At 45.2% G+C, this 144179-nt stretch overlaps 1 protein-coding gene across 1 annotated transcript; it reads right to left on the bottom strand.

Annotated features, from left to right (window-relative positions):
- Window positions 1-36934: 36934 nt before the first annotated feature.
- PIM3 (Pim-3 proto-oncogene, serine/threonine kinase) lies at window positions 36935-40951 on the bottom strand. The gene is made up of 6 exons (XM_075345102.1): window positions 40336-40951; window positions 40145-40254; window positions 39742-39792; window positions 39299-39662; window positions 38569-38745; window positions 36935-38487 (listed from the first exon to the last, which is right to left on the bottom strand). Exons 1-6 carry the CDS (start codon window positions 40418-40420, stop codon window positions 38303-38305), a joined length of 972 nt encoding a protein of 323 aa, XP_075201217.1. The 5' UTR covers window positions 40421-40951; the 3' UTR covers window positions 36935-38302.
- Window positions 40952-144179: the final 103228 nt, after the last annotated feature.

Here is a 144179-nt window from a genome sequence, read left to right as displayed (position 1 = left end):
TACATAGTTTTGTGAGATACACAAGCAAACTCTGAGGTTCAGCTAAAAAGATTAATTAATGGCATTCCGAAAAGTTGTGTCATGTCAACAAAACTTGTGAAATAACAAAATGGAACCTTAAAGGCTGAATGTTTTTGCTTTCCGATTTCACATAGAATAATAAATAAAATATTAAAAATGTGACATATGACATAGCCTGTGGCTTTATGAGTTTTTAATCATGTTCAAATAAAGAAGAAAAACTTTTTAACCTTTTTTTGGGAAAGTGCTGATAATCTTCTGTTATGCTAAAATGTACACACTTTCTTAATTTCTTCAGCAATTTCTTAAAGGGAACCTGACAGCAATGTTTGATTTTGGTATCTAATTAATTCATTTATGAACATGTAACAATTGAAATTGGTAAGGTCAGTATGATGGAAAAAATTCACTTCTTAAAGGTTGTGTGCTTCTCCTTCCAGTCCTATGGGGTGTGCGGCTATGCAGACTAATCATAGCTCCTGCTCCTAGAGTCGCCACCTAGTTTTGATTCATCAATTGCACAACATAGTTTCATATTGTGGGTTGTCAATCAAAACAGAGCTGCTGCACCATTCAGATGACTGGAAGAAGTGGCGTCTGACTATTGTATGGTTTTTTTCCACTCTTTCATTTAGACTATGTCCTCAGTTCCACTTGCGATTAGCACAGATGAGTGCAATCCGATAAAATATCAGATTACATTTGCACCAGTGCAAAACTATGGGGCAGTGTCCATTTGTGATTGATTTCTCATGCCATATCAGCATGAGAAATGAATCGCAGCATGCTGCGTTTGGCAGCCAGTCTCGGCTCACACGCACTCATACAAGTCTATGGGTGCATGTGAAACATCGCACTGCACTCGCATGTCATCCAACTACAGGGTAGACAGGCAGGGAGAAAGTGTTCCTTCCCTCTTCTCTGCAGCTGTGATCCGATCGCAAGATTGTATCACAGGCACATGACCCTCGGCTGACACTCGCACCAGAGGGTGATTAGCATATTGCTTCCAATGCTCTTGCATCGGAAGCTATGCTCAAGTGGAATAGAAAACTAAAGCTAAAGATAGTTTACAGAGACACATATTTAGAACTGTATTAACACCTACTATAGCAGCATGGCAAGGTTCAGCTATATGTTATGACAGATTCCTTTTAAGAAACTGCTGGCTATATCCAGGTTGTATGTTTTTCAGTTTTTCATTAACATATATACTACTAAGGGGTACTTCACACACAGCGAGATTGCTACTGAGATCGCTGCTGAGTCACGGTTTTTGTGACGCAGCAGTGACCTCATTAGCGATCTCGCTGTGTGTGACACTGAGCAGCGATCTGGCCCCTGCTGTGAGATCGCTGCTTGTTACACACAGCCCTGGTTCGTTTTTTTATTGTTGCTCTCCCGCTGATAAGCACACATCGCTGTGTGTGACAGTGAGAGAGCAACAATCCTGAATGTGCAGGGAGCAGGAGCCAGCGTCTGACAGCCTGCAGTAAGCTGTAACCAAGGTAAACATCGGGTAACCAAGGTGGTTACCCGATATTTACCTTCGTTACCAGCCTCCGCAGCTCTCACGCTGACAGTGCCGGCTCCTGCTCCCTGTACACGCTAAGCTAAGCGGTGTGCGCTGGTAACTAAGGTAAACATCGGGTAACCATACCCGATGTTTACCTTAGTTACCAGTGTCCGCAGCTTCCAGACGCCGGCTCCGTGCAAGCACAGCATCGCTTGCACGTCGCTGCTGGCTGGGGGCTGGTCACTGGTCGCTGGTGAGATCTGCCTGTTTGACAGCTCACCAGCAACCATGTAACGACGCAGCAGCGATCCTGACCAGGTCAGATCGCTAGTGGGATCGCTGCTGCGTCGCTAAAGTGTGACGGTACCCTAAGGCTAGTTCTTGTCTTCATTAAATAGTAATCTGAGACTCTACAAATAACACAAGGTTAACAAACAGGTTGGGGTAAAATATCTTAACTCCTTAAGATTTTTCATTTTTGCACTTTTGTTTTTTCCTCCAATTAATTGAAGAGCCATAACTTTTTTATTTTTCCATAAATATAGCTGTGTGGACTATTTTTTGCGGAAAGAGTTGTACTTTTGAATGACACCATCCATTTTATCATATGATGTAAATTTCATGGTTTCTTCTTTTCTTCCTCCTCCCCCATATCAACAGGGTCATTGTGCTGCACTCAATCCTAATTTTTACTGGGTGTGTATGATGCTCTCCTTCATATTGTTTTCTGGATGTGAATGATGCCTATATTTACAACTCTCTTACATATACCGTATTTTTCGGAACATAAGACGCACTTTTTTCCCCCCAAATGTTGGGGGAAAGTGGGGTGTGCGTCTTATGGTCTGAATATAGGGACGGGAATGAGGGTGCTGTGGTGGCGCGGGTCATTGGGGGTATGGGCAGGCTGCAGCAGCGCCTGCCATGACCACGTGGACCCGCTCATTTAATATGCACACCCATCCTCCCGCCCTTCTCTCAGCACTGAAGCAGGCGCTGACAGGTGGGCGGGGTGATGGGCGAGGGATAAACAGCCGGCCCACATAATCACCCCTGGCAACTACAGCCTGGAGTGGTCATGTGCGGCTGTATTCATTGTCCCCCGCACATCATCATCAGCGCGGGGTGCAGTGAAACAGTATATTCACCTGTCACCGTTCCCCTGCAGCACCGCGATCTCCTACTGGCTGAAGGCAGCCGCTGAGTGGAGCCGTCCCCGTTCTCCTGCAGCTTTGCGATGTCCTCCTGTGCCAGCGATGGCCGCTGAGTGGAGACTAGCGGCGCGCACAGAGATGACGTCATCGCTGTGCGCGCGTGTCCACACTCAGCCGCCACTGGCACAGGAGGACATCGCAATGCTGCAGGGGAACGGGGACGGCTCCACTCAGCGGCGCTGCCGCTGACACAGACGGGAGGAGGAGCGATGCTGCAGGGAGTGAGGTAAGGTGAGTATGAACGTATTTATTATTTATTTATTATTATTAACGTTTTTTATGTGCCACAGGATGCGGGCTGTATACCAGGAGGATGGGGGTGTATAGCACGATGGGGGCGTATAGCAGGATGGGGGTATATTATGAGCAGGATGGGAATATATTATGAGCAGGATGGGGGATATATTATGAGCAGGATGGGGGTATATGAGCAGGATGGGGGTATATGAGCAAGATGGGGGTATATGAGCAGGATGAGGGTATATGAGCAGAATGGGGGTATATGAGCAGGGTGGGGTAGATAAGCAGGATGGGGGTATATGAGCAGGATGGGGGTATATAGCAGGTTGGGGGTATCTAGCAGGATGGGGGTATATAGCAGGATGGGGCCATATGCCAGGATGGGTTACCATATATAGCAGGATGGGGCCATATGCCAGGATGGGTTACCGTATATAGCAGGATGGGGCCATATGCCAGAATGGGGTATATAGCAGGATGAGGGACATATACTGTATACACAAGGCAGGAGGATTATTACCAGGCTGGGGTACCTTAGTAGAGAATTTGGAGACATTACACCCATAACAGTGTCAGCAGCAGATCCTCGCTCCATAACAGTGTGTCATGACTCCCATTGTTTGCTTAAAATTTTATTTTCCTACTCTAAAACCAGGGTGCGTCTTATGGTCCGGTGCGTCTTATAGTCCGAAAAATACGGTAATGTATGTACGCCCCCAGATGTATGACTTCAGAGGTAAATGTTTTTTAGATGCAAAAAAAAATGCACCAAAAACATGATGGGGTTTGACACATTTTTTATGTGTTTTCTGTCAGAAGATGCAGATTTGGTGCAGAAATGTCTGCAACCAAATACTCAATGTGTACACATTGCTTAATACGGTAATCCGGCATTGAGTGCAATGCCTTCACCTGAAGTGAGGTTATGGAATTCAATGAATTCACCAGAGGTCAGTTCACCTGAGGTCACTGCTGGGAAAGCGTGAGAACTACCAGCTGTGGCGTCAGGTGAACTCATTGAAGTCAATGCCGGATAAGTCAATGTGTGCACATTGAGTATTTGGGTGCAGACATTTCTGCATCAAATCTACATCTCCTGGCAAAAAATATGCGTTGATGCATTTTTGCTGGATTTTTTCTGCCAGAATATGCAGATTTGGTGCAGAAATGTCTGCAACCAAATACTCATTGTGCACACATTGCCTAATTCGGTAATTTGGCATTGAGTTCATTGACCAATTGAGGAGAGGTCACTTAGATCACCTCAGGTCAGTTCACCTGAGGTCACAGGTGGGGTACAGTGGGAACCCCAGCGATAATGTCAGGAAATCTTACTGACATCACCGCTCCCAGCTGCGTTTCCTTCAGTATGCTCCTGACACAGTAGTGAGCTGTCGCTTTTTTGTTGTGACTATGCACTGCTACCAGGATGTAGCAGAATCGGGGATTGTCGTGGAACCTCATGGGGATTACGTTGGACCTACAGGGGTGTTTTGAGGGTTGATACATTGGAAAAAGAGGGTGTTATTTTTTTCAAATAAAGGAATTTCTCTGTTTTTTGTTTATTTCTTTTGACTTACAGGGTTACCGTGTTTTTCCAAAAATAACATTTCCACCCATGAATAAGCCAAGCAGGGATTTTCAGCAATTTTGGAGCAAGGCTTAAATATAAGCCCTACCCCGAAAATAAGCCATAATTGCGGTTCAGTAATGAAGTGTCCATTAGAGATGAGCAAACCGGTCGCGGTTTGGCTCGAGCTTGGTTCGCCGAACGGAGGTCTCGTTCGAGTTCGATTCGGCGAGCTGGTTCGGCAAACCACTCGAACCCATAGGAAACAATGGGAGGCAATCACAAACCCATAAAAACACCTAGAAAACACCCTCAAAGGTGTCCAAAAGGTGACAAACAACTCACAACACAACACAAACACATGGGAAAGTGACAAGAACAAATTCTCATGCGAAAAGAAAACAGCGTTACGAGGAAAAAGAGGACGAGACACAGATATAGGCAAGGCATGCCCTTCTAAAATCATGTAAAACACCGCAAGGTGACTCCAAGCGGAGTCTCCCTTTTTTCCAAAAATTGGGCCACACAGACACCTCCTTCAGTGGCAGCACTTGTGCCCCAGTTGTACACTTTGCAGTTAGATTTGCATCAAGCACATTCAAAAATACGCCATCCTTAACCGTCCCCAGGATGACACCGGGGTAGGTGACTAAGGTGCTGAAAGGTGCATAGGTCCTTGATCTGAGACCACTCCATCAGGGTGATCTGCCCCACCTCTGCATCTCATTGGCCCAGGCTATACGTCATGACGTATTGCACCAGGGCTCGGCGGTGCTGCCACAGTCGCTGTAACATGTGGAGAGTCGAATTCCAGTGTGTCAGCAAATCGCATTTCAGGCGATGAACCGGCAGGCCGAAAGACTTCTGGAGCGATGCAAGTCGCTCAGCTGCGGCGGTTGAACGGCGGAAGTGAGCAGACAGTTTTCGTGCCCTGTTCAGAAGGCCATCTAGGGCGGGATAGTGTGCTAAAAGTTGCTGGACAACAAGGTTCAACACGTGAGCCATACAAGGCACGTGTGTCACCTTGCCCATGCGAAGGGCCGCACCTAGGTTTGCAGCATTGTCGCACACGGCCTTCCCTGGCTGCAGGTTGAGTGGAGAAAACCATTTACCAAACTCAGTCTCCAGAGCTGCCCACAACTCAGCCGCTGTGTGACTCTTATTTCCAAGACATTTCAAGATAAAGACCGCCTGATGCCGTTGCGCTCTGCTGCCAGCATAGTAATGAGGGGTGCGTGATTCCTTGTGCGCAGTTACAACGCTGGTGGCCTGACCAGGCAGGCTTGGGGCGGAGGTGGAGGACCCAGACGAGGTTGAGGAGGCAAAAGCAGTGGAGGAACTTGGACAGACAGAGGATTGACGCCCAAGTCGTGGGGACGGCAAGACTTGTGCAGCAGACCCTTCACCATCTATCACCATAGTTACCCAGTGCCCAGTCAGCGACATGTAACGTCCCTGTCCATGCTTACTAGTCCAAGTATCGGTGGTGAAATGCACCCGTTCAAGCACAGAGTTTCTCAAGGAAGCGGTGATGTTGCGTGCGACATGCTGGTGTAGCGCAGGCACACCTCTCTTAGAGAAGTAGTGGTGACTAGGCATCTGGTACTGGGGCACAGCGACAGACATAAGGTCTCTAAAATCCTGTGTGTCCACCAGGTGGAAAGGCCGCATTTTGGTAGCCAAGAGCTTACAGAGGGATAGAGTCAACCTCTTAGCTTTGTCATGGGTCGCAGGAAATGGCCTTTTATTTGTCCACATCTGAGGGACAGAGATCTGGCTGCTGTGTGTAGACGGTGGTGAGTAGGGTGTCCCTGGAAAAATGCAGGTTTGTGAGGAAAGTGCAGGCGTAGACATGATGTTACCTTCATCCAACGTTTGTGCTATCAATGTCTGAGAAAGCTGTACACACGCACTTGTTTCCCCTTCCAAACCAACTGACAACCTACTAAGTAAACTGCCTGTTGTGGTTACAGTGGTGGAAGGTGTACATGGAAAACCAGGTGTGACAGCTGTCCCCACAGTCCTAGAAGATGAAGAGCGCGCGGATGCACTGGAAGGGGCAGGCGGTGGATGGTCCACTCCGCTAGGCCACATTGCAGCATGGTGAGCTTCCCACTGGGACATATGATATTTATTCATGCGACGATTCATGGAAGAAGTTGTCAAACTGCTGAGGTTTTTGCCTCTACTAACAGATTCCCGACAAATTTTACAGATCACATGATTTGGGCGATCCTTTGCAAGGTCAAAAAAGGACCAGGCTAGGCAAGGCTTAGAGGACATGCGACCTGCTGAGCCACCCCGACTAGTGCTCAGAGGCAGAGTGGTGGCTGAGGATGCAGTTGTAGACGTGCTACCAGTACTCCTCCTCTGTCCAGGAAGGCGCAAGGTAACTTCGTCGTCAGTTGCATCCTTCTCCACCACCTCTGTTGACCTCCTTGAGTGTCTGACTTTGGGTTGACAGTAGGTGTGATCTAGAACTTCCTCATCAAGCGTTGTGTTTGCACTCCCCTCACCCTCAGACCGAGCCTCTTCCTGCCCTGACCGAATATTTAAGTTGTCATCCCAATCTGGTATCTGCGTCTCATCGTCATCTGTATGTTCCTCATTGTCTATAACAACAGGTGTTACAGTTTGTGAATAAGGGTCAACATTATGCTTAGAAACGTGGTCATCACGGCCTGAATCTGAGTCACAAAGGTTCTGGGCATCACTGCAGAGCATTTCCTGGTCTGTACTCACTGTAGCTTGGGAGCAAACCTCTGATTCCCAGGCAATAGTGTGACTGAACAGCTCTGCAGACTCAGCCATCTCTGTTCCACCATACTGTGCAGGGCGGATGGAGACTTGAGAGCTGGGAGAAAGCAAGTGTGAGTGGGATGACAACTCAGAGGACTGATTTTTTTTGGATGCGGTAGTTGAGGTCGAGGAGAGGGCACTTGTTGGAGCACTTGAGATCCATTCAAGCATGTTCTTTTTTTGTGCATCATCTACCTTTCTTACAGTTGTTGGGGTCCGTAAAAAAGGGAGCACATCGGATTGTCCACGGAAAGTAGTAGACATCTTACTTTTGCTGGAAGATGGCCTATCTTCAGCAGATGTTAATGTAGCGTAGCCACCTTCCCCACGGACAAAAACTTTTTTTTCCTTTACCAACACGCCAATGAGCTTGAGGGTGCAAAGCAGAGGTGCTGTAAATTGCTTGGCACCAGTGGGACACTAATGGAGTCCAACAGCCACTTTTTGGATGCCACTAAGTTTCCTCAGTGTTTGCTATTATAATAGCTTAGTAAAAATGAGCAGGAGGGTGCAATGCAGAGGTGCTGGAAATTGCTTGGCACCAGTGGGACACTAATGGAGTCCAACAGCAGCTACTCTTTGGATGGCACTAACTGGCAGCACTCTGCAATTAAAATGGCTTTGCTAAAAAGGGCAGGAGGGTACAGTGGACAGGTTGTGGGTCAGTGTAGAGGAAAGGAAGCCTCACTTTCAATCCCTCCTAATGGTGAAATGCAGCAAGGAAGTCCCTGAGCTTAGCTACATAGACGCTGTTATCTGTAGCTGTAAAAAGCGTTTCCACGGACCTGACTGTCACCTATGGCTCTGAGCCAGCTGTATATAGCCCTTAAAAAGGCTGAAATAAAATTCTGCCCCTAATCTGTAGAACGCTGTGTGTATAGCGTACACAGCAGGAACGGCGACAGGAGCTGCGTGAGCGGTGACTGACATTCAGACACAGAAGGCAGATAATGGCGTGCTGGAAGAAAATGTCCGTTTTTATAATGCAAGGACATGTGACATGGACAGCCTATGACACATGCCCTTGCTTCTCTGGCAAAAAGTCCACTTAGCCGTGTGTGTGTCTGGGATTGGCTGACATGCTGTCCCACCCCACTACACGCGCGCTTAGGGAAGGAAGAAAAAAAAAATGGCGATCGCCATTATCCCAGCAGCAGTGATCTGAACACGCAGCCCCCGCACACTATACACTGAAATTTCATAATAGTGTGAGTCACAGAGTGACTCACACTATTACAGTAAAAAGCCAACTAGTAATTAGCTAGGCTTTTTGCTGATAGAACCGTTCTCAAACGTAACTCGAGCTAACGAACTTTTAGCAAAAAGCTCGAGTTCTAGTTCGATCTAGAACACCCCCCAAAATCACTCGAACCACGAACTGGAGAACCACGAACCACGAACCGCACTCAACTCTAGTGTCCATGCAGCTAAAAAAGTTAAATAATTCTGCAGGACACTTCATTATAGACAGAGGACGCCCCGCAATCACACTCACCAGACGCCGAGCGGGAGGCCCTGCAGTTGATTGCACACCCACATGCATCAGATCTCACACACAATCACCCATCAGATTGCGCGCACACACACACACACACGCACACACCACATCCAGGGATACTAATTTCTTCTGGGCAACAGAATCCTAAGACGCAGTGTGGTGGAACACAAGTACCTGCAGCTGCAGATGGAATGCTTACAGGACCTGCGATGCGTAACTTCCTCCTGTCTCTCCCTGCAGCTGGGGGCATTCTGTACTACCGGATGTGGTGAGTGACTAGTGAGTGTGTGTGTGTGTGTGTGCAATCTGATGGGTGATTGTGTGTGTGTTATCTGATCGGTGATTGCGTGTGTATGAGTGTGTGTGCATGATCGGATGTATGTGCATGTGTCGGCCAGAAGCAGGGGAGGACGGTGTGCAAGAGGGCCTGCCGGAGATCACAGGGAGAACCTGGGAGCCACGCAGACGTATGGGGTCTGGTAAATATGAGTCTCCTGGGTAAGGTCTGCTTTTTTGGGGGGTAACCTTACGCCCAACTATGTTTCTCCAAGAAAAAGACCTACTCCAAAAATAAGCCCTAGCGCTTTTTGGGGGGCAAAAAAAGTATAAGACAGTGTCTTATTTTTGGAAAAACACGGTAGTAATGGGGGGGTCTCACAGACCCCTCCCCGTTACTAACCTCAGACTTGATGACAGCTGTGATTTTTTGACAATTTACAACTGCCATTAACTCCTCATATTACCCCAATTGCCACAGCACCAGGGCAAATCGGGGAATTGGCACATCTAATAGATGTGACAATTCTGGGGCAGCTACAGGTGGTTAATTTTAGGCTGGGGATGGCCCAACAACCATGGACCTTCTAAGCCTAAGAATACCAGCCCCCAGCTGTCTGCTTTATCTTGGCTGCGTATGAAAATTCGGGGGGAATTCACAATATTTTTTTAAATCATTTATTTAAATAATTTTTAAAAATACATGGTATTCCTTGTATTTTGATACACAGCCTCCAGCTGTATGCTTTTCTGTGCTGGTTAACAAAATAAGGGAGACCCTGCACCATGTTTTCCAATTATTTATTTATTTTTACACTCCACTTTGCGACCCAGACAGCTTGTTTGACTGCAATCACAGACGCCAGCTCAGACGTTGGGCGGGGGAAGCAGGACTGCAACCAATCACAGACACTGTCACAGAGCGTGACAGAGAAAGCAGTGCATATTCATGAACTTTAATGATTGGCCCAGGAAGCAGTGTGACAGCCGTGGGAAACTCAGTAAGTGTAATTCTCCTGCTTTAAACCCCGTAATAGTCTGACCATATTATTCCTGAGAACCAACTGTGAGTCAGAAATACATCTGAGCATCTTCCCCAAACTGTTCCCATTCAGTTTCAGCACTTTTCTATCCATTACAGCATTTTTACAGCCCTCCCAGACCTTCTTTCAAGGACCTCTAAAAAGTTATTCTAAATTCTCATTGACTAGCATTAGGTTCGTTATACAGTACGACTACACGAATAATAGAAATTATTGGGCAAGAAGAATCCAAACCTGAATATTTGACTATTTGCCTCTCTCTAATCATAAACAAACCAAATTCTTATCAAGGCATTTTTAGCCTTGACTGTAGATCTTGGGTGCAGTTGGGAATTGCAGGGATTCACCGCCCTCACACTTTCATTTTTGAACTTTTAGGTGTTCAGTGAACTTATGCTTTCAATGATTTGGTGGTTTCACCTACAGTCAGAGCTATGGAGCACACAAAGAAAATTATTATTGTGATGGCATATACAATGTAAAAGCTGTATGTAAAGCAAAGACTTTCTAATAGGCTAGCTCTAGACTGTAGTATTCTCTCCTTGCTTTGTTTTGGATGCGGTAATTATAAACATTTTGCATCTTTAATGGTCATGCGCTAGTTACATAGTCATTGCTCTAACCACTATAAATAGAAGAATCAGATGTCTTACAGCCACAGTGACTAGAGCTGTGTAAATATTTCATGATGACTCCAAAAGATCAGCTGCCAGTAAAAGTGTCAGTCACTAAGTATGTTTGGTAGATGTGCTAAATTCAGCCGACTGACTCTTCATTTTGCCAGCACATTGAGTGGGTTTCTGGCTTAATATTCAGACTATACTTAAATCATTTTACTAAGCAGTGTATAAGAAGCGTAGGAGGATCTAAGTTTTTAACTGTTCATTGAAGAGCAAGCAGCCATATATTCACCATGTTACATTCAGTTCTTAACTACAAAATATATACAGCTGCACACTAAAATGCTAACAATGAAAAAGGGAAACTCGATAATTGCTTTACAGCTATGGAATATTTGAAAAAAGAGACACTTAGCTTATGTATTGGCCAATGCATGAGAGCCTGGTCACCACGGCAAGGTGCGTCTCTGTAAACCGGGAACCTAACCTAATGCCACTATCTGGAAAAAAACCCATCCATATCTGGGTAGAAATGCCACTATCTGAGTTAAAATCTCCATGTCTGGACAGCTAGACTAGCCATGGGAAGCATTATAGATTAAACACCCTAGCTCAGTGAAAAGGGGGCACTCTGAAAAAAGAAAGAACAGCAATATTCACAAAATTTGGTGCAGAACATCCACTGCATATTTCTCAGCAGATACATTAGAAGTTGCTGGGGAAAGTATCCTCAACAAATCTGCAACATGTGGACATACTATACCCTTTCACATCTGTAAAAGTTTGATCTATTAATATATAAAATGAATTAACCCAATCAGTGAACACTAAATATAGAAAAAGTCTAAACACTATATTTGCCTTTTGTTGTTTGCCATATTGCATTAAATACTATAAGAACAGATTGAAACATTGTATTTACCCCAAAATAGTATCAATAAAAATGTCAGCTTGTTACATGAAAAACAAACCCTGACACAGCTCCAGTTGCAAAAAAAAAAATAAAAGCAAAAAACATTACAAGTCTCATAAAATGGTTACATAAGTGAAATTTAGAAAAAAATGTGAATTTATTTTTAGCACTTGAATAAATATAAAGCTACACATTTTTCTCATGGCCAAAATTGTAGTGACCTGGAGAATCATGTTGACAGGTAGTTTAAACTGCAGTGAATGCCATAAAGACAAAAAATCCCAATAAAGTATTACAGAATGGTATTATTTTCACAATTTTAATTCACTTGGAATTGCCTGTCAATGAAAAAATTAAAAAAGTTACCGTATTTTTTGGACTATAAGACGCAGCGGACCATAAGATGCACCCTGGTTTTAGAGGAGGAAAATAGGAAAATAAAATTTTAAGCAAAAAATGTGGTTATAACACACTGTTATGGGGCGAGGATCTGCTGCTGACACTGTTATGGGGGTAATGTCCCCAAATTCTCTACTAAGGTACCCCATCCTGGTAATGATCCTCCTGCCTTGTATATACAGTATATGTCCCTCATCCTGGTATAGCCCACATACTGCTATATACCGTCATCCTGGCATATGGCCGTATCGTGCTATGTACTGGCATATGGCCGCATCTTGCTATATACCCCATCCTGGCATATGGCCCCATCCTGCTATATAACCCATCCTGGCATATGGCCCCATCCTGCTATATACCCCCATCCTGCTATATACCGCCATCCTGGTATACGGCCCGCATCCTGTAGCACATAAAAAAAATAAATGTTTATACTCACCTTACCTCACTTCCTGCAGTATCTCTCCTCCTCCCGTCTGTCCCGGCAGCAGCGCCGCTGAGTGGAGCCGGCCACGATCCCTGCAGCATTGCGATGTCCTCCTGTCTGTGCCGGCTGCGTGTGGACACGTGCGCACAGCGATGACGTCATCGCTGTGCGCACCGCTAGTCTCCACACAGCCGACACAGACAGGAGGACATCGCAGTGCTGCAGGGATCGTGGCCAGTAAGTGTACTGATTCCCTCCACCCTGCGCTGATGATGATGTGCCGGGGGCAGTGAATACAGCCCGCAGCACCCTCATTCCCCGCAGCCCTACATTCAGACTATAAGATGCACCCCCCACTTTCCCTCAACATTTTGGGGGAAAAAAAGTGCGTCTTATAGTCCTAAAAATAAGGTATAGCTTATGTAAGATACAGTACCATAAAAAAGTTTTCATACCCTGTGAACTTTTCCACATTCACATTAAACCCACAAATCTAAATGCATTTTATTGGGATTTTATGTGATCTATCAACACAAAGTAGCAAGTATGAAATAATACATGATTTTCTAATTGTTTTAAAAATATGAATCTGAAAATTGTGAAGTGCATATGTATTCAGCCCCCTTGAGTTGATACTTTGTAGAACCCTCTTTCACTCCAATTACTGATGCAAAACTTTTCAGGTTTGTCTTTACCAACTTTACACATCTAGAGTCTGAAACTTTCTCAATGGGGTTTAGGTCTGGAATTTGACTGGGCCATTAAAACATATGGTTTTATCAAATCCTTTCCATTCTAGCTTTGGCAGTAGGTTTAGGTTTGTTGTCCTGTTGGAAGGTGAACCTACGGCCCAATCTCAAGAGTATCCTCCAGGATTGCCCTATATTTAGCTCCATCTATCTTCCATCATCTTTGACCAGCTTTCCTTTCCTTACTGAAGAAAAGAATCCATAGATGATGCTGCCACCCCCATGTTTGACGGTGGGGATGATATTTTCACAGTGATGTTCAGTGTTAGATTTCGTCCACACATATAGTTTTGTATATAGCCCAAAAAAATCTACTTTCGTCTCATCTGACCAGAGCACCTTCTTCCACCTGCTAGCTTTCTTGTCTACATTGCTTTTTGCAAACTACAGACAGGACTTCTTATCACTTGCTTTTAAAAATGGCTTTCCTCTTAACACTCTCCTCAAAAAGGCCACATTTTTAGAGCATATGAGTGAGGGCTCAATCACACAACTATATAAATCGGAAGAAGTGCAAACCAATAAAAAAGGTATTGTACTCAGACAAATGTTTTTCAAAGATGCAGGGATGATGAATTTTTTTCTAATAGCAATTTGACATTAGAGTAAAATTGCAGCATGCTACAATTTGCTGCAATTTGACTTTGAAATCAGGTAAGACGCACCCATTCAAGTCCATGGGTGTGAGAAGAAAATTAGATGCCATACGGAACCACAGTATTAACATCCAATTTTTACTGATACATTGTAATTCTATAACATAGGGTACCTTCACACTTTAGCGATGCAGCAGCGATCCGACCAGCGATCTGACCTGGTCAGGATCGCTGCTGCATCGCTACATGGTCGCTGGTGAGCTGTCAAACAGGCAGATCTCACCAGCGGCCAGTGACCAGTGACCAGCCCCCAGCCAGCAGTGACGTGCAAGCGACGCTTCGCTTGCACGGAGCCGGCGTCTGGAAGCTCCGGACACTGGTAACTAAGGTAAACATCGGGTATGGTTACCCGATGTTTACCTTAGTTACCAGCTCACACCGCTTAGCTTAGCGTGTGCAGGGAGCAGGAGCCGGCACTGGCAGCGTGAGAGCTGCGGAGGCTGGTAACGAAGGTAAATATTGGGTAACCACCTTGGTTACCCGATGTTTACCTTGGTTACAGCTTACCACAGGCTGTCAGACTCCGGCTCCTGCTCCCTTCACCTTCAGGATTGTTGCTCTCTCGCTGTCACACACAGCAATGTGTGCTTATCAGCGGGAGAGCAACAATAAAAAAACGAACCAGGGCTGTGTGTAACGAGCAGCGATCTCACAGCAGGGGCCAGATCGCTGCTCAGTGTCACACACAGCGAGATCACTAATGAGGTCACAAAAAACGTGACTCTGCAGCGATCTCAGTAGCGATCTCGCTGTGTGTGAAATACCCCATAGGAAACTATAAATGATCTGCTGAGTAAAGAAACAGATTGCACACAGAAGACAAGTGAGAAGAAAAATCATCCCACTTTTCTAGATGAGAATGAGACCAATTTTTTTTTTTATACTGTAGTGTGACCCCAGTCTACTAGTTGACCTGTGGTCAGGTTCTCCCATTGGAGCTGTGGATCTCAGCAAATCCTCCAGAGTGACAATGGCCTTCTTGGCTGCTTCTTTTAGTACTGCTCTCCTTGCTTAGGATGTCAATGAATGATGGATTGAACAATACTCTGTGAGATGTTCAAAGCTTGGGCTAGTTTGTTTAGAAGCTAACTTTATCCCTGACTTGTCTGGTGTGTTTCTTGGTTTTTATTATGCTGTTTGATCCCTAATGTTCTGAATCAAACCTCTGAGACCTTCACACAGCATCTTTCGTTACACTGAGAATACATTACACACAGGTGGACTCATTTACTAATTAGGGGACTTCTGGAGGCATATTTCAGATTTACAGTACAGGCCAAAGGTTTGGACACACCTTCTCATTCAAAGAGTTTTCTTTATTTTCATGACTCTGAAAATTGTAGATTCACATTGAAGGCATCAAAACTATGAATTAACACATATGGAATGAAATACTTAACAAAAAAATGTGAAACAACTGAAAATATGTCTTATATTCTAGGTTCTTCAAAGTAGCCACCTTTTGCTTTGATTACTGCTTTGCACACTCTTGGCATTCTCTTGATGAGCTTCAAGAGGTAGTCACTGGAAATGGTCTTCCAACAGTCTTGAAGGAGATGCCAGAGATGCTTAGCACTTGTTGGCCCTTTTGCCTTCACTCTGCGATCCAGCTCACCCCAAACCATCTTGATTGGGTTTAGGTCTGGTGACTGTGGAGGCCAGGTCATCTGGCATAGCACCCTATCACTCTCCTTCTCAGTCAAATAGCTTTTACAGAGCCTGAAGGTGTGCTTGGGGTCATTGTCCTGTTGAAAAATAAATGATGGTCCAACTAAATGCAAGCCGGATGGAATAGCAAGCCGCTGAAAGATGCTGTGGTAGTCATGCTGGTTTAGTATGCCTTCAATTTTGAATAAATCCCCAACAGTATCACCAGAAAAGCACCCCCACACCATTACACCTCCTCCTCCATGCTTCACGGTGGGAACCAGGCATGTAGAGTCCATCCGTTCACCTTGTCTGCGTCGCACAAAGACACGGTGGTTGGATCCAAAGATCTTAAATTTGGACTCATCAGACCAAAGCACAGATTTCCACTGGTCTAATGTCCATTCCTTGTTTTCTTTAGCCCAAACAAGTCTCTTCTGCTTGTTGCCTGTCCTTAGCAGTGGTTGCCTAGCAGCTATTTTACCATGAAGGCCTGCTGCACAAAGTCTCCTCTTAACAGTTGTTCTAGAGATGTGTCTGCTGCTAGAACTCTGTGTGGCATTGACCTGGTCTCTAATCTGAGCTGCTGTTAACCTGCAATTTCTGAGGCTGGTGACTCGGATAAACTTATCCTTCGCAGCAGAGGTGACTCTTGGTCTTCCATTCCTGCGGCGGTCCTCATGTGAGCCAGTTTCTTTGTAGTGTTTGATGGTTTTTGCCACTGCACTTGGGGACTTTCAAAGTTTTTCCAATTTTTCGGACTGACTGACCTTCATTTCTTAAAGTAATGATGGTCACTCGTTTTTCTTTACCTAGCTGCTTTTCTCTTGCCATAATACAAATTCTAACAGTCTATTCAGTAGGACTATCAGCTGTGTATCCACCTGACTTCTGCACAATGCAACTGATGGTCCCAACCCCATTTATAAGGTAAGAAATCCCACATATTAAACCTGACAGGGCACACCTGTGAAGTGAGAACCATTTCCGGTGACTACCTCTTGAAGCTCATCAAGAGAATGCCAAGAGTGTGCAAAGCAGTAATCAAAGCAAAAGGTGGCTACTTTGAAGAACCTAGAATATAAGACATATGTTCAGTTATTTCACACTTTTTTGTTAAGTATTTCATTCCACATATGTTAATTCATAGTTTTGATGCCTTCAATGTGAATCTACAATTTTCAGAGTCATGAAAATAAAGAAAACTCTTTGAATGAGAAGGTGTGTCCAAACTTTTAGTCTGTACTGTATGTTTTTAAAATATTTAGAAAACCATGTGTCGTTCCTTTACACTTCACAAATTCTTGCTACTTTTGATTGTGTATCACATAAAATCCCAATAAAATAAAATACATGTGGAAACGTTTTTCAAGGCACTGTACAAGAAAAAGACAAATAAATCTGGTTATTTGGGGTATGGAAGAGCATCCATGTGGCTAAAACCTGTGCCCACAACTTTAATTTGAAGTCAATATAAATATTTACTAATGAAATGTTTCCAAATCTTATAGGAAAATGGTAAATATACTTGTTTTTGGATGGATTAAATCTATATTATTATCAGAGCAAGAGTATTATGCTTTTTCCTTTTCTAGCTCAGCATCAGTGTAAAGCCAGCTTTACACCTTACAATTAGGTATGCGATCTCGTATGCGATGTGACACGCCCAGGTCGCATATGCGATTGAATGAGATTGCACGTAGGTCGTTCATTTGCTGTCACACGTGCGTTAGTAGCCTATGTTAAATTGGTCAATTTTGTGTGCGATCCTTTAGATCATGTGTTCTGTGACGTATGCATTGGGCACCCTATTTTTTTTTTTTTTATTTATTGACTTGCCAAGCGTGTGTAATGTGTAGGGATGCGTTTTTACTATGTCATCTGCCATTCAGCTCTGCTACATGGCCGCTAACAGCAGACACGGACAGCCATGTAGCAGCGGTGAATGGCAGATGACAGCAGACACAGACAGAGCCGCACTGTCAGAATGAACTTGGGTGAACTTCACCCGACTTCATTGTCATGCTGCGGCTCTGTCTGTGTCGCGTCCTGATTAGCGGTCACCAGTGAAAACTCACCGGTGACCGCTAAACTCCTGAGTGACTGAAGTTAGCAGCCCTCTCTCATATACTCACCGATCCCCGATCCCCGGCGCTGCACGGCGTTCACACTGCTCCGGCGGCTTTTACTGTTTTGAAAAAGCCGGCCGCCCATTAAACAATCTCCTATTCCCTGCTTTCCCCGCCCACCGGCGCCTATGATTGGTTACAGTGAGACACGCTCCCACGCTGAGTGACAGGTGTCACACTGCACCCAATCACAGCAGCCGGTGGGCGTGTCTATACTGTGTAGTGAAATAAATAATTAAATAATTAAAAAAAACGGCGTGCGGTCCCCCCTAATTTTAAAACCAGCCAGATAAAGCCATACGGCTGAAGGCTGGTATTCTCAGGATGGGGAGCTCCACGTTATGGGGAGCCCCCCAGCCTAACAATATCAGCCAACAGCCGCCCAGAATTGCCGCATACATTATATGCGACAGTTCTGGGACTGTACCCGGCTCTTCCCGATTTGCCCTGGTGCGTTGGCAAATCGGGGTAATAAGGAGTTATTGGCAGCCCATAGCTGCCAATAAGTCCTAGATTAATCATGTCAGGCGTCTATGAGACACCCTCCATGATTAATCTGTAAATTACTTTAAATAAACACACACGCCCGAAAAAATCCTTTATTAGAAATAAAACACACAAACACATTCCCTGGTTCACCACTTTAATCAGCCCCAAAAAGCCCTCCTTGTCCGGCGTACTCCACAGTCCTCCAGCGTCGCATCCAGCGCTGCTGCATGGAGGTGACCGGAGCTGCAGCAGACACAGCCGCTCCGGTCACCTCCACGCAGCTAATGAAGACAGCCGCGCTATTGGCTGAGCTGTCACTGAGGTTACCCGCTGTCACTGGATGCAGCGGTGGCCGCGGGTAACCTCAGTGACAGCTCAGCTGATCGCGCTACTCACCGCCGCTCCGGTCAGCTCCAGTCAGCAACTGAGGTGAGTAGCGCGATCAGCTGAGCTGTCACTAAGGTTACCCGCGGCCACCGCTGCATCCACTGCTGGATCCAGTGACAGCGGGTAACCTCACTGACAGCTCAGCCGATAGCGCGGCTGTCTTCATTAGCTGCGTGGAGGTGACTGGAGCGGCTGTGTCTGCTGCAGCTCCGGTCACCTCCATGCAGCAGCGCTGGATGCGACACTGGAGCATCCTGGAGTACGCCGGACAAGGAGGGCTTTTTGGGGCTGATTAAAGTGGTGAACCAGGGAATGTGTTTGTGTGTTTTATTTCTAATAAAGGATTTTTTCGGGTGTGTGTGTTTATTTACTGTAATTTACAGATTAATCATGGAGGGTGTCTCATAGACGCCTGACATGATTAATCTAGGACTTATTGGCAGCTATGGGCTGCCAATAACTCCTTATTACCCCGATTTGCCAACGCACCAGGGCAAATCGGGAAGAGCCGGGTACAGTCCCAGAACTGTCGCATATAATGTATGCGGCAATTCTGGGCGGCTGTTGGCTGATATTGTTAGGCTGGGGGGCTCCCCATAACGTGGAGCTCCCCATCCTGAGAATACCAGCCTTCAGCCGTATGGCTTTATCTGGCTGGTTTTAAAATTAGGGGGGACCGCACGCCGTTTTTTTTAATTATTTATTTCACTACACAGTATAGACACGCCCACCGGCTGCTGTGATTGGGTGCAGTGTGACACCTGTCACTCAGCGTGGGGGCGTGTCTCACTGTAACCAATCATAGGCGCCGGTGGGCGGGGAAAGCAGGGAATAGGAAATTGTTTAATGGGCGGCCGGCTTTTTCAAAACAGTAAAAGCCGCCGCAGCAGTGTGAATGCCGTGCAGCGCCGGGGATCGGGGAACGGTGAGTATATGAGAGAGGGGGATAGACTGACATGGACAGAGAGTGAGGGTCAGAGATAGTGACGGACTGACAGAGATTAGTGCATGACAGACATTGTGAGGCGCTTCAGAACGCAGCTTTTCAGCTGCGCTCTGAAGCAGACCTTTGTTAAGCTGCGGTGCAGAGCGCACACCTGCGCACATAGCCTCAGACATCACAATCGTATGAGGGATGTCACACGTTACAATTCACTAGTTTCGTACTACCAAACGTCCAATGTATGAGGAATAAACGACGTGTATGCGATCACCGTATTTTCGTTCAATATCGATCGCATGTAGGTTTCACACGCAAATACATCACGAACGATGCCGGATGTGCGTCACTTACAACTTGACCCCGACGACGGATTGAAAGATCTATTGAAGTGTGTAAAGCAGGCTTTAGTTATGTGATTTATATTATAAATATACATTAGCATTTACATTTGAATAAATCCCCAACAGTGTCACCAGCAAAGCATTCCAACACCGTCACACCTCCTCCTCCATGCTTCACGGTGGGAACCAGGCATGTAGAGTCCATCCGTTCACCTTTTCTACAAAGACACGGTTGTTGGATCCAAAGATCTCAAATCTGGACTCATCAGACCAAAGCAAAGATTTCCACTAGTCTAATGTCCATTCTTTGTCTTCTTTAGCCCAAACAAGTCTCTTCTGCTTTTTGCCTGTCCTTAGCAGTGCTTTTCTAGCAGCTATTTTACCATGAAGGCCTGCTGCACAAAGTCTCCTCTTAAAAGTTGTTCTAGAGATGAGAAGGTGTGTCCAAACTTTTGGTCTGTACTGTGTGTGTGTGTGTATATATATATATATATATATATATATATACAGGGTCGGTCTGGTCCGTTGGGGTATCGGGGAATCCCCCAATAGGCCCCGGGCCCTCAGTGGGTCCCTGTGCCTTATATAGTGCGGGTGTAATGCCTGCCTGGATCAACAGACTCAGGGGGGATGTAATGGACAGACTAGAGGGAAGCCACTCACCAAGCAGGACCCCCAGAAGCCTGAAACCCTTTAACCATTATACAGGGATTTGGAATTACACAGGGCCCTGGAGATCACTACCTGTGGAAGGCTGCAGTCCGATGAGAGTAGTCGTCACGCAGGGTCAAACCAGGAATAGCAGAACAGGGACAGAATCGGCAGACAAGGACGTAATCAGAAAACGGAGCAGAGGTCAAATCCGGATCGGGCAGCGAGGTACAAAAACAGCAGGCAGAAGGGTAGTCAGAAAACACTCAGAAGTCAGCACACTGGAATCACAAAACAGAATAGTGCAGACCAGGAGCCAGGAAATCAGAACTATCTCTGGCAGTGGTCATGTGACAGGAGGGGGAATAAGAAGGGTGTGGTGTCTTCCCTTTGGCTGTAGCTGAACGCTGGCAACTTCAGCTGGAAGACACATGCCACCCACAGTCAGCCAGCGGTACTGCAGATCCCAAGATAACCCAGCCCAGTGGATGATCGGAGCCTGCGCACACCGGTGCCGCTGGCATCGACTCCTCTCCCATCACCAGCACCATCCACGGCAGGAACATGGCGTCGCCTGGCGATCGGAGCAGAAGTTGCAGGAGCAGACTCCGGCGGTGACGTAACAGAGGGGCTGTGTACAGCACCGCGGAGCCACTTGTTTCTCAGGGCCGGCGTTATGTGCGAGTAGACTGGGCAGGGTTCCCAGGCTCTGAGGGCTCCCACGTTCTGAGGGCCCCCAGCCTTTCAATCATAAACTTAGATCAAGCAATCAGCATAAGTTGGATAACCATTACATCAATTTAGGCAAGAGAAACAAATGGTATAACTCCAATATAATTAAAATATTTAATTTTATTGCAAATTCATAAAATCAAAACATAATTAAGACAAAACAACATTCACAGCAGTAAATCCTCAATAGAAGGTGGACCGGTACCGTACATGAAGCAAATATAGTATATGCAAAAATTACAATATATGTCAACATACATATAGTAATAATATTTCATCCCTACTCCATAGAGAAAAAAATATACTCAAATCACTACTGGGGTTTCAACAGTCAATCACCCTCAGAGATGGTATAATCCCTATAGATGCTGACATCATGCAAGGATACACGAAATATTTCAAAACGTATGTCAGCAAATAGTTGGTAATGGTATTTTATCCCTGCTCATTGTGGGCTAGGGTACACTCACATACTTGCTGGGGTTTTAACCGTAAATCACCCTCACGGATGATATAATCCCTGTGAGTAAAAAACCAACCATATACTGACCAGTGAGATAGATACCGCAACACCTGCCTGTCCCAACGCGCGTTTCACCCTCTTCCTCAGGGGACGTATATGTCCCCTGAGGAAGAGGGTGAAACGCGCGTTTTTTACTCACAGGGATTATATCATCCGTGAGGGTGATTTACGGTTAAAACCCCAGCAAGTATGTGAGTATACCCTAGCCCACAATGAGCAGGGATTAAATACCATTACCAACTATTTGCTGACATACATTTTGAAATATTTCGTGTATCCTTGCATGATGTCAGCATCTATAGGGATTATACCATCTCTGAAGGTGATTGACTGTTGAAACCCCAGTAGTGATTTGAGTATATTTTTCTCTATGGAGTAGGGATGAAATATTATTACTATATGTATGTTGACATATATTGTAATTTTTGCATATACTATATTTGCTTCATGTACGGTACCGGTCCACCTTCTATTGAGGATTTACTGCTGTGAATGTTGTTTTGTCTTAATTATGTTTTGATTTTATGAATTTGCAATAAAATTAAATATTTTAATTATATTGGAGTTATACCATTTGTTTCTCTGGCCTAAATTTCAATCATAAACTGCAGTGATAGCATAAGTTCTGTACTATCGCTGCAGTTTCCGCAGTTGCAGAAGGACCTGTGGTGACATCACAGTCATGTGACTCACCAAAGGTCCTGCACTGCGGAAGTCCCAGGCTTGTACATACCCGGTGTACAGGTCCTGGAGACTGCGTCGCTATTCAAATGTATGCGCATCTTTCAGACGCGCGTACATTTAAACAGTGTAGCCGGTGACAGGACTGAGGCGGAGGAGCTCCTCAGCCCCTCACCAACACAGTGGCTGTCATCACACTGATGCTGAGGCCACAGAGAAGAGAACGTGCAGGGCTGCAGAGAAGAGGTAAGCGCTCAGGAAGAGCAGAAGAAATAAAAAAAATTTTCACCTCTCCTCCATTCCCGTGGTGCCTCCAGCTGCTTCCGCAGGACACATAGATCCCTCGGTGATCCTGTCCGCTGCACGGAGTCCTCGCTGCAGGCTGACTTCATGGCTTTACTGCAGCTAATTGCTTTACGGTGCCGCAAAGCATTTAACTGCAGTAAAGCCATCATGGTATCTTGCGGTGGTAGTTCCATGCACCGTACGAGATCATGGAGGTGTCTATGAACCTGTGGACTGGTGAGGAAAGGACACCGCAGGAACGGAGGACAGGTGAGAATAACTTTTCTGTGTGTGTGTGTGTGTGTATAAACAACGGTATAATAGGGGACAGGAAGGGGACTGGAATGAGGACATTACTAAAGGATGGGGGGCCCATTGCTACCCTGCACAAGTATGGAGGGGCCCATTGCTACACTGCACAAGTATGGAGGGGCCCGTTGCTACACTGCACAAGTATGGAGGGGCTCGTTGCTATACTGCACAAGGATGGGGGAGGCCGTTGCTACACTGTACAAGGATGGAGAGCCCGTTACTACACGGCATAAGGATGGGGGGGCCAGTTGCTACATGCCACAAGGATGAGAGAGCCCGTTGCTATACGGCACATGGATGAGGGGGCCGTTGCTACACGTCACAAGGATCGGGGGTCCATTTCTACACGGCACAAGGAATCGGGGGCCCGTTGCTACACGGCACAAGGATGGGGGGCCCCTTGCTACACAGCACAAGGAAGGGGGCATTATATTTTATTGGGGTCTATTTTTATTTTTGAAATTTACCTATAGCTGCTGCATTTCCCACCCTAGGCTTATACTCGAGCCAATATGTTTTCAGTTTTATCTGGTTAAATTAGGGGCCTCGGTTTATACTCGGGTCGGCTTATACTGAGGTCGGCTTATACTCGTGTATATACGGTAACTTGAGATGAGGGGGCCTTGGTGGGGCAGGAGCAGTATTACTTTACAAATGACATTATGGGGTAGTGGGGGACTTTATGGGGAAATGAGAATCATTATGAGGCAATTAGGAAGTGGATTTTGAAAGGCAGCATAGTATAATGAAATGTAGAAAAGGTTGTCCAAAGACTCCAGAGGACAAATTCCAGGACTCAGTAGATATTATTAATTTCTTTTTTCTTTTTGCAAAGCAATTTTATTTGAATAGTTCCATTAAAAATACATCCACACGTGGGGCAAGACAAATATCGGATAGGGGTAGTGGTCTCTCGGACTATGCGTTTCGGCGTATGTAGAAGGCGCACATACGCCGAAACGCGTAGTCCGAGAGACCACTACCCCTATCCGATATTTGTCTTGCCCCACGTGTGGATGTATTTTTAATGGAACTATTCAAATAAAATTGCTTTGCAAAAAGAATTTTTTTTTTAAGAATATCTACTGAGTCCTGGAATTTGTCCACTGGAGTCTTTGGACAACCATTTCTACATTTGATTTTTGAGGCTGGCTCCTGCCCTATTTCCTTGCGGACTCTATATCCGGACCGTATATGAGATTCCACACCCGGGGAGTACGTATAAGCCGGCTTTAGAATTTTTTCTATTTTTTGCATAGTATAATGAGGAGCGGGGGGGGGGGGGGGGGCGGGGGGAATTATGCAGAAAGATATTATAGAAAAAGGGCAAGTTTTGGGATACATTATGGAAAGGGGCACTTTGTGGCCCTATTTTGGAGAGGAGCAGTGTGTGGGGGATATTTTGTGCAGGAAGCAATTAACAACTCCTTCTGATTCCACTTGTTCCCCCTAATATTATTAAATAAAAGGGGCCAGGATGAGGGACAAATATTATTGGTTTATGGTGGCAAGTGGAGCTAATTACTCTACAGTAAGAGCAAATTAGGGGACATTATTACTGATAAAATATAGGTTAATTTTGCAGACACTGTCTTCCATGGGGGAACAAAAGTCTAATGTAGTGTAGACATTGGGGAAAATGTGAGGAATGTGCTCTGAGAGTGATCGGCTATAGGTGACTGTGTGTTATTTTCTGCAGAGTAACGTCATGGCAGGAAGAAGTGATGGCAGTCAGTGCCGGATGAAGAGGAAAAGCGAAGATGAATAACCTCAGCTTGAGACATCACTGGTAAGTCAATGTGTTGCATGTACACACACTATACACTGTATACAGAGCTCCTGTGTATAATGTCACTGGTGATCACTGTATTACCTATATACAGATCTCCTGTTTATAAAGTCACTGGTGATCACTGTATTACCTGTACACTGACAATACATACAGAGCTCCTGTGTATAATGGCACTGATGGTAATATTAATGCTATTAGTATTGTGGTTTCTATTCATGATCATTTATTGTAGTATTCGTCACTGTGTAGTAGTAATATGTGGTCTTGTCATGGTTTGGTGGTATTTGTCTCTTGTATGTAGCATTATTTGGTCATTATGTAATCTGGTCATAGTGTTGTGGTATTTGTCCCTTGTATGTGGTAATATTTGGTTACTATGTGGTCTAATTATGGTGTGGCGGTATTACTCTCTTGTATGTGGTTGTGTTTGATCTCTATGTATTGGTAATATGTTATCTGGTCACGGTGTGGCAGTATTTCTCTCTTGTATGTGGTTGAATTCTGTTACTATGTGGTAGTAATATGTTGTCTAGTCACTATGTGGTGGTATTTCTCTCTTGTATGTAGTATTATTGGTCTTGGTATAGTGGATTGTGTTGTGTATGGAGGTCACTTTTTCTCTCTGATATCAATATGGGGAAAATTCTTTATTTCCAATAGTTTAAATATTTGAATGTTTAACCTCTCGCTGTCCTGTGACTATTGCACTGCAGCAAATATGCACTTACAGAGGTTCTCCACTGAAAACAAGTAATCACCTTTACTAAGGCCACATGCACACAGCATTTGGTGAGTTTTTTACCTCAGTATTTGAAGCCAAAAGTAGGAGTTGTAAAATCAGAGGAAAAGTATAATAGAAACACGGGCACCACTACTGCATTTTTCACCCACTCCTGATTTTGGCTACAAATACTGATGTAACAAACTGACCAAATACTGAACATGTGAACGTGGCCTAAGCATGTGATAACTTATTCATCAGTGGAGATCTGATTACTGGGACCTGCACTGATCGGCAAAATGTGCAACATTAATCCCCATTACACTGGAGCTCGTGTCCGACTTGACCCCTGATCCATTCATTCCCTCAGTGGCTGTGAGTGTTGCACTTGTTTTTATCTGACCACCCCAAAGAGGACAAATGGAGCTGCGGTCACACATCCAACCTGTCGCTGCATTGTATAATGGGGATATAAGTTCCCTGTCAGGGATAAAAGTTCCTCATTCGTCCGATCGGTACGGTTTCCATTGGTCTGGTACCACACCGATCAATAAGATATCACCTACCTAACCTGTGGATCAGTAATAACTTGTCACCAAAGACCCTCTACTGCAAACTACAGTAATTGAACATCAGTTATGGTGCACTGGAGATGTGCAGGAGCTGCCTGTGCTTCTGTTTCATCAGGCCTCACTCTCTCGCTGATTCTAATGAGATGGTTCTTTCAGACATTGCGGCCAGCAGTGTAAAGGCAGTTTTAGCTTATGAGAGGACCTTATATATGCCTATATTACAGATGGAAGTCCCCTTCTAACCATAAGTCCAATAATCCACACTGACAGCTTTATAAAAATCTATGAAGCTGTTGATTCGGGTCTTTAGACCAACGGTCAGGTTTGAACATTAATCTGTAATGAAAACAGAAATGTGTCTCTAAAATTCTTGCCTGCATTTGGCCTATGGCACTGTGCTTACACAGTCAGGTTTTTTAAAGTAAAAACAGAGATCGTTCATAAATAGAAGGCACTTCCAATAAAAGACAGTCTCCCTTCTTTAAAGGAAATGTCAGCAGGGTTTTGCTACCTCATCTGACAGCAACATAATGTAGTGAAGGAGATTCTGAATCCAATGGTGTATCACATAGATTACTGGCTGAAGCCGTACTGAATCATTCTCAAAGAATTTAAATTCAGGAACACAGCAGGGCTGAGCAAGCTTCCCCGCCCACACTGGGCTCTCAATAAAGATTGTGCATTGACTGTGAGGTGTCAAACACAGCAAGGGGAGTGTCAGACAGGTGTGCGCGTGGGTTTCTAGTCCTGTAATGCTAATCAGAGGATAAAAAACCCTTTAATAAAAAATAGCTCACACACTCATATGAGAAGAACAGTTGCTTTTTGTTCTTTACCCTTACAGCATACTGTCCTCAGCTTACATGGCAAAAATCTGCTGAGAGATTCCCGTTAAATCAACTTCAGGTTTACATTCAAAAACTGCATTAAAACACCTGACCATGGAAGCACAGACTAAGGGCGTATTCAGGTGAATGTATTAAATGGCAGTGTGCTGCTGTTTGTATGCAAAACAGATAGCATATGGATAGCGCAAGAACCAATGCAAGTCAATGTAGTTCACATGACTGTTGAGACACATACTGATGATGGCCTGTGTGTAAGGCCTCTTTCACATGTATGTGCCTCCGTTACGTGTTTGGTCAGTTTCCGCACGTACCGGAGACACGTACACACGTAGACCTAGGTATTCCAATGGATTTGGATACACATATGTATTTACGCACGGAACGTGTGTCCGTTCCGTACATATGTGTGTCCGTGTGTTTCTCACGGCAACATGTCCATTTTCTCTCCGGCATCACGGGTGTCACACGGAACGCAAACGGGTCACATGTAACACAAACGGACCACATGGATGTGTTCCATGTGACACGCACCAGAGGAAAGACATATGTCTGCGAGAAAAAACCCTCAAAACTTTACTCACCTTCTTCAGCCCTCCTGTCTCTGCCGCTGCTGTCACTTGCTTCCAACTGCCGCTCATTATGCTAATTGAATATTCACTTCACTGCGGCCGGAAGCAGCAGCAGCGGGAAGTCGGCAGGAACGGAGACCGAAGTTCAGCACCACGGACAGCAAAGCCAGGGACAGGTGAGTAGAAAGTTTCCGTTCTCCGTGTGTTATCACGGATAACACACGGAGAACACACGTAGGCAATAAACGCGGCTCACGGAGGGCAAAACGCACTTCTGACACGTCCGTGAAAAACATGTGTGGTTTTTCACGAACGTGTGAAAGAGGCCTAAAAAAGCACAGCATGTGCTACTTTAATCCATTTTGTGGATCAGACTCACTAATTGTGAACCAACAGGTGAGCAAAAATAGGGAATTACTGTCCATATCCATGCGTTTTTCATGGAATTGTTCAAATTTTGTACATGCTCGTCTGAACCATGCCTTAAGCCAGCTTTAACGGGTAACTCGGGCTAGTTTACTGCTAATGGATTTGCACATAAAAAATCACCAGTTCAAAATCATATCAGACAAGTGGGGAAGTTTTTAACAAATGTCATTCACATGCTGTTTGTTTTTCAATATTGGAATTCACCTCTAAGTCCCCTGCTGCTACTTTTATACTCACCCTCTGGCGTTATCAGCGCCGCTCCCATCGGTCTTCTGCAGTATTTCATCCAGTACACCGGAGATCACAACTCAATACAGGTCTATGAGAGTATCATTCTGGCCTCATTCTGGCTCTCACAGACTTGTATTGAGCCCTTGAACTGTAACTTTTTCCGGTCAATCAGAACTTGCGGTCACAAAACATCACCAAAGCGACACCAGAAATAGGTGAAAATGTCGGAGGGTGAGTATAGTGGAACTACTCCAGCTCTGAAGAACAAAAAATGCTGGAGTGATGCTTTAAAATTCACTACAGTTTCTATTGCTGAAAAAGCAAAGATGTGATTCTAATTTTATCAATTGACTTCAATTAGAAAGTAATGATCTTCAATCACATCCTAGTATTGTGGATACCTTGAAGAAAATTAAAATCCACAAAAAAAAAAATCAGTATACTTACCAATTATATGTCACCCCCATAATAAGACTTCTTTGCTCCCCAGCCATACTGTTTACTGAGTTCCTGCAATAATGTGCTGCATTGTCGTGTGAGTGCTGCAGCCAATCAAAAACTGTAGCAGTTATGCGTTTTATACGTCACGTGGCAAAGCAAGCTAAGAGTATGTCACACTGTGTCTTTTTACACTGTTGTTTTGTGTGAGAAAAACTCCACAAAAAGAACTAAACACAGCTTAAAAGAATGAACGCATTTCTATGAAAAATGTATTGCTGGTCATATGTCCAGGTTTTTAAGCTTCTTCTAAAATCTTCAGGCTTTCAAAAGATGCTAAGTGTTTAAAAGACGTAAAATGTACATTCTTCAAACATTTCCCACTGGATAATTAATACTTTCCAGTAAAAGTTAATAGAATGGCTAAAAAAACAAATTTAGAAGACACTTTGGCTTTTTTGTGTTTTTTCAGCCTTTCCAACAGAAAAAAGGAGTGTTTTTTTTTATTTCTTTACAATTGTCAAAAAGTTCTCGGAATAGGTAGCAAAATACACCAGAAAAAAAAAAATCCCCACACTGGCATAAAAAAACGCTGTAAAAAATGATCAGGAAATTACTCAAAAATGCTGGCAAAAGACACTGTGCAGTACAAGCACAGTGGACGGGATTTATAGAAATCCCGTACCCGCTAATTTTGCCTACAGCATAAACTGACATGAGGTGTAGCTTCCTGAGCCGCAGCATGTCAATTTATTTCTGTGGAGCCGCGAGTGTTCTCTGCAGGGAGAACAGAGAAAAAGGCCGGAATCCTGATCGTGGGCACGGACCGCTGTGATCTCCTGTGTAGAACACTCTCGGCCCAACAAGAGAGGATATGCTGTGTCCAGGACGCAGCATGCCCAGATCATCGGCACATAGACTATGACTGCTGAAAAGCCTACGGGCTCATATGCATGTAACTGCTGAATATTCTGCAGTGATTTGACAGCACATGTATGCGTCAAATCGCTGCAGAAACACTGCATAATGGATGCAGTTTTTCTGTACAAAAAAAGCCAATTTCATACGCTATGGCTGCTGGCCCCACCACAGACAGAGTGGGAGCTGCATCCAAAGAGCACAAATTAATGGACATGCTCATTTTATGAACGCACGGATTTGGGTCAAAATTTTAGCACCCAAATCGCTGCGTTCATAAAAGCATTGTGCGCCCATATCATGCACAATCTTCATAGATTGTGCAGGGGACGCAGGACGCATGCATTTACGCCGCAGTGCAATACACAGTGTAAATGCATGCAATTACGCAACGTGCGCACAAGCCCTAAAAGTGTCTATACAGATTAGGTAAATGTTGGCTCTTAATGTACTGTTGGTGTGGTTCCTACCTGTCCTTATTTCAATTTAATAATCGATAATATATACATCCTTTAACTAAAAAGTCAGCTGGGCTAAATCCATTATAGACAATAAAATAAATAAAGCAGAACATAAACACACAGCTATACAAAACTTATACGGATGCACCAATAGAGGGCACTAGCTGACCATACAAGATTCATTTACATAACAGGTGGCGACTATTCACCTGACTAAAGGAAAGCTTGAGCAGCTAGAGCTTATCTTTTATTATGACATAAGTGGCCCCGCACAAATGAAAAGTGAAGATAAATCATATTCTAATTGCCTTTTTAATATGGATAGTTATACAGAAAATAAATACGGTATAAACTGCTAGTTAAACATTTAGAGCATCTTAACATTAGACAAACTGTGCCCCTAAAGCACATCTGGCAAGGTACTGTTCTGTCCTATTGAAATCAGCTTGGTATGGGTTCAAGTCTACTCTTCTACTAAAGGAAAATCCAAACCATAAAATATACACACTGTAAGGATTCTGCACCAATTGCTGGTTCCAGAAATCATCATGTGGCCTTAAGGATAGTTTAGGTTGAAAAAAGACAGCACATGTCTATCGAGTTCAACCTACAAACTAACGTGTTCCAGGGTAATGCAAAGACCCCATGAGGCAAATGCTAATTGCCCCATATTAGGGAAAAATTCCTTCCTGACTCTATATATCGTAATCAAACTAGTGTCCTAAATAAAGGTCCAGTTACAGAATCTAGTACTTATAACCTGTAATAGAAAAATGCCATCCCAGGTAAGTATATAAAAATAAAACATAGCTTTTATTACAGCTATATAAAGGACCTACGCATTTCGGCTAGTGTCTCATGAGTAAGGCACTCTAACCGAAATGCATAGGTCCTCATGTACATATTCTTACCTATCATTTTTTTTTGACAGTTCTATGTTCTGGAACTTTTTTTATACAGCTGTAATAATAGCTATGTTTTATATACTTACTTAGGATGGCATGCTCATGCCCTCAGAACTTCTTTACTTGAGATTGGTGAACGGACTATTAAACCTCTTTACTTATACAGTGAAACCTCGCTTAACGAGTAACCCAGTTAACGAGAATTTCGCTTAACAAGCAAAGCTTTCTGTAAATTTGTAACCCGATTTACGAGAAAGCCTTGCTGTATGACCAAATCCTCACCGCACACACTTCCGGGTCCGTACATCCACCGCGCTCTGACCCGCTCTTGCAGTCCACACAATCACACAAGCACGCACAAACACACACAAACACACATATAGTATTATGCTCACCTTACCTTCCGTTCCACCGCCGGCCTCATGGTTTTTGTAGTCCGCCGTCTCATTGCGACGTCCTCGCGGCGAACTACAAGACCCAGGAGGGCGGTGATGGATCGGAAGGTAAGGTGAGCATAATATGTTTACCTTCAGTTGCATCGCCGGCCTCCTGGGTCCCGTAGTTCGCCGCTCCACTCCAGGATGTGCATCGGCAACCATAGCAACGAAGCAGGAACTTCCTCTGTCACCGCTACTCAAAGGCAGCGCGCTGGCTAATCAGAGGCAAGCGGCTCCTGCCTTTGACGTCAGCGCTCTGGCAGCGGAGGTTCCTTCCTCGTCGTTATGGTAACCCGATACACAGCCCGTCCCAGAGAACAGCAAGTCCCAGGAGACCGGCGATGGAACGGAAGGTAAGGTGAGCATAATATGTGCGTGTGCGTGCTTGTGTTTGTGTGAGTTTGTGCGTATTTGTACGTGTTTGTGCATGTGTGGAATGACACAATAGGGGACCTGAATGGGATTTACCAAGTTGTGGAACGAATTGTCTGCATTGCAATGATTTCCTATATGTAACGCGAGAGCAATGCGATGTTTCTCTGTCCCCATAGACTTGAATGGGTGCGAGTTGAACAGGATTGCATTCCACTTGCAGCAATCTGCGACTGTTTTCTCGGTTTGATTAGGGCTGATAAAATAATCACTTAGCCCTAAGCCTTTGTTTTTCCAAACTGAATAACCCCAAGTTTGAAAACCTGTCTTGGCATGGCATTTCACCTATTCCTTTAATAACTTTGGTTGCTGTTCTCTGCACCCGTCTAAATTCTGCTATGTCCTTCTTATACACTGGAGACCAAAATCATACACAATACATATACATATACATATATATATATATATATATATATAGTGTATATATACTGTATATGAGATTTTCATACTTGTGGTCATCCAAAAATGATTGTACTATTAAGTTAACCATATTCGTATATTCATGAAGGGAGCACTCCCTCCAAACCCTCTCAACAATAGTTGATGCACTGCATGTATACTTGCGCAAACATAAAATCCAGTCGTCGAGAACTGGTAGGTAGGACACCTCTCATGACTGCGTGGACTTATAAATATGAGTGTGTATTGTTAGCTGCTATTAGTGGAGAGGTACAATGTTTTTGGACTTTGCACTAATAGGAGAGTGGACCTGTTCCCATACTATGCTGTCTGAGCCACTATAATGGTCTTTATTGGGATAAGATCATCAATATCAGGGAAGTAAGGGTACGATACCCCACTTCAGAATTTTTCTGCATGACTTAAGTTACCACGTAGAACAGTTAGCTGCATGTCATTGGCATACTCAGCCTTGATGATGGTGCTCTGCCTCGGTGTATAGCACCCAGAAACAACATGCTTTATGTGGTGACTAATAGCAAGGGATGACTGAAACCATGAAGTCCATACACATTAATAGCTGCATCAGTGATGAGCAAGCACATTATCTTACCTCACTCCCATAGCCACAGTGTGAACGCTGTTATGAACGGAATGGTCTACGTAATATATCTTCTTTCTCAGGTGACATACCTAACATCAATTATCAGCCCTATTTGTAAACAGTGATACTCTTCATTGCTGGGGCTGAGTGCATATATGCTAATTTCTTATTTTGGAAGGTGTATGACGTATACTCGCCATTTATTGCATGAAATAGGGTGTAATATTTAACCCTATAAACTAAAAGACTTTTAGATGCTGTCAATCTCTTGACACTAAAAAAAAAATAGACCAAATCCTAACAGTTATTTGCAAAAATCTTACCTTTTCAGGATTTTCTCAGTGTTGCACAGGAGATACAAGTATTGTTAAGTCTTCTGTCTATGGGATGTCCTATAATTAGGACATATTAGAAGGTTAGTTTCCTATGTTCCATTAATGGAGGTTACCATTAGAGGTGAGAAATTCGACTTTTGCTGCCATGGTCCAGCATCCAGTCTGTTCTATGTGGCAGCTGGTATTCACATCATGACATTACACGGCCTGGTAAGCACCAGTGAAGCTAGGTGCAGAAGTGAAGAGTAGCTGCCAGAGAGGAACAGACTTAACACAACACTAGGGTAGTGCTAATTAAAGGGGTTATCTAGGACATTTTTTATTTTTACTATGGGCCCAAAAACTAAATAGGCAGGTAGTTGCTAACTACCTACCTGTTCTAGTTGGCACCAGCAGAGTGGTCACAGACCACCCCATGAGTAATTCTGCTGCTTCATGACTACAGAACAGCTCTGGCTACTCTGTCGACAGGCTGTGACTGCCGTCATGTAGATTGTCAGCCAGCTCCCCACAGATAGGCTGGTTTCAGACGTCCGTGTTTAATCAGGTACAAGTTACACGCATGGTTATGGTCATACGTGTGTCACATGTTACATCTGTGTTTCATACGAGTGACAGGTACAAGAGAAAACACCGGTCTGTGAAATAAAAAGATTTTCCATATTTACCTGCTTTCTTCAGCTCTGCTGCCTCCCGCTCCCGACCGCCACTGATTATATTCACTGATTATTCACTGCACTCAGGACCTGGAAGCCGGAGCATCATGGGAACAGGAGAGTATTCTGCAAGCATAGTGACATCCAGGAGGTCATTGGAGTTCCCAATGAACTCTGATGACATCCTGATGAGAGGGCAGCGATACCCACGCTACAGCTTCATGGGTTCATCAGAATTCATTGGGAACTGTGATGAGTCCCCGCGATGTTCTCACTATACACTGAGCACATATACACCTATGTATACACACAGACACACATGGATACACCGAGCAAATGCACACAGCACACATGCATGTATACACTGAACACACACTGCTGTATACTCACTCAGCGATGCAGTCCCGTCACTAAAGTCCCCAGCGTTGTTCCGGCTTCCAGCTCCACAGGTCACTGGACAGTCAGTGAGTGTAATGAGCAGGTGTCAGGAGTGGGAGGTGGCAGAGGCGGAGACAGCACCGCTGGATACAGGTAAATATTAAAAAGACCCGTGTTTACGCCGGTACGTGTCACACGGATCACATCAGTGTGTGATCCGTGTGACACTCGTGCTACCGGAGGAAAAAAAAAAACAAACAAAACAGACATGTCTGCGTGTGCAGGGCCATGCCGGGGGGGGGTTCACACGATCTGTGTGAAAACATGGATGTCTTAGTACCAGCATATAACATGGATACGTGTGGCATCCGTGTTAAAAACAGATGTCACACATTCCTGAAACTAGCCTTAGGCAGCAGGGAAGCGGCTGTCAATCAGCGTGAGATTGGCAGTCGATCACCATCAACTGAGAAGAGCATTGAGGAAGAGAAGCCACTGCTCTGTTCAAATGACATCAGCAGACGCTGCAGTACTAGAGATGAACGGGCCTGAACTTTAAAGTTCGGTGTTTGTACCACAGACACATTACAGCTGGCTGTATAAGGGCATAGAGCCGAACTGCCCAATTAGTAACTTCCATTGGGGTTCAGGTCAAGTCCGGGGTCCAGAACGGAACTTTATCTAAACTCCAGCTGAACATGAACTTCCACGCTCATCTCTACTCAAGACCAGTCTGTGACCGATCTATTGCAACAGAAATTTGAGGTGCGTGAAACAGATAGGCAGGTAGTTGCTATGGTAACAGGTATTTTTTTTTCAGCCTAGTTTAAAAATTAAAAAAAAAAAAAAAAAAAAAAAAAGTGTTCAGGATAGCCTTTTTAAATTGCTGATCTTTAGTTCCCATATTAGCAGGTAACACAGGCTGCATTAGATACACCAGTTATGCCTCTCTCCTTATTACTGTAAACAGTAAATTCCAGAAGTGATAGCCGGTAAAGAATGTTAAACGTTCATTTTTCCGGGAACCATTCCAGTTTAAGGCTCTCCCCTAGTGAGAACACATTCTGTAACCAAGAAGTGTCAGCCCCCTTTTCTAAAAGGAACACATATGGTTTGTGATAACCCCTTTTTTATACTTTTACTATCTGGGATTTTAAAATGTATTGAATATTGAGAGATTGGGTCTGACCCTCTGCATCCCTAACAATCATGTGAGGGCACTTAGTTTTAGCTTACGGAAGCTCCATCCCATTCGAGTAAATTGAGCTGTGCTGCTAGTCCAGGAAAAGCTGCTACTTAATGGGGTTATCCAGTCTTGTGAAATGCGCACTACAGTGTCCAGATTCTCCAGTGTTGTGACCAATTTGCATGCTTTGGGACACATTCTGACAAAACATGCTCAGCTTTGCTCAATTCACTTTTGTTAAATGAGGCCAAGCACACCCTGTAGGCACATGACTACGCATATGCAAGACTGCAAACTAGCGGTCACGAGATCACCCGCAACACCAGAATCCTGGAAGCTAGCAGCGCATGAGTGACTGTAGATTAACCCAAGACAGAGACTTCCACAAGCTGGCATCACTTCCCGCTCCTGGAAAACGTGCGCATGCGTGTGGCTCATTTTGGCAGCATCAAAACACCTCAGTAGCAGGGTGTATACTTCCTGGCTTCATTAGGAGCATTGAGCATGACTGGTAGCAAAGACGACTAGTATGTGAGCCACGTTCTGAACCTTCAGTCATGCGCAGTGCACCTGATTAAGCTGGGCAGCATCCACTGCTTCTGAAGGTGCATCGACGTGGCCGAAATGAGCCGCACGGATGGCCTAGATTTCCATTAGCCGGTGATGCCGGCTTGTGGAAATCATGTTATCACACCCAAAAGGGGAATCATAACATAGAAAGAGCCGACTAGTCTGGGGAAACAATGCCTCTTCAACGAGTTAAGGCCCTAATTAGCATAGGGACAGCTAAGCTGGGTTCACACATAGCGACAGCGACGTCGCTGTTACGTCACCATTTTCTGTGACGCAACAGCAACCTTGTAAGTCGCTGTTATGATCGCTGCTTAGCTGTCAAACACAGCAGAAGCAGCAGCGATCATAACAATACGCATCACTGTGCAACATGTGCAGAGAGCAGGGAGCCGCGCACACTGCTTAGCGCTGGCTCCCTGCACTCCTAGCTACAGTACACATCGGGTTAATTACCCGATGTATACTGCAGCTACATGTGCAGGGAGCCGGCACTGGCAGCGAGAGCAGCGGACGCTGGTAACGAAGATAAATATCGGGTAACCAGGGAAAGGTCTTCCCTTGGTTACCCGATGTTTACCCTGGTACAGCTTACCGCAGCTGCCAGCTCCTACTCCCTTCATTTCATCGCTCTCTCGCTGTCACACACAGCGATGTGTGCGTCACAGCAGGAGAGCGACGACCAAAAAATGAAGCTGGACATTAGGCAACGACCGGCGACCTCACAGCAGGGGCCAGGTCGTTGCTGGATGTCACACACAGCGACGTTGCTGCAACGTCACAGAAAATGGTGACGTAGCAGCGATGTCGCTGTGTGTGACACCACCCCTAGGTTAAGATTTTTTTAAACAAACATTAATATTAGTGAATAGCGTTATACAGGGCTGGTTAGGTAGGAATGCTGCTAGGTTGGAGGGCATAGGAGACCTGACTGGTTCCCTTTAAGCAATCATAGAAAATGGTGCAAATGTGTAAAGACCAAATATCAGTGACACATTATGTACAAAAAGTTTAATTGAAATACTTGTATAAAAAAATATGATCTCCATACATTTCACACTGTTAAAGGAAAAAAAAAAAAAAAAAAAAAAAAAAATCATAAAACAAGCTGCATAAAATGCAGCCAGATCACAACACAGCTAATAAAATAAATTAAGGTCATGACTCTGCCGCTTGTCCTCCCAGAGCCACTGCATGGAGACTGTATAATGCCAATAATTTAAAATCCTGTCAAAAAGCATAACTTTACATTTCTGGTAACCCATACCAGACAAAGAAGGCATAAGAACCAACTCTTACAAGTCAGTAATTCTATTTTTCTTAAATTAGACTTTTTACAACAATTATCCATCTAAAAACAGACTTGCTAAGGTTATGGAAAGAAGGGGGAATGGCAAAGACTAGGAAGATGACATGACTGGAATGCAAAGGAGTCACTAGTTAGCTTCCGTAATAGGATCCCATGAGGAAGGGTAGAATGGAAGGGTGGGGGTCTCTGACAATGTAAAGCACAGTGCTGGATAAATTCTAGACTAATAAATTAATCAAATAAATAGTGAGAAATTGTCTAAATACCGCAATAAATAACTATAATACAAGAAATTAATTAAATACAGATATGGAAAAGTAAAAGTCCTTGAATATTGCATTGATTGTGCATATAACATGCCCATACACACTTAAGACTTGTGGGGGTGACAAGGGTTGGGAATATTGAGGATAAAATGGTCCTGTGTTGCCCAGTGGTAGAGATGAAAAAGGGAACTTAAATAAGAGGGAAATTAAAAAACTGCATTCCTGCTCAGAATGACCTTACATGTAGAACAAACAATGTAATAGAAATGGTCTCAATCTGCACTCATCACAATAAGAGTCACTTCATAAAGTCCACTGAGCATGTGTCCGATTACAGCAAGTGCGGTTCCAAACGGCACATGGGTGCCAGGCTAGGCCCAAGATGACAAGGCCGACCTTCAATGGAGGTGCACAGCTCCGGGTAAACCCAAAAAAAAAAAAAAAAAAAAGTCCCACTTGAAGCAGCTTTCAAAAAGGCACTCAAAGCAAATAAAAATCTAGTCCAAGCTCTATGAGAGCAAAACAGTATACTATGTAGTCAATAGGTCACTGCTTCTCTTACGTCTGGAAAGTCAGTTTTTAGTGTAAGCATTGGCCCACAACTCTCAGATTCTCAAGTCAAAATGAAGTTTCATTCCAGGGAGATAACTGCAATATGTAAAATAAAAAAAACGAACCAAAATCCTGTATAAAGGGTTAACTATAGGATAGTGAATGTTGCACCCCTCCAGGGCACTTGGCAGCAGCACGCCCTTCAGTTTGGTGCTCCCCTATTGCCAGCTTCTCTACAGACTTTCATTGCTTGAGCTTGTGCTGGATGTGTCGGTGTCAATTGTCCTTAGTCTTAAATCACAGTCCTCAGACTTGGCTAGGTCACATTTACACATCCATGGGTGGTCGAAGATTTGTTCAAGAGTGGGTCGGTCAGAAGGCCTCAGGGAAAGGCACCATTTGATAAGTTGTTGGCACTCTGCAAGCAAGAAGAAAAGCATTACAACCCGGAACCATGCACGAGCGCTCACGTCACACACAGCTTCACACACACACATACCGGGGGAAATCCTTCTCCTGAAGTATAACCGGACACGTAAGATTTCCTCATCCTGCTCGAAGGGAATGTCCCCGCACACCATGTCGTACAGCAGGACACCCAGAGACCACACTGTCGCCGATCTGCCATGATATCGGTGGTATCTCACCCATTCAGGGGGGCTGTAAACCCTTGTACCTGAAAACAAAAGAGGAGGGGTTTAGTGACAGCAACAAAATGCTTGAAAAGGTACTGAACTCCAAGTGGCCCCTCAACCACCCCCTCCCCCATTGTATTGCTGAGCAGCCCTGGCATCAGCTGTTTACTATGCTCGCTTTCAACACCACGTGCCGTCTGCAGCAGCACTCCAAAAATAGACACAAAGGGAGGAGGTGGGGGCAGCGGCAGGTCTCAGAGCCCCCTCCCCCACAGCAGCTCCCTCTCCTCTCTACCGTTCCTTGGATACCAAACAAAACCTGGAATCTGCGCGGGCCGCTCACGTGACTGCCAGGCTCGGGTTTCACAACAAACAGATGTGAGGAGAAGGCTTTCCCGCCCATCACTCACCGTGTGCCAAGCCTGGACCGGCACATGCGAGAGCTGCAATGCAGATACAGGCACACGGGGCAGGGCGAGCGGGCACACCGGACGGGCCAAGAGCCCCCCGGGCACCCGCATGTTAGTGCGTCACACAGGGATCGCCAGAGCAGGGAGGGGCAGCTCCTCAGTGCGGCACGCCGGCTACACGTACCATCGAAATCCGTGTACACAGTGTCCTTCAGCAGCGCTCCGGAGCCGAAATCAATGAGCTTCAGCTCTCCGCTCCGCAAGTCCACCAGCAGGTTCTCGTCCTTGATGTCCCGGTGCACCACCCCGCAGCTGTAACAGTGGCGCACTGCCTCCAGCACCTGGCGGAAGAAGCCCCGGGCCGCGTCCTCATCCAGAGCCCCCTTCTCCGTGATGAAATCAAACAAGTCCTTCACCGGCTCCGGCCTCTCCATAACGATGAGGAAGCCGTCCGCCCGCTCGTACCAGTCCAGCAGCTTGATGACCCCTCGGAAGCCGGAGCCCACCTTCTTCAGCAGCACGATCTCCAGGGGCACCATCACTCCGTTCTATAGGGAGGGGAGAACATGGCTGTAATCACTGCACACCCCGGGAGCACGGCAGCCTCCCACGTCACCCCACACTTACCAGGGTGCCCCAGTCTGTCACCCGCTCCTTAGAGACGTGCTTCACAGCGACCTGACGGGAGACAAGGAGGTCAGGATCTACAACACACAGGACACTAGTGTGCACCACACAGATCAGGGATCCACCACCACATAGATCAGGGATCCACACGGAGCAAAATCTACTACACACACAGATCAGGGATCCACCGCACATTGATCAGGATCTACTACACACAAGACACTAGTGTGCACCACACACAGATCAGGAATCCACCACACACACACACAGATCAGGAATCCACCACACACGAACCATCAGAATCCACCATAGATCAGGAATCCACCACACACGAACCATCAGAATCCACCATAGATCAGGGATCCACCACCTCACACAGATCAGGGATCCGCCGGCCACTCACCGGTAAGCCATCCGCAATCCTGCTGCCCGAGTACACGGTGCCGAAGCCGCCGCTGCCCAGCACGGAGCCCACCTGGTACACCTTCTCGAACGGCTCCTTCTCCGCTTTCACTGGGGAGACACAAAGCTGTGGTTAGCGGACAGGCTTCCGAGCCCCCGGCAGTAATGGCTGCCCCAGCACATCAGCCCTACCTGGCTGCAGGATCTTCACCGGCAGATGATCCATGCTGCTCGGGGTGCAGATATGGGCCAGGGAGCCGAATTTGGACAGGAGCATCTTCAGGTGTGTCCTGCAGAGCGGAGCAGCCCCGATGCCGGCAGCCGGTGTCCTCTGGTCACGTCCGCGTCAGTTCTCGCCACCACACATAAACAAACCGGCTAGTGCCTCACGCCGAAAACCCCATGGAGTCCAAGCCAGACAGTATCAAGTGTATTAAAAAATAAATAAAAAAAATGGCGGTAAATCCAGTCCGTATGCTCGTATGCAGCCGGCACTCTAAATCCCATACAGCAGTCGTGTGATTCTCCTGAGCAGCCGCACGCCGCCGCCCTCCCCAGTTCTGAGCTCAATTACTGACAGCCCTGCCTCTTAACTCCTAGTATTTTGGTACTGTGCAATACTCGGGAGATATCCCTCCGCGCTCCGCTTGTGGGAACACCTACGCGTCCAACGGCGCCTTATTTCCTCCTAAATAGGTGGCCACAAAAAGTATCGCATCTAAATGTCTCCCCCTGACCACAAAGCTGGCAATGAAGGGCGTCCAGCTCCCCGCTACACTGCTTTCCAGCGCGCACTATTTACTAGTAGTAGCTAGACGCACGGAAGGTTACATGTCTGAAAACGTAGCCACACTCTCTCTTCCATTAGCAAGTAGAAACGTTTATTTACATATTTATGTAGTGGCGGCTTCGCCAATGGCTTCCCTGCATTCGGATTTCAATGTGCCGCCGCCACCAATAGGCGCAGGGCTGTTCTGCATATGCATGAGGTGAATCAGGGGCGTTGGGCGGGAATTCCTCGGCGCGCTTTTCTCCGTTCCTGGCAGCGCTGGGAAAGGTCAGAGAAGCGGAGACACTGCGTCTGAGGGGAAGGTGGGAGGAGATGTGCTCTATGCCAATTACACAGTGCACCAAAATCACCATGCTGTCTGCGCCCTGACAAGTGTACAAACTGCAGCACCAGCAGCCATGTTTAATCATTGTAATATGCATCAGAGCTAGGCGGGAGCCGCACATTCTGACGCTGCCACATCACCTGGAGTCTCCGTGCGGCTGCATAGAGCAGCCATGATGCTACGACACAGTATACACAGGCTGCGAAGAGAAATGGACTGCAGCCTAGGAGAAAAGAAAATGGTGCATTAGAGAACACATCAGCCATAGTATCACAGCCCTCAGTGCTACAGGGGCTGCCACCTTGTAGAGCCCCCAACTAAAGCCTTTATTATGTCAGCCATTATTATAGTGTATCAGCCTGGCTCAAAAGTGCCTAGATTATAGTAGCCTTTATTATAAGCACATATACGATGTATCAGCCTGTACAAGTGACCGTATTATAGTGTACCAGCCTGTAATGTAATCACCTGTATTATATTGTACCAGCCTGTATCATATTACATCAACCTGTATAATAACTACCCGTAGTATATTGTACCAGCCTGTACAAGTGACCGTATTATATTGTACCATCCTGTAATGTAATCACCTGTATTATATTGTACCAGCCTGTATCATATTACATCAACCTGTATAATAACTACCCGTAGTATATTGTACCAGCCTGTACAAGTGACCGTATTATATTGTACCATCCTGTAATGTAATCACCTGTATTATATTGTACCAGCCTATATCATATTACATCAACCTGTATAATAACTACCTGTAGTATATTGTACCAGCCTGTACAAGTGACCGTATTATAGTGTACCAGCCTGTAATGTAATCACCTGTATTATATTGTACCAGCCTGTATCATATTGCACCAACCTGTATAAGTACCCATATTATATTGTATCAGCCTGTACAAGTGACCGTTTTATAGTGTACCAGCCTGTAATGTAATCACCTGCATTATATTGTACCATCCTGTAATATAATCCCCTGTATTATATTGTACCAGCCTGTATCATATTGCACCAACCTGTATAAGTACCCATATTATATTGTATCAGCCTGTACAAGTGACCGTTTTATAGTGTACCAGCCTGTAATGTAATCACCTGTATTATATTGTACCAGCCTGTAATATAATCCCCTGTATTATATTGTTACAGCATGTATCATATTGCACCAACCTGTATAAGTGCCCGTATTATTGTACCAGCCTGTACAATTGACCATAATATATTTTACCAGCCTGTAATATCACCTGTAGTATATTGTACTACATATCCCCTGTATCATATTGTACCAGCCTGTAATATATTGTACCAGTTATTAATATAATCACCTATATTATATTGTACCAGCCTGTAATAGATGTACCAGCCTGTATAATATTGTACCATCATGTAATATAATCCCCTGTATCATATTGTACCAGCCTGTAATATATTGTATTATCCGGTAATATAATCACCTGCTTTATATTGTACCAGCCTGTAATATATTTTACCAGCATGTAATATAATCATCTCTATTATATTGTACCAGCCTGTAATACATTATACCAGCATGTGTAACATTGTGCCAGCCTGTATTATATTGCACCAACCTGTATAAGTGCCCGCATTATATTGTACCAGCCTGTAATATAATCACCTGTATTTATATTGTACTAGCCTGTATTATAAATACCTGTAATATATTGTATCATGCTGTATTATAAGCACCTGTATTATTTTGTACCAGCCTGATTTATATTAAGTGCCTGTAATATTTTAGTTTTTATTCTAAGCACATTTATTATATTGTACCAGTCTGCAATATGAACTACTGTATTATAAGCATCTTTGAGCATAGTTCCACAGACTAGCCACTAGAGGAGCTGCCTAGCCAAGGAGTGCCCAGCTTTATGCACTCCTATGAAGCAGACCATTATGGCTCGGGGAGAGCCGTTTTTAATGCAGCTGAAATGTCTGGCATATTTTACAGGGGGAATGCTGCTCGTGAGGTCGTACGAGGACAGTGAAGCTGGAGACATTATTATTAGAGGGAAGGAATGCGTTTTATAACATGCAGCCTCAATGTCTACATTTTATGTATTGATTTGAGTGTAACAAAGAAGCATCTTGTGAGTTTAAACACATGCTTCGTTAGTGATTCATTAAAACGTACACTCCTGAGGTACTTCCCTCAATAACTCCCCAAAACAGATTTTGTGGCTACAAAAAAAGGAAAAAAAAAATAAATATATGTATACATATGGTTCCAGACGAGAGAAGAGAAAGGCAGCAATCACCGTATCTTCATACGTGGGTTTTATTTTACATGTGGATTAGGCACAAGAGGGGGGGGGGAGGTGAGGAGAGGCAATGGGGTAGGACGACGGCTGGCCGTTTCGCACAGTTTGTGCTTTGGCAGGTCCTCTAATGTCAGACGTGGGAAGTCACACCTGTTATAGGATGCGTGAATCCCTGACGTCATTACGTGAATTAAAAATGTGTGGTATACACTTAACTAGGAGCATTTTACACAAATATAGACTAGTCAAATTATTCTATAATACAGAGCAACTACCATATGGCTTTATACATCACAAAAATCAAAACACTCCCCAGTCAGTGGTATTTACGATGTAATCGGTCCCTTGGATTTTTTGGGGAAAAACATTGATGTTGAGGATATTAAAAGGGACACATTACTGCCTTTCAGTCTTTCGGACTCACAAGTTATGAGTGAAGAATCCCCTATAACAATAAATCACCCCCCCCCCTTTAAAAAGGGTATAAAATAACAGTTTTGCCCCCTAATTACACCCGGGAATAACATAGACCTATTACAAGAACTTGTTTTAAAAGACATAGAGGCTCTGAAATACCCGACATTTGCTTCAAATTTAACTAAAGGAGAAAAACGGGCCCTAGATACACTAAAATCATGGGATGATATTATTATTTGCAGGGCAGATAAGGGGGGGCGCCACCGTTCTACTGTCAAAGGAGGCTTACCTAACAAGCATTGAAACAACTGAACAACAAAGAGGAATATACTTTATTACAAAATGATCCAATGGACATATTCTAACAAATTGCGGAGATTACTTAATAAAAATGTGAGCAAAGGTGTTCTCTCTAAAAAAACAGCAGAAAAATTATTTCCGTTCCCTATAAAATCGCATTGATATTACCTCCCAAACATTCATAAGGACGGTGCCACCCCTCCCGGCCGCCCTATTGTTTCAGGAATTGGCTCATTAACAGCCTCTATCGCAGTATATGGAATGGCTTTTAAAACCTTTTCTGAAGTATATGCCGTCATATTTGAAAGACACTGGGGAGTTTGTTAAAATAATCGATAACCTAGACTGGCAAGAGACTTTCCAGCTAGCTTCCCTAGATATTGAGAGCTTATAAGCAAGAATCCCACAAGATTTTGGGGTACAGATAACTAGAGCTCTAAAAAATTCAATCAAGATGAAGCCCTGATAACCTTTGTAGCCGATGCTCTCAATTTTATTTTACACCACAATGCATTTAAATTTGGAGAAAATTGGTTTCTACATTGCAGGGGTACCTATAGAAGAAGTGTGAACTTGGGTGACCTCTTGGTTAAGAACCGCTTTAAAAAAACTAAAGCAAAAACCTGGGTGGATAAAAATAAATTATACGGCAATTTCAAATGTGGAAATTGCCCTTTTTGCTCTCATCACCCTCTAGGAGATTCTGTACAAGTCGGGAAAAAAATCTTCAGGATTAAGGATTTTTTCTCATGTAAAACTAAATTTGTAATATATGCGATTTTCTGTCCCTGCCATAGATTTTATATTGGTAAGACGATAAGGCTATTGTATGTGAGATTCCGAAAACATTATAAATCCATTACTTTGGGGTCTGGCTCTCCTCGGTTAATACAACACATAAGGGTTTGCCATAATAGCAACCCTGATTGTCTCAAATGTATAGGCATTGAAAAGGTTAATTTCCGACCAACAGGAGGCGACACCCACAGACTCCTGTTACAAAAGGAATCTCAGATAATAATGGATCTGAAAGCCCTTGGCCCCCTAGGGCTCAATGAAAAAAATGACCTAGCAGTCTTTTTATAATATACCATGTCCCTTTTCAGTAATGTATATAGCCATATGGTAGTTACTCTGTATTATAGAATAATGTGACTAGTCTATATTTGTGTAAAATGTTCCTAGTTAAGTGTATACCACACATGTTTTTAATTCACATAATGATGTCAGGGATTCACGCTTCCTATAACAGGTGTGACTTCCCACGTCTGACGTTACAAGACCTGCCGAAGCACAAACTGTGCGAAACGGCTAGCCGACGTCCTACACCATTGCCTCTCCTCACCCCCCCATGTACCTAATCCACATGTAAAATAAAACCCATGGATGAAGATACGGTGATTGCTGCCTTTCTCCACGTATGAAGATACGGTGATTTCTGCCTTTCTTGCACACCTTCTCATTCAAAGAGTTTTCTTTATTTTCATGACTGAAAATTGTAGAGAAGGCATCAAAACTATGAATTAACACATGTGGAATTAAATACTTAACAAAAAAGTGTGAAACAACTGAAAATATATCTTATATTCTAGGTTCTTCAAAGTAGCCACCTTTTGCTTTGATTACTGCTCTGCACACTCTTGGCATTCTCTTTATGAGCTTCAAGAGGTAGTCACCGGAAATGGTCTTCCAACAGTCTTGAAGAAGTTCCCAGGGATGCTTAACACTTGTTGGCCCTTTTGCCTTCACTCTGCAGTCCGGCTCACCCCAAACCATCTTGATTGGGTTCAGGTCTGGTGACTGTGGAGGCCAGGTCATCTGGCGTAGCACCCCATCTTTCTCCTTCTTAGTCAAATAGCCATTACACAGCCTGGAGGTGTGTTTGGGGTCATTGTCCTGTTGAAAAATAAATGATGGTCCCAACTAAACGCAAACCGGATGGAATAGTATGCCACTGCAAGATGCTGTGGTAGCCATTCTGGTTCAGTATGCCTTCAATTTTGAATAAATCCCCAACAGTGTCACCAGCAAAGCACCCCAACACCATCACACCTCCTACTCCATGCTTCACGGTGGGAACCAGGCATGTAGAGTCCATCCGTTCACCTTTTCTGCGTCGCGCAAAGACACGGTGGTTGGATCCAAAGATCTCAAATTTGGACTCATCAGATCAAAGCACAGATTTCCACTGGTCTAATGTCCATTCCTTGTGTTCTTTAGCCCAAACAAGTCTCTTCTGCTTGTTGCCTGCCTTTTAGCAGTGGTTTCTAGCAGCTATTTTACCATGAAGGCCTGCTGCACAAAGTCTCCTCTTAACAGTTCTAGAGATGTGTCTGCTGCTAGAACTCTTTGTGGCATTGACCTGGTCTCTAATCTGAGCTGCTGTTAACCTGCGATTTCTAAGGCTGGTAACTGAGATAAACTTATCATCCACAGCAGAGGTGACTCTTGGTCTTCCTTTCCTGGGGCGGTCCTCATGTGAGCCAGTTTCTTTGTAGCGTTTGATGGTTTTTGCCACTGCACTTGGGGACACTTTTAAAGTTTTCCCGATTTTTCGGACTGACTGACCTTTATTTCTTAAAGTAATGATGGCCACTCGTTTTTCTTTACTTAGCTGCTTTTTTCTTGCCATAATACAAATTCTAACAGTCTATTCAGTAGGACTATCAGCTGTGCATCCACCAGACTTCTGCACAACACAACTGACGGTCCCAACCCCATTTATAAGGCAAGAAATCCCACTTATTAAACCTGACAGGGCACACCTGTGAAGTGAAAACCATTTCCGGTGACTACCTCTTGAAGCTCATCAAGAGAATGCCGAGAGTGTGCAAAGCAGTAATCAAAGCAAAAAGTGGCTACTTTGAAGAACCTAGAATATAAGACATATTATCAGTTGTTTCACACTTTTTTGTTAAGTTTTTCATTCCACATGTGTTAATTCATAGTTTTGATGCCTTCAATGTGAATTTACAATTTTCAGAGTCATGAAAATAAAGAAAACTCTTTGAATGAGAAGTTGTGTCCAAACGTCAGTACTGTATATATATATATATATATCTATCTATCTATCTATCTATATATATATACATATATAAATATATATATATATATATATATATATATATATTCGCTATGGACATGGAAATATTTTCTTCCATGTTTAGTTGGTCATGTATTGAGGTGAAAGCTTTCAAGTGTCAAACTTCTACCTCACTGTCAGAATAAAATACAGAATGGAAGGACTCTATCATCTTTAACATCTAAATATTCGGTTGTATTCTGGGATAGATGGAAATGCAATGCTATGGGTTTATGTAAAATGTTTTATTCAGAGGCCAAATTAATGGAATAAAGCTCCACTTAGGGTATATTAACACTTGCTAGATTTGCTGTGCCAGTTCTTTACACAGTATGTGAATAGAATTTTTAGAAATCCATGTATATGCTGCAGAAACGTCTCCATTAAGATTTACGATTGTAGATAAGTTTGCATCAAATCTGCTGTATGCAAATCTACTTTTTAAAATGTTCATGTAGTCTCACAAGAAAGTGATTATGCTACAGGACTATGCAAATTAATAATTCCTCTAAACCATTCTATTAGTGTTCTAACGATTCTATTATAATTTTTGCCCATAACTCGCATTACAGACTGTCACGATGACTTTGGGATAGCGGGGAACCAGGGTTCCTAAGCTATCCCTAATCTCGGATACTCCTGATGGTGGAGAGGCCTGACTCTCTTTGGCTGTGCTCCTGACCCATTCTGATCTGTTTATCCTCCCCCCCAAGGAGGGACAGGTGTGTATTGAAAAGCACAGATAAAGACAAGCAAGGGAAAAAAGCAAAACAAAACTATCAGACAGCACAGAAACACAAAGGTAAAGACAATATGACATTCAGGAGGAAAAACGAGCAAGAAGGAAGTACAAAACAATGGGGTAAACACAAACGCTCCAAGCAATAGACACAACTTTCACTAGAGAGTCTAGGCCCAGAAATTTCTAGCTCCCCCCTGAAGTCCCGAAAGAGGGTCAAATGACCCTTAGTCCTTTATATTATCAAATACAATAAACTGAATAGAACTTACTAGAAACTAAATGGCTAAACTCAATGGAAAACAACAACCTCCTGTGGTGCGACAGTAATGGCCTTAATTACAGAAGAAAAGATGGTAATTATAGGATGTTAGCTAAAATCCTTCAGGTCATTCGACCCGTCTCTGGGTTCCAAAGGTAGAAATGTTAAATGACCCCTCTCTGGGACTTCTAGTGTTAAAGATGATCCAAAAAGATGCATTTCCATGACACAGTCCCAAACAAGATTAGCGGTGGTACAGAGAATCCTGATGGTATGATCCACAGCAGTCAAAAGGAGTGTCTGCTTAAAAACCTATCCATCACCACCAAAATGACAGTATTACCAGCAGAGGAAGGTAAATCATAAAGTACATGGAAATGTCTCTCCAAAGTTGACTAGGGACACTTAAAGGCTGCATACATCCCGAATGATGAGAGTGAGATGCCTTTGAGTGCGCACAGGTAGCACACGCAGACACATAGGACACCACGTCCCTTCGAATTCTGAGCCACAAAAAATGATCTAAAATGAGATCCAGAGTACCTTTAATCCAAGAGTGACCAGCTAAGACAGAATCATGATACTCCCCCAGAACCTTAAGATGAAGATTCAGGAGAACACACATCTTGGTCACCGGAACCCCAAACGGCACATCACCTTGAGTCTCAGCAATCTCAGACTACACATCACTACTGAGCGCCAACACCACCATTCCCTTCTGAAGAATGGGAACAAATTCCTCACAGGGTTCTCCCCCCTTCCCTGAAAAACTCCTGAACAAAACATTGGCTTTATAATGTTTTTAGAACCAGGGTGATAAGTAACGAAAAAATTAACCCTAGTAAAAGATAATGACCACTGAGCTTGTCTTGGTGTAAGACTTTTCACAGATTCAAGGTAAAAAAGGTTTTTATGGTCTATAAGTACTGCAACAGGATTAGTAAGTCCTTCCAGAAAGTGTCACCATTGCTCAAACACTAAAGGCCCTGTCACACACAGATAAATCTGCGGCAGATCTGTGGTTGCAGTGAAATTGTGGACAATCAGTGCCAGGTTTGTGGCTGTGTACAAATGGAACAATATGTCCATGATTTCACTGCAACCACAGATCTGCCAAAGATTTATCTCTGTGTGTGATGGGGCCTTTACTTGATCGTCAGTCCTTCCCTGTTACCAAAATTGTAATTACTGAAGATCATTTGTCAGAAAAAAACGCGCATGGACGCAGTTTACCAAGAGATGGACCTTGAGACAATACAGTTGCCATCCCCACTTCTGACACATCAACCTTCACCATAAAAGTGTCACAGTGTCTGGCTCAAAACTCACCGAGTGTCTTGATTGCATCTGACTTTGTTCACACAGCAAATTCAGACGCTCCACACGATGCTGCTTTAAGGCCCCGTCACACTAAGCAACATCGCTAGCAACATCGCTGGTAACGAACAACTTTTGTGACGTTGCTAGCGATGTTGCTGTGTGTGACATCCAGCAACAACCTGGCCCCTGCTGTGAGGTCGTTGGTTGTTGCTGAATGTCCTGGGCCATTTTTTAGTTGTTGCTGTCCTGCTGTGAAGCACAGATCGCTGTGTGTGACAGCGAGACAGCAACAACTAATGTGCAGTGAGCAGGGAGCCAGCTTCTGCTGAGGCTGGTAACCAATGTAAACATCGGGTAACCAAGAAGCCCTGTCCTTGGTTACCCGATATTTACCTTTGATACCAGCCTCCTCCGCTCTCACTGTCAGTGCCGGCTCCTGCTCTGTGCACATGTAGCTGCAGCACACATTGGGAAATTAACCCCATGTGTGCTGTAACTAGGAGAGCAAGGAGCCAGCGCTAAGCATTGTGCGCTGCTCCCTGCTCTGTGCACATTTAGCTGCAGCACACATCAGGTAATTAACCCGATGTGTGCTGTAACTAGGAGAGCAAGGAGCCAGCGCTAAGCATTGTGCGCTGCTCCCTGCTCTGTGCACATTTAGCTGCAGCACACATCGGGTTAATTAACCTGATGTGTGCTGTAACTAGGAGACTGGGGGCTAGTCACTGGTTGCTGGTGAGCTCACCAGCAACTCGTGTAGCCACGCTCCAGCGATCCCTGCCAGGTCAGGTTGCTGGTGGGATCGCTGGAGCGTCGCAGTGTGACAGCTCACCAGCAACCTCCTAGCAACTTACCAGCGATCCCTATCGTTGTTGGGATCGCTGGTAAGTTGCTTAGTGTGACTGGACCTTTAGAGTTGCACAGACAGGCTCGAGCATTGACCAGCTGTGCTCTTATTAGTAACCGGCTTCCAGGAGTTAATGCTAGCCTGTGGATTGCTGCTTGTCACATGTTGCAGAAGACCTATCTTAGTCGCCTCCACCCTTTTTAAGATGGTGGAGCCTGTTCTCCCATACCGATGATAGCTTTATGCAATCCCAGTCATTGTGCTTTGTTATCCAGTTGTTTGTGAACGTCCGTGTGCTTTTTGGTGTGTTATGGAAATACTCTTGTCTGATTATTTCCTCCCTTACTTTAGTTTCCTCCTGATCACGTATTGTCTATACCTCTGTGAGTGTTAGTTCCACCCCCGTATCTATTTGCGTGGGATTAACCACTCCTCTCCTGGGCTCTCCTGAGTGGAGGGAGGGGGCCACGAGACCAGGGTTGTTCACGAGCTAAGGCAAGGAAGGTGGTCTAAACATCATCACCTTCAGACATACTATTGGGATCAGGGTCAGCTAGAGTTCCTCTAGCCTGAATGTCTGTTTATGCTTCCCTGTTCCTAGTGATCCCATCACACCCCATGGCAAAGAGGTTGAGATACATCAGGCTTTATCATTACTGGTGCTGACAAGAAGTACTTCTTAAGACAGTTAAAAGCATATAAAGCACTCTCAATCCCTCTACAGAAGTTCATACCCTTCTTAGTCATGTCTGTAAGCGGTCTTGCTTTAGAAGACAAATTCTTATTAAACTTACAGTAATAATTAACAAAACCTAAACAACTAAGCCGGGGTTTGAGGTTCTCAGGATGGTCCCATTTCAAAAATAACCTGTAATTTAGTGGGACAGCAGCATCTAAATGGTTAAACAGCACCGATCAGAGCTAGCCCCTGTCACTACTGTTAAATGCAGATGCCAGATCTATAACACATACAACATCTACCTCAGCTCTTGAGCCCCATTAACACGTGCAGACCCCAGTGCAGACATATTGATATGTACACATGTGTTAAGAGGTTAAGGAGTCGATTTTTACATGTAAGACTGCTAATGCCACTAAGTGGCATTAGAGACCCTGTTCGTTCTCCATTCAACTTCCTGATTTTTCTGGTGCTCTCCAAGCCTTCTGTTCTGGCAGATATATCAAGTGATTGCTGCAGCCAGTCATCACTGCAGCATTGATTGCATCAAGCATTTACATGTCGGTAGGACCAGAAACAAATTTCTCTGCATCAGTGAGAAGAGGTTTGCTCCAGAAGAGAAGAATTAGAGACCATTGGGGGAAGTAGTGGATTGGCTGATGACTTTTTTTTAATTTTTTTGTCTATGCTAGGGTGTTTGGTACAAACTTAAAAAAGAACCCTTCAATAGTCAATTTTTTTATGCACTTTATCAAAATCAGTATTCAGTAATGGATTCTAAATGGAAAACACTTGTAAAGAAAAGACAGGCTCTGGTTCATTAAAGCCATTTTGCCAGTTTCCCTCACCTATGCAAAAGTGGGTGGAGCTTGGGTGTGATGGGGGAGCAGCAGGGGCGCAATGCCATGGCTTATCACCTTTCTGAAAAAAATCATAGATCCTAATTAATCAATACCAGTGATTTTCTCGCCAGTCTTTTTGAGGGGTTGTGATGGAGTCAAACGCATCGGATTCATGAAGAGGTGCTCAACCTATTTATGAATATGGAATGTCTGATGAGTTGCGTGTGCCTCTGTGTCATGCCAGGTATCTTACACCAGTCCATAACTGGGGTAAAATTTCTGGCGTAAGGAATGCCATAGCTCATCGTGAAGTGAATTAGAGGAGCCGTGGGTTCATATCCTTGTCACACCCTAGCTGCATTTATTTTGTTGTATCTGGCAAGAAAATGCAAGCATTTTGCACAACTTCAACTTTTTAAAGCAATTTACGACAGAATTCTGGCTAAACTGCCTTGATAAATTGGGGCCTTTGTCCATGCTCAGGCCCATGCCACTCATCAGATGCTCCTGATTCATGAAGAAGTGTGTGCCTCTATATCAGTCAGGAGCATCTGACTCCACCACCCTCCATCATCAAGACCATCAAGAAAATTGCCAGTCCTTATTTAAATCCATTTTTGACTCTGGCTTCAGCTTTAAATACTGCCTATAAATCCTGATTAATCTTCACAACAGATAGTTTTCTGTTGATTTTTTTCACACTTGCATGCAGTTTCTTGTATCCCTGCCATCTAACTTTCAATAAACTTTAGCTGTGACATTTGTTCCAATGCTTTTTCCCATACCACATGAAAAATACATATTTATGTATAAAAAAGTTTTTTAAAAAAATGAATGATTTAATTTGTCCTTTCACACCTTCACACCCGAGTGATTTTCCGTTTTTCATTTTCATCCCCCCCCTTCTTCTGAGAGATATGTTTTTTATTTTTCTGGCAGTATTGCCATGTGAGGGCTTATTTTTTGAGGGAAGAGTTGTATTTTGATTGACACCATTAGTTTTACCATATCGTGTACTGGAAAATAGGAAAAAATTCCTAATGTGGAGAAATAGTTAAAAAAGTGAAATTCCAAAATGGTTTTCTTTTTTTTTTTATTTACTATGTTCATTATATGGTAATACTGCTATGGCAGTATGATGCCTCAGGTCGATATCAGTTCGTAGATTCCAAACATGTGTACTTTTACTTTTATCTAAGTGGTGAAAAAAAAATTCAGAAGTTTGTCCAAAAAATAATAGCGCTTTTGTCGCTGTTTTCCAAGACCCGTAGCGCTCTCATTTTTCAGGGTCTGGGGCTCAGTGATGGTTTATTTTTTGTGCCTTGAGCTGAGATTTTTAATTTTACAATTTTTGTGTAAATGCAATGTGTTGTTCGCCTGTTATTGTATTTTAATGCAATGTTGCGGCGACCAAAAACCTGTGATTTTGTCATTTGGAAATTTCTTCTTGCTATATTGTGTACCGATCAGATTAATTGATTTTGTATTTGACAGATCAGGCATTTCTGAACACAGTGATACCAACACCACCAACAAAGCGACCTCTAAAACAATATTTTATTAATAAGTATTAAAAAAGACACTTATAGTATCCTCTCGTTCAACATAAAACATAGATACATCAAGAAAAACACATATAGTGCAGGTGTCAGTAAGTGCTATACCCGTACCAGATGGCAACATGGGAGAGAAGGAGTTCAGAGATGAATAACTGTTTTTTCAATATACAGTTAGGTCCAGAAATATTTGGACAGTGACACAATTTTCGCGAGTTGGGCTCTGCATGCCACCACATTGGATTTGAAATGAAACCTCTACAACAGAATTCAAGTGCAGATTGTAACGTTTAATTTGAAGGTTTGAACAAAAATATCTGATAGAAATTGTAGGAATTGTACACATTTCTTCACAAACACTCCACATTTTAGGAGGTCAAAAGTAATTGGACAAATAAACCAAACCCAAACAAAATATTTTTATTTTCAATATTTTGTTGCGAATCCTTTGGAGGCAATCACTGCCTTAAGTCTGGAACCCATGGACATCACCAAACGCTGGGTTTCCTCCTTCTTAATGCTTTGCCAGGCCTTTACAGCCGCAGCCTTCAGGTCTTGCTTGTTTGCGGGTCTTTCCGTCTTAAGTCTGGATTTGAGCAAGTGAAATGCATGCTCAATTGGGTTAAGATCTGGTGATTGACTTGGCCATTGCAGAATGTTCCACTTTTTTGCACTCATGAACTCCTGGGTAGCTTTGGCTGTATGCTTGGGGTCATTGTCCATCTGTACTATGAAGCGCCGTCCGATCAACTTTGCGGCATTTGGCTGAATCTGGGCTGAAAGTATATCCCGGTACACTTCAGAATTCATCCGGCTACTCTTGTCTGCTGTTATGTCATCAATAAACACAAGTGACCCAGTGCCATTGAAAGCCATGCATGCCCATGCCATCACGTTGCCTCCACCATGTTTTACAGAGGATGTGGTGTGCCTTGGATTATGTGCCGTTCCCTTTCTTCTCCAAACTTTTTTCTTCCCATCATTCTGGTACAGGTTGATCTTTGTCTCATCTGTCCATAGAATACTTTTCCAGAACTGAGCTGGCTTCATGAGGTGTTTTTCAGCAAATTTAACTCTGGCCTGTCTATTTTTGGAATTGATGAATGGTTTGCATCTAGATGTGAACCCTTTGTATTTACTTTCATGGAGTCTTCTCTTTACTGTTGACTTAGAGACAGATACACCTACTTCACTGAGAGTGTTCTGGACTTCAATTGATGTTGTGAACGGGTTCTTCTTCACCAAAGAAAGTATGCGGCGATCATCCACCACTGTTGTCATCCGTGGACGCCCAGGCCTTTTTGAGTTCCCAAACTCACCAGTCAATTCCTTTTTTCTCAGAATGTACCCGACTGTTGATTTTGCTACTCCAAGCATGTCTGCTATCTCTCTGATGGATTTTTTCTTTTTTTTCAGCCTCAGGATGTTCTGCTTCACCTCAATTGAGAGTTCCTTAGACCGCATGTTGTCTGGTCACAGCAACAGCTTCCAAATGCAAAACCACACACCTGTAATCAACCCCAGACCTTTTAACTACTTCATTGATTACAGGTTAACGAGGGAGACGCCTTCAGAGTTAATTGCAGCCCTTAGAGTCCCTTGTCCAATTACTTTTGGTCCCTTGAAAAAGAGGAAGCTATGCATTACAGAGCTATGATTCCTAAACCCTTTCTCCGATTTGGATGTGAAAACTCTCATATTGCAGCTGGGAGTGTGCACTTTCAGCCCATATTATACATATAATTGTATTTCTGAACATGTTTTTGTAAACAGCTAAAATAACAAAACTTGTGTCACTGTCCAAATATTTCTGGACCTAACTGTATGTAGGGTGAGACCTATCTACATGAATCCTAGATTCCCCTTCCTAGCAGCGGAGGGTGCCTTAATATTTTGGACATCCCCCCGCTCCAGATGACTCACCCTCTCTGTCCCTATTTATGTCTAGTAGGGGCAACCACCACCAGAACGAGGTTTTACAGACTGTGATACAGACAGAACCACAAACATACAAATCAACAATTTCTGCGTTAAATATGCAATATAGTTCCCTAGTCGTATAGGTTTCTCTAATTGAGGAACAGAATAAATTGGTTGTTAGGTTGGAGTCGAGAGGTCTACTTATCTTACAGACACCCTCAACTCTCCCGACGTGTTTCTCCCCTCCTAATGCAATAAAAGGGGATCAGTTAGAATAAGTCCTCACTATGACATATATGAGCTAGTGTTGTCAATCAGGAATAATATTTCAAAGGATGGTTATCAAATACTTCATATAATCCATCCAGGAGGTTAAAAGATACCACCGCTTTCTATTGATTGATTCCTGATTCTAGATTTATCAAGGCACTGTGCAAATGTCAAATAAATGGCTCATTACAGGTGGCAAGACCCATATAATCTCTGCAGATAGTCTTGATTGTCAGTTTAGGGACAATCCACATCTAATTCTAATGCCTGCTTTACACGAGTCGACCGATCGTGCGATTTCACGATCGAACGTACCCGCCCCCGTCGTTTGTGCATCACGGGAAAATCGCTGCCCATGTCGCACAAAGTCGTGAACCCCCCGTCACACGTACTTACCTGCTGAGCGACCTCGCTGTGGGTGGCGAACATCCACTTCCTGAAGGGGGAGGTACGTTCGGCGTCACAGCGATGTCACACAGCCGCCGGCCAATAGAAGCGGAGGGGCGGAAATGAGCAGGACGTAAACATCCCGCCCACCTCCTTCCTTCCGCATAGCCGCCGGGAGCCGTGGGACGCAGGTAAGCTGGGTTCATCGTTCCCGGGGTGTCACACGGAGCGATGTGTTCTGCCCCGGGTACGATGAACAACCGGCGCCATTTTAATTAAACAATTTTTGAAAACTGAGCGACGAATACACGACTCACGATTTGTGAGCGATACTGCGTCGCTCGGAGGTGTCACACGAGACGACGTCGTGAACCATGCCGGATGTGCGTCACAAAAACCGTGACCCTGATGATGCATCGCACGATAGCTCATCTCGTGTAAAGCCCGCATTAGCTTTCCAAAAAAAAATCAGGAGGGAAACACTAATCCTGGCGATATCCACATTTCAACAGATAAAGCGCAAATTCAGCCAATCCTGCAAGAGAAAGGGCCTCCTAGTCTAATAACGCATCAAAAAGTCCACACATCAATAAGACAATACATTTTCAGTCAATCCTGCAAAAAAATGGGCTTCTATCTTAATGGCGTCCCACAGTGCTGTTTGGATATTGGCGGCAGTGTGAGGCTCCATGGCACTACTGGGATGAGGACAACCACAGTTTAGCTCCCAGAGTTAAGAGTGGATTTACACTCAGGAATCACTTATCCCTGCTGGAAGAGCTTTGCTGAAATTGGGAAGCTAAGTTAGTACTGGTGTGGTGGGTATCCTATGAGACGCCATTAAGATAGAAACCCCTGTTTTGCAGGATTGGCTGAAAATTATGTGTTTTTCTTGATGAATCTATGTTTTATGTTGAATGAGAGGATACTATAAGTATCTTTTTTAATATTTATTAATAAAATATTGTTTTAGAGGTAGCTTTGTTGGTGGTGTTAGAATATTCTACCTTGGTTGTAATATCCTTTGTGGTTCGAGCACAGTGATACCAAATATGTGTATTTTTTGCAAAAAGGAAAATGAGCAGATGTAAAAGTTTTGACACCAATAGAGATTTGTGCACTCAGATAACTTTAAGATTTCAGACATTAACTAGCCTGTTAGGGTTATGTTTACTATCATCATTGGGAAAGGCCAGGTGATGCAAATTTCATAGCTTTAAAGGAACCGAGCCTTCTCTAATATTGTGCCAACAAACACAAACTATAGGTTCCTTTCAGCAGCTGCCTAGCACTCTGAAAATGAAAATGGTGGAGGCCCAGAAAGCAGGAGAAGAAAGATAGCAAAGCATTTTCAAGTTGCCCTTTCCTCAGTTCTAAATGTAATTAAGCAATGGCAGTTAACAAGAACAAGGAAGATCAAGATAAGGTCTGGAAGACCAAGCTAAATTTCTGTGAGAGCTGCTCATAGGATTGCCAGAGAGGCAAATCAGAACCTCCACTTTACTGCAAAAGACCTTCAGGAAGATTTAGCAGACGCTGGAGTTTTGGTACATTGTTCTACTGTTCAGAGACACCTGCACAAATATGACCTTGATTGGAGAGACATCAGAAGAAAACTTCTGTGTCCTCAACATAAAATTCAGCTTCAGAAGTATGCAAAAGAACATCTAAATAAGCCTGACGAATTTTGGAAACAGGTCCTGTGGACCGATGAGGTTAAAATAGAACTCTTTGGCCACAATGATTAAAGGTATGTGTGGAGAAAAAAAGGGCACAGTATTTCAAGAAAAGAAGATATCACCAACCAATAAGCATGGGGGTGGACCAATCATGCTTTGGGGTTGTGTTGCAGCCAATGGTACGTGGAACATTTCATGGGTATATGAAAAAATGATTTCAATGAAACTTAAACTAATTCTTGATGGAAACAACACCACCTGCAAAAAAGCTGAAGTTGAAAAGCGGGTGGCTTTTGCAAATGGATAATGATTAGGGATAATCGAATATCACAAATATTCGGCAATATTCGGCTTCGCGAATATCTGACAAATAGTTTCCCGCTATGCAAATATTCAATGTGCAATGTAAGCCTATGGGAAGCCTGAATAGCTGCTATTCGGCAACTATTCGAGTTTCCCATAGACTTACATTGTGCATCGAATATTCGCAAATAGTCGAATAGCGGCAACCTATTCGGCGAATATGGGCGTTGCCGAATATTTGCGGTATTCGATCATCCCTAATAATGATCCTAAACACACGTCAAAATCCACAATAGAATACCTCAAAAGACACAAGCTGAAGGTTTTACAGTGGCCTTCACAGTCTCCTGATCTGAACATCAATGAAAGTCTGTTGCTAGACAGCAAAAGAGCAGTGTATGCAAGACAACCCAGGAATCTCAGAGAACTGGAAGACTTTTCCAAGGAAAAATGGATGACAATCAAAGACTCTTGGCCAGTTACAAAAGCATTTACGAGCTGTCATACTTGCCAAAGAGGGTGCTACCATGCCCAAACGTTTGCATGGGCCCACTTCCTTTTTTGTTAATTTCAAAATGTAACAGGTGAAAATTAAAATTTTTGGGGGGTGGGGTGTCTAAAATACAATGGAAATGTGACATCTCTAACTTAATGCTTTTTAGGCATAATTTCATCTTCAACTGGCTTAACTGTTCACAATAACAGTAATTTTAACTAGGGGTGTCCAAACCTTTGCATGCCACTGTATATGGAACATCCATTTGGTATATCTCTTAACACTCTGAGGTGTTTATGGGGTTTGGGAATAATAAGGTGTAAGAAATTACCCTAATTGGGTACAAATGTTTTGATGCATAATGATTATGCATTTGCTCTTCTCTATGCGCAATTATAATTTTGAATTTGTTCCCTTTTATGCCCCCTGTTTCTGGGATTTTATGGCTATGTCTATTTACATTTGTGACCACAATGAGTATGGAACAGTCATGGCTGAAAGTGTTGGCCCCTTTGAAATTGTTCCAGAAAGTGAAATATTTCTCCCAGAAAATTATTGAAATGACACATATTGTGTTATACATATGTTTATTTCCCTTGTCTGTATTGGAACAACACACAACAACAAAAAATAAAAAAACAGAAAAAAAAGCAGATTGGACATAATTTCACATAAATCCCCAAAAATGGGCTATTCAAAATTGTTGGCACCTTTCCAAAATTGTGGGTAAACAACTTTGTTTCAAGCTTCAAGTGATGCTCGTTCAAACTCACCTGAGGCACATAACAGGTGTGGGCAATATGAAAAAAACACAAGATAAAAAGGGGGGACGTTGACTCAATTTTGCATTGTGTGTCTGTGCTACACTAAGCATTGAAGACAGACAGTGGAGAAGATAATTGTATGACCAGGAAGTTTTCAACCCATGGCACTGTAGTTAATCTATCTGGATTTGGACAACAGAGAAAAATTGATGAAAGATTGCAATGGAGGATACTCCAGATGGTAGATAAGCAGCTCCAATCAAGTTCCCAAAAATTCAGCTGTCCTGCAGGTTCAGGCTGCTTTGATGTCAGTGTAAACTATCCGATTTTTGAATGAAATGAAGTATTATAGCAGGAGACCCAGGAGGACCCCACTGCTGACACAGAGACAAAAAACTCTATACTGCAGTTTCACAAAATGTATGTGAGTAAGTAAAAATCCTTCTAGGAAAGCATCTTTTAGACAGATGAAACCAATATAAAGCTTTTTGGTAAAGCACAACTTTTTACTGTTTAACAAAAAAGGATTGAGACCTACAAAGAAAAGAACACACTACCTAAAGTCAAATGGGGTGGAATTTCAAAGATGTTTTGGGGTTGCCTTGCTGCCTCTTGCACTGGGTGCCTTGACTGTGTGCAAGGCATCATGAAATCTAAAGATTACCAAAGGATCTTGGATCACAATGTATGCTCAGTGTCAGAAAGCTGGGTTTGCCTCCTAGATCATAGGTCTTCCAGCAGGACAATATCCCCAAACATACTTTAAGAAGCATCCAAAAATGAAGGAAAACAAAGTGCTGGAGAGTTGTGAAGTGGCCAGAAATTAGTCCGAATATAAATCCCATTGAACACCTGTGGATAGATCTTTATATTGCTGTAGGGAGAAGGCACCTATCAAATATGAGAGACCTGGAGCAGTTTGCAAAAGAAGAGTGATTCAAAATTTCAGTTGAGAGGTGTAAGAAGATGATGGTTATAGAAATCGATTGATTACAGTTATCTGTTCCAAAGGGTGTGCAACCAAATATTACATTGAGGGTGCCAACAATTTTGTGCTGCTCATTTTTGGAGTTTTGTGTGAAATTATGTTTAATTTGCCTTTTTTTCTTTGTTTTTTTTTGTGTTCTTCTACTACACACAAAGGAAATAAACATGTGCATAACAAAGCGTGTAGTTGAAAATTTTCTGGGAGATATACTTCCTTTTCTGTAACAATTTCTAAGGTGTCAACACAACACAGTTTATTATTTTTGCTCGGTTTCTAGTTAATAGAACGGACTGAGCACTTTACATGTGGCCTTTTGTCATCTTTGGTAAATCCTGTCTCTGGAATGCAATAGTGCTCCGGAGTATCATTTCTGTGTGTATCATTACTCCTCTTAAAGGGCCGGCGTACCAGTTCCAGGAAATGCCTCTTGTATTTAAGAAAACCTTCCGTTAGGGGAGGTGCCTGTGCAACACCTCTAGTTAGTCAGTCAGTCTCCAGTCTGCTACCTAGCTAGTTGTGAGGTCCTGAGCTCCTGTCCTTTTATCCCTTTGTCTGTCTCCAGTACCTGCCTTCCCATACTTGTGTGCCCCTGCTGTGCCCACCATTCCTGTCTGTATCCACCTGTCCAGCCGTCTTCTGTCAAGCAACCTGTACCCGTCTATTCCTAAGTGCGTCACCTGTCCTGGGGTCAGCTACCGCAATCTCGGTTACTGCTCTGGGAGTGGTACCTGGCGTCCGCCTTGTGGTCGGTACCTAGTTAAGCCCCCCCACTAAAAAGTAAGCCTGGGTCCCCCTGTGGTCTAGTGGGTCCACTAATCCTGTTCATTGTCCCTACATTGGCCACGAGCGTTCCACAGAAGACTCCTCTGAAATGAGTGTAAGCATCTGTTATCATACATTGCCATGTTGTTACTGGATGACGTTATAGGGATCAATGTTGTGTAATGTGTTGATATGCACTTATTTAATATGTCACTACAGTTTACGGTGTACAAGCATCATAATATTTATTGTCTGCATACTTATGGTTATTAATGATTAAATAGCCCATGACATATGGATGTGTGACGCCCTGGGCAAGCCAGGGGTCACAGGTCACAACATCACCACACACCCCACATTCCCTGCAAGAACACCGTAGTCAAAACACAAACCCTTGTTGCCCTCCCCCAGGGGCTGGTGATCACACCAGGGGGTGGAGCCAGGCGGTTGGTCTCCACCCACCGAGGAGTTCACAGTCCTGGAGGCGGGAAAACGAACAGTTTAGTTTTAGTTTAGAGTTTGAGTGGAGTTGAGTTGAGGAGTGGAGGTGAGAGCAGTGAAGTGGCAGTAGAGCAACCAAAAACTGACTGAGAGCGTCCGGGTGTGTGCCCCGGACGAGACAGCAAGGTTGACAGACGGCGGTGACCGTCTGCAGTTGAGGCTGATCGGAGTTGCCGAAGGACCGTGGACGGGTGGTGGCCCGGCGGTACCGGAGCGGTACACAAAGTGAGGCCAGCACCATTGGCAGGGCCTTTCGGATCCCGGCAAGGCTTGGAGTCAGCGTACAATTTGCCAAATCCGTCAGTGAAGGGGACCTCCTGGGTCTCTAAACAGCAAAAGCCCGATTGAAGGCAAAGGTCCAACCGTGAGAGAGGGACACCGCCACCGCCAAGGCACCAGTACCTCAGGGCCAGCGCCTGCGGGCAAAGAGGGGCTCCTCCAGCCCATATCCAAGCCGGGGAGCGGGTTACCGGTGGGAACCCATCGCTACCAACAACCGTATTTAGGTGCAGGGAAGAGACAGTCACCACTAACTTGCAGGGAACATCAACACCGCAGCCGTCCGAGGGACCCGTCCAACCAGCCACTTGTTTACCGTGAACTGTGTCATCATCCTTGGGCTGAGTGAGTACCTCCGTGCCTTGCGGCACAGCGCTGCCCCTGCGTCCCTGCACCTCAACAGGCCCCCATAACCCGCCTGTCAACCATCCCAACCCCATCACCGGGCCCCGGGACAGCCAACCCCCTACCCACGGAGGGGAGAAATAACAACAAAGCTGCTCCCTGTCACCGCTCCCGGGATCCCCATACAGAGCAGCAGTGGTGTCCACACAATCACTACAACCGTGGGTGGCGTCACGGACATTAATCAAATCCCCCACCAACAATCAGCCCCCTTTCACTCACGGGCGAGGAGCGCCGCTCGAGTCCCCGGGATCCGGCCCATCGCTCGAGCCACCGAGCAGCAGTAGCCGCAGAGCAGTGGCGGCCGGGCCCGAGCTGTGGGAGAGCGCAGCGTTGTCACCCTCCTCCCCGCCCGCGACAGATGAACCGCAAGGGGAAATGCGTTGAGGCTTGTTTCCTATACATCAGAATAAAAGTAGCCTTCCCTGGTTTAATTTTCCTGTTTTGAACACTATTTTGGCACTTTATTAAATAGACACAAGCACTTTTTCTATTTAGTCAGGGCGAGTCAGGGGAGGTAAGGGAAAGTCGACGATGAGTGGGGGCACCATATTGATTTTATAGAATGCCGACCTCCGCTCAGTGGTGTACCGTCAATAGAGGCAGGCCATGCCACTGCTATGGGGCCCGTAACCTGCTGGGGGCCCCGTGATGGCTGCCCGCTGTGTCTGCGATTTCCCTTTCCTCATTCCCAGCACGGGCCTCCCGGTCACCAAGCAGCTGATTAAGGCAGCAGGGAGCCCGCACTGTTTGTATCGCTGCAGTCTGCCACAACATAGAGGAGCAGACACGCCCACACTGCACATCATGTTGCCTCTGTTGAAGAGGAGGGAGTGGCCAGGCAGCATTGTCTTCCAATCAGAGAGGTGGGAGAGATGCCAGGAGGAGAACAGCCAATCAGGAGAGAAGCTTGTTCAGTACAGATCGGGAGATTGAAAATATGGAAAGCTAAACAGGCCAGAAGAAGCAGAGACCTGAGCATTGTCAGCAGAGAAAAGAGGGAGAAGGAGCAGAGAAAACGAGGTGAAGCGAGAGAAGAAAGAATAGAAAGAAAAAGGACAGGATCTGAGCACAGCCAGGACGACTGACAGGAAGTGCAGCATGAGGCCGGAGGCTGCCACTAACATGATCTCTCACAGCACAGGAGCAGGTATTATAATGTACAAATGTCTGCCTGTAACACTACAGAAAGAAATTGTCCTGTCATATCCCTGTGTGTGTTAACCCTGTACTGTGACATCACTGTGTGTTAACCCTGTCCTGTGACATCACTGTGTGTATTATCCGTGTATTATCCCTGTCCTGTGACATCACTATGTGTATTATCCCTGTACTGTGACATCACTGTGTGTTAACCCTGTACGGTCACATCACTGTGTGTATTATCCCTGTGCTGTGACATCACTGTGTGTATTACCCCTGTGCCGTGACATCACTGTGTGTATTATCCCTGTGCTGTGACATCACCTTGTGTATTATCCCTGTACTGTGACATCACTGTGTGTATTATCTCTGTCCTGTGACATCACTGTGTGTTAACCCTTTACTGTGACATCACTGTGTGTATATCCCTGTACTGTGACATCACTGTGTGTTAGCCCTGTCCTGTGACATCACTGTGTGTATTATCCCTGTCCTGTGACACCACTATGTGTATTATCCCTGTACTGTGACATCACTGTGTGTTAACCCTGTACTGTGACATCACTGTGTGTATTACCCCTGTGCCGTGACATCACTGTGTGTATTATCCCTGTGCTGTGACATCACCTTGTGTATTATCCCTGTACTGTGACATCACTGTGTGTATTATCTCTGTCCTGTGACATCACTGTGTGTTTACCCTTTACTGTGACATCACTGTGTGTTAACCCTGTCCTTTGACATCACTGTGTATATTATCCCTGTACTGTGACATCACTGTGTGTTAACCCTGTCCTGTGACATCACTATGTGTGTTAACCCTGTCCTGTGACATCACTGTGTGTATTATCCCTGTACTGTGACATCACTGTGTGTTAACCCTGTACTGTGACATCACTGTGTGTATTATACCTGTGCTGTGACATCACTGTGTGTATTACCCCTGTGCCGTGTCATCACTGTGTGTATTATCTCTGTGCTGTGACATCACCTTATGTATTATCCCTGTACTGTGACATCAATGTGTGCATTATCTCTGTCCTGTGACATCACGGTGTGTTAACCCTTTACTGTGAAATCACTGTGTGTTAACCCTGTCCTTTGCATCACTGTGTGTATTGTCCCTGTACTGTGACATCAGTGCATCGCACACGGTCACAAGACAGGAGCACAGGCACACAGCACTGCCTAGACTGGTCCTCTGCAGACAAAGCTGCGCCCAGTAATAGTCTACTTACTGGACTGGTAGATGTATAGCCTGGCTAGGATAAAGATTAATTCATAATGTGTATATGCACACCCCCCCCACTGGCTCCCCAGTAACTTGTATGCCCCCCCAGTAAGATATATGCTGTTTGTTATGTTAATATTTTATTGTATATTTTATTGTTTTTTATTCGGGGTAGGGGGGGGCATTCAGACTTTTGCTATAGGGCCCCATGATTTCTATGTAGGCCCCTGTCTCCGCTGTTAAGTAGTGTACAGGAGGGAGGTTTTCCTTATAGGGCATTTGATAGCTCTCCTCCCTCATCTGTGCACTAGTGAGTTTGCCTCCCTTTGGAATAATTCTTGTTTGAATAATCTGTTATTGTCTTGGATTTTAATATTTATTAATAAATGTATATTTTTAGGAAGGTTTTTTTCTAGTTATGGTATATATACATCCTGTGAATACTTTAAATTTTTTACTGACACATGATCCAAGAAAAAAACACCGTATTTTAGTATTTTAAATTAGGCAAATTGTAATAATTGTGATTAAGAAGCATAATGCAAATTTTACAGTTACTACATTATTTTTATTCTAATTATATTCTTGAAAAGTTACTCCCACCATTGTCATCATGATAACATGTACAAAAGATTTTGCCAGCAGAAGCCTCCTTTGTTATCTTAATTGATTACACAATGTATTTTAGAATTTTAAAGCCAGTTTGAAGACACAGAAGGTTTAACAATTAGCTGATTGCAGAGAAAAACTTCAAATGCTTTCGTAAATAATACTTTTATTGCTTAGCAGAAGTTACAAATGGGAGCCTTTTTGATGTCTCAAATCAGATTTACTTTACAACTCCTATCCAGATATGTAGCAGTTTTGTATATTGATATCTATATTCAATGGTTAAGTAAAATAGTAAATTATTGTGTCTACTATTCATATAGACTTGTGGCATATTTACATGTGCTATTCACAGCAATTAAGCCACCACTGCTCAGCTACATTTAAGCTGATCAACAGTCACTTAATGACCAGTTTACACAGGACTATGAACATGCTGCTCACACTTAAAGGGGACCAATCAGCAATATTTTCCTATATAAAGTTAAGGCAGTGCCATACTGGCACTAGAATGGTGAATAAATTCAGACCTTCAGTTTTCAGATTGGATCTTTGATTGCAGAAAAAAATGTTCATAAGGGTCCAGAAATAGGTGCATTCTTTGACTGACATTTGCAGCGGGATGGGCCTTTGTGGGTCATGTCCTCTGTGATGATTCCTCCTCCTTCATCCTCTTGGTTTGCCCCCTTTTCTTTATTTAAATTTCATGCTGTGCTGCCATTACTGCTGTTGGTGGCGCATGCTCATTTCTAGTGTGATGGTGTCTTCATTAAAATGGCGCCAGAGTCAGCGCATGTGGGTACTACAAGCTCTGGCGCATGCGCAAATGAAAGAAAAATTCAGTGTGCATGTGCTGATACCGATCATAGTCTTCTCCACAGTTTTTTAAATAAAATGGCTCCGGAGATCGCAGTACACTCATGCACTGACTCCAGCACCATTTTAATGAAGACATCATCATAGTAGTAAGGCGGGCTTTGCACGTTGCGACATCGCAAGCCGATGCTGCGATGTCGCACGCGATAGTCCCCGCCCCCGTCGCAGGTACAATATCTTGTGAAAGCTGGCGTTGCGAAAATTATCGCTACGCCGGCTTCACATGCACTCACCTGCCCTGCGACCGTCGCTCTGGCCGGCGACCCGCCTCCTTATTAAGGGGGCGGGTCGTGCGACGTCACTGTGACGTCACACGGCAGGCGGCCAATCAGAGCGGAGGGGCGGAGATGAGTGGGATGTAAACATCCCGCCCACCTCCTTCCTTCCGCATATTCTACGGAAGCCGCGGTGACGCCGGTAGGAGATGTTCCTCGCTCCTGCGGCTTCACACACAGCAATGTGTGCTGCCGCAGGAGCGAGGAACAACATCGGACCGTCGCATCAGCGTAATAATGGATTACGCCGACGCTGCACCGATGATACGATTACGACGCTTTTGCGCTCGTTAATCGTATCATTGAGCCTTTACACACTACGATGTTGCATGCGATGCCAGAAGTACGTCATTTTCAATTTGACTCCACCGACATCGCACCTGCGCAAAGCCCGCCTAATACGCATATGCTGCCACCACCGATAATGGTGGCGCAGTGTAAAATTTAAATAAAGAAGCTGGGGCAAGCTGGGAGGACGCACGAGGAGGAATCATCACAGAAGACCCGACCCACAAAGGCCTGCCCTGCTGCAAATGTCATTCAAAGAATGCACCGAATTCTTGACATTTATTAATGTTTTTTTCTGCAAACAAAGATCCAATCTGAAAACTGAAGGTATGATTTTATTCACCATACTAGTGCCAGTATGGAACTGCTTTTACTTTACATGGGAAAATCCTGCTGGTTTGTTCCCTTTAATGATGGTTAATATAATGGTTTTATGCACATAGAATATGTTATTGGCAGGAAATCATCTGTTTACACAGGATGATGTGTTGCCAATAATGATTTTTTGAACCTGTTTTAAACGAATGAGGGGTTTGAGAGCAAGTATTCCTTTAATCACATGTTCCTTAAATATTGACCTATCTAAATGGGCCTTAATGTTATGTTTACAAGTGATGGATTTTCTATAGGTTTGCAGGCCAGAAATATGCAGTATATTACAGTACCTTTTGTTTTGTGAATGGAATGACAGAATAGTAGAGTATGAATCATGTATACATGCTGGTTTAAAGGTGAGATGACTTGGAAATATTGCAAAATGTGCAAACTCAAAAATTTGCACTTTGTACCTTGGAGTTGACATGTAAGTTTTATTGTACTTACTGTTTCCTTCTCAAGATTATGCAATTTATATAACTTTTGACCTATAAAGGTGAGTCTACTTATATTCTTTACAGTACTGTTCTAGTAGCTGATTATTTAAATCCATAAATCCATCAATTTTTATTTTTGACAAATGGTAGATACAGGGTGGATTTATTAAGCCAATGTATTCTGGCTCACATTGCTAAAAAAAAGTAAATGCGACAAAACATGCAATCTGTATGCCAAAGTATTTATTTTATGACTGATGAGCCAGTTTTGAAAAGTGCTTAGAAAGAGGGTGTGATAAAGTGGAATTGTTTAACGCATTCTATGTGCTAATGGTATGTGCCATTTCATTGCAGAACATTCTTTATTGTGTGTTAAACTAACCCATAGGTGGCATAAAAAATGTCTAACATAGATATGCCCTTATTCACTTTTCTTCTTGGTTTAATATATCCTGACATGCGTGGTGTAAAATGACCAGTTATGATAAAAAAAGTTGTGTTACTTTGTCAGACATTTTGAATAAGCAGCATGTGTTGTAATGGCAAATGTTATGCACCATTCACCCATATTCAATTAAACAGTTGCAATATGCAAATGGATACACTACACAATCCACATTAGAGTAGAAGAGAAAGCTATTTTACTTCAACATGCTTCATAGTTTACAGCAGACAAAACAAAGGCTACATGACTTTTAGCCTTAGGGGTACTCATATAGCGAGATCGCTAGCGAGATCGCTGCTGAGTCACTGGTTTTGTGACATACCAGTGACCTCATCAGCGATCTCACTGTGTGTGACACTAAGCAGCGACCTGGCCCCTGCTGTGAAATCACTGATCGTTACACACAGTGCTGGTTCATTTTTTGATCGTTGCTCTCCCACTGTGAAGCCCACATCGCTGTGTTTGACAGCGAGAGAGCAACGATCTGAATGTGCAGGGAGCAGGGAGTCGGCGTCTGGAAGCTGCGGACGCTGGTAACCAATGTACACATCGGGTAACTAAGCAAAGTGCTTTGCTTGGTTACCCGATATTTACCTTGGTTACTAGCGTACGCCGCTCTCAGGTTGCCAGTGCTGGCTCCCTGCACACGTAGCCAGAGTACACATTGGGTAACTAAGTGAAGTGCTTTGCTTTGTAACCCGATGTGTACCCTGGCTATGAGTGCAGGGAGCCAGCGCTAAGCGGTGTGCGCTGGTAACCAGGGTAAATATCGGGTAACCAAGCAAAGAATTTTGCTTAGTTACTCGATATTTACCTTGGTTACCAAGTTTCCATGAGTCGCTGCTGGCTGGTGGCTGATCACTGGTCGCTGGTCGCTGGTGAGATCTGCCTGATTGACAGCTCACCAGTGACCATGTAACAACGCACCAGCGATCCTGACCAGGTCATATCGTGGCCGGAATCGCTGTTAAGTCATTTAGTGAGACGGTACCCTTATACTAAAGCTCCAGAAGCAAGGACTAGGGGAAACTATATGCAACTGGGTAAGGAATTGGCTAAAAGATAGGAAATAAAGAGTAGTCATAAATAGTACATTCTCTAAATGGGCTATAGTCAGCAGTGGGGGTACTACAGGGATCTGTGCTAGGACCAAGGTCTCTGAGGATTTCATTCCACTGTCTATCAGCTGTCAAGGTACTGTTGGTTATCACATGAAGTTTTATGCAACCCTCAAATGATAGACCCCCAAACCATCACTGCCCGAATGACAAACTGGCCATGCAACATAACATTTACCATAGCGTCCACCAAAATATTTAACGTCTGTCCAAGTGTGTGTTTGATGAGTTTTTTAGCTCAGTATTTTTAATCCAAAACCAGGAGTGGGTAAAAAATTCAAAAGAAGTGTACAACTTTCTAATATACGTTTCCTCTGACTGTTCCACTCCTGGATTTGGCTTACAAATACTGAGTTAAATACTGACCAAATACTCAACATGTTCATGTAGTCTAAGATTCACAAAATGTTTGTGTAACATGCTGGGTACAAATTTTGTAATTATAGGCATTTTCACACCAGTTAGAAGCAGCTCTGCCACAATTTGTGGCGCTTTGGAGAAGCCTGGGCAAGAGGGGAGTGGCCATGCCATCTTGTCAATGCAGAAAAAGTGTCATTTTTTTCACGCCAGAAATGATACTACAGTCCCTAACTGCAGGAACATTATTGATGCATGCCACTAAAAAGATGTGCCAAATTTATTAAGTGCCGTGCACCTCTTATTGAATTTAGCTCATCCTATTCCTGCATGGCCCTTATTCAAACTGGCATACAATATGTAACATCAAGATTAGAGATGAGCAAACCCACGGTTGGTGTTTATTCCAAACACAGACTTTATAAAAAAAACAGAGTTTGGGTGCTCTACTTATAGAAACCACTAATGTGAGCATTGCTCTGCTCGGATATGCTCAGTGCTCAGCACAGTGCATGCCACTTGGAATGTCTGAATAGCTTTCATTGAGGGAACAACAGTGTAATCGGATGTACTGTGCACCAAACAAAAAAAAAAGGAAAAATCCCTCCCACCGTCCCCTAGAAGTGTAGTCTTCATTGCTGGCTGCTTGTGGGTGGAGACCTGAAGTGGCTTCCATTGGGATTCAGATCAAGTCCGGATCCCAAACCGAACTGTATCTAAAGTCCAGCTTTACCCAACGAACCAAACTTCCATGGGTTTGCTCATCTCTAATCAACATCAAACGTTGCATCAAGATTTTTTTTTAATTTGGGAGTGTTTGTGCACATAGTGTACTTTTATTGTGTTTTTTTCATGCATTTTTGAGGCAGTTTTGTCACAAATTGCAAGCAAATACACATGCTAGCAAAGTCAATGAGCATACTGAAGTGTGCACATGTTGAGTATATTTGTTACGTCCGGATGGTGGAAGCACTGGACCATACACCGATTTCCCCTGAGGAGGCAGCCAGGCCGGTCACCCTGCCAGAGGGTCCTGATGCACGGCAGCCGAAGCACTATTGGTAGCCAGACAGTCCGTAGAGGAGTAGGAAAGGTGGATGTTGCTGAACACACGGAGTTCTGGACGGTAGTCCGGGTGACGAGGCTCAGGGTCCGAGGCCGGGTTGTAGGGTCAGGCGGAATCCGGAACCTGCTGAGCGATGGGGCGGGTCACCGCATGGAGCCAGGGACTGGAGACTGGCGGAGCTGCAGAGGTGGTGGAACATCCGCCGAAGTCACCGTCAGGGTCCAGGGATGGACTTGGTTCGGAGCGGCTGGCGTGGCAGGACAGGCTCTGCGAGACAGACAGGGTTAACACAGGGCAAGGCACAGGGTAAAGCAATACAGGGACCTGAACACTAGCTTGCTAAACACGTAGAACAGGCCCCGCCCACCAGGAAAGAGAAACCTAATATACCCTGTACCTGTCTATGCAATTTCCTGTTTCTGGGTGCTGGCCCTTTAAGAGAGGGTCAATGACCGCGCGCGCGCCCTAATGCGCATGCGCGAGGCCCGTGTGCCAGAAGCCAGTCCAGGAAGCGGTGAGGAGGAAGCAGGAGCGCCCGGCTGTGTGTCCCAAGTCGCAGAGGAGCGCCGGGAGCGGGGAGCAGGACACAAGGAGGGTGCAGGCAAGGAGGACGGAACCGGGACCGGGTTGGTGAGCAGGAGACGCTGGCGTGAACCGGGGAGCGGGCCACGGGGACCGGAGTGCGGGGCACGGGGACCGGAGAGCGGGGCCCGGGGACCGGGAAGCGTGACAATATTCTACTTGCAGATTTGGTGCCGAAAATAATCTTCAGCATGTCAATTCTTTCAGCATTTTTGCCTTTGTTTTTCACCCATGGAATTCAGTTGAAAAACGCATGCAAACACACAAGCGGCAAAAATGCATTGTTTTGCACTGTTTTTCCTTGCAAGAGATTTAGAAATGATACAAACATTTTTGCAACCAAATACTCAATGTGTGCACATACCCTTAGTAAGTTGCTTAAGGCCCCTTTCACACGTCAGTGATTCTGGTACGTTTGTGCTTTTTTTTAAACGTACCAGAATCACTGACATATGCAGACCCATTATAATGAATGGGTCTGCTCACACGTCAGTGATTTTTCACTGCACGTGTCTCCGTGCGGCGTACCCGCGTGTGCGTGATTGCCGCACGGAGACATTTCCATTTTTTTCTGGCATCACTGATGTTCCACGGACCACGCAGTGGTGTGGTCCGTGAAACACGTGCCAGAAAAAAACGTGCATTTAAAATAATAAACATTTTAACTCACCCGGCGTCCAGCGATGTCCTCTGCAGCCCGTGCAGCCTGCTGCTTCTAAGCCGGCTGATTACTGTCGCGCATCTTAATGACGCACGACACAGCCGACCCGGAAGCAGCTGCTGCAGGGGTCACCGCCGGCCGGATGCTGCACCGCGGGAGGATTCAGCACCATGGACAGCAGGAGCGGGCGCAGGTGAGTTGATTTCTAAGTGCAATCACGGGCCACGGAGAACGGAGCCCGGATTGCACTTAGACAACCCACGTGTGCCATGATTTTTGGCACACGCAGGGACATGTGCGTGTTTTACACGCCAGTGAAAAACGTCTGTGTTTTTCACTGACGTGTGAAACAGGCCTAAAGGAGTTTGCAACCTTTTAGGGCAATTTTTTTTTACTTACATGAATGTATTTGTTCCTAATGATACTTTTGCAATTGGGTTTCATTACAAATTTTGCACCATTTTGCTTATACAAGCTCTATTTTTCCCTGTACTTTCAACTGTAGTCTGCAGCCATAAATTACACAAGAGGATACAGATAAAAAAAAGTCACATTTTCTTGTTGGACTGTAAAGGCTGCTTTACATGCAGCGACATCGCTAGCGATGTAGCTCATGAAAGCACCCGCCCCCGTCGTTTGTGCGTCATGGGCAAATCGCTGCCTGTGGCGCACAAAATCGCTAGTACCCGTCACACATACTTACCTTTCTAGCGTAGTCGCTGTGGCTGGCGAACAACCTCTTTTCTAAGGGGGAGGTTCGTGCGGCGTCACAGCGACGTCACACGGCAGGCGTCCAATAGAAGCGGAGGGGCGGAGAGCAGCCGCATGAAAGTCATGCCCACCTCGTTGCTGGAGGACGCAGGTACGGTGTTGTTCGTCATTCCTGGGGTGTCACACGTAGCGATGTGTGCTGCCTCAGGATTGACGAACAAACAGGATTTGCGTCCAAAATCAGCAACAACATTTGGGAAATGGACGACATGTCAATAATCAATGATTTGGTAAGTATTTTGCATCGTTAGCGGTCGCTCATACGTGTCACACGCAACAACGTCGCTAACGAGGCCGGATGTGCGTCACGAATTCCGTGACCCCAACGACATCTCGTTAGCGATGTCGTTGCATGTAAAGCCCCCTTAAGAATGAGCTCACTGATGGATTATCAGGGAAAGAGGTTGACCATTTTCTTTCATTCTTGCAGCTTTCCTCATAAACAGCCTTTCTTTCTATGAAACTGATGCATAAACATGTGACCAGATGAGTCGATCAGCCACATGCACTAGAAAAGCAGCTTTCTTAACTGAAGTATTTTACAATTGGAGGAAGCTAAAGGTGTGCAACCCTTTAAGTTTCCATGTAGGAAGCAGATGGACAATAAAAAATTAAACTTGTGTAACTGATCACTAATACTCCATAGTATTACCCTTCCATGTAGTATATACAGCAAATAGCCTTAAAAAAAAATATTGGTTAAAACACAGCAAAACATTTTACTGCAGCAGTTCATTGAAGTACCATAAAAAGGCTTGATTTATTAACTTGATTCAGTGACCGGTGGTTCAGATCAGTAGGATGGGCGATCCCCCCAATGGTCAGGATCGGGGAGACTTGCCCGATCATTTTGTAAAGATCGGGATCGGGATTGAGATAACATGATCTTGCATCCCGATCACCGATCTTTGACTTTACAGTTATGGAATGGGGCAGGTGGGGGGGCTGTTAAATAAAGAATACAATTAATAATAAACATTGTCATTATACTTACAGGTCCTGCAGACTCTGTGTCCAGCCACTTCTGCTTCCGAGTCCGATCATCGCTGTGCCGCCCGGTAACAAAACGACCTTCTGTGACGTCATAGCATGTGACCAGTCACGTGTGAATGTTGTATTATCTCATTGGCTACAGACTGCTCACATGACTATGACGTCATGTTAGGTCCTGTAGTGTCAGCATTCTCGCTGGTACGCGGTGCTCGCTCAAGCATCTCAGTACTCAGTATACTCGGTGAGCGCCATGTACTGGCGAGATGCTCAGGCACATGCTTGGCTCACCGTCCCTGCATGTCGGTGCTCTTTACAGAGAAAGCCCACATGCAGGGATTAGATGCCACAGTCGTGAATAGCAGCGCCGGGAATCAGGTGATCGGAGATCACCATTGCTATAGTAATCTGCCTGTGAGGTTACTATGGCAACGGCGGCAGTGGTGATGTCACCGCTTACCAGCCGCAGCGTCTGCTCACTCATTGAGTGATTAAACAGCGTGGGAAGCAGAAGCATTCTTCCTCCCCTGTGCTGTCTGATATAGCAGAACTGCATGGGTTGAAGAAGAAATAAGACAGAAGACCAGGATCGGGGAGGGGTGAGAGGGAGTAATAAACATGGAGTCAATAAACAAGGAGTCCCTAAGTGTGTCTGTGTATTTATTTATAATAAAGTAATTTTTCTCTGTGTGGTGTCTTTTTTTAACCCTTTATTGGAGTTTCTTAATGGCCAGGTCAAACTTAGCCTGACATTAAGAATCTCGGGCATAATAACAGCTGGTAAAACAAAGCTGGTATTAACCCCTTATTACCCAGCCGCTGGCAGAGCTGGGCACAGTGCCAGAAGATGGCGCATCTATGAAAGCACAATTTTTTGGGGCGGCTGCGGACTGCAATCCTCAGCTGCCTAGTTGTACCTGACTGAGCACAAAAATTGGGCAAAGCCCATGTCGTTATTTTTTTTGTTTTTTTTTTTAATTATTTCATGAAATTCATCACAGCATAGACAATTGCCTTCAGATGACCCCAAAGATAAAAGTCTAAGGGGGGAAGATCGGGAGACCTTGGTGGCCATTCAACTGGCTCACGATGACTAATCCACTTTCCAGGACACTGTTCATGTAGGAATGCTTGGACCTGACGCCCATAATGTTATGGTACACCACCATTCCTACATGAATTTTTGATTTTCAGCACAGATAAAGCGGACGGCTACGGGCTGCTAAACCCATCTGTCTCGCTTTACCAACCTTTTTTCTATTTAAAAAAATAATTAAAAAAAAATGCGTTGGCTCCTGCCGCATTTTGATCGCCAGTCAGGTAAAGCCAGGGATTCTCGGCAGCCCGCAGGCGCCCCTGGAAATGGCGCATTGTTTCTTAGCGCCATTTCCAGGCACTTTACCCGGCTCGACCAGTGGCCCTGGTGGCGCTGGCATGCTGGGTCATAAAGGGGTGAATACCAGCTTTGTATTCTGAGATGGTACTAAGCCCAAAATTCATGGTGTCACACCAAATTAAACATGGCCACCATGAATTTCTAGTAAGCAGTAAAAAAAACACAACACAGAGAATTTTTTTTTATTAGAAATAAAACAATAAAAACATTAAAGGTACCGTCACACAACGAGATCGCTAGCGAGATCGCAGCTGAGTCACGGTTTCCGTGCCGCAGTAGCAATCCCGTTAGCGATCTTGTTATGTGTGACACCTACCATCGATCAGGCCCCTGCTGTGAGATCTCTAGTCGTTGCAGAATGGTGCAGGCCATTTTCTTCAAAGGCGATGTCCTGCTGGGCAGGACACATCGCTGTGTTTGAGGCCTGCAACACACATCCGTGCTCCCGGCACGTGTTTGTCATTTTTTACACGTACCGGCGGCACGGAGACACGTTCCGCAATGCTACCCTATTGTAGCAGGCACACACACGTAAAACCACACGGAACGTGTGTCCGTGTGCGTTTGTACGTGTGTGCGTTTTTCAAAGCGCTGACATGTCAGTGATTTCTCCCGCAGCACGGGTGTCACACGGCCTGCACCCGTACCACACGGGTGTAGTGTGGATGCGGTCCCGTGTGACACGCGCCGGAGAAAACACACATGTCAGTGAAAAAAAAACAAAACATTAACTCAACGTCTCCAGCCCTCCTGTCTCTGCCGCTGCTGCCTCTTGCTGCCGACCGCCGCTCATTATTCTCATTTAATTTTCACTTCACTGCCTGGCAGCAGCAGCAACGGGGAGACGGGAGGGCTGGAGACCGAGGATCAGCACCATGGACAGCAGCGCGGACAGCAGGAAGGACCAGGTGAGTATGTTAATTACCGGTTCTACGTGTGCTATCGCGGATAGCACACGTAGAACACACGTGGCCCGCACGTACCAGAGACACGTACTTACCTGCACGCAACACGCAGGGAAAATACGTGTCTCTCGGCACGTGCGTGATTTTCACGTGAGTATGGCAGAGGCCTGACACTGTGTGACAGGGTCACAGTGACTGCTGAGATTGTTATACAGGTCGCTACTGCGACCTGTATTGTTCCTGCATCGCTGGTAAGATCTGACTGTGTGACATCTCACCAGCGACTTCCCAGCAACTTACCAGCGATCCCTATCAGGTCGCATCGTTTTCAGGATTGCTGGTAAGTCGTTGTGTGTGACTGGGCCTTTAGAGATGTTACCTTTATTATAAAAAATTTCTGAGTCCAATGTAATCCACAGGTAGAACATTGTCAGCTTTGTCACTGTGCACAGCCACAGTCTATACACAGTGAAAAGCACAGAGAGTCAAGTCAGCTTTGCTACATCGCTCTCTACAGAGCAAGATGCAGGCTGACAGTGATGGGATGATTGCACTTTTATCACCCCACACGGTCTGACATTCTTCGGACTTAAGCGCATCTGCTGCGTGGAAATACATGCAGCCAACCGCTCCTGTGGCGAGATTGTGTGCTGTGATGCGACACTCGCACAGTGACAATGAAAGTTCAGTTACCAGGACCTTTGATGACGTTATAGTCTAGTCTGCAAGCCAATCAACATTCACACCAGACGGTCACATGCTATGACGTCATTGAAGGTCCTGTAAGTCATTGCTGGTTACCGGCGGTACAGCAATGATCAGACTCATAAGCAGGAGCGGATGGGAGTCTGCAGAATGCATCGCTGGACCTGTAAGTATAATGACAATGTTTTTTAATAATGTGCTTTTTTTTATAGCTCCTGGACCCGATCTCTAACACGAGCTTCATGGTCTAGTTCGTATACACGATCACTATGTGATCGGTACGATCCCCGATCTTTACAGATCAGGATCGCCCATCACTAGTAATAACATGCCGGCAACACTGAGTAGTATGTACTGTCATTGTCAGAGAACTGCACCTCCCACATAGTGGTGTCAATTGCGGAGAAGAAGGGGGCGCACATGCCTCTGAAACGCGTAGGAATGACTCAATAAAAGAATATCTACTTTTAATGACACCAGCTCATGGTTTATAGCGCGGCATGAAACCCGTTTTCTATCCGGAACTTTTATAGTACCGAACCCCTGAAATAAGCATCACTTTGTTTCAGGGAGTGGGCAAAGGCTTTGCCAGTGACCGCAGCTTCTGCCCCCTGATGACGCTTCGTTTAACTATTCCAACATGCACTGGGTTTCTCAAACAAAGCGCCATCAGATCGGAAATAGGGGAAAAAATCAATAGTAGTGTAGTCAGGGAAAGGTAGAAGAATTTTAATTCAGCCATATTAAAAATTAGTTTACATTGGGGGAATAAATAGATAGTGATTTAGATTGAAATTTCATCAGCTTTTAGATCACCCTTTAAGTATTCAAATAACTATATGGTTGCCACTCAGGATAGTTTACTGGTGCTCTATGGTAGGAAGAGGTTCCATTTAACCTACTAAATATACCTGTATTTCAAAATATATAAAGCCTTTATATTTATTTTGATTTCTACATTTTCTATTTAAATTGTAGTGATTAAATCCACTTCAGTTTTATGTATTAATCACCTGAAGAACAGGTTTTCCTTCTGTGTTGGTGTTGCACACTAAAGGCCCAGTCACACACAACGACTTACCAGTGATCCCAAAAACGATGCGACCTGATAGGGATCGCTGGTAAGTCGCTGGGAGGTCGCTGGTGAGATGTCACACAGTCACACCTTACTAACGATGCGGAACAAAACAGGTCGCAGTTGCGATCTGTATAACGATCTCGGCAGTCACTGAGACCCTGTCACACAGTGTCAAACACAGCGATGTGTCCTGCCCAGCAGGACATCGCCTTTGAAGAAAATGGCCGAATGGTCCAATTCGGCAACGACTAGTGATCTCACAGCAGGGACCTGATCGCTGGTAGGTGTCACACATAACAAGATCGCTAACGGGATCGCTACTGCATCATAGAAACCGTGACTCAGCTGCGATCTCGCTAGCGATCTCGTTATGTGTGATGGTACCTTTACAGTCGGAGGATATCATTTCTGTGAAATGTGTGTCCTTTGTATTTTACACAATGAGAAAGTGAACAGACCTGATCACTGTTGCCGTGATTTTATTCAGTGATGATCAATTCTCGTCATGTGGTAGAGATGTGGGGCATTTAAAAAAAAAAAAAAGCCCTTTATTCTTTAAGAATAAGAGGGCTGAGTACCTGAAAGACACCACTATAATAAATAGTGAATCTTTACCATTAAGTTCCATTGTTGACCACAAGCCATCCTTCAATACTGTAATATGTACAACCCAGCCACTCAAGGTGGCTTTACACACTGCAACATCGCAAACGACATCGCTGTAATGTCACCGGTTTTGTGACGTAATAGCGACCTCCCCAGCGACATTGCAGTGTGTGAAACACATCAGCGACCTGGCCCCTGCTGTGAAGTTGTGATCGCTACAAATCGTTCAGGACCATTCTTTGGTCCTTTGTTTCCCGCTGTGCAGCATGATCGCTAGAAAGTTTCAGTGTGTAAAGGGGACTTTACAGCGACTTTGTTAGCGACTTCCCTTTGAAAAAGCTGCTTTACAACGTCCCCAATGACTAGCTAGGTCGTTCTGCAGGTCCGGATCGCTGTTGCGTCGTTGGCCAGGTTTGCCTGTTTGACGGCTCACCAGCGACTCACCAGAGACTTTGTAGCGATCTCGCTGAAAGTCTCAGTGTGTAAAGGGGCCTTCAGCCTTTATAGGATGTTTGTCATTCCTCCTCATTTCTCCTTCTAGCAGTGAATAGTTGTTAATATATTTATAGTTAATTATTGCCCCTTCTCCACAAGTCCATAGACTATCCTTTGATGGGAATGTTAAACATTAAATATATAAATGCCAGCACTTTACACTGATCGTTTCCTAATCCTTGGAAGGTTTGGATTTCACACTAAATGTGCTACTATTATGTATTTTTTATAGAAATTGGTAATGTTGCAGCAGATGTATATTTTTAGAATTATATCAATATAAAATTATTTATGATGTTCACTGTCAATTCACTGACGTTTTAACACCATAAAATGTCACATGTCTCAGCTACTGTGACTAAAGATCACAAGATGACCTTTCTGCATAATTAGAAAAATATGAGCTGTATTTGCGTAATGTTTCAGTGTCTGATAGTCTTGGAATGTAAGAATGACCATGTGATTATAAAGCTTTAGATGTTTGTCTAATCATTATCCTTTAATAGAATTTTTTTAAGGACAATTGACAAATTCAAGCAAATGAGCAAATGTGCTACATGGATAGATTAAAGCATAACCATAAAACATTTAGAGTGATTTAACAATACAAAGATTTCACAATACAAACAGCATACACTATTAATTAGATCTCACAAGTCCTGATGAATCTGGTGTACTTTAAAAATAATGTTACAATGGCCAGATGATCCTTAGCAAAAAAAATGTTTATTTTAGGAGGGTACCTTGATTCAGGTATCATTTGAAAATTAGTAAAGATATCTGGAAATTAATTGAGTAAAGCATTATCATATTTTTTAGACTATAAGCCACTCTGGACTATAAAACGCACCTACGTTTTAGAGGCAGAAAATAGGAAATAAAATTTAAAGCAAAAAATTTTGTCATCACACTAAGGGGGATCTGCTTCCCCATCCTGGTATGTATGCCCCCTATAATGGTATATATGTCATCCTCCATCATGGTATATATGTCCTCTTTCCTGGTATATATTTCCCTATCCTGGTATATATGTCCCCCATCCAGGTATACATGATCTCCTTCCTGCATCCATTCTGGTAAATATGTCCCTAATCATGGTATATATGATCTCCATCATGTCCCCATCCTGGTATATATGTCCCTAAGGCCTCGTGTGCACTGGAAAACGGAATTTTCTTAAGAAAATTCCGCAGGGTCTGAAAGATTACCGCACCAGCGGTAAAAAAACCACGGCAAACCACACCCGAAAACCGCATGCGGTTTGCTGCGGTTTTACCACGGTATTGTTCGCGGTATTGCCGCGGTTTTTCCGCATGCGGGTTGGTACATGTGCTTTAATTCATTCAATGCAATAAAGCACATTGAAAAAAAAAATAGCATATAGCAGACAGATAAAGAGATAAACAGACAGATAGAAGAATAGAAGACAGATAGAAGAATAGATAGAAGGATAGACAGAGGGAGAGATAGATAGATAGAGTCCATGTGAGCACACACTGCATTTCTCCCGAGCGGTAATCACGCTGCATTTCTCCCGAGCGGTAATGTGTTGTTCACATTACCGGCCGTGGGAAGTGACATGTGGTTACCTCTGCTGTCTCGTTGCAAGGCTGCATTCAGCAATGTGTCAGTCGCGGCTGGATGCAAGCATCGGAGGATGTGGATTACGCCGGAGCTGTGTGTTTCGGGGGGGTTAATAAAGGGGTGAACCAAGGGCTTTTTTGTGTTTTATTTAAAATAAAGGATTTTTCGGTGTGTGTGTTTTTTCACTTTACTCATAGGTTGATCATGTCAGCTGTCTCATAGACGCTGCCATTATCAAGCCAGGACTTAGTGGCGGCGATCCGCCGCCATTAACTCCTTATATTACCCTGATTGCCACCGCATCATGGCAACAGAAAGCTTGGGGACACTCTGGGACTGCCGCATAATGGATACGACAGTCCCGGGGCAGCTGCGGGCTGATATTCTCAACTGCGGGAGGGTGGGGGGCATTAACCCTGCACCTCGCGATCCCCAGCCTGAGAATACCGGGCCGTGGCTGTGTGCTTACCTCGGCTGGATGGTAAAAATACGACGGTGCCCATGTGTTTTTTTTTCTATATGTCCGTTTTCTTTCTATGTGTATTCTATATGTGTGTGTGAGTGCGATGTGTGTGTGTTCTATGTCTGTGTCTGTGATGTGTGTGTTTACTCTCTGCTTCGCTTCCTCTTCCTGTCATAATGACATCACTTCCCTGCAAACCGCAGGGCAGCGATGAACATTACCGCAGGTAAACCGCAAAATACCGGAGGGAATAACACAGGAAAAAGCAATGAACCACACAGAATTTGCTGCCTGCGTTATTCCCTGCGGGATTTCACGATTACATGGCAGTCAAGGGAACGAAATTCCGCAGCGACGTGCGGAAAAGAAGTGACATGCAATTGTTTTTGCTGCGGGAATGCCGCAGCAAAACATGAAGCTGTCAAAATCCGCATAGTGCGCACAGCTTTTTTTTTTCCCATAGGTTTTGCTAATGAATCACTGCAGAGATGTTATGAACATAACATGCAGCGAAACATGCAGCAAAACCGCAGGAAATCTGCGGCAAAAAACGGCAAGTGCGCACAGGGCCTAATACTGGTATATATGTCCCTAATCCTTGTATATACAGTGGGGGAAAAAAAGTTCTCCCACTTAAAAAGATGAGAGAGGTTTGTAATTGACATCATAGGTAGACCACAACTTGAGAAACAAAATGAGAAAACAAATCCAGAAAATCACCTTCTCTGATTTTGCTAGATTTCTTTTGCAAATTAAAATAAGTATTTGGTCAATAACAAAAGTTAATATCAATATTTTGTTATATATTCTTTGTTGGCAATGACAGAGGTCAAATGCACTGTTGGTGGCATGTTGGCCCATTCCTCCATGGAGACCTCCAATAGAGCAGTGATATTTTAAGGTCCTGGTGGTGGAAACGCTGGGCCGTGCACCGGACTCCTCCAGCGGAGCAACTAGGAGCTAACCCCTATACAGTGACTGTCCGGTCACCCCATCAGAGGGCCTTGATGCACGGTAGCCGAAGCACTGGCTGTGTGGGCACAGTCCATTCCGGAAGGAGGAAGGAAGATGTCCCTGAGGTCACAAGGGTCCAGATGGTAGTCCCAATAACGAAGCTCTGGTTCCGGTGCCGGGTGGAGATGATAGGTGGGACCGGATTCAGCTGGACAAGAGGACGGAGGTCACCACGTGGCGTTGGGGATCGGAGCCGGGTCTGAACTGAAGAAGATGGTGGTCGCCTCAGCCGACAGCCCCCGACAGGAATTACGCAGCAGTCGTGGTTAGAACCGGATGGCGTGGCAGGACAGGCTCTGCGAGACAGAAAAGGGTTAATACCGGACAAGGCAAAGGGGGACCTGAACTCCTAGCTCACTAAACACGTAGAACAGGCCCCGCCCACCTGGAAGAAGAATCCTCTTATACCCTGTACCTGCAAGCCAATATCCTGTTTCTGGATGCTGTCCCTTTAAGAAAGGGTCAATGACCGCGCACGCCCTAACGCGCATGCGCGAGGCCTGAGTGCCTGAGACCAGGGAAGGAAGCGGCGCCGAGGAAGCAGGAGTTCCGGACCGGGTGTCCTGTGACGCGGTGGGACGCCTAGAGCGGGGACGCCTGGAGGATACCGGCGGGAGAGAGGGAGCAGGAGTGGTGAGCGGAGCGCACCGTCGGGAACTGGGGAGCGTGCCACAGGAATTGGGGGTCGCAGCACGGGGACCGGGGGGGCGCAGCACAGGAACCGGGGATCACAGGACGAGGACTGGAGATCGCAGCACGGGGACCGGGGAGCGTGACAGTACCCCCTCCCCCACGCCCCCCTTCCCGCAACTGGGACAGGAAGGCACGAATCAGGGGAGTGCCAACATTCTTCCGAGGTTCCCAGGGCCGGTCCTCAGGGCCATAACCTGCCCAGTCCACCAGGAAGAACTGCCAGTCCCGCACGGTCTTCATGGCCACGATATCCCTTACCGCATACACGTCATCGCCAGCAATAGGAGGAGGAGCCGTAGAGGCGTCATCGGAGAGGGGACCAAGAACCACTGGCTTGAGTAAGGAGACATGGAAGGAGTTGGGCATCCGCATCGTGGCCGGGAGCTGCAGTTTGTAGGAGACCTCATTGATCTTGCTGAGAATCTTGAATGGCCGATGTATTGAGGACCCAACTTGTACGAAGGCAGCTTCAATCGGATGTATTTGGAAGCCAGCCAGACCAGATCGCCAGGAGAGAAGTTCGGTGGATCCAGGTGCCTCTTGTCGGCGTGTCTCTTCATCCGCAGGGAGGCGCGTTCAAGAGAGGCCTTAACAGTGTTCCATATGGCAGAGAAGTCCCGGATCAGGGCGTCAGCAGCGGGGACATCAGAAGCCGCGGATACTGGTAAAGGAACGGAAGGCTGAAGTCCGTAAACAGCATGGAAAGGAGAGCTGGAGGTGGACTCGCTGACGTGATGGTTGTAGGAGAATTCAGCCCAGGGAAGAAGTGTGGACCAATCGTCATGATGGGCGTTGACGTAGTGGTGCAGGATTGAAGTCAGGATCTGATTGACTCGTTCCACTTGGCCATTTGACTGAGGGTGGTAGGCTGAAGAAAAGTCCAGAGTCACTCCCAGATGCTTGCAGAGGGCCCTCCAGAAACGTGAGGTGAACTGGGTTCCCCTGTCAGACACAATGTGTGCGGGAAAGCCATGTAACCGGAAGACGTGTTGTATGAAGGCGTCAGCGAGCTCCGGAGCGGAGGGTAGTCCGACCATGGGAATGAAATGAGCCATTTTAGAGAAACGGTCCACCACGACCCACATGACCGTATGTCCGGAGGACAAGGGCAAGTCCGTTATGAAGTCCATGGCAATGTGTCACCACGGTATGGAGGGAATTGGCAAAGGAAGAAGACGACCATACGGAAGGTGCTTGGGCGTTTTGTTCCGGGCACAGGATGGACAGGCTGAGACGAAGGAGACGACATCCTCGCGAAGAGATGGCCACCAATAGTGACGGGTAATCGTACTCCACGTCTTCTTCTGGCCATCATGGCCGGCTGTTTTCGATGCATGACCCCAGTGTAAGACTCTCTGCCTGTCGGTCTCCAAGACATAAGTCTTCCCAGGAGGTATCTGAGCCTGGGTGACAGGAGCCACCGGAATGACCTTGCTGGGACAAATGATGGGCTGGAACGCCTCCTCTTCCTGCTCAACTGGCATAAAGGACCTGGACAAGGCATCTGCTCGTACGTTCTTATCCGCAGGCCGGAAATGGAGTTGGAAATCGAACCAGGCAAAGAACAAGGACTATCGGGCTTGTCGTGGGTTCAGTCTTTGAGCCGATCGCAGGTATTCCAAGTTCTTGTGATCCGTGTAAATGATCACGGGGTATACTGCACCCTCCAGGAGGTAACGCCATTCCTCCAGTGCCAGTTTGACGGCCAGTAGTTCTCGATCACCGATGGTGTAGTTGCGCTCAGGTGCCGAGAAGCTCTTGGAGAAGAATCCGCAAGTGACCATTCTCCCGGTGGCAGTCTTCTGCATGAGTACTGCCCTGGCCCCTGAAGAGGAGGCATCCACCTCCAAGGTGAACTGTCGGTTCAACTCTGGACGATGGAGAACTGGAGAGGAAGCAAAGGCCTGCTTCAGGGAGCGGAATGCGGCGTCAGCCGCCGGTGGCCAGTCCTTCGGGTTAGCCCCCTTCTTGGTCAAGGCCGAGAGTGGTGCCATCAGAGCAGAAAAGTGAGGGATAAATTGACGGTAGTAGTTGGCGAAACCGAGGAAGCGTTGTATAGCCTTCAGCCCGGAAGGAGGAGACCAGTTGAGGATGGAAGTGACCTTCTCTGGGTCCATCTGCAGACCGATGTTGGAGATCACGTAACCCAGAAAGGGAAGAGATGACCGTTCGAACACGCATTTTTCGTACTTGGCGTACAGACGGTTCTCTCTCAGTCTTTGTAGAACCAGCTGCACATTTTCTCTGTGGGTCGGTAGGTCCGGAGAGAAGACCAGGATGTCGTCCAGATACACGACCATACAGACATAGAGGAGATCCCTGAACACGTCGTTCACCAGTTCTTGGAAGACTGCCGGGTCATTACACAGACCAAAGGGCATCACGCAATACTCGTAGTGCCCATCACGAGTATTGAACGCGGTCTTCCATTCGTCCCCGGAGCAGATGCGAACCAGGTTGTAGGCACCACGGAGATCCAACTTGGTGAACACATGGGCTCCCCTAAGCCGATCGAACAATTCGGGAATGAGCGGCAGAGGGTATTTATTTTTTCGGTGATCTGGTTAAGTCCACGGTAGTCAATACAGGGACGCAGGTCACCTTCTTTCTTCTTAACGAAGAAAAAGCCTGCGCCAGCAGGAGACGAGGATGTCCGAATGAATCCCCTAGCCAGATTCTCGGTGATGTAGGTGGACATGGCCCGTGTTTCAGCAGGTGACAAGGGATATATCCGTCCTCTAGGAGGCGTGGTCCCTGGCAGCAGGTCGATGGCACAGTCGTAGGGACGATGTGGCGGAAGCACCTCCGACTCCTTTTTGTCAAACACGTCCGCGAAGGACCAATAGGCGGAAGGCAGTCCAGGTAGAGACTCCGGGGCCGGAGGTCGTCGGATGGGCTGTATGGACTTAAGACACTTCTCGGGACAGAACGGGCCCCATCGGGTGATTACTCCAGTACCCCAGCTGACCGAAGGTTCGTGTGCCCGCAACCAGGGGAGACCCAGCAGGATCTGATGGGACATGCGCGGAAGAACATAGAGAGTGATTTTCTCGGTGTGCAGGGTACCGATGCGGAGTTCCACAGGCTAGGTGCTAAACGAGATGGTGTCTGAGAGGGGTCTTCCATCCACCGAAGCAATCACAAGGGGTTTCTCTAGTGGAGTAACTGGCACTCGGTATTTGTCCACCGTAGCCTGCTGGATGAAATTGCCTGCGGCCCCAGAGTCGAGATATGCTTCTGCCGTGAACTGGGACTCCTCCGTTGTCACCTGAACAGTCCATGTAATAAGATCCCAGTACCTAGGGTGGCCTCTCCTACCAACCCTAGGCTTTGGAGTTTCCCGGCCTCTCTGGACAGGACCGTAGCAGGTGGGTGCCATCTCCGCAGTAGAGGCAGAGGCCCTTGGCGAGCCGTTCTGCTCGGCGTTGCTTAGACTGCCTCAGACGGTCGATTTGCATAGGCTCGTGGACGGGAAGACCAGATGATGCCGCCTGGGGAGCGGCGGGTTTCAACGGAGGGGAGGAGTGCCGTACTAGACGTCTCTCACGGGACAGTTCTTTGGATCGTTCCTGAAAGCGGAGGTCCACTCGGGTTGCTAGAGCAATCAGGGCATCCAAGGTGGAGGGCACATCGCGGCCGGCCAGCTCGTCCTTGATACGACCCGATAGTCCTTCCCAGAAAGCGGCCGTTAAAGCCTCATTATTCCATCCTAATTCTGAGGCCAAGGTGCGGAAGCGGATGGCATACTGTCCCACCGTCAAGGTCCCCTGACGTAACCTAAGGAGGGATGAAGCGGATGCGGCGGTGTGTCCGGGTTCTTCAAATGTGGTCCGAAAAGCTTGCAGTAAGTCCTGGATGTTGGTGGTCACCGGGTCCTCCTGTTCCCACAAGGGATTCATCCAGGCCAGTGCTTCACCCTCTAGATGGGACATCATAAACGCAACCTTGGCTTGGTCTGAGGCAAAAAGATGCGGAAGAAGCTTGAAATGTAGGGAGCACTGATTCACATATCCCCTGCAAGCCTTAGGATCCCCAGCATACTGGGCCGGAGATGCCAACCGGAGTTTAGAGGTCTCAGAGGAAGCCGCCACGGGAGCTGCGGACGTGGACTGAGAAGCCAGGGACGTGGCTGTCGCTTGTAGCGTATTTAGGCGGATGTCCACCGACGTCATAAAAGCCAGCATGCGGGATTGGGTTTCGCGTTGACGTCCCAGTTCCTGCTGTAATCCGGCCAGCTGGGACGCCAGTGCTTCGGGGGGATCCATGACCTGTTCTAGCTGTAAGGTCCTGGTGGTGGAAACGCTGGGCCGTTCACCGGACTCCTCCAGCGGATCAACTCGGAGCTAACCCCTATACAGGGACTGTCCGGTCACCCCGTCAGAGGGGCTTCATGCACGGTAGCCGAAGCACTGGCTGTGTGGGCACAGTCCAATCCGGAAGGATGAAGGAAGATGTCCCTGAGGTCACAAGGGTCCAGATGGTAGTCCCAATAACGAAGCTCTGGTTCCGGTGCCAGGTGGAGATGACAGGTGGGACCGGATTCAGCTGGACGAGAGGATGGAGGTCACCACGTGGCGTTGGGGATTGGAGCCGGGTCCGGACTGAAGAAGATGGTGGTCGCCTCAGCCGACAGCCCCCGACAGGAATTACGCAGCAGTCGGGGTTAGAACCGGATGGCGTGGCAGGATGGGCTCTGCGAGACAGAAAAGGGTTAATACCGGACAAGGTAAAGGGGGACCTGAACTCCTAGCTCACTAAACACGTAGAACAGGCCCCGCCCACCTGGAAGAAGAATCCTCTTATACCCTGTACCTGAAAGCCAATATCCTGTTTCTGGACACTGGCCCTTTAAAAAAGGGTCAATGACCGCGTGCCCTAACGCGCATGCGCGAGGCCTGAGTGCCTGAGACCAGGGAAGGAAGCGACGCCGAGGAAGCAGGAGTGCCGGACAGGGTGTCCTGCGATGCGGAGGGACGCCTAGAGCGGGGACGCCTGGAGGATACCGGTGGGAGAGAGGGAGCAGGAGTGGTGAGCGGAGCGCGCCGTCGGGAAACCGGGGAGCGTGCCACAGGAACCAGGGGTCGCAGCACGGGGACCGGGGGGCGCAGCACAGGAACCGTGGATCGCAGCATGGGGACCGGGGATCGCAGCACGGGGACCGGGGAGCGTGACAGATATTTTGGGCCTGTCGCTGGGCAACACGGATTTTCAACTCCCTCCAAAGGTTTTCTATGGGGTTGATATCTGGAAACTGGCTAGACCACTACAGGACATTCATATGCTTCTTATGAAGTAATTTCATGAATATCCATAGGATGATGATTAGTGCTCAAACCCAATATTCCTATAATTCTGCAGCTAGATTTTAAGGCAAAACCCCTTAATTTGCCTAGGGTCAGACTAGAAAAAAATGCATAGAAATAATTCCTGTATATAAAATCTGCGCTGAATTAAAGGTTTAATTTTTATTTTTTATTTCTATCCTTGTTCCAGTGATGGAAAAATTCCGATTAAACATACAAAGGATCACATAAATACACATAAAATTACAGTATATATACTCTAGAAAAGTTGTTTTCTAAAAATGTGTGGAGCCCCGGCCGGCGGCTACCACCTTCAGATAGAAAAAATATGCGATTAAAAATCAGTTATAATGAAGAATGGTTGGACGTTTTTTTCAGAGATGAAGAGATTGAAATAATATGAAAACATCCAAAAAATATATTTCCAAAAATAAGGTCCGTTCTAAGTCAGGGCGGTATTTTTTTTTAGTTTAATACCACTTCACAAAGAAGGCTAATGTTCCTCCAAGTCTTTCAAGTATTGCTACAAACCACGCGCTCCACACAAACCAAGCTCTCCTTGATAGGTTTAAACTTCCCGCACTCCTAGCGCTGAACCACAGGAGTATTGCAGGAATGCAACAATACACCGGGGTGCCCTTAATGAGTACTCAGTGCAGGTTACCTGATAAACCGATACCAGTCTGGAGATTCCAAGGCAATGCAGTCTCTGCGTTGTGTGTGTTTCTCGTGCGTGGACACAATAGTTACAGCAATGTTAGACCAGGTCTCCTCTGTGCAGAATCCGATGCCTGGAAACACAGATGCTGGCAGGATTGTGTCAAATCACGGCTCCGCTATTTAAGGGTTGATTCACACCTGCAGACCTCGGAGGGAGACATTTCCTAATAAATCCGGTCACTGGTCCTCAGAATGTCCCTCTGGTAATCTGCATTCCGTGCTCCTTCCTTAGGGCTGATCTGTTTCTCCTCTGAAGAGAACTTTCTCCTCCAGGTGCAATAGCAACCTCTCCACCATAGATCCCTTCCCTAAGGGCTCCACACATTTTTAGAAAATAACTTTTCTAAAATATATATACTGCAATTTTATGTGTATTTATGTGATCCTTTGTATGTTTAATCAGAATTTTTCCATCTCTGGAACAAGGATAAAAATAAAAAATAAAAATGAAACCTTTAATTCAGCGCAGATTTTATATATAGGAATTATTTCTTATGAAGTCACTCCATCGTTGCCCTGGTGGTGTGCTTGGGATCATTATCATGCTGAAAGATCCAGCCACATTTCATCTTCAATGCCCTTGCTAATGGAAGGAGGTTTGCACTCAGAATCTCACAATACATGGCCCCATTCATTCTTTCATGTACATGGATCAGTCATACTGGCCCGTTTGCAGAGAAACAGCCCCAAAGCATGATGTTGCTACCCCCATGCTTCACAGTAGGTATGGTGTTCTTTGGCTGCAACTCAGCATTCTGTCTCATGCAAACATAGTGTGTTGTGTTTCTACCAAACAGTTCTACTTTGGTTTCATCAGACCATATGAAATTTTCCCAATACACTTCTGGATAATTAAAATGGTCTTTAGTAAACTTAGATGGGCCCAGACATGTACTGGCTTAAGCAGGGGAACACGTCTGGCACTACAGGATCTGAGTCCCTGGTGGCGTAGTGTGTTACTGATGGTAGCCTTTGTTACGGTTGTACCAACTTTGGTTTGTTACGGTTGTACCAGCTCTATGCAGTCATTTGGTTTGTTACGGTTGTACCAGCTTAGGTTTGTTACGGTTGTACCAGCTTTATGCAGTCATTCACTAGGCCCCTCGTCTGGTTCTTGGATTTTTGCTCACCGTTCTTGTGATCATTTTGACCCCATGGGGTGAGATCTTGCTTGGAGCCCCAGATCGAGGGAGATTATCAGTGGTCTTGTATGTCTTCCATTTTCTTATCATTGCTCCCACAGTTTATTTCATCACACCAAGCTGCTTGCCTATTGCAAATTCAGTCTTACCAGCCTGGTGTAGGGCTACAATTTTGTTTCTGGTGTCCTTTGCCATCTCTTTGGTCTTCACCATTGTGGAGTTTGGAGTGTGACTGTTTGAGGTTGTCTGATTTGGCAAGATGTTTGTTTTCAAATTATGGTGGAAAATAAGTATTACTATTTAGTCATCTAAAAACATGCAAGATTTCTGGCTCTCACCGTCCTGTAACTTCTTTAAGAGGCTCCTCTGTCCTCCACTCATTACCTGTAGTAATGGCACCTGTTTGAACTTGTTATCAGTATAAAGGACACCTGTCCACAACCTCAAACAGTCACACTCCAAACTCCACAATGGTGAAGACCAAAGAGCTGGCGAAGGACACCAGAAACAAAATTGTAGCCCTGCACCAAGTTGGGAAGACGGAAGTGATGCTAGTGATGCTAGTGATGGGGAAGGTCCCACACAAGTACATATATAGTTACACTGCACACTCAAATGTCAATAAATGATGATTTTATTCAGAATCAAAAAAGCCAAGCAAAGGAATAGAAGTTCTATTCCTTTGCTTGGCTTTTTTGATTCTGAATAAAATCATCATTTATTGACATTTGAGTGTGCAGTGTAACTATATATTTATTTGTATTATGACAGGCCCAGAACATCACTTCTCTAGAGGAGATCTGCATGGAGGAATGGGCCAACATACCAACAACAGTGCGTTTGACCTCTGTCATTGCCAACAAAGGATATATAACAAAATATTGAGATGAACTTTTGTTATTGACCAAATACTTATTTTCCACCATAATTTGTAATTTGCAAAAAAAATCTTGCCAAAACAGACAAGGTGATTTTCTGGATTTGTTTTCTCATTTTGTCTCTCATAGTTGTGGTCTTCCTATGATGTCAATTACAGGCCTCTTTCATCTTTTTAAGTGGGAGAACTTGCACAATTGGTGGCTGACTACACAGTGGCTGACTACAGTGGGGACTTTTTTTCCCCACTGTATGTCCCCCATTCTGGTATATATGTTCCCCATCCTGGTATATATATCCCTTATCATGGGTGCATCCTGGCATATATACCTCCCGTTATGTCACACACATTAAAAAAATAAACAATTCTCACCTTTCATCCACACTCCTGCTGTGCGGCGTCCTCTTCTGATCCTGGTAACTGACTTTGGCATGTAAACGGGGTAGTGCATGATGTTATTGCCATGCGCCCCCAGTTGCACGCTGATGTCAGCTGCCGGCTAATTGAAAATTAATATTTACTGCTCCCCACACCAGGGGTTATGTTTGTGGGGAGCAGTAAATATTCATATTCTTTAATAGCGGACACATGTGATCACCCCAGTCGCTGCAGTAAGCTGGCGGCTGGGGTGATCAGTGTGTCTGCTCTTAAAGAAATTTGATATTCACTGCTCCTTACACCCATCATCCCTCCCAAGTCCCATCACCAGGTTCAGTACTAAGAGTTTAGCAGGATTATGGGTGTGGGGAGCAGTTAATATTCATTTTCTTTAATAGCGGGCATGGATTCACCCCAGCTACCGGCTTCCTACAGCAGCGACCCTGCTCTCACCTCCTGTGACCTGCTTCACCTCCGACAGCGAGCTAGGCATATCCATACTATAAGACGTACCCCTCACTTTATTCCCAAATTTGAAGAAAAATATGAGTTATAATCCAAAAAAATACAGTATATGAATAATATTTTAAATATATAAAAAGCTTGTTTAAATGCTAATTTGTTACTTTTAAACCTAACATAGTGAAAATTATTTCTCACAAGCATATATTTACCCGTGCTACAAAATCATATCAATCACATTTAAAGTGAAGGTTGCAAGTCGAGGAATGTGGCAGGTCTCCATACAATGCAAGCAGTGGCGTACCGTCAATAGAGGCAGACCACGCCACTGCTATGGGGCCTGTGAGCTGGAGGCAGGAGGGAGGGGCCTGGCCACTGACAGCCCAGGCCCCTCCCCTTTCATTCCTCAGCTCACTGGGCCCCAGGGGGCGGGGCCGCCATCAGGGCAATGAGGGGGCCCGGGCCGCTCATAGAGAGCTGCGCTCTCTCCTACTCTGCACTGATTTATGTGTGCAAGACAGGAAATGTACTATGGAGGCTGCGGTGAAGGACCTGTCAGGTCACTAATTATGTGCCTGATCACATGACCAGTGAACATGCAGGTCCTGCTGTTCAGCTGCTGCAGCCTCCGTGCAATTCCCCGTGGTTTCTCTCCAGCTCTGCATCTATCAGAACTGCAAGATGAGGTAGTAATGTATAGTGTGTATAACTGTGCATGTAGTCTGTCTGTCTGGATGTCTCTGTCTGTCTCTTTCCCTGCCAGTCTGTCTCTTTCCCTGTCTGTCTCTCTCATTCCTTGTCTGTCTCTCTCATTCCTTCTCTGTCTCTCTCATTCCTTGTCTGTCTCTCTCATTCCTTGTCTGTCTCTCTCATTCCCTGTCTGTCTCTCTCATTCCCTGTCTGTCTCTCTCATTCCTTGTCTGTCTCTCTCATTCCTTGTCTTTCTCTCTCATTTCCTGTCTTTCTCTCTCATTCCCTGTCTGTCTCTCTCATTCCTTATCTGTCTCTCTCATTCCTTGTCTGTCTCTCTAATTCCTTGTCTGTCTCTCTCCCTCACTTTCTGTCTCTTTCTTTCCTTGTCAGTCTCTCTGTCTCTATCTCTCTCTTTCCTTGTCTGTCTCTGTCTGTCTCATTCCCTGTCTGTCTGTATCTCTTTGTCTCTCTCTCTATCCGTCTGTTCACCGATAACATATTGCCTCACACATAAGCTTCTTACACAAAGAATGTCCTTTGTTGCCTATAGCAATGACTCACAGCTCTATTAATGACCTCACCTCCCAGCTCCATTGACTTTAATATAAGGAATTTTTTTGATGAATAACTGTAAAGCGCAGGGTTACACACACACACACACACACACACACACACACACACACACGCTCACACACACACACACACACACACACACACAAACAGACTCACACATACACAGCTTTATATATTAGATATACGCATATGGCTGACGATTCTGTCTGGGGCTCATCATTTTAGCCGAAAAAATGGTGCATGCAGCTTTTTTCAGGCTGTCAAAATGACAACTAACGGTTAATGGTTGATTGGTGAGGACTGTTTCCAGAATTGGGGATTTTCCAAGAGTGATGGTGGGATTGTGGAAGGTTGGAGGTAAGTATGCAAAGGAGGATCTCAGCTCACCCAGTAAATGCATCACCTGGGTCCTTTCTCTGGGGGACGGTGCAGGGAGGGCAGCTCCATATTCAAAGAGGCAAAGTCCAGCAATAGAAAAAAGTTGTTTTCAGCATCACTTCCAAGAAATAAGGTTAAAAAACAATGTTATTCCATAACTTACTTGTCTAGCAGGATATAGCTAAGACTAAAAACGTCTTTTAGGTGTGAAACGCGTAAAACATTGTTTTATTTTTCGTGGATGTTCATCCAAGCTAGTGTTTGTTTTAACTTTATGGAATAAAATTTCTTGTACGTGATGCTGGAACCAAATTTTTCTATTGCCGAACGCTTGAGGGGTAGAGGCGGAGCTATAGTGGAGTCTGAAGGGGACCTGAAAATTTTGGCAGTATGGGGCCCTGAAATTCCTGGTGGCAGTCCCAGATGGAGGGGCCCGAGGCGGCTTCCCGCTGTGTGTGCATTTTCACTTTCATGCATCATGCCCCCGGGGCCGTCACCAAGCAGCTGATTAACGCCGCTGGGAAACGGCACTGTTTCTATAGCTGCAGGCTGGCCAATGCAGAGATTCAGACTCGCCCACACTGCACACTGTGCACAGCCTGTGCTGAAGAGGAGAGAGTGGTCAGGCAGCAGCTTCTTCTAGTGAGAGATGCCAGGAGGAGAACAGCCAATCAGGAGAGGGGGCAGGGCTTGTTCAGTACAGCCATGGGAGAATGAAATGATGAAAAGGAAAACTGTGCAGGAGTGAAGAAGGAGTAGAGACTACAGTAAAGAGAGAAAAGCAAACAGAGAGCAGAAAAAACAGTGAGAAGCGGAGAACAGAAGGAATAGAAAGAAAAAGCAGAGGACAGGAGAAGCAGCCAGGAAGACTCACAGGAAGTGCATCAGAGAGGCCGGAGCCACTATCATCATCTCTCACAGCACAGGAGCAGGTTAGTATTATAATGTACAAAAGTCTGCCTGTAACACTACAGAATAACTGCCCTGTGCTGTGCCATCACTCTGTGTGTGTGTGTTGCCCATGTGCCAATACTGTGTGTGTATTGCCCCTGTGCTGTGCCATAACTGTGTGTGTTGTTCCATGCTGTGTCATCACTGTGTGTGTGTTGCCCCTGAGCTACTGTGCCATCACTGTGTGTGTGTTGCCCCTGTGCTGTGCCATCACTGTGTGTGTGTTGCCCCTGTGCTGTGCCATCACTGTGTATGTTGCCACTCTGCTGTGCCATCATTGTGTGTGTGTTTGTGTGTGTGTGTGTGTTTCCCCCGTGCCATCACTCTGTGTGTGTATTATCCCTGTACTTTGTAGAGTTTTACTATAGTTCCTAAGGCTATGTGCCCACGGGAGATTAAACCTGCGGATTTATCTGCGGAAAATCCGCGGATTTTCTGGATTTTCTAGATAAATCCACAGGTTTCAACATGTACAGACACTCCCCATGTTATCCTATGAGACATGGGGAGTGCTGTGTCCATGGTGCGGATACGTGTGGCTGTGGAATATGCTGCGGATGTCCCGCAGCCACACGTAATTGCATGTCAATTATTTTTGCGGAAATATCTGCGGAAATCCCGGCCCTCCACTATGGAGATAGAGGCCGGGACTTCCGCAGGTAAGTCACATGACTGCCCGCAGGTTTACCGCAGCTATTTTGCTGCACTACCACAGCTAAAAATAGCCGCGGATTCCAGCGAGCAACTGCAGGAAACCTGCGGATGTACCTGCGGATATATCCGCAGGTACAAACTCCCGTGGGCACATAGCCTAAAGCGGGCTTTACACACTGCGATATCGGTCCCGATATCGCTAGTGTGGGTACCTGCCCTCATCTGTTGCGTCACACGGGCAAATCGCTGCCCGTGGCGCACAACATCGCACAGACCCGTCACACTACTTACCTGCCCGGCGACGTCGCATTGACCGGCAAACCGTCTCCTATCTAAGGGGGCAGTCCATGCGGAGTCACAGCGACGTCACTGAGCGGCCGCCCAATAGAAGCGGAGGGGTGGAGATGAGCGGGACGTAACATCCTGCCCACCTCCTTCCTTCCGCATTGTGGCCGGGAGGCAGATAAGGAGATGATCCTCGTTCCTGCGGTGTCACACGGAGCGATGTGTGCTGCCGCAGGAACGAGGAACAACCTCGTTACTGCTGCAGTAACAATTTTTGAGAATGGACCCCCATGTCACCGATGAGCGATTTTGCACATTGTAGCAACGATGCAAAATCGCTCATCGGTGTCACACGCAACGGCATCGCTAATGCGGCCGGATGTGCGTCACCAAATCCGTGACCCCAACGAGTTCGCATTAGCGATGTCGAAGCGTGTAAAGCCCCCTTAAGGCTATAAAGAGGGTCATAATCATTACCATTAAATGGAGGAGACAGATGTGAAAATTTATATTGTGTGTGGTAAGGGGCACAAATAAGGACATTGCTACTTTAGGCCAAGTTCACATATTGCAGATTCTTTGGGGATTTGTGGTGTGAACCTGCTGGTCTTTGTGCAGTGGGCTCTGCTCAGTAATAGGACGGTGGTTATACTCAGACTCTATGTGGTAATATTTGGTCATGGTGTGGTGGCATTATTTTGCAATGTATTTTTGGCCTTTTATATGGTGGGGGATGTTCAGTAACACTATGTAGTAGTATGTGTTATTTTGGACTATAAGCCACCCCCAGTAACGTGTGCCAGCCCCCAGTAACATGTATAATATTATTATGATAATATTTTGTTTGGGTTTTTTTTATCGGTAGGGGGCTCTTGCTATGGGGCCCCATGATTTCTATGTACGCCCCTGAATGCAAGGAAGGCATCACAAGATAGACTTAGTTTATTTACATTTAGGTTCAGAAATATTTGGACAGTGACCGAATCTTTGTGATTTGGGCTCTGCATGCCACTACATTTTATTTAAAATTAAACAACTGAGATGCAATGGAAGTGGAGACTTTCAGGTTTAATTAAAGAGGTTGAACAAAAATATCTTGTGAAATGTTTAGGAATTGCAACCAATTTTCTACAAAGTCTCCTCATTTCAGGGGCTCAAAAGTCATTGGACAAATTTAATTTACCATAAATAAACTCTTAATTTTTAATACTTAGTAGAGAATCCTTTTCAGGCAATGATTGCCTGAGGTCTGGAAGCTATGGACGTCACCAATCGCTGGGTATATGTGACGCCCTGAACTAGTCAGGATGTCACAGGGTACATTCCTTTCTCTTCTGGTGCACAGCTCAACCCCTCATGGTTCTGGGATCCTAACCTTTGGTATTGCTCCATCAGCATTCAAATCCTAACCACACCTCACACCACGCCCTGTCAGTCACACCAGTGGGTGGTCTAGCTGGAAAAGGGCCACCCGCCTAGGGGTCAGGCAGACTGGTGGGAGGGACATAGTCAGAACAGAGTAGCCCTCAAAGAGTGAGGAGCTGCAGCGAGTTGGAGCTCCCTGGGAGATTTTGTCTAGGTAGCAGACAGTGGTCTGGGACCGGAGGAGTCGGAGACCCGGTCGCAGGGTATTAGAGAAGGGTGCCCAGACTTAGTTTTGGAGAACAGTCGGCACCGGTAAATCTAGTAACCGGACTGGTACCGAGCATGGCGGGGTACTGGACCCTAGATCAGGGAGTAGCTTTACGCAACCTGATAATTAACCTGCGGAGGAGTCTCTTTATGAACTTTCCCCAAGGGCTCAGAGATCGAAGGCACCAAACAACGAGGGGGATAGGGCATTCCAGCTTATGCGGCTCACTGAGATCCCAAGTGTCAGCCATCGAGAGCACAGCTCCTCTAACTAACTGTAGGGAGCGGAACCCCGAAAACTTCAAGCTGAGGGGTCACTCAGACAAGTCTAAATTCAGTGCATGGAGGCAGGTCCAGAACCATCAGCAATACCCACAGAGACGGATCCAGGACGAGCTCCCCCGAGTGGCAGCGGCACCCAGAGACTTGGTTTACTCCTGTGTCAGAGTCTGCTTAATGGACGCACCAATATCTACACAGCTTGAGTGAGTATGCTGCGCTCCCCTGAGTCTGCACGCTTGGCCTGCACCACGCTCCCCTATACCTCCACCATCCAGAGTCCCGAGGCCTCCCCTACACGGGGAGGGAACGTCATCTGGCTGCCCCACTCCATCTTCCCATCGGCAGTGGCGGTACTCCCCTTACTGCGAACCACGGGTGGCGTCATGAACACTAATCCCCTGTAAATAGCCCCCTTTCACTTTGACTGCAAGTCCCCTCGTCCGGAGACCTTTGAGCCACAGCAACCTCGGATCCGAGCAGTCCGATTGCTGCAGGGGCGGTACATATACTTCTTTGTGATGCTTTGCTAGGCCTTTCCTGTAGTTGCTTGTTTGTGGGTATTTTTCTATTAAGTTTTGTCTTAAGCATGTGAAATGCAAACACAATAGGGTTGATAGCTGGTGATTGACTTGGCCATTTCAGAATATTCCACTTATTTGCCTTAAAAAACTCCTGGGTTGCTTTCGAGGTATGATTTGGCTCATTGTCCATCTCTATGGTGAAGCGCCGTCCAAACTATCTTGCTACATTTGGTTGAATCTGAGCTGAAAGTATAGCCTTGTACATTTCACATTTCATCCAGGTACTTCTGTCTTCAGTCACATCATTAATTAACACTAGTGACCCAGTGCCATTGAAAGCCATGCATGTCTATGCGATCACACAGCCTCCACCATGGCAGGGGGAGGATGTGGTGTGCATGAGTAGTTCCAAGCCTTTTCCATACCTTCTTCTTCCCATCATCCTGGTAGAGGTTTATGCTGGTTTCATCTGTCCAAATAATGCTTTTCCAGAACTGGGCGGCTTCTTTAGATCTTTGTTTGCAAAGTCTAATCTTGCTTTTCTATTTTTATGGGTGATTGATGGTTTGCACCTTGTGGTGAACTCTCTGTATTTGCTCTCATGAAGTCTTCTCTTTAGGAAAGACTTAAGGGTGCTTTACACGCTGCGACATCGCTAGCGATAGCTAGCGATGTCGTGTGCGATAGCACCCGCCCCCGTCTTTCGTGCGACATTTGGTGATCGCTGCCGTAGCACATACCTTTTCAGCGACGTCGCTGTGACCGCCGAACAATCCCTCCTTCATGGGGGAGGTGCGTTCGGCGTCATAGCGACATCACTGCGGCGTCACTAAGCGGCCATCCAATAGTAGAGGAGGGGATGAGATGAGCGGCCGGAACATGCCGCCCACCTCCTTCCTTCCTCATTGCCGGTGGACGGCAGGTAAGGAGATGTTCGTCGTTCCTGCAGTGTCACACGTAGCGATGTGTGGTGCCGCAGGAACGACGAACAACCTCGCTACTGACCAGACAACGATTTTTGGTAAATGAACGACGTGTTACAGACCAACGATTTTTAACTCTTTTGCGATCGTTTAAGGTCGCTCCTAGGTGTCACACACTGCGATGTCGCTAATGACGCCAGATGTGCGTCACAAACACCGTGACCCCGACGATATATCATTTGCGAAGTCGCAGCATGTAAATGGCCCTTATGGCTCCCGTTACATGTAGCGACGTTCCAGCGATCGTGACAACGATACGACCTGGTCTGGATCCTTGGTACATCGCTACATGGTCGTTAGTGAGCTGACATACAGGCAGATCTAATTAACTACGCAGCAATGATACGCGATCCGTATAACGACCTTGGCGGTCATTAGGACCCTGTCACACAGCAGCTATTCTGACGACTCAGATCTTGATAGAGGCGTAGTATTTCCATCCAGGCGTGCCAACGAGGTCGCTCGTCGTTATTATGGCGTCAAACACAGTGATGCATGCTGCCCAGTGGAATACCAGCGATCAAAAAATGAACCAGGACGTTTGGTGATATCTCAGCGGGGGCCAATCACTGCTATGTGTAACACGTAGCGAGATCGCTAGCGAGGTCGCTATTGCGTCACAAAACCTGTGATGTTTCAGTGATCTCGCTAACGACATCGCTATGTGTAACAGGGCCTTTAGATACTGAAACACCTACTTCCTGGAGAGTGTTCTTCACTTGAAGGGATGTTAAAGGGGGTTTTCTTTACCATGTAAAGGATTCTGCGATCATCCATCACTGTTGTCTTCTGTGAACATCCAGATTTTTTTGTGTTCCCAAGCTCACCAGTGTGCTCTTTTTTGTAGACTGTACCAAGTGATTTGGTCACTCTTAACATTTCTGCTATTTCTTTGATGAATTTCCTTTTTTTCAGCTTAATGATGGTCTGTTTCTCTTCCATTGAGGACTCCTTTGATAGCATGTTGTGGGTTCACAGCAACAATGTTCAAATGCCACATCTATAATCAACTCCTTACCTTTTACCTGTTTAATCTATTATGGATTAATAAGGTAATAGCCAGTGCAGCCCATTAAAGAGCTTTTGAAATAACTGTCCAATTACTTTTGGTCCCTTGAAAAAGAGGCAGCTAAATATTAAAGAGCCGTAATTCCTAAACGCTTACTCTAATTAAGATGTGAATACTCTCAAATAAAACCCGAGAGTCTGCACTTTAAGCCCATATTTACTATATAAATGTATCTTAATATGTTTTTGGTAAACAGCTAAAATGTCAAAACTTGTGTCACTGTTCAAATATTTCTAGACCTAACTGTATATGCAAATAGCCTATTCAGAGAGGAAGAGCACAAAAACTCTAGTGTCACCTACTGCAAGTAGCAATTCTGAAAGTCAGTATTAAATTTATAAGGGACTTACGACATGACTTAGGACAAAATCTTAAACCTGAAATTCAGTTTGCAGTCACTTTTTTTATGTCATTACCACCTCATCAGTGCAAAGCAGGAGGACTAATTTGGCAAGTTTAGAGCCCCTAAGGCAGAGGTCTCAAACACGCGGCCCCCGGGCCGCATGCAGCCTCTGAGGCTGCTTGTTGTGGCCCGCAGACCCCATGACGATCGCGGCCCTATGCTGGGGGTCGGCGCCGGTACGACTTTACTGCAATTAAATCCAATTGTGGTGCCGCGCAGAGGATCTGTCTGCTCTATTCCAGTGGCTACTGCCCGCCAATCAGATGCAAGGAGGTGACGTCATACAGCGACGTCACTTCCTTGCATCTGATTGGAAGGCAGCGGCCATTGGTATAGTACAGACATATTTCCTCTGCACGGCACCGCAAATGGATTCAATTGCAGTAAAGTCATGCCGGCGCCGACCCCCAGCATAGGGCTGCGATCATCACAGGCCGCAACACGCATGTAAGGTGGGTGCTCAAGATCAGGACCCGCTGCGTCCTGGCGGGGCCGCAAGTCTCCTCCTTAGGAGACCACAGCTGCCTGTGCCCGTGATTAGGGTTCGGAGAACTGCAGTCTCCTCGCTGCCTAGGGAGGACGCTTCCGACTCCGCAGCATGTGAATTTATGCCTCTGAATACCGCACCACAGGTCCATTTTCACTGCTGGCCGTACACGCACAGTGGGCATGGGACTTTTAGAAATCCTATCCACTCTGCTTGTACTGTGCATAGCAGGGTTTTGGACACAGCTAAAGCATGCTGAATCCAAAACTCTGCAAATAATGATTGTGGGCACACAGGGAACGGAGGAAAGGTGAGATTTTTTTTTTTTGCGTATTACTAAAGGATGGGCAAAATACTACAGGGATGGCCACAATAATACATGGATGGGCAGAATACTATAGAGATGGCCAGAATACTACAGGGATGGCCACAATACTACAGGGATGGTCACAGTACTACAGGGATGGCCACAATTCTACAGGCATGGCCGCAATGCCAAAGGCATGGCCACAATACTACAGGGATGGGCAGAATACTACAGGGATGGCCACAATACTACAAAGCACAATACTACAGGGATGGGCACAATACTACAAAGCACAATACTACAGGGATGGGCAGAATACTACAAAGATGAGCACAATACTACAAGGATGGCCACAATACTACAGGGCACAATACTACAAGGATGGGCACAATACTACAGGGCACAATACTACAAGGATCAGCACAATACTACAGGGATAAGCACAATACTACAAAGCACAATACTATAGGGATGGGCTACTACAAAGATGAGCACAATACTACAAGGATGGCCACAATACTACAGGGCATAATACTACAAAGATGAGAACAATACTACAGGGATGAGCACAATACTACAAGGAGGGCACAATACTACAAGGATGGCCACAATACTACAGGGATGGGCACAATACAACAGAGCACAATACTACAAGGATGGGCAGAATACTACAAGGATGGCCACAATACTACAGGGATGGGCAGAATACTACAGGGATGGGCAGAATACTACAAGGATGGGCAGAATACTACAGGGATGGCCACAATACTACAGAGATGGCCACAATACTATAGGGATGGGCAGAATACTACAGGGATGGCCAAAATACAACAGGGATGGCCACAATACAACAGGGATGGGCAGAATACTACTGGGATCGGCAGAATACTACAGGAATGGGCAGAGTACTACAAGGATGGCCACAATACTACAGAGATGGCCACAATACAACAGGGATGGGCAGAATACTACAGGGATGGGCAGAATACTACAGGGATGGCCACAATACTACAGGGTTGGGCAGAATACTACAGGGATGGCTACAATACTACAGGGATGGCCACAATACTACAGGGATGGCCACAATACTACAGGGATGGCCACAATACTACAGGGAGGGCCACAATACTACAGGGATGGGCAGAATACTACAGGGATGGCCACAACAGGCATGGCCACAATACTACAGGGATGGGCAGAATACTACAGGGATAGCCACAATACTACAGGGATGGCCACACTACTACAGGGATGGGCAGAATACTACAGGGATGGCCACAATACTACAGGGATGGCCACAATACTACAGGGATGGGCAGAATACTACAGGGATGGGCACAATGCTACAAGGATGAGCACAATACTACAGGGCACAATACTACAAGGATGAGCACAATACTACAAGGATGAGCACAATACTACAAGGATGAGCACAATACTACAGGGCACAATACTACAAGGAAGGGCACAATACTACAGGGCACAATACTACAGGGATGAGCACAATACTACAGGGATCAGCACAATACTACAAGGATGGGCACAATACTACAAGGATGGGCACAATACTACAAGGCATAAGGATGGGCACAATATTACTGTGCACAATACTACAGGGCACAAGGATGGGCACAATAATACAGGGCACTATACTACTGGGCACTCTACCAGAAGGATGCGCACCTTTCTACAGGTCACACGGATGGGGACATTACTGCAGCATGTGCACATTACTACAAGATGTTGGCTAAGATTACTATATGATGCTACTAATTGTAAAACAATATTACAAGAAGGTGATAACATGTAAGAAAAAAAATTCAAAATAAAGCATGAAATATTTTTTTTGCTGTTAAAAATGCTTTTTTATATATAAACTTAACAAAAAAGTGCACGTTTGTTATAGTAAACAAGCAAAACATGTTTAAAAAAGTAATCCAAAGATGTATAGAAAAAAAACATGGATTCATTAAAAATGTCACTTTGTCTTGCAAATAATTCGGCCCCTCTCAATTTTTTTTTCTATGTGCGGCCCATACACCCAGCTGAGTTTGAGACCCCTGCCCTAAGGGTTACGTTTTTACTTGTGGCGAGAGCCAAGTAGGCATAAGGAGACTTATAAGCCTGTAAGTCTTACACCAGTTGGCACTCTCCAGAAGGAAAAATGTTACCTTTTAGTGTATGCAGTAGTGATGAGCGAGCATGCTTGTAACTACTCGGTACTCGCACGAGTATCGCTGTACTCGGGCTGCTCGGCGGGGACCGAGTAATCTCGCGATACTCGTGCTGTACTCGTGGTCTTCATTTCTGCATGTTGGCGCTCTTTTGAGAGCCAGCCCTCATGCAGGGATTGGCTGGCAGACCACTGCAATGCCACAGCCCTGTTAGTTGTGGAATTGCAGTGATTGGCCGGCCTGCACAGCGTGACCGAGCCTTTATATCGGCCGGCGCGCTGTGCTCTGCTCACAGCTATCCAGACAGTGAGTGCAGGGAGAGTGTCGCTGATTCAGGGAAAGCTTTGCGGCCCTTTATAGCTTTTTCAGTTGCAGGGCTGCAAACAGTGTGACCAAAAGTCCTTCTCAGGACTATTCTAGTTGTATACAGGCAGGCAGGGTATAGCCAGGTCGGAGTACAGTAGCAGAGTCCTTCTCAGGACTATTGTTGCTATATACAGGCAGGGTATAGCCAGGTCTGAATACAGGCTAGTGACCAAAAGAGTCCTTGTCAGGACTATTGTACCAGTATACAGGCAGGCAGGCAGGCAGGGTAGTGGTGACCGTATACCAGCCTTCATCATATCTGGGGCTGGTGTACACAGTGTAAAACAGTCCAGATAGTGTCTGACTTGTCTGTAATTGTCGCTCCCCAAAAAAACCTGTTAGGTTCTTATTGCGTCCGTGCTTGGTTTTTAAAACCGCACGTGTGTGCCTGTTGGTGGCAGCGTACAGGTGCACTTGTGTGCAATTTCCAGAAACTTTGATATAACGCACAAGTAGTGAATATACACGTCAGCAGTGCACAGCATTGCAAAATGCGCAAGGGCATTGGCAAGGAACAAAGAAGTGGACGTGATGGTGGTGCAGGCAGAGGCCGAGGTCGTGGGCAAGCTCTAATTTCGCCACAACAAAGGGCCACATCTAGTCGCTCGCACGTCCTGTCCCAAATTCTTGGGGACCGCAGCAGTACACCGCTCTTGAACCAAGACCAGTGTCAACAGGTTGTTAGTTGGATAGCAGATAATGCTTCCAGTCAGATTGGCACCACCACAAACACTCTGTCTTCCACACGGTCAAGTGTCAGTAGCCGTGATACTGCACCGCACATTTCTGAACCTGATCCTCCTTCCTACCACCAGGCTGAGTACACGTCCTCCTCGGACATTAATGATCCCACACTTGGACACTCGGAAGAGCTGTTCACGTTTCCATTCACACATTCTGGCCTCTCGCCAGCTCATATTGAAGTGGGTCATGAGGAGATCGTCTGTACAGATGGCCAAATATTTGAGCAGCCACGTTCTCACGAAGTTGGCAACGTGTCTGTGGTGAACGATGATGAGACACAATTGTCAGGAAGTCAGGAGGAGGAGCAGGGTGCGGAAGAGGAAGACGACGTGGTGGATGATCCAGTAACTGACCCAACCTGGCAGGAGGATATGCAGAGCGAGGACAGCAGTGCACAGGGGGAGGGAGGCGTAGCATCACAACAGGCAGTAAGAAGCAGGGTGGTGGCCCCAGGCAGAAGTCAGGCAACCGTTCCCCGGAACAACACGACGACACAAGGTGCCTGTACAAATGTTAGGTCTTCCCGAGTCTGGCAGTTTTTTAAGTTGGATCCAGATGATTCAAAAAAGGCCATTTGCAACACCTGCCGTGCCAGCATCAGCAGGGGTACCAAAACTAGCAGCCTGACCACCACCAGCATGATCAGGCACATGTCAGCCAAGCACCCGACTTTGTGGGAAGTACAACAGAGTCGAGGAGCAGTGCTTGCTGATGTCACTGCTACGTCTTCGCTGGTTGTGCATGCGAGCCAATCCCCTGTCCATGCTGCCTGCAAACAAGCCTCCTCCACTCCTGCACCTGCAGTTGCCTACGCAGAAAGAACACCATCATCAAGCACGTCCTTGTCCCAGCGCAGCGTTCAGTTATCCATTCAGCAAACCTTTGAACGCAGGCGCAAATACACTGCCAACACCCCACATGCCACAGTTCTAAATGCTAACATTTCGCGACTGCTTGCGCTGGAAATGTTGCCTTTTAGGCTGGTGGAGACAGAAGCATTCCGTGACCTGATGGCGGCAGCTGTCCCACGTTACTCGGTCCCCAGCCGCCACTATTTCTCCCGGTGTGCCGTCCCCGCGTTGCATAACCACGTGTCACAAAACATCACACGTGCCCTGAACAACGCTGTTTCACCCAAGGTCCACCTAACCACAGACACGTGGACAAGTGCTTGTGGGCAAGGCCGCTACATCTCGTTGACGGCACACTGGGTTAATATTGTGGAAGCTGGGACCCAGTCTGAGCGAGGGACGGAACACGTCCTTCCCACACCAAGGTTTGCAGGCCCTACCTCAGTCAGTGTTTCACCCACACTCTACAGCTCCGGAATGTCATGCTCTTCAGCCTCCTCCTCCTCCTGCGCATCCTCATCCACTGTACCCTCCACACCAGTCACAAGCTGGAAGCACTGCAGCACTGCCTCGGCGAAGCGGCAACAGGCTGTGCTGAAGCTAATCTGCATAGGTGACAAACCCCACAATGCAGAAGAGCTGTGGACAGCTCTGAAACAGCAGGCAGATCACTGGCTCACACCTCTGAACCTAAAGCCAGGAAAGGTCGTGTGTGACAATGGCCGTAACCTGGTGGCGGCTTTGAGGCGAGGCCAGCTGACACATGTTCCATGCGTGGCCCATGTGCTCAACCTCGTGGTTCAGCGGTTTCTAAAGTCATACCCAGAGCTGTCTGATCTGCTGGTAAAAGTTCGCCGCCTGTCTGCACATTTTCGAAAGTCACCTACTGCTTCAGCCGGCCTTGCCGGCTTTCAGCGCCGTTTGCATCTTCCGGCTCACAGACTGGTGTGTGATGTCCCCACGCGTTGGAATTCAACTCTGCACATGTTGGTCAGGATATGTGAGCAGAAGAGGGCAGTTGTTGAGTACCTGCATCACCTAAGCCGTCGGGAAATGGGTCAAACTCCACACATAACACCTGAGGAGTGGAGATGGATGTCAGACCTATGTACCATCCTCCAAAACTTTGAGGACTCCACCAAGATGGTGAGTGGTGATGACGCCATTATTAGCGTCACCATACCGCTACTCTGCCTTCTAAAACGGTCTCTGCTGAAAAACAAACATGATGCATTGCAGGCGGAGCGCGATGAGTTGCAGCAAGAAACAGTAGTGGGTGTGGGTGATAACACACAGCCCAGCCTCGTCTCATCACAATGTGCAGTGGAGGACTATGACGAGGAGGAGGATGAAGACATGGAGCAACTCTCCGGCCAAATTGAGGATATGACATGCACACCAGTCATATCCTCGGTTCAGCGTGGCTGGCCAGAGGACAGGGTAGATGAGGAGGAGGAGGAGGAGGAGGAGGAGGACAGCATGTTCAGTCATCTTGTTGGTCAGGCTACTGAAGTCCTGGCTGTTAAGAGTCTGGCGCACATGGCTGACTTTATGGTAAGCTGCCTGTCTCGTGACCCTCGCGTTAAGAACATCTTGGCCGACAATCATTACTGGTTGGTAACACTGTTAGACCCACGCTACAAGGAGAACTTTTTGTCTCTTATTCCCGTGGAGGAGAGGTCAACCAAAATGCAGCAGTTCCGGAAGGCCATAGTCACGGAAGTAGGCAAAGCATTCCCCTCACAAAACGCTAGCGGCATAGGTCAGGAATCAGTGGACAACCGAGGCGTACAGCCGAGAGAGGCACAAGTCCAATCCGCCAGAGGTAGGGGAACAGTCTTTAAGATGTGGGACAGTTTTCTCAGCCCCTCACGTACCACAGCCCCTGAGGTGCGGGGTAGTGCCACAAGAAATCCTAAGTTTGCCCAGATGCTGAAGGAGTACCTTGCAGATCGAACAACTGTACTCCGACATTCCTCTGTGCCTTACAATTATTGGGTATCCAAGCTGGACACGTGGCATGAATTGGCTCTCTACGCCTTGGAAGTCCTGGCCTGCCCTGCTGCTAGCGTTTTGTCAGAGCGTGTTTTTAGTGCCGCAGGTGGAATCATTACAGATAAACGCACCCGCCTGTCAACTGAAAATGCTGACAGGCTGACTCTGATCAAGATGAACAAGGGTTGGATTGGGCCAGACTTCACCACACCACCAGCAAATGAGAGCGGAATTTAAAGTTTGCCATGTACCTCCAGTCACCCATGGGTACACACTTCTGGACTTTGGATAATCGCTGGACTGCTCCTCCTTCTCCTCATGCGCCACCATGATGATGACCGTTACAAATTGCAATACTTAGGCCTTTGTTTCAGGTATACCCCCAGTGGTAAATTTTTTCGCCCATTCTTTGCAGAATGGACATTACAACGACAGGAGACCCGCTCCTTTGCAATGGGAACAATGTTTTGAGGCCCTCATGCACGTCTCTACCCAGGGACAACGTGGAGCCTCCCAATTTTTGGCTGCCCTGCCTAAGGGCTATACTATAATACACCCACTTCCTGACAATGGACACTTAATGTTTTGAGGCCATCATGCACGTCTCTATCCAGGGACAACGTGGAGCCTCCCAATTTTTGGCTGCCCTGCCTAAGGGCTATACTATAATACACCCACTTCCTGACAATGGACACTTAATGTTTTGAGGCCATCATGCACGTCTCTATCCAGGGACAACGTGGAGCCTCCCAATTTTTGGCTGCCCTGCCTAAGGGCTATACTATAATACACCCACTTCCTGACAATGGACACTTAATGTTTTGAGGCCCTCATGCACGTCTCTACCCAGGGACAACGTGGAGCCTCCCAATTTTTGGCTGCCCTGCCTAAGGGCTATACTATAATACACCCACTTCCTTACAATGGGCACTTCAGGTTTACAGGCCCTCATGCACGTCTGTATGCAGGGGCATTGGTGAACCTCACAATTTTGGACTGCCCTGGCAAAGGAAAATACTACAAAGACTCAGTCACTTCCTCAAAATGGGCACATTAGACTCAAGAGGCCTTCATGTACGTCTCTTCTCAGGGACATCGGAGTGCCACACAATGTTTTCACGTAAAATCTTTCATGTATTAATCTCAAAAAGTAACATACACCAGCTCTATCTCACTATTGGGTATGTGCCCTTAACATTTCTGCCATGAAAAATCATTTTGGGGTCATTTTGGAAGGTTTTCTGGTGAGTCCGTAAAAATGGCGTGAAACGCGGACAAAATTGTTCACAGCTGTGACTTTTGAGTGATAAATGCTTCAAGGGGTCTTCCCCATGCTGTTGCCATGTCACTTGAGCACTCTTCTGAGACTTTTGTGACATTTTTAGGGTTTCTACATGCTGCCGGGGGGTCATTTCACAAAAATACTCGGGTCTCCCATAGGATAACATTGGGCTCGTTGCTCGGCCCGAGTACACGAGTATCTTGGGAGGCTCGGCCCGAGCTTCGAGCACCCGAGCTTTTTAGTACTCGCTCATCACTAGTATGCAGTAATAATTTCATATGCTTATGATGATGACTTGTCTGAAATGTTTTATGTTTTACTTTTTATATTATCAACCGTTTAATTTTTAAGATATGCAGAATCAATTATTTATGTCAGTACACTTTTGTTTTTTCCTCAACTTACTTCCAAGAGCCATAATGTTTTTACTTCTATGCAGGGCCGGCGCCAGCACCCGGCAAACCCGGTCAAATGCCGGGGCCCTGAGCTGCCGGGGGGGCCCACTCGTGGTGGCAGGAGTGGCGCACCGCTACTCAGGGGGGCCCGGTGGCCGTGCTGTCACCGCCCCCCGCCGAGGATCGCGCTTTCAATTGCATCGGCATCGCAGGTGCCGATACAATTGAGAGCAATGATGAGAGACTGAGTGGTGCGCTCCCTCTCTTATCATTCTCCCCGCTGTGACTGTTGGCGTTCTGACAGCTCTGCAGCAGAGCTCGGTGACGTCATCACTGCGCGCCTGCTGAGAGGTCAGAGCGAGCGACAGCAATGGACGACGCGCCGAGGAGACCGGATCAGTGGGGGAACGAGTGAGCCGCCCCTCTACTGACACTGGGCTCCCCTGACTCACAGGCCGGCCACTACACAGCGGCACTAGTACACATAGGGGCCCGGCAGCCGCTCTGCAGAGCCGGCTGCCGGGCCCCTATGTGTAGTGCCGCTGTGTAGTGGCCGACAATGCGACTGTCAGGGGGCCGGCCTGTGAGTCAGGGGAGCCCAGTGTCAGTAGAGGGGTCCCTGACCTGGAGAGGCCCACCAGCCGTTTCTGAGCTGCAGGAGTGCTCCTGACCTGCACAGAAGACGGAATAATCCATCCTGCAGGACCTGCGATGATGTCACGCCCATGTGACTGTGTGGGAGGAGACACAGGATGCCGGGCAGAAAGCAAAGATACTGAATCCTGAAGGAGATTTGGACACATGACTGGTAATAAGAAAAGAGGGGACATGAGGGGAAAGGGGGCTGCAGGGTGAGTGGCATATGAGGGCTGCAGACTGTGACAGAAGGATGTGAAGCGGTGCAGAATGTTTGAGAGGGGTAAGTTGGGGTACAGGCTGTGTGAGATATGGGGAGAAGGGTGTGTGAGATATGGGGGTGTAGTGTGTGTGATCTGGGGGGTGCAGGCTGTGTGAGATGTGGGGGTGTAGTGTGTATAATATGGGGGTGCAGGCTGTATGGGGAGCAGGGTGTGTGAGATATGGGGGTGTAGTGTGTGTGATCTGGGGGTGCAGGCTGTATGGGGAGCAGGGTGTGTGAGATATGGGGGTGTAGTGTGTGATCTGGGGGGTGCAGGCTGTATGGGGAGCAGGGTGTGTGAGATATGGGGGTGTAGTGTGTGTGATATGGGGGTGCAGGCTGTATGGGGAGCAGGGTGTGTGAGATATGGGGGTGTAGTGTGTGTGATCTGGGGGGTGCAGGCTGTATGGGGAGCAGGGTGTGTGAGATATGAGGGTGTAGTGTGTGTGATATGGGGGTGCAGGCTGATGAGGAGCAGGGTGTGTGACATATGGGGGTGTAGTGTGTGTGATCTGGGGGGTGCAGGCTGTATGGGGAGCAGGGTGTGTGAGATATGGGGGTGTAGTGTGTGTGTGATATGGGGGTGCAGGCTGTATGGGGAGCAGGGTGTGTGAGATATGGGGGCAGGGGAGTAACTACCGCGGTCGCAGGGGTCGGAAGGAGAAGAGAGGTACTTGTTTTTTTATTTTGCTCTCTGCATGACACATGGAGGCCTGGGGGTGCTGGCTGCATGATACATGGAGGTCTATGGGACTACATAATAAACATGAAGGACACGTTATACATGGAATATAGGGGTGCATTATACATGGAGGAGTATGGGGCTGCATAATACAAAATGAAGGACACGTTATACATGGAATATAGGGGTGCATTATACATGGAGGAGTATGGGGCTGCATAATACAAAATGAAGGACACCTTATACATGGAATATAGGGGTGCATTATACATGGAGGAGTATGGGGCTGCATAATACAATATGATGATTTATGGCGCTACATTATAATAAATATAGGACTATGGGGGCTACATTATAATATATGGAGGAATATGGAGGCTACCTTATACATGGACTATGGGTGTGCGTTATAAAACTGGAGGCCTATGTGGTGCAGTATAATATATGGAGAACTATGGGGTGAATTATAATACATGGAGAACTTTGGGGAAATGCATTGTAATACATGGAGAACTATGGGGGTGCATTCTAATATATCAAGGGTTATGTGGGACCCTTTATATTATACGGAAGGCTTTGTGGGGGCCATTATAGTATTTGGAGATCTATATACAAGGGGGGGCAAAGATACAAATATGGGATGGAAATGTTTTGTCCTGAGGGAAAAAGGCTCTTTCCCCCAGCACCCAGCTGTCCCATGCTCTGCTGTACATCTCTCAGCACCCAGCTTTCCCATGCTCTGCTGTACATCTTCTCTCAGCACCCAGCTTTCCCATGCTCTGCTGTACATCTCTCAGCACCCAGCTTTCCCATGCTCTGCTATACATCTTCTCTCAGCACCCAGCTTTCCCATGCTCTGATATGTGAAAGCTGGGTGCTGAGGGAAAGATGTATAGCAGAGCATGGGGAAGCTGGGTGCTGAGGACAAGATGGATATCAGAACATGGGAAAGCAGGGTACTGATAGAGGGATTTCAGATCATGGGAAACCTGGGTGCTGAGGGTAAGAGCCAAGTGTCAGCGTCATTATCCTGTACCCCAAGTGTCAGTGTCATTATTACGTACCCTAAGTGTCGGTGTACGTGGAGGGGGGCCCCGGTCCAAATTTTGCACCAGGGCCCATCAAACTCTAGTTACGCCACTGAGTATTAATCACTGTATTCTACATGAGGGTGCCTACTGCTATCTGGCTCTGCACTGTGCTGTATACAGGCTGTGCTATGTTATATAGCACAGCCTGTATATAGCACAGTGCAGAGCCAGATAGCAATAGGCACCCTCATGTAGCATACAGCTTGTATATAGCCTATATACAAGCTGTATGCTACATGAGGGTGCCTATTGCTATCTGGCTCTGCACTGTGCTATATACAGGCTGTGCTATATACAAGCTGTATGCTACATGAGGGTGCCTAATGCTATCTGGCTCTGCACTGTGCTATATACAGGCTGTGCTATATACAAGCTGTATGCTACATGAGGGTGCCTATTGCTATCTGGCTCTGCACTGTGCTATATACAGGCTGTGCTATATACAAGCTGTATGCTACATGAGGGTGCCTAATGCTATCTGGCTTTGCACTGTGCTATATACAGGCTGTGCTATATACAAGCTGTATGCTACATGAGGGTGCCTAATGCTATCTGGCTCTGCACTGTGCTGTCTGGGTCTGCACTGTACTATATAGGTCTGTGTACTACATGAGGATACCTAATGCTATATGGCTCTGCACTGTGCTATATAGGTGCTGTGTACTATATGAGGGTGCCTAATGCTATCTGGCTCTGCACTGTGGTATATAGGGGCTGTATACTACATGAGGGTGCCTAATGCTATCTGACTCTGCAATGTACTATATAGGGGCCCTGCACTACATGAGGGTGCTTAATGCTATCTTGCTCTGCACTGTGGTATATAGGGGCTATATACTACATGAGGGTGCCTAATGCTATCTGGCTCTGCACTGTGGTATTTAGGGGCTGTATACTACATGAGGGTGCCTAATGCTATATGTGTCTGCATTGTGCTATATGTGGGCTGTATACTACATGAGGGTGCCTATTGCTATCTGGGTCTGCATTGTGCTATAAGTGGGCTATATACTACATGCTATCTAGGTCTGCATTGTGCTATATGGGGGCTGCTTAATGCTATATGGGGGCTGCATAGTGCATATGGGGGCTACATAATACTATATGGAGGACAATGGGGGCTTCATAACACAATATGGGGGCTGCAAACTACTATACCCCCAGAGTTGTATGTCCCCTCCACCCAGGTGCTGTATGCCCCCCAGAGTTGTATGTCCCCTCCACCCAGGTTCTGTATACCCCCCAGAGCTGTATGTTTCCTCCACCCAGGTGCTGTATACCCCCTCAGAGCTGTATATCCCCAGAGCTGCATGTCACCCCCCACCTCACAGCTGTTTGTCCCCCCCCACCTCAGTCACTGCCCTCCTCTAGAGCTGTATGCCCCCCATTGCTGTATACCCCTTTCCTCAGTAATATATATTCCCCCAGTAATGTGTTTGTCCCCAGCCTCTCTTGTGATGTATATACAGCAGTGTTAGTGTGCTCTATGTGCGGCCATGTCTGTTAGACAAGCCGGGAGGTGAGTGAGGCTGTTGCCGGCTTCCCAATATTAGAAATATATATACAGGATAAATATATAAAAATAATGTGTGTGTGTGTGTGTGTGTGTATGTGTGTTTGTGTGTGCTGTATGATGTGTATCTATGTATGTCAGTGTATATGACTGTGTCTAGATTTATGTCTATGTGTTTTTGTGAACTTCTCTTTAAATAAGTATGTGTACATATGCCTGTATGTATCTGTGCATGTCTATGTGTGGATGGGGCCCACTGAGACTCTTTCGCCCAGGGCCCACAAAAACCTGGAGTCGGCCCTGCTTCTATGTCGACATAGATATATGAGGACTTGTTTTTGCAGGACAAGCTGCAATTTTGAATGACACCATTCATTTTGCAATATAATGTGCTGATAAACTGCAAAAGAATTCCAAGTGGAATGAAATTGTGAAAATAAATAATTTACTCAATTTTTTTATGTTGTTCATTTTGTGGTAAGTATGAGCTGAAGACATGATTGTCCAGTTCAATGCTATAATGGCGATACAAAACATGCATCAACTTTTTTAAACATTTAAGTAATTTTTATTTTTTCATTGATGAAGCTAAATAAGGACTTGTTTTTTGCATGTTGAGTTGACTTTTTTATGGATACCAATTTTAGGTACCTATGATGTTTTAATCACCTTTTATTGCATTTTTTAGAGAGGCAAAATGACCTAAAAACATATTTCTGGCATTTCAATTTTCTTTTCTTTTTACAGTGCTTGCTGTGTAAATAATTTTATATTATAATACCGTATTTTCCGGTGTATAAGATGACTGGGCATATAAGATGACCCCCAACTTTTCCAGTTAAAAAATAGTTTGGGATATACCGTATTTAATTGAGTATAAGCCGACCCGAGTAATGTGCCCATTGTTTAGTAATGTCCCTTGCAGTAATGAGCCCATTGTTTAGTAAGGTGCCCATCCTTGTCCCACCCTTTTAGTAATGAGCCCATTGTTTAGTAATGTGCCCATCCTTGTCCCACCCTTTTAGTAATGAGCCCATTGTTTAGTAATGCCCTCCTACAAGTCCCCTTCTTGTCCCCTATTATGCTGTTGTTTACACATAATAAACATTATTCTCACCTCTCCTCCTATCCATTGGTGACCTCAGCTGCTTCTTGTAGACCAAAAGGCACATAGACCCCTCTGTGATAGCGTCCGATGCAAGGTGCTGATGTCTGCCGTCATGGCTTTACTGCAGTTGAATGCTTTGCAGTGCCGTAAAGCATTAAACTGCAGTAAAGTGCTGACAGCAGCGGCCCCGTGTATGGGATGCGATCATGGAGGAGTGCTTCTTGCGGACCACAGGCCCATAGACCCCTCCATGATTGTGTCCTGTACACAGGCCCGCCACCACTGCTGTCAGTGCTTTACTGCAGTTGAATTCTTTACGGCACTGTAAAGCCATGACGGCAGTGACAGCGGCCTCTTGTACAGGACGCTATCGCGGAGGGGTCTATGGGCCTGCAGTCTACCAAAAGAAGCTGAAGGCACCGCGGGAATGGAGGACAGGTGAGAAGAATGTTTATTGTGTGTAAGAAGGGGATCGGTAGGAGGGCATTACTAAACAATGGGCTCATGCAGCACCGTGCACCACCGTATAAGACGACACCCGGCGAATAAGATGACCCTCTACTTTTGTGAAGATTTTCAGGGGTTAAAAAGTCGTCTTATATGCCGGAAGATATGGTAGAGCAGAATTTTACAACACAGGGTACAATTGGAACAACATGGACCTTCAGGCATTCAACTACTATTTTTCTCTAGCTAATGTGGGCATCAGTTTCTACTTTGCTGGCTCAAGGCACCAGGAAGCCCCGAGGCTTCAAAAAGATTGAAGCAGGGGTTTCCAAACATTTTTTTTATCACCTTGGATACCTTTGTCAATAAAAATTCATGACCCATGTGAGGGAAACTTCTCTGACCGATCCCAGATAACGAATAAAAAAAGTCCTTTGTCCATTTATTCATACAAGAGGTGCATTTGGGCCTTTCTTCCATTGTATGAATGCATATTTTTTTTTTTTTTTACACGGAGTTGAGGCAAATCAGAGGCATGCAGGCCACAGTCAATTTTCTCTCCATACGTAAGTTGATTCTGTGGGTTTTTACTGCCACCGAGGGCATAATAACCAATAGACACATCTGCCTGTTAACTAACAATCATGATAGGCTAACTATTCTCAAAATGAACAAGGCCTGAATTTGCCCCAATTTCTCAACCCCAGCGGATGACAGCAGTGGAACATGAAGCAAATTCAAATGTTTATTTTTTATGTATTCCCATACACCACTTTCCTTCCCAAGAAGGGTATATGGTTCATTGTTTATTATTTTTCTTTTCCTTCTGCTCCTCCTTCTTCTCATACACAATATCAATGGGGTTATCATGCGGCCCTTGTTTGAAATTTGTACAGGGCCATCAGACGGCCATTACTCATAATTTTACTCGACATTGACTTAAGCAAAATCAGAGTCTCACAGGCTATATACACAGCTCCCTCCATGCTTAAGTTTATTCCTTGAGTTTTTAGTGCTGCCAGGGGCATAATAACTAATAGGCACATTTGCCTGTCATCTGAAAATGCTTTCCCAAAATGAAGAAGTCTTGGATTATCCAAGACTTTTTAACACTGCTGAAGGACAGCAGCGGAACATAAAGCCAATTCAAATGTTCCTTTTTTTTCTAGTGTATTCCCATGCACCCCTTCAAGCTTAAAAAAGGGTACATGATTCATTATTTATTATTTTTCTTGTCCTCCTTCTCCTCCTTCACCATATTCACAGACTCATCATGCAGCACTTGCTCATAATTTTTAGAGGGCCATAAGGTGGCCCTCACTCAACTTTTAGAGGTCCATCAGGTGGATCTCACTTACGTTTTAGAGGGCCATCAGGCGGCCCTCACTTATAAATATTAGAGTGAAATCCTGTGGTATTTGATCCCCAGCTGCTATTAGTTTTCACTGTGTGCCATTCCTGCATTACTGATTTTTTAGAGGGCCAACAGGTGGCACTCACTCATAATTTTTACAGGGCCATCAGGCAACCCTCATAATTTGTAGAGGGTCAGCAGGTGGCCCTCATTCAATTTTTAGAGGGCCATCAGGCGGCCCTCACTAATAAATATTAGAGCGAAATCCTGTGGTATTCGATCCCCAGCTGCTATTAGTTTTCACTGTGTGCTATTCCTACCTTAAACCAGCACATGTCCCATTATATCACCTGTGCGCTGTGACCAATTCAGTTAGTTTGCAGCAGCATTACACTTATAGAAAGGCTGTAAAGCAATATACCCTGCCTATATGCCTCTAATCCAAATTTAGCCTTCCTTCAGCACTCAGCAGCTATCCCTACACTGAACTAACAGTGGTATTAATAGGGAATAGAATAGATGCAGGCCCGAATAAGACTTTTGGCTTTATGTTGCAGCAGCATGGACTGTAAGGATAGAATGCCTGCCTGCATGTCTTTAATATACTATCCCTTCTACAGCAGCTAGGCCTACACTAAATGCAGAAACGCACAGTAATATTATATAATTGAATAGATTTTTTACGTAGCAGCAACAAGGTCTGTAATCCATGACTTCATGCCTTTAATACACTATCTCTTCTCCAGCAGCTAGCCCTACACTAATTACACTTAAGAACTGTATTATTAGAGAAGAGAATACATTTCAAATAGTCCATAAAAGGACTTTTGGGTTTACATAGCAGCAGCAAGATCTACAGTGACTTGCGAAAGTATTCGGCTCCCTTGAATTTTTCAACCTTTTCCCACATTTCAGGCTTCAAACATAAAGATAAAAATTTGAATGTTATGGTGAAGAATCAACAACAAGTGGGACACAATTGTGAAGTTGAACGAAATGTATTGCTTATTTTAAACTTTTTTTTAAAAAATAAATAACTGAAAAGTGGGGTGTGCAATATTATTTGTCCCTTTAAGTTAATACTTTGTAGCGCCACCTTTTGCTGTGATTACAACTGCAAGTCGCTTGGGGTATGTCTCTATCAGTTTTGCACATCGAGAAACTGAAATTCTTGCCCATTCTTCCTTTGCAAATAGCTCGAGCTGAGTGAGGTTGGATGGAGAGCGTTTTTGAACAGCAGTTTTCAGCTCTTTCCACAGATTCTCGATTGGATTCAGGTCTGGACTTTGATTTGGCCATTCTAACACCTGGATGTGTTACAAAAGGTTGAAAAATGACTCAGGGAGAGAAACTGGAGCAGCAGCAAAGTTGACTGCTAGCACTGAAGACTAGTTTTGGGTATTAGACCTATCACCAGCACAGAGTAAGGAGAAATGAGGATATATAAAGACACCAAGGGAAGTTCTGATGAAAAACAGTTGAAAGGGTGAGGAACTCCGCAGGGTCCTAAAAGGAAAGGGAAAAAAACAAGCAGAGGATATACATAGGATACCTAATACACCAAGCAGGAATAATAGAAGTTCAGGGAGCAATTTGTGCAGCTAATTGCTGTGACCTTCTATAGCTGGACACCACAGGACTGTCTGTCACCCGTGACAAGTATTAGAGAATAGATTTGCCTTATATAGAATGCAAATAAGAGGGAAATTATTATAGAATAGATTTTTTATGTAGCAGCAGCAAGGTCTAGACTAGAATCCCTGCCCACATGCCTCTAATACACAATCCCTTCTACAGCAGCTAGCCCTGCACTAATTGCAGCTAAGAGCAGTATTATTAGAGAATAGATTTCCATTATCCTTAAAAAAGAGTTTTGAGTTAATGTAGCGGCAGCAAGATCTGTAAGGCTAACGTCCCTGCCTACATGCCTCTATAACACTATTCCTTCTATAGCAGTTTGCCCTACACTAAATTCAGATAAAAGCGGTGTTATTATACAATAGATTTTTTACTTGGCAGCAGCAAGATCTGTAAGCTTAGAGTCCATGCTTACATGCCTCTAATTCTCCAGCAGTTAGCCCTACACTAATTGCAGCTAAGAGTGGTATTATTAGAGAATAGAATAGAGTTGAATTAGCCCTGAAAAGGACTTTTGGATTAACACAGCAGCAGCAAGGTCTGTAAGGATAGAATCATTTCCTACACTATCCTATCAAAAGGAGGTTTTTACAAATATTGCTGACTGTCACTGCGGCGTCAAGATCTATTGAGACTACAGATTTTGGCATTCTGCTTGCTAACTTCTCTGATGTCTGTGATCAGTGCAGGGAGACTCGGGGGTTGGTCCAGAGACTTGTAGTTCATATTTAGGTTAGCAAGAATTAAACCCTGCTGGGCTGCTTGTTAGTCTTCTTTGATCACATGCTGTTGGGGAGCTAGTCACATGCGCTCCCTTCCTTTATATGCTGGCTGGACACTTCCTATAATGCCTGCTATACCTTCTCTATACTGGTCTGGTGAGGTATTGTGAGCCAGACTTACTGGTGGTTATAGTACTTAATTACTGTGAGCGGTTGTGGTGTTAACCCTTGTTGTCCTTTTGTTGCTGCCTTACTTCCTTTGCATTTCTCTTTAGTCTCTTATTGTTTGTTCCTCTGAATTTGCATTGTGTCTGAGTTTTGTTTTTTCCTTTTTGTCTTTATCTCTTTTGCCATCATAGTCCTGCCCCTTCCTCCCCTGCAGGGGGAGGGAAGGGCACAGTTTAGTTCTGGATAAGAGAATAGTAAGGGACAGGACTTTGGCATTTCCCCCATTAGGGGTAATACAGGGTAAAATTACTACAGTCATGAATCCTCTGGCTTTCCACCTGGCACTTGTGGCTTCATTTTAAATCCATAATGTTTTTCACAGGTCTCTGTTAAAAGAATATGTGGCTTCTGGAACCTTTCTTCCCTTACCTCTACCTCCAGTCCTAGTTGATGGGTCAGAGTTTTAGGTTTCCAAAATTTTTTATTCGGGTTTCGTGCACTGTTCATTGCCGTATTTGGTTTATTGGTGGGGTTATGGTCCTAAGGAGAGGACTTGGATAACAGACTCTGTTATCCATGCTGAGCTCCTGGTCAGGAGTTTTCCCCATCTCCATCCAGAAAAACTGGGTCCTGAGGGTCCAGAGGCCTCTCTTAGATGGATTGGTTATTGCAATAAGGAGATTTTTGCAAACATCACGAACTGTCATGGTGGCATCAGAATCTGTGGAAACTACAGAGTCTGGCACTCTGCCTGCTAACTTCTCTGATGTCTCGTGCAGGGAATCACCTGGGTCAGCCCACAGACTTAGGCAGCTAGCAAGAGTTAATCTCTGCTGGGCTGCTTGTTAGTCTCCTTGATCACTTACTGTGGGGGAGGCAGTCAAATTCACTCCCTTCCTATATATGCTGGCTGTACTATTGCATTTATGCCAGCTATAGCTTATCTATACTGGTCTGGTAAGGTGTTGTGATCCAGACTTACTGGTGGTTTTTGTGCATTATTGCTGTGAGAAGTTGTAGTGTTAACTCTTGTTGTCTTTTTGTTGCTGTCTTCCTGCTGTTGCTTTTCTCCTCTGTCTCCTACTGTTTATTCCTGCGAGTTTTCAGTGTGTCTCAGTTTTTGTTTTCCCCTGACTGTTTTAATCTGTGTTTCCAGCACACTCCTGCCCCTTCCTTTCCTGGGGGGGGGGGTAACAGATTAGATGTGGACAGGAGACTACTAAGGCATGGAACTCTGGTGTCTCCACCATCTGGAGCAATCTGGAGGTCAGGAATAGTCTAGGATCCCCTAGCATGAGGGACAGTATAGGAGTCCCCTGTCCCTGTCCCTTGCTATCATGTAGTCACATCATGACAGCTTTAAGTTGGCTGCTATAAAAATACACTCTACATTGTGCAGTTTTCCAGTACTGGGGGCTCCGGGGGCATCAGGAAACAAGTCAGTATCTGGTGTGACCACTATTTGTGAGTCTGCCATCTACCCTGTACAGTGAAAACTGGGATTGATCCTCTCTAATGTGCCAGACGTCATTGAATGGGAGCATTTGCTCACTCAAGTTGGTTATGATGACAAACTGGTCAGTGGAGATCCCAATGAGGACGACGAGCATGCAGATGAGTTTCCCTGAGATGCTTTCTGACAGTTTGTACAGAAATTCTTTGGTTATGCATACGGATTGTTGCAGCAGCTGTCTGGGTGGCTGGTCTCCGACAATGTTGGAGGTGAAGATGCTGGATGTGGAGGTTCTAAGCTGATGTGGTTACATATGGGTTGTGTTTGTGAGGTTGATTGCATGTCTTTCCAAATTCTCTGAGATGTCTTTTGGAGACAGCTTATGGTAGAGAAATGAACATTCATTTCTCGAGCAACAGCTGGTGGACATTCCTGCAGTCAGCATTCCAATTGATAAGGAATAACGTTTGGAACTCCATTCTATGTCTGAACTGGGTGCAAAAACCTAAAAAAAATCACTATATGGAGATAAGGTATGCACACCAGTGACTATTACGTGTGTCCGTGATTTTTGCATGCTGACATGTCCACGTATTCTCCGGCAGCACGGGTGTCACACGTCCCGCACCCGTACCACACGGATGTAGTGTGGCTGCGGTTCCGTGTGACACACGCCGGAGAACACGTGTCATTAATTTTAATATAAAAAAATCAAATACTCACCTCCACCAGCCCCGCAAATTCTACCGCTGCAAACTGTTCCTGCCGGCCGCCGCTCGTTATGAGCGTGTAAAGGAGGTGGGCGTGCTGTCCCGGTCGCTGATCTCCGCCCCTCCACTCAGCCGGAAGCAGCGTCAGCGGGGAGTGGGCGGGGCTGGAGCCGAAGATCAGGACCCTGGACAGCAGCACGGACCACGTGAGTATGTAAATTACCTGTTCTCCGTGTGCTATCGCGGATAGCACATGGAGAACACATGTGGACCGCACGTACCCGAGACACGTACTTACCTCACGCAACACGCAGGGAAAATATGTGTCTCGCGGCACGTGCGTGTTTTTAACGGATGTGTGTTTCAGGTCTAACACAGATTTAGAATCATTTGTGAACAATTTTTTTTTTGTCAAGTTGAATTATTCTTAAGGGTACATTCTCATAATGATAGATAAGAGGATCGCTTCACGCACCTCAGTCCATGGTCAGTGCTCAGACTGCGGACTGTAGTTTCCTGATTTTCTTGAGCTTCTGAGGTTCCCTACACAGTGTTTGCTTTGTTGGGGTCGCATGACATTATCTGTGCAGCGTGCACAGGGTAAGAAAATTTGCGACCAGAGAGCACTGACTTGGACCGTGGAAATTGAGGTTGTGTGAGTGATCTCCTCATTTGTACTCGCGACTATATTTAATAGTCCATGCTATCACCACAATGCCTGGCCTTATCTCAGGTTTCCTTACCTGAAATAATTACTTTTTAGGATGTATATAGGCAATTACTTCATGTCGGGAGATGCACGGTTGGGCTGGACATTGTGGCCATAGCACAGACCATAAATAGCTGCTGTGTTAATGCTTTTCAAGTCTCTTTCAGGCAAACGGTGGGTATTGCTATATTTCTGTAATATGGATCCATAATATAGACTTATAATAAAACATCATGCATTAGTTTTTCTATCAGTATTTGATATGTTTTACTATATTAGCATTTATTGGCATTATTTTTTTGCTGGGCAAAATTGAATTTATTACTGATAAACAACTGATGAAATACTGATGGAATTGTGATACATTAACTGATACTTATCAGAATACAAACTGTTCCTTCAACAATTTGTTACAATGGTGTCATACAGTACACCATTACAGTACCAATCTGTCAGCTCTTTTAGAAACTTATTTTTTTTTTTTTTTTATTATTTCACAAATGTTTTTAAAGCAGACAGCATGCCTATGGGTTGGATTTCACATCTTTGGTAATAGGATCTGAATGAAAAAATGCATGCAATGATTAAGGCCCCTTTCACATATCAGTTTTTTTGCCATCAGTCACAATCTGTCGAATTTTGAAAAAAACGGATCCAGCGACTGATGCTGCTGGATCCGTTTTTTTCTCATTGACTTGTATTAGCGACAGATTGCAACAGATGGCCTCACGTTTCATCCGTTCTCGGACGGATCCGTCGAAAAATGTTTGTCTGTCGGACGGAGACGACGTCCACAGTATTGTTTTTTGTGTATGTCGAAAAAACGGACAGCAACGGATCCATCGCCGTCCATCGTTTGGTAGAATGGAAGTTTATGGGCGCAGGATCAATCATAATCCGTCAAATGACAGAATCCAGCGACGGATCCATTTTTTTTTAACTGAGCATGCTCAGATGGGGTGTAAAAACACTTGGGCTGAAAAAAACTGATGCAACGGATCCATTTTTTCGACGGATCCATCACATCAGTTTTTCCACAATCTGCGATGGATCCATCGAGCCAACGGATTGTGACTGATAGCAAAAAACTAATGTGTGAAAGGGGCCTAAAAGGTGTATCCCAATACTTTTGTCCACATAATGTATATTTGTGTGTAGCAAATTATGTCTGTGGCTCATTGTCAAGAATTTCTGCCTTCCATTCTTTACGTCCTGAGTTTGAACCACAGCAATGATAATCTAAGAAAGACTGTAAGAAGCAACATTTACCTATAAGCAATAATTCTTTTTTGGCCCAGATAACAAACACATGGACACTGAATGTTAATAGGCAGAGATTGTCCGTGGCTTATTTATTATTGTTTTTCATACAACCAAACATGGTTATTTTTTACCACCTAGTATCGAACACCCACCGGGGTACTGAGGGTGTGAGACACCTGATTACCACACCATATCAAATAGAAACTGCCAGCTGTGACTTAGATAATAAAAGACATTAAAATATCAATACATTTTATTAAATGAAAACATCAGCTTAAATACATTTTGCAAGATAATAGCTGCCTGAGATATCAACCCCTTAACCCCTTCACCCCCGGGTGATTTACTATGTTTCCATTTTTGTTTTTTGCTCCCCTTCTCCCGAGAGCCGTAACTTTTTTCTTTTTCTTGTCAATCTTGCCATATAAGGGCTTGCTTCTTGTGAGACAAGCTGTACTTTTAAATGAAACCATAAGTTTTACCATCGCACAATAGTTTTTGGGATATTTTATTCACTGTGTTCACTATATGTTAAAACTGATGTGTTGTTGTGATGTCTCAGGTCGGTATGAGTTTATAGACACCAAACATGTATAGGTATACTTTTATCTAAGGAGTTAAAAAAGATTCAAAAGCTTGTCCAAAAAAAGTGGCACACTTTTTGCGCCATTTTCCGAAACCTTTAGCGATCTCATTTTTTGGATCTATGGCTCTATGACTTATTTTTTGCGTCTCGAGCTGATGTTTTTAACGGTATCATTTTTGTGCAGATGCTACGTTTTGATTGCATTTTGCACATAATTTGTGGCGACAAAAAACATAATTTTGGCATCTAGAATTTTTTTGCCGCTTACCGATCAGATTAATTGATTTTATATTTTGATAGATCGGGCATTTTTGAACATGGCGATACAAAATATGTGTATAGTTTTTATTTTTTTAACACTTTAATTTCAATGGGCCGAACTGGGGGGTGATTTGAAGTTTAAGGTTTTTTTATTTTTTTTATTTTTTAAAACTTTAACTTTAAACTTCTTTTTTTACTAGTACCCCTAGGGGTCTATGAGGATCAATTGTCTGATCGCTCTTCCATTTCTCTAGAGCACACTAACAGAGCTGAGATCTGGCGAAAAGCTGCTTTACTCTCACACATGGCAGTTTGCCGGCAGGGAGAGAAAGTCACTCATGGTAGCTACAGGAATCATCACATGACCCTGTGCTACCATAGCAACCACCGGAAGTCACGTGATAACGTCATGTGACTTCCGATGGTGCTGGGTAAGTTAATGCTTAACGCGGCACGCTGTTACATCTCGCTATCTGATCTTGACAGTGAGATGTAAGGGGTTAATAGGTGCGGGTGGATAGCAATTCCACTCGCACCTGGCAGGCACACATGTCAGCTGTTGAAATCAGCTGATATGTGTGCGGATCACCAGGGACCTCCCACAGCAGGTAGCAGTGATTAACCTCACACGATCCATGACGTACCCAGTACATCATGTGTCATCAAGAGATTAAGGACGAAGCCAATTTTGTACCTAATGACCAGGCCATTTTTTGCAATTCTGACCACTGTCACTTTCACAGGTTATAAATCTAAAACACTTCAATGGATTCCGGTGATTCTGACATTGTTTTTTTGTGGTATATTGTATTTCAGGATAGTTATAAATTTAAGACAATATTTTTTGCTTTTATTTGTGAAAAAAATCGGAAATTTGACACAAATTTTGCAATTTTCAAACTTTTAATTTTTATGCCCTTAAACCAGAGAGTTATGCCACATAAAATAGTTAATAAATTACATTCCCCACATGTCTACTTTACAATAGCGCAAATTTTGAAACAAAATCTTTTGGGGTTAGGAAGTTAGAAAGGTTCAAAGTTCATCAGCAATTTCCCCTTTTTTCAACAAAATTTATTTAGGGACCACATCAAATTTGAAGAGACATCAAGAGGCCCAGATGAAAATACCCAAAAGTGACACCATTCTAAAAACTGCCCCCCTCAAAGTACTCAAAACCACATCCATGAAGTTTATTAACCCTTCAGGTGCTTCACAGGAACTAAAGCAATGTTGAATGAAAAAAAAAACAAAAATTATCATTTTACAAAAAAATGTTACTCTAGGCTCAATTTATTCACTTTTAGAAGAAATAACAACAAAATGGAACCCAAAATGAGTTACCCAGTTGCTTTTTAGCACGCTGATACCCCACATGTGGCCAGAAACCTCTGTTGGACAAGTGTGAGGGCTCAGAACAGAAAAAGCAATATTTGAATTTTGGAACACAAATTTGGCCGAAATAGCCTAAAAAGCTAGGATGGATGTATGGATGGATGTCAAACACATATGTAATGTCCCACCCCTACATATTTTAAGCTGGCACCCTTTAGTGACATTCATGTGGCACTAAAAGGTGCTTAGCCTTGTATTTAGCCAAAAAAATAAATAACTAATTTAAAGAAACAATGTGGGGTCCCCTCCATTTTTGACAGCCAGCTAGGGTAAAGCAGACAGCTGCAGCCTGCAGATCACAGCTGACAGCTTCACCTTGGCTGGTAATCCAAAACGGAGGGCACTCCATACTGTTTTTTTAATTATTTATAAAGAAATAATAAAAAACAAAACAAAATTTGGGGTCCCCCCGAATTGGATTACTAGCCAAGGTAAAGTAAATAGCTGTGGTCTGGTTTTCTCAGGGTGGGAAGAGCCATGGTTTTTTGGCCCTTCTCAGCCTAAAAATAGCAGGCTACAGTAGCCCCAGAAGTGGCGCATCCATTAGATGCTCCAGCCCTGGCACTTTGCACCAGCTCATCCTATAGCCCTGGTGCGGTGGCAAACGGGGTAATATATGGGGTTGATACCAGCTGTAATGTCACCTGGCATCAAGCCCAGCAGATAGTGATGTCGCAGTGTTTATCAGATATCCGACATTACTGTGCATAATAAAAATAAATAAAGCAAAAAAAAAATGTTGAAAAATTGCTCCTCAACACATTCCCTCTTTCACCAATTTATTGAAAAAAAAAATCCTGTCTGCCGTAATCCATTTTGGAGATTCCACAACGACTCTGGATCTTCCAGAATATGGAGGGCACGCTCAGTGAACGTATCCTCCATTTTCTGGAAGTGCAGACCCTCCATGTGAGGAGTGTGGGTGCAGTGACCTGAAAACTGCATCCACTCTCCCTGGGTCCACAGCACAGTAGTGTGAGCTGCAGTAATCTTAGTGTCACTGCTTGCAGGGAGACAGCTGGCAGCCAGTGTCTGTGCATGTGACCAGCATCTATTGAGAAGGAGGAGGAGGGATCGCGGGGATCTGCGCTGCAGGAGGTAGCCGGGATATTGGTGGGTGATGGTGGGTGACCTGGTTGGACCCGGGGATGACTTTTCTGTTGCATGTGACATGTCACATGCAACAGAAATTAGAGGAGGATGAATGCAGAATGTGTGCCAAACTGTGTCGGCCATTTTGGAAGATCCAGAGGAGTGACTTTGGCAAACCTGGGGGGCCAGGTTAGGAGATTTAGCTATCATCTTACATGTTTAACATGCCCGGTGGGAGATAAATCATTTTTTACCGGCACCGCCATTTACTGTAACATTATCACATTCACACGGTATGTACCAGTGATCACGTGACCGGGGACCGGAAAAAACACACCGAATCATGATATCCAGGATCTCAGCTACCTCTGGTAGCTGAAATCCCGGAGATTTTCCAATGCTGTTGAGCGCTACAGTTTTTTTCCTCGCTGCCGTTTATAAACATCAGATCAGAATAAGTACCCTTTTCTGCTGCCGTTTATTTCCATAAGTCTGTCGTAATGGGGTTAAACTCAGAGGGTGGAAGAATAGTAAATGACTCTTTCCGGCTACAGCTTGTTCTAAAAAGGGGCCACCCCCTTGCTGATCTACCTTCAGTACTCCATCCTACCACCTGACTAAAGTCAAACAAAACCTAATACCCTTTTGCCTTACAGTATAAATGCCCCCCTTTAACCCCGTGCAATTTCTAACAGAAATTTACAACAAATTACATATATGAAGGCATCTACTGAGAGTAGACAGATGCAAGGTTCTCTTCCTATAATGCGGCACAAACAGGGTAGAGATTAGCATGGATTGAAAACACTATAAAAGGGAACTTTTCATATAAAAAATGGCATTACAGTCTTTCCTGTATGACTGTGCATGCAGAGATACCTGTCACCACTAGTTGGACAACCCACTAGACTCATGCATACAACACCAGGGATTTCAATGAATAAAATGCAAGTTATATCAGACTTGTATGTTATTTTGCTGAGCTTCTTCTCTATATCATGCTGTCCACAGATAGTTCATGCGATCCAAAATGTCAGGTTCCCGTTAAAGCACCACTTCAGAGTTTTGTTTCTCAACTGTTTTTGGCCTGAGGAAAAAATTGCAGCATGTTGTGTATGGTTGCGTAAAACAGCCAAGTCTTGCCAATACAAGTCTAGTGGTGCGAGAAAAAAAAGGACTGTACATGGACCATCTGTATGCCGTTCGTTTTTTAACAAACAGATTTCACAAGTCCAACTTTTCTTGATGAAAATTGGAGCAATTTGTTTACACACAGATGTGAGCAAGCCCTTAAGGCACCATTCCATTGGTGAAATAAACAAAAAATGTTGGAGTGTTGGAGTGGTGCTTTAAGATTAGCATATTAACTGGGTACCCCGCCACCCCATGGGCTTCTGTGCAGCTGAAAGAGCCTTCATATTTTTATCACTCTCCATAGAGCTTGGAGAGTGCTTAAAATATAGAGTATTCCAAAAGTAAATTGGTTGAATTTAGAGCGTGTTGTGTTTTTATAAAATGGACATAAGAAAAATTGCCATTTAAAAGCGGTCTACAAAAAAATGGATTAAATGTGGATTACAAATGTGTTTTTCATGCTAGGCTGCAAAAAACATAATAGCAGTAGCATAGCTAACCGGGGGGCATAGGGTGCAGTCGCACTGTATCCCATGCTCTGGGGCCCACCCGGAGCTACTGCTTCCCTTAATTATATTGGCATGTACATAATCTCCCTGCACTACTGCTATTTGTTCTATAGACCACAGGCCACTTTATGCCTACTGTGTATAGAGCTGCAGGGTGACACAGTGGCCGAGGCACCAGCACACACAAAGGACTTCACAGTCCGGGCACTATGACGTCATTGCACTGAGACTCTGATATTCTGTGTGTGTGTCAGCACTATGGCAGCTATGACACCGGGTTGCATTGCCGATGATCTCATCAGGATCCTTGATTAGGTGAGTATACAATGTTTTTTATTTTAACGAAAACTTGTGATGGACTTTGTGGGTATAAAAAACAATGGGGGGACCTACATGCAGTGTTGGGGCTACCGTGGGGGGCCCTGAAACCGTGTGGGGAAGGCTCTCATACATCGTAAGGACTACTGTTGGGGCCCTCATAAATTGTGGTACCATTATACAGTTTGAAGGCTAATGTGAGGGCTATTACAAAGTTTGGGAGCTAATATGGGCCATTGCAGAGTTTGGAACTAATGTGGAGCCACTATACAGTTTGGGTACTGCTGTGGGTGGATTTCATACTGTGGGTGGACAATCACACATTGTAGGGACATTTGTGGGGGTCCTCAAAGTATGGGAGCCATTATACAGCATGGGAGCTAATGTGGAGAGCATTATTCAGTGTGGGTGCTAATGCAGGGATCATTGTACAGTTTGGGAGCTACTGTTGGGGTCTTTATAAAGTGTCGGGCAATTCTACAGTGTTTTGGGGAAGCAGTTGGGACATTATACTATGTTTACGTGAGCTGTAGGTCTATCATACTATGTATAAGGGAGCTGTGGGCATTATAGGGGAGTTGTGGGTTCATCTTACTGCATATATGGGAGGTGAAGGGGCATCATACTGTGTACATTAGCTGTACATTAGGGGACTCAGAGGACATTGTTAAATGTTAAGTTGACACTTAAGAAACATTATTGTTATAAGAGTACTCAGGGTGTTGTAACCATCAAAAAGTACACAGAGGGTATTATTACTTTCTAGGGGCAAAATGCGGACACTGTTTTCTAGGGCATTTGCACAGGGCTTTAATATTTTCTAGAGGGGCAGTGTAAAGAACACTATTGTTGTGCCAACAGCAGGTGTGGTAATAAGGACATATGCAGCAACAACTCCATAGGATGGGGAATTTGTGCAGGTTTGGAATAGGTGGGGACGGTACTGGAAATGTGAGAAATCAGATGTGTCTTCTTTGTAATATCTACAGATGAGTCCTGGCTGGAAGAGGATGTTATGGTGATCTGGGCCAGATGGAAAAGATGGGAAAAGTGAACAACTCCTTAAGAAAGAATGTCAGCTGTAAGTTACTATCTTTAACTGTGCTGTAATCTGTTATAAAATCCTATAGAATGTAAGCCCGCAAGGGTAGGGTCCTCTTCTCTCTGTACTAGTCTATCTATTGTAACTTGTATATGTATTCTATATGTAACCCCCTTTCATGTACAGCACCATGGAATCAATGGTGCTCTATAAATAAATATTAATAATAATAATAATTTGCAGGACTGGTATCTGCCACTATGAGGTCACCGTATGGCAGTAATATCAGTGTTCGCCTTCGTGTAGATTTTTTTCAGTAACAGCACAGTCATCTGCTGAATTTCCCCTACACTCACTATTAGACTGCGCCACCGTAATTACCATACAATCCGGGTTACCGGTTAGGGGCCCACTCAGATTCCCAACGTCCAGCTGAATCCCTAGGTACATCTCAGCATAATAGCCTAGGTTTAGTTTGTGATATAGAAATATATCTAGTAAGTACTGCCTGGTACCTACAGCCTTTCTAAATGAAATGGTTTCCTTCTCGGTTCTGTATTGATTGCACTATTTTATTAAGCAATTTTAAATCTGTCTGCTCTATTGTGTATATACTGGATTGCTCCTGTGTGTTTGAGCACACTTGTAGTAAGAATGTAGAAGGTGTCTTTGGAATGTCAGCAATGTGGCTAGTCACAGCTGCTGTTTGCTGATTGAACTATTCTGCTGTTGCATTTGAATAGAAATGAATCATTGCTTAACATACCAAAAGCAATATTTATTCATCATTTCAGAAATGTAAGGTGCTACATTCCACAACCAATCTCTCAAAATATGCTTACATGATTACATGAAATGTAGGATTTCTTAATTGGCTTGTGAACACGCAAATCTTATTATTGACATCAACTGTCACCAGGTTATAAGTGGGATTTTATTTTTATATTATTTTATCCCTGTTGCTGCCTTGTGTACGGTATATCCTTTTGTTTTTCTTAACCTCTTCACAACATATAATGTAACTGTATGTCATGATCTGGAAGGGGTTCCGACAAATTGACGTACAGTAAACGAAATGAAGGGGTGCACAGCCTATAGTAACACGATGAGTGCTACCTAATGTGTGCAAAATAACAATGCACAGAGGAGAAAAAGAGCACACATGATTCAGGCGCACATCAAAGAATATTGTAATCATATATATTTTATTTTTATAAGAGAAAACAGTTTATTGGGTCCATGAAAAACACTCACAATCATATACAATACAAGACACGGCCTCTATAAAGTGACTCCGGGATAATAAACCTAGTCAATATAAGACAGATATAATATTATCAAAATTGTACATCAATTGATACTCAAACCACAGATCTAAGGTAAATATAGTGATTACTTGCATGCAGAAAATAAGCTCTACTGGTGAGGTAGATAGTTGTATGTATATATATATATATATATATAGATACGAAGTATGACACTATCGTATATGTACTGTCTTATAAATGACCATATCAAAAGAAAATGGAAGTGTAACCAATACCAGGAACAGTTAATTGGCAAAAATATAGCAGTATGAATTAATCATACAAGTGCATATCCAATATATAGAGCTTGTATATAAAAAAATAATACCAGCAATTGCTAAGTAAATAATACCTCAGAAACCATCGGTATTTAGCTCTAGAAGACAGCACTCTATCAGGGTGATGGTGTGACCAGCAGAAGGTTATTAATGCAATACTGAGGAGCTACCACCTAACTACCTAAATACCTGCTGGCTGCATAAACACCAGATATAAATCACCCAAAAAATACCAAATATACACACATGGTCAAAAAGGACCGAGAAAGTCTCATCAGAGAAGTATAATTACCAACCGGGCCCGGTGTATAAGTAGAACTGCATGGAAAAAGATATAGGGAGAATATCAAGGAGCAAAAAAGCAAGGTATGCTATAAGAAAGGCCGTGGGGAGCTCCCCATGCGTTACGCTGACTAGCAGCTTCGTCAGGGGAGGTCCCCTGACGAAGCTGCTAGTGTGTATATTTGGTATTTTTTGGGTGATTTATATCTGGTGTTTATGCAGCCAGCAGGTATTTAGGTAGTTAAGTGGCAGCTCCTCAGTATTGCATTAATAACCTTCTGCTGGTCACACCGTCACCCTGATAGAGTGCTGTCTTCTAGAGCTAAATACCGATGGTTTCTCAGGTATTATTTACTTAGCAATTGCTGGTATTATTTTTTATATACAAGCTCTATATATTGGATATGCACTTGTATGATTAATTCATACTGCTATATTGTTGGCAATTAACTGTTCCTGGTATTGGTTACACTTCCATTGTCTTTTGATATGGTCATTTATAAGACAGTACATATAATTGATGTACAATTTTGATAATATTATATCTGTCTTATGTTGAGTAGGTTTATTATCCCGGAGTCACTTTATAAAGGCCATGTCTTGTATTGTATGGTTTTAAATTATTTTATTGTGTGTATTTTTCATGGACCCAATAAACGGTTTTCTCTTATAAAAATAAAATATATATGATTACAATATTCTTTGATGTGCATAGATTAGCAAAAAACTCCGTACCCCCAAACAATGTTTTTTGTAGTTAATGAATCTCATGGATCCCCACAATGAGCACCAACTCCTCATTATATTACAAACGAGAGGACAATCGAGATTTTATAGTGCAAAAAAAGTGTACAAGAATTTATTTAAAGTCAGCAAGTGAACATCCATTAAAATCAAGTGAAAATTACATAAAAAATACAGAACCAAGCTCCAAAGTTATGCATCAATTTCAGGGTTAACAGCACATATCAATAGCCTTTTATATCAGTACCTTAGTACCTTGAAGAGGGACATATATATTACAAGAATTCCCTCTGGGAATGTGCCCATATGAAATATGACACTTTCAGGGTTAACGACACATGTCAATTACCTTTTATATCAGTACATCAATACATGAAAAGGGGGGCATGTTATATTACAAATATTCCCTCTAGGACTATGCCCATAGAAAGTGTGACCCATCCAAAACCTATTCACACTACAATTAGTGTGAATAGTGATGATATATCTACCAGTGGTAGCAGCATAAGGGTGGCAGCTTGGTAGCAGGACCTCAGAAAGCGACGTACGTTTCAATTATGTTGTTTTCTTCATCAGGGCAGAGGTGTTCTGACCTATTCATCCGGAGGCTCCAATGCGGCACGCGCACTGACCGCCCATGCAAGTCCCGCGGGACTACGGCCGTCACGTCATCATTGCGCATGCGCGGGAGCGGGGACGCATCACCATGGCTCCCGCGCAGGCACGAGACATCTAGACAGCAGCAGCACAGGGACGTGCCTGGCAGCCAGCGCGCACGCACTGGAACTGCCGCAGAGCACTGGGTTTTCCACAATAGGTAATCCACATTACTGGAAGCCAATAGGTGGAGTCAGACAGAATAATAGCATAGGCATGGATCGCAACATTATATTAATATTATGCAGGATTTCCTTTTCATCTTCATCCATCCATAAGGTCATCACATCCTTAACTCCAGCCAGGGCATACATTATTGGGTTAACTCAATTGTCCTCTTGTTTGTAATTCTATGATGTGCGCCTGAATCATGTGTGCTCTTTTTCTCCTCTGTAAATTGACGTACAGTTACATCATAGGAATCACAGCAATCATGGTTGCGAGGGGTTTCAATGCCCCCCACATCCATGATTGCTGTGATTGGCTGTTCAATTCTAATTCTGGCACATTGCATGTAGAACCATTTCACTCAAGGCAAGTTGCAAATCATTCATTCATCATATATTTTGTACACTGCTCTTGTAATTTCAAGTACTATGTAATTGTTATCCACCTGTTTCAGCCTATCAGTTTTATGTATATATTAACATGTATCCTCTTCTTTTTATTCCTGCGTTGTCGCAGTACCCTATTGATGAACACGCAATAAATTCTTTCTGCATTGCCAGTTCTCACAGTTATATTCAAGCACCAGCATACTGGGTACTACACAGTTTAGCGCCTTAACAGCGCTATTTCAGCTCTCATTGATGGATACTGAATTACCCTACCACATCACAGTTCTTAGGCAAGTATAGGCATTGTCTATTCTATTCTGTCTAGCCTTTAGAGATTACCTGTGTGTAATTAAATACATTTATTCCTATAAGTGATCACACCATTGATGCTTACTGTTTCTCTAGAAGCGCAACGAGTATTTACTACACTTTTTATCCCCCATTAATTGACAGAATCTCATAAAATATCTGTTGTCTACTTGCAACTCCACTTATATCCACTCCTTGGATAAAAAAAATTTGGAGTGCTAGTGTCATCCCCTTTATAAAACCCCTTTGGCCTTTTTAAAGCTCCCTTATCATATTTCCTCTAGTTTTAAAATCTCAAATGGAACAAGACAAGGGTGCCTCCTATTACCACTTTAATTCGCTATGTGCATTAAACCATTGGCTGCAATAATTCGTCAAAATCCTGACATTTCAAGGGTAGAAGTAAAAGAAAAAATGTTGATAATTTCTCTATTTGCAGATTATGTCCTGTTAACCCGCACTAATCGTCATAATACACTGCCCAATCTAAACCACAGACGTCTGTCAGAGTATAAGATTAATACTTCAAAGATAGAGGCACTTCCTTTGACTATCCCCTTGATGTATTGGATTGTCTCAAAACAAATTCTAAGTTTTGATGAAAGTTAGATTCACTCGAATATCTGGGTGTTAACTTAACCTTTTCGGCAACTTTCCGTCCCTTTTCAAAGACCTGAAAAATATGTTATCTGAATAGAAGCCTCACTCAATTTCATTATTGGGACGTATAGCAGCTATGAAAATGACTCTTCTTCCTAAGCTAAAGTACTTTTATTTTTCAGTCTCACTCTGTGAAGGTCCCCTTAAGTGAACTTAAAGGGGTATTCCCATCTCCAAGATCCTATCCCAATATGTAGTAGGTGTAGTAATAATAATATTATCAATTACCTCCAATTAGAAATGTAGTATAGTTGTTCTGATTCATTATGTCAGGGCACGTTCTGGCAGTGGCGTAGCAAAGGGGGGGCGGAGGGGGCGGTGCGCCCCGGGCGGCACGTGTCAGGAGGGCGGCATTTGCGAGGTAAAAAATGCCGCCCCCATCATCACCGCACACACCCCAGCACTACCGCACCCATCATCACCGCACACACCCAGGCACTACCGCCCCCGTCATCATCGCACACACCCAGGCACTACCGCCCCCATCATCACCACATACACTCAGGCACTACCGCCCCCATCATCACCGCACATACCGGCACTACCTCACCCATCATCACCGCACACACCGGCATTACCTCAGTAATGTCCCCGCTGACAGCGTGATTCACTTCAGTTTCTGCATGGAGCTCACAGGAGCGGCGGTGTTCTACTGCCGCTCCTGTCAGCTTCCTATGTACTAGTGCTGAAAGCATTGTGGGACCTCGTGTGGATTACACCAGACATGGAGGGGTATTTGGGGGTTAATAAAGTGGGAATAGAGGCTGTTTTTATTGTCTTTTACTTCAAATAAAGGAGTTTTCGTTGTTTGTGTTTATTTACTTTCACTACAGATTAATCATGGGGGTGTCTCATAGACGCCTGCCATGATTAACCTAGGACTTATTGGCAGCTATGGGCTGCCATTATCTCCTTATTATCTCGATTGCCACCGCACCAGGGCAATTCGGGATGAGCCGGGTAGAGTCCCGAGACTGTCGCAATCTAATGGATACGGCAATTCCGGGTGGCTGCAGGCTGATATTTTTAGGCTGGGGGGCTGCCCATAACGTGGGATTTCCCATCCTGAGAATACCAGCCTTCAGCCATGTGGCTTTATCATGGCTGGTATCAAAATTGGGGGGGACCGCACGCCGTTTTTTTTAATTACTTATTTATTTATTTTACTGCACGATATAGACCTGCCCACCGGCGGCTGTGATTGGTTGCAGTGAGACAGTTGTCACTCAGCGTGGGGGCGTGTCTGACTGCAACCAATCATAGGCGCAGGTGGGTGAGAGAAGCAGGGAATACGAGATGGAATAATGAACGGCCGGCATTTTCAAAAGAGGAAAAGCCGCCGGAGCAGTGTAACAGCCGTGCAGCTCCACGCCGGTGATCAGTGAGTATGAGAGAGGGGGTGAGAGGGAGAGACTGACCGACAGAGAGAGATAGAGACCGAGAGAGCAAGAGACCGACCGACAGACACCCCGACAGAGAGAGAGAGAGAGACCGACCGACAGAGAGAGAGAGAAACCGACCGACTGCAAAAATGCTGCAAAACAACGATCCGTTTGTTGGGTTTTTTTTACTGTTTTACCGGCGGCAGGCTATTGTGAACGATCAGCTGATCGCTCTCATAAGCCGGCCGCTGGGTGATCAGCTGATCGTTCACAAAAGCTGGCCGATCAGCTGATCACTCTCAAAATCCAGCTGCTGGGCGATCAGCTAATCGTTCTCAAAAGCCGGCCGATCAGCTGATCACTCTTAAAAGCCGGCCGCCAGACAATCAGCTGATCGCTCTCAAAAGCCAGGTGATCAGCTGATCGCACTCAAAAGCCGGCCGCTGGGCGATCAGCTGATCGTTCGGCCGCCGAGAGAGAAACATTGATTTCATTTATTAAACATAAGAGCTGAGCATGCGCAGTGAAAAAAAAGGGATTCCGCCGCTCAAACGCTACATGCTGCGTTTCTGCCGCCCGACGGTCAATCGTTCCATGACTGATCTGTCACGCGGCGGATGCAACGCAGACACATTAGTCGCAATCCGTCATCCATATAAGTCTATGGGAAACAGCGCATGCCATTAACGGATTGCACTGTTTTCCAAAGCGGCGAATTGCGACTAACGCAAGTGTGAAAGTACCCTTATCGACAGCCAACAGAATGGGGCGGCAAATTTGACGACCACCCCGGGCGGCAAAAGCAGTAGCTTCGCCAATGTGTGCTGGTCATTGCAGAACTTTAGGTATCCATGGCTATGACCACGCATATAGGTCACAGATAGTTAGTTAGTTGCTAGTGGTCATATAACCATGGATTCCCAAGGTCCTGAAATGCCCTGAACATGAAGTAAGCGACATAGTGAATCAGAAAAACTATACTACATTTCTAATTGGAGATATTTGCTAATATTATTATACCTAATATATATTAGGATAGGATCTTGGAGATGGGAATACCCCTTTAAATCACTTCAATAAAGTATAATCGGATTTATATGGAACGATAAACAGCATATAATTTCTAAACAATATTGTCATGACATCAACCCATGATAGCTTGAAATTTTCTATGGCTCATCCATGGAGTGAGGCGGTGGTGTTTAAATTTACTGATTTGGTGGATGGAGATTCCTTGGAAATTCATATGTTTGATCATATTGAATCTAAGTTCCCCCTAACTAATCAAAATTTTTTCAATATATACAGATTAAACATCTAGTGTTATCTCTGTTTCATGATGATATAGTTCATACCAGGAATGAGTATGAACTATATTATAACATATTTAGGATTAATTGATCAGCTTTATATTTACATGTCTACTTATTGATGTTCATATCTATTGGCACTTTTCACAAAAAATATTTGATGCTGCTTTTACTTGAACATTTTGACTAGTATATTACATTATTCTCATACAAGTACCTTAGTAGTGTTCAGTTCCTCAGAGAAGATCTGTGTTTTTTAATGTTTTTGAATGTTTTTGCTATATGATTTAATAAAATGTATTTACTTTAATTATGAGCATGAATCGCTTTTGTACCCAAGGTTATTTACACTAAAAAACAGACCAAGAAAAATATGAAGGCTAGGGTACCTCAAGCATATAGACCAAATACAAAAAATACCCATAAAAATAGTAATTTTATTGATAATCTATTAAAAACTCACAATCGAACAAACATCAAACATGCAAAGTGCATGTAGTGTGAAGGTGCACACTGGGTGGAAAGGTATAGGAAATATTGTAGAGGGGTCTGAGGTAGGTATATATGATAGATTAATGTAATATGGACCATAGGGGATATAACTGTCCCTTGTCTGTGTCCCACCTAACAATGGGGCTTTAAGCACCCTAAATTAGTGGTGCCCCCATTCCATGGCTGCTCGCCCTCACTATTCCTAAATACCTAGTTATGTAACCACCACCAAGATAAAGAAGTGCAAAGTGCAATAAACTCAGCACAATATTGCCAGACACAGCAACAATTTTACACACAAAAGTTGTTTAGGAGATAAACAAAGCAATATATAGACTCTACCAAATAGCAAAGCTATATCCCAGGCTGGGGACAGCGACTGGTGTCTCAGGGTCAGTGCCTACAGCACCCCCCCTCTCTACAGTATGTAGATTTAATAGAAGAGGTCCAAAATTCTTATAAACTGACCATCATATCAGTATAGATAATAAACATATAGGTAAAAGCTAGAAGCCAAATGCTACTTGATGTTATATAGAAAATACAGTGGGGTATGTAATAAATCATTCCCAGTAATCTACTGGTTATCCTACTTTTAGTTGGTAATCCTCCTGGACTACAATGGCATAGTTAAATACCAGGATTCTCCCATCTTTATTGACACATAACAGTGCTGTGCCTGGTGTTGTATAAATGTACTTAGTATTCGCCAATCATTCACCCAACGCGCTTCCCCCCACAATTAGCTTGGGTTCATCAGGGCAATTGAACAGAGAACAGCAATTGCATCCCAAATGTCATACGATGCAACCTATAGGGAATAATGAGGAAAGACAATGAGCCTCAGATTCCTCCCAGTAAACATCAAAGAGCAAATTATATATATTTTACCTTAGATCATTGTTGTGCCTGGTCACAATGTCCCGTGGGGCCTCTTCATATGGGTACAGAGGTGAATACCTCCTTCCTACTGCTGCTGTAGTAGAGTCCCTCTACGTGATGAGATCCGAAAGCGAGGGGTGTTCCAGCGTGGGAACACCCCTGGCGCCCTTTAAAGCCATTTGAAAAATAGCGCGGGCGACAGCAGCAGTAGGAAGGAGGTATTCACCTCTGTACCATATGAATAGGCCCCACGGGACATTGTGACTGGGCACAACAATGATCTAAGGTAAGATATATATATAATTGGCTCTTTGATGTTTACTGGGAGGAATCTGAGGCTCATTGTCTTTCCTCATTATTCTCTATAGGTTGCATCGTATGACATTTGGGATGCAATTGCTGTTCTCTGTTCAATTGCCCTGATGAACCCAAGCTAATTGTGGGGGGAAGCGCGTTCGGTGAACGATTGGCGAATACTAAGTACATTTATACAACACCAGGCACAGCACTGTTATGTGTCAATAAAGATGGGAGAATCCTGGTATTTAACTACGCCATTGTAGCGTTTCATGACAAATAGCCAACAGGGTCGCAAAAAGCGTGTTGGGCCAAAAAGGCACAAAATAACTGCTCATGATTTGAGGAAAATCAAGCGTGAAGCTGCCAAGATGCTATTTGCCACCAGTTTGGCCATATTTCAGATCTGCAATGTTACTGGAGTATCAAAAAGCACAAGGTGTGCCATACTCAGGGACATGGCCAAGGTAAGGAAGGCTGAAAAATGACCACCTTTGAACAAGAAACATAAGATAAAACATGAAGACTGGGCCAAGAAATATCTTAAGGGTACGCTCACACGAGCGTGAAAATCGGACGAGTGCAATGCGAGAAATTCTCGCATTGCACTCTGACCAATGTTAGGCAATGAGGTTGAGCTGTTGGTCAGCTTTTCTCGCATCCAGATTCTGGATGCGAGAAAAGCGGCAGCATGCTGCGTTTTGCTGCTACCGCCGTATCTCTCGCACCCATTCAAGTGAATGGATGCGAGAGATACATCGGACTGCACTCGGATGTTATCCCAGTGCAGTGCTATCTACGCACAGGCTGACAGTGGAGGAGATGGGAGGATTAACCCCTCCCTCTCCTCCGCAGCGCCTGCACTCAGCTTCACAGCTGTGACCCGATCGCAAGATCGGGTTACAGTCGCATGACACCCGGCTCACGCTTGCAGCAGAGCCTGAGCCGGGGGACATTAGCAAATCGCATCCGATGCTCTCGCATCGGATGCCATACGCTCGTGTGAGTCCAGCCTTAGACTGATTCTTCAAAGGTTTTATGGACTGATGAAATGAGATTTACTCTTGATGGGACAGATGGATGGCCAGATGCTGGATCAGTAAAGGGCAGAGAGCTCCATTCTGACTCAGACGTCACCAAGGTGGAGGTGGGGTACTGGTATGGGCTGGTATCATCAAAGATGAACTTGTGGGTCCTTTTTGGGTTGAGGGTAGAGTGAAGCTCAACTCCAGACCTACTGCCAGTTTCTGGAAGACTTCAAGGAGTGGTACAGGAAGAAGTTGGTATCATTATAAATAACATGATTTTCATGCAGGACAATGCTCCATCACATGCATCCAACTACTCCACAGCGTGGCTGGCCAGTAAAGGTCTAAAAGTTGAAAAAATAATGACATGCCCCCTTGTTCACCTGATCTGAACTCCATAGAGAACCTGTGGTTTCTCATAAAATGTAAGATCTACAGGGAGGGAAAACAGTACACCTCTCAGAACAGTGTCGGGGAGGCTGTGGTGGCTGCTGCACACAATGTTGATCGTAAACAGATCAAGCAACTGACAAAATCTATGGATGGTAGGCCATTGAGTGTCATCATAAAGAAAGGTGGCTATATTGGTCACAAATTGTTTTGGGTTTTGTTTTTGCATGTCATAAATGTTTATTTCTAAATTTTGTGCAGTTATATTGGTTTACCTGGTGAAAATAAACAAGTGAGATGGGAATATATTTGTTTTTTATTAAGTTGCTTAATAATTCTGCACAGTAATAGTTACCTGCACAAACAGATATCCTCCTAATATAGCCAAATCTAAAAAAAAACCACTCCAACTCCAAATATTAACCCCTTAACTGGCCGATTTTTCGCTTTCCGTTTTTTTTTCGCCATTCTTTTTCTGAGAGATATAACTTTTTTTTATTTTTCAGTCAATATGGTCATGTGAGGGCTCATTTTTTGTGGAACGAGCTGTACTTTTAAATGAAACCATAGGTTTTACCATATATTGTACTGGAAAACAGAAAAAAAAATTCCAAATGCAGAAAAATTGCAAAAAAAGTGTGATAGCACTATTGTTTTTGAGATATTTTATTCACTGTGTTAACTGTATGGTAAAACTGATGTGTAAGTGGGATGCCTAAGGTCAGTGTGAGTTCGTAGACACCAAACATGTATAGGTTTGCTTTTATATGAGGAGTTAAAAAAAATTCGGAAGTTTGTCTGAAAAAAGTGAAACAAGAAGAAAAAGAGTATACCTATCAAGGGATCACCAAAAAATTGAATCGTATGAAAGTATAAATCTTTATTACTAAAACAGAGAATACATGAATCTCCTCACTGGGAGTAAAGGCACATGAAAACAATTAAAAACATTTAAAAACAGACTTGTATCCCCAAGCCAAAAAACATTTGTAATAAATGTGAAAGTGAATCACACAAAAAAAATCAGATAACCCTCATACAAATATTACATAAATAAGTAATGTAACCTGCTACGCAGTATGCACTTTAAATTGTACAATATAGGTTAAGTAATTATAATATACTAGAAGGTGGCCCGATTCTACGCATCGGGTATTCTAGAATTTACGTATTGTGTAGTTCATGTATGATTTTTGTTATATATATATATATAGATGTTGTTGTGTGTAGTTACCAAGTGTTTGTGTAGGGCGCTGTACATGTTCTGGGTGTGGCGGGGGGTGAGAGCGGTGTTGTATGTGTGTTGCGTGTGTTGCGTTGTTTGTGGAGCGCTGTGTGTCTGTAGCGTTGTGTGTGTGTGTGTGTGTTGTGCGGTTTGTGTGTGTGTGGTGTGTTTTGGGGGGAGGTATGTTTTGAGCAATGTGTGTGTTGTGCGGTATGTGCGTATATTTGTGTGTGCTGCGGTGTTTGTGTGTTGGGTGTTGTGTGTGTGCAGCGTTGTGTGTGTGTGTGGGTGTCTGTGTAGGGCGTTGTTTGTGGTTCCTATGCTGCGCATTCCCAAACGTGCTCCATCCGCCATGCTGCGCACTTCCAAACGTGGTCCATCCGCCATGCTGCGCACTCCCAAACGTGCTCCATCCGCCATACTGCGCACTCCCCATCGTGCTGCATCCCCCATGCTGCGCACTCGCAAACGTGCTCCATCCGCCATGCTGCGCACTCCCCATCGTGCTCTATCCGCCATGCTGCACACTCCCAAACGTGCTCCATCCGCCATGCTGCGCACTCCCAAACGTGCTCCATCCGCCATGCTGCGCACCCCCCATCATGCTCCATCCGCCATGCTGCGCACTCCCAAACGTGCTCCACCCGCCATGCTGCGCACTCCCAAACGTGCTCCATCCGCCATGCTGCGCACTCCCAAACGTGCTCCATCCGCCATGCTGCGCACTCCCAAACGTGGTCCATCCGTCATGCTGCACACTCCCAAACGTGCTCCATCTGCCATGCTGCACACTCCCAAACGTGCTCCATCCGCCATACTGCGCACTCCCAAACGTGCTCCATCCGCCATACTGCGCACTCCCCATCGTGCACCATCCGGCATGCTGCGCACTCCCAAACGTGCTCCATCCGCCATGCTGCGCACTCCCAAACGTGCTCCATCCGTCATGCTGCACACTCCCAAACGTGGTCCATCCGCTATGCTGCGCACTCCCAAACGTGGTCCATCCGCCATGCTGCGCACTCCCAAACGTGGTCCATCCGCTATGCTGCGCACTCCCAAACGTGGTCCATCCGCAATGCTGCGCACTCCCAAACGTGCTCCATCCGCCATGCTGCGCACTCCCAAACGTGCTCCATCCGCCATGCTGCGCACTCCCAAACGTGCTCCATCCGCCATGCTGCTCACTCCCAAACGTGGTCCATCCGCCATGCTGCGCACTGCCAAACGTGCTCCATCCTCCATGCTGCGCACTCCCAAACGTGGTCCATCCGCCATGCTGCGCACTCCCAAACGTGCTCCATCCCCCATGCTGCGCACTCCCCATCGTGCTCCATCCCCCATGCTGCACCAGCATCAGCCTCTCTGCCCGCAGCATCAGCCTCTCTGCCCGCAGCATCAGCCTCCCTGCCCGCAGCATCAGCCTCTCTCCTCACAGCATCAGCCTCTCTCCTCACAGCATCAGCCTTTTCTGTCCCTAGCATCAGCCTCTCTCCTCACAGCCTACCCCAGCCTCAGCCTCCCTCAGCATCAGCCTCTCTTCTCTCAGCCTTCCCCTCCCAGCCTTCCCCAGGATCAGCCTCTCTCCTCCCAGCATCAGCCTCTCCTCTCTGTCCCCAGCATCAGCCTCTCTCCTCCCAGCCTTCCCCAGCATCAGCCTCTCTCCTCCCAGCCTCCCCAAGCATCAGCCTCCCCCAGCATCAGCCTCTCTCCTTCTAGCCTCCCCCAGCATCAGCCTCTCTCCTTCCAGCCTCCTCCAGCATCAGCCTCCCTCTCCCAGCCTTCCCCAGGATCAGCCTCTCTCCTCCCAGCCTCCATCTTTCCAGCCTCCCCCAGCATCAGCCTCCCCCAGCATCAGCCTCTCTCCTTCCAGCCTCCCCCAGCATCACCCTCTCTCCTTCCAGCCTCCCCCAGCATCAGCCTCCCTCTCCCAGCCTTCCCCAGGATCAGCCTCTCTCCTCCCAGCCTCCGTCCTCCCAGCCTTCCCCAGCATCAGCTTTCCCCTCCCAGCCTCCCTCAGCATCAGCCTTCCCCAGCATCAGCCTCTCTCCTCCCAGCCTCAGCCTCTCTCCTTCCAGCCTTCCCCAGCATCAGCCTCTCTCCTCCCAGCCTCAGCCTCTCTCCTTCCAGCCTCCCTCAGCATCAGCCTCCCCTTCCCAGCCTTCCCCAGGATCAGCCTCTCTCCTCCCAGCCTCCTTCAGCATCAGCCTTCCCCTCCCAGTCTCCCCTAGCATCAGCCTCCCCCTCCCAGCCTTCCCCAAGATCAGCCTCTCTGCTCCCAGCCTCCTCCAGCACGCCGTGCTCCTCTGCCGACACTCACACACACCCGATCGCATACACTCACACACACAACCGATCGCATACACTCACCCACACAACCGATCGCATACACTCACCCACACCCGTTCGCATACACTCACCCACACCCGATCGCATACACTCACACACACCCGATCGCATACACTCACACACACCCGATCGCATACACTCACACACACCCGATCGCATACACTCACACACACCCGATCGCATACACTCACACACACAGACACTGACGAAATCGCACATACGCGCTGATACTCACAACATCCGGAGATATCACATGCTTCTGGCCATGTGATCCTCCGTCAGGTCCTGGAAGCTCACAGCACAGTATCGCCGCCGAGAAGCAAGCGATATCCCAGGATGTTGTGAGTATGTGGATGCGATGTGATGTGTGTGTGAGGGTGAGTGTGATCTGATGTGTGTATGTGTGTGTGTGTGCTGTTATGTGTGTGTGTGCGTGTGTGTATTTTCCGCCGCTGCAGGACCTTGATGTGTGGATGCGATGTGATGTGTGTGTGATGTGTGTGTGAGAGTGAGTGTGAGCCGGTGTACGCTGGTAACTATGATACACATCGGGTAACCAAGGGACCTTAGTTACCCGATGTGTATAATGGTTACCAGCTTTCACGGCCTCCGTCAAGATCCCAGCATCGCAAGGTTATGTCTGGCGCTGCTGGGATCCTGACGGAGCCGGTGTAGAAGCAAGCGATATCCCAGGATGTTGTGATGTGTGAGGTGTGTGTGAGGTGTGTGTGAGAGTGAGTGTGAGAGTGAGTGTGATCTGATGTGTGTGTGTGTACTCACCTGGGAATCGGAGCTCCGTGTCAGTTGGGCCAGAGCGAGCGTGCATTGCGTGAGGGGGGCGGGGCCTGCAGAGAGCCGGGGCGAGAGGCCAATCCGTGTGGGGGGGCGGGGCCATGGCGAGCCCAGCGGCCAATCAGCTTTGTGTCACCGTAAGGACACAATTTCGGAGCATGACTGACAGACAGACAGACAGACAGACAGACAGACAGACAGAATAAGGCAATTATATATATAGATGGGCTTGGGCAGAGCCTGAGGCTATGTTCGCTCGTTGCGTTTTTTTCCGCGTTTCTGCAGCGTTTTTGGCAGCAGCGTTTTTGCGCTAAAACGCATGCGTTTTTGATTGCCAGCAAAGTCTATGGGTAAAGCAGAAATCCTGTCTGCACTTTGCTTTTTTTTCTGCAGCGTTTAATTTGCATATTTGTGGTCAAAAACCATGCTGAAAAAGAAGCAACATGTCAGTTGTTTTTGCCATTTCTGCAGCGTTTCCTTAACATTGGAGTCAATGAGAAATGGCAAAACGCAACCAAAATCACAATTCCTGCATTTTTCATGCTTTTTACCTGCTTTTCCACTGCGTTTTTGGCTCCAAAAACGCATGCTTTTCTGGACAAAAATTAATGGGTTCTAATGTTCCTTTACACACACACAATAACCGAAAATTTAAATGTTAAAAAAATTGAAACTTCACCTATTTTTTTGATAAAATGTGCATAACCACTATTTTTTCATTAAAATTG

The sequence above is a fragment of the Anomaloglossus baeobatrachus genome, chromosome 4 (assembly GCF_048569485.1).
Source record: "Anomaloglossus baeobatrachus isolate aAnoBae1 chromosome 4, aAnoBae1.hap1, whole genome shotgun sequence".
NCBI lineage: Eukaryota > Metazoa > Chordata > Amphibia > Anura > Aromobatidae > Anomaloglossus > Anomaloglossus baeobatrachus.
This window is presented reverse-complemented; position numbering and strand designations above follow the sequence as displayed.

What these genes read in the sequence shown, in the direction of transcription:
- PIM3 (XM_075345102.1), bottom strand. Translation starts at nt 40,420, where the DNA reads ATGCTCCTGTCCAAATTCGGCTCCCTGGCCCATATCTGCACCCCGAGC. An exon ending in GGTGAAGATCCTGCAGCCAG is followed by an intron (nt 40,255 to 40,335) that starts GTAGGGCTGATG and finishes GTGTCTCCCCAG; the next exon opens with TGAAAGCGGAGAAGGAGCCG. An exon ending in GGATTGCGGATGGCTTACCG is followed by an intron (nt 39,793 to 40,144) that starts GTGAGTGGCCGG and finishes GTCTCCCGTCAG; the next exon opens with GTCGCTGTGAAGCACGTCTC.